General features: G+C 42.9%; 1 protein-coding gene and 1 long non-coding RNA gene across 4 annotated transcripts; both read right to left on the reverse strand.

Annotated features, from left to right (window-relative positions):
* Positions 1 to 45,424: 45,424 nt before the first annotated feature.
* Positions 45,425 to 48,990, reverse strand: LOC110741809. Its single transcript, XR_004180089.1, has 3 exons — positions 46,578 to 48,990; positions 46,114 to 46,221; positions 45,425 to 45,472 (listed from the first exon to the last, which is right to left on the reverse strand). It is a non-coding gene; the product is annotated as an uncharacterized LOC110741809 (long non-coding RNA).
* An 18,289-nt stretch (positions 48,991 to 67,279) lies between these two features.
* On the reverse strand, positions 67,280 to 105,923 carry FECH (ferrochelatase). Of its 3 annotated transcripts, none has more exons than XM_003914411.5 (11): positions 105,721 to 105,923; positions 99,235 to 99,361; positions 92,426 to 92,545; positions 90,965 to 91,113; positions 85,780 to 85,914; positions 82,215 to 82,321; positions 78,499 to 78,597; positions 73,843 to 73,950; positions 73,262 to 73,426; positions 70,278 to 70,337; positions 67,280 to 69,809 (listed from the first exon to the last, which is right to left on the reverse strand). In XM_003914411.5, the coding sequence occupies exons 1-11, from the start codon at positions 105,785 to 105,787 to the stop codon at positions 69,675 to 69,677; spliced, it is 1,272 nt and encodes a 423-aa protein (XP_003914460.1). In that variant the 5' UTR covers positions 105,788 to 105,923; the 3' UTR covers positions 67,280 to 69,674. The 3 variants fall into 3 exon arrangements, with proteins under 3 accessions (XP_003914460.1, XP_009191054.1, XP_009191055.1); XM_009192790.4 differs by having other exon boundaries at positions 99,217 to 99,361; positions 105,721 to 105,895; XM_009192791.4 differs by lacking the exon at positions 73,262 to 73,426 and having other exon boundaries at positions 99,217 to 99,361; positions 105,721 to 105,897.
* Positions 105,924 to 106,139: the final 216 nt, after the last annotated feature.

A 106,139-nucleotide genomic window follows, 5' to 3' on the forward strand; every position in this document is an offset into this window, starting at 1 on the left:
TTTGCTTGACCCTTAGACTTGGTTCCTTCTATGTTCAGAGTCTCATCATCAGGGGAGGGAAAGGGAGTGAGGGTCAGGGATAGGGTTCTTGGTGATGCATCCTCTCCCGAGCCACAGAACCAAAGAGTTTATAGAGGAATTTACAGCCTCGTTTTCACGTGATTGCTACATCCTAACAGGGCTTCATTTGGGGGTGGGGGGAAACATGTAAAAATGATTGCCAGTTTCTACTTTTCTATTAGCTTTTTAAAAATCAGCTGTAAAGTTGCATTTCTAAAGAAAGATATATATAATATATAAAATACATATATAGATCAACTTGACATTGGTGATAACCAAAATTATTGCTGTCCAAATTCATGTCTTGTTTTCGTCCAGTGCTTCATTTGTTAAGTATTCGGTTCAGAATTTTTCTCATTTCTCATGCCATTCCAGAGTTAATTTGCCACTGTGGATGATTTGAATTATTCAGATCTCTATGGAAGTTTCTGGGAAAGGTATAAAGTCAAGATCAAGCTTTTTAGCACTTAACCTGTTGCTAAATGGATCCATGGTGTAAATGAGTTTTATTTGTATTCGGAGTCATCTCTATTCTATCCCTCAGCCTCAATTAAGGTGGTGAGTGAAGTACATCCAACAGGCTCGGCCCAGCACTGGGCCCTGACAGTGGGGTGCTCATCTTCTGTAACTGTTGGGAAGGCTCAGTGGTCCATTTTCACCAGTTAAAGAATATGAGGCCAGCTCAGAAGTCTGTTCTCCAGGAGCTGCCCTGTCCCATCTGGGTGTGCCAGACCCCCTCAGTGAGCAGATACACCAAAGGGACTTCTCGTAGGGGAAGTCCAGCTCCTGTTGCAATGGGTTGATAGATTTCCTCAGGGTGGTAATTACCAATTTGTATTTTGACAAGCCTATGTGCAACCACAGCTGGCACTGGGGTGGGCAGTGGTGTTGGGTGGGGTGGGGGAGAGTGTCTCAATCCTGGAGAGAAAATATAAAGCAGGTTTTGGGGAGACTCCTGGAGTCCTGCCCCTGGAGAGCCCCATTGTTGTTCTTTGTGCCACCACCTCATTCCCACTGTGTGGGTCTCCCTATGCAGGAGCTGTGAGAGAATGTGACCTCCACAATTTTTATAATTCATCCTGCCTAGGAGATTGTTCCTTGGCTTTTCCCTTGTGTCCCTTTGTCCTTTGCTCATACTCCATGTTTCCTTTGTCAAAGGACTAAGAAAAGAGCATATTTCAGCAGAGGAATGTTCCCATGTGGGTTGATTTCAACTAGACTATTTCTAAATGAGTCCTTGTGACATGTGTCCAATGGAAATGATTGCTCTTTTCCAGACTGGATTGAGGAATGGAGCCTGCTTGATTTGGTTAGTGATTCTTTGACATAGTAATCTCAGCATTTGGGTCTCCAGCATCCTCTGAAGATGTCTAGACCAGTAGAGGCTGCCTTTGTGACCTGACATTTCAACATTGGTCAAACCAGTCCTCTGATGATCAGAAGAACATGTCATAATTGTTACAAAAAAAAGAAGAAGAAAGGCAAGAATTTCCCCCCAAGGAGCTTTGATAAATGTCTCATACCAGATAATGTCATACCACAGAGAAGTGCTTGCTTTTAGAAAATTACTTATACACATGTATATGTGTATCTATATAGTTATGTGTCAAAATTTTAAGCCCTGTAGAATTTCAATTTGATAGAAATCTAACAGAAAAAAAATTCTATATTGGGTAATACAATTTAACCCAGTGAGTTTACTCAAAGATTTTTAAATTTAAGTTAATAATTTCAGAGAAAATAACCATTTGGATTTGGTTATAGTTTATGATCTGTTACCTCAATCCAAGGAAAATTTCAGGCATTCCTTAGCCATCAGCAAAAGGGACAGTGTGAAGGAACAGTTCTCAGCCAAATTTCACATTCTTGAGGCAGCAGAAATCAAAATACTCACAGCCATTGAGTGGAAAAACAATTTCCTTTATTCCTTTACACAGATAGGCTTGCATTGTTTTTGTTTTAATGTGATTTTGGTACTAGGGATGTAATTATTTAATTCCAGGAAATAATACAAAAACAAAACAGAGCCAATGCATTTCTTTTTCTAAAGGAAACAGCAACAACAATAAAAACTCAACACCAATATTTAAAAGCTTTTCCAAAATGTAAAAGAAGTGTTTAGCTTGCACCATGCATAAAGGTGCAGGCTAGTTGAGCCAGGAAGCATGGCAGTTCCTCTGGAGAAATCCAGAAAGAGTAGCTTCTAAGCTCCCTTTTCCCCCTGCAGGCTCTCGGCAATTGTAGGCTTTAGGAAATCCAAAATAATTTTCAATTCAAGCTAAAATAAAATCAGCATTTGGAATGTAAATCTGATACACACACACACACACACACACACACACACACACTCTTTTCTAAGTCAAACAACCTATTTCAAAACCAAAAATAAATACCTTTTGGATAATCAGTTATTTTCTTTGTCTATACTGGGCACCCACCTACTAGTGCCAGTAAATTCAAGTTGAACAGATTTTTTAAATCATTGTTATCTGGGTATAGAGGGAAACTTCCCCACTTTTGAAAATGTTTGTAGAATTATAGGAATGTCTGTTTGATTATCATTACCAAAGTGTGATGACAGTATGCCTTTGTAGTGAACTCGGATTTTCAGGAGTTTGAATAGTTGGATATTTTAAAATCTAAGAAGAAAAGGCCTGTTTCCAATGTTGAAGAATAATGGACTCTATTATAAAGTGGAGAAAAAGATGATACATGTGGTCAAGGTTGACCACAAGGCCCAGACACAACTACCTTGGCGATAACCTTCTAGATTTGTAACAGGTTAGAGGTGACTTTTTGTTTTTGTTGATGCTGTGTGATTCAGACTTCTTAGCCTAACCAGGAAGAGTAAGTGGAAATGTTAGATGAAGAAGGAATAGAGCTGGTGTATCTATAACTTTCTGATATTTGTCTGCCAAACTTGATAGATTAGTAATTTTGTATCTTTAGCTAAGACTAAGTCACCCCTGAAACAACAGGAGATTCTAGTTTTAAAATAAGGCCACAAAAATCCTTACTGAATGAAGAATGGCACCCCAGTTGGTTGTATAAGTCTCATAAGATAATGAAGTTGGCTTTAAATATGGATGTCTCGATGCCTATTTTCTATCAATGATTTCTTTGTTTCCAAGGTCAGGGAGGGACAGAGGGGAGGGTTTATCTGTTTTAGAAAGTCTCAGAATACTTATAAAATACAAAAGTAGTTATTAAAATATATAGGACCTCACATAGGTAGACACATAACTTACCATTGAGGCTGATGGGCTGTTATGTGAATCACACAGGACCTTAAATGAGGCTCATTATTCTCAGACACCAAAATGATTCTGACAGCCTGAAACAGGTATTGCTAGAGCCCAAGCTTTCCTTAGAAGTTTTGGAGTTAGGTTGATTGGAAGTAACCAGCTAATACCTTTTCTAGTGGAGAAAAACACATTGCTACCAGCTTGTTCATCGCATAGAAGTCTTCCACTCTGCTCCATTTTTAGCAGCAGGCATTTCAGGTAGCACAAACCTTGGCAGATAAGTGTGCCTAAAGCTTATACAGTCTGTCCGCTTGGATGTATACAAATTTAGATACATATTTTAACATGTATTCTCATAGATTACTTTACAACAACACACGTTACCTATAGGTGTCTAGACTGTGTACATACAAGTGTGTACAGACATGCTTCATACCTTTATACTGTAATCTGTTACAATAAATAAATTTTAAATCATCATTTAACATGTATGTGGTACTTTTACAGTGTACATTGTTTTTGTTATTTATTGTAACATTGAAAACCAAAATGCAGGGAAAACAAAAGTATCCCAGCATCTTCATCCTGTACACTTGGAATTAATTTCATTTGGGCATATCCAAGATAAACTCAACTTTCAAGAAACCTTCTATATTATTTAATTATCTGTGTTAGGATGACACCTATGCTTGATGACTTCGGTTGAATAGCTTTATTCTGGATCTTTCATAACTAAAGCTAAATCCAAAGACCTGAAAAAGGACAAAAAGAAAAAAAGAAAAAAACAAAGAAAAAGAAGAAAAAATAGTAAAGTTAAGCGCAAACCAATGGGGAGACAGTGGGCTCTGGTTTCCAGGGTTGAGACAATGCTACTGCGGTCTTGGGGAGACTGTGTTAGCTAGTGGGGGTGGTGATTTTTTTCATGCTTGTCACATCTAAATGGTCTTTAACATGAGAAAGTTTTAGAGGTTATAATTTCCTGCTTTGTTTTTATTTAGACTATCAAAAGAAGTTACACATGTTGTCATTCAAAAAATGAAGACACCCTCTGCCCCGCCCCACAGAATGTTTTTTATCTTGTCTCTTTGGGTTATGACCCTACAAGCTAAGTACCATTAATGTAATTAACTTATTTAAATTAGTTTCTAGTACATAAATGTATAAGATTTGGGTATTTAATCATCCTTCCTTAGTTTGATTTTACTCTTTGTACTTATTTATCAAAACCTAGACCAATGGTGCATCAGAGATGCAAAATTCTACTTGGAATACTCTTGAAGTTTAGTTTGCTTTATAAAGCAGTGAAATTCTGTTACAGACAGGGAAGAAATACAGGTTACAAAAAGAGAATTTGGGATATTCTTCCCTCTTAAATTAACTTTTAAAATAGTCTAAGTAACACTTATTAAATTATTTAACTTAAGTTTGTAGCCCCACCTGGTACCAGGCGAACTCCACCTCTAATTATTGTGGCCCTTGGAGCCTTCATATTGTAACTTATTTATTTAACTTATTCAGCATCTGTGAAAGGTGCACTGTATAGTTTATATTTTTTATTTAAAACGACAGAGAGCACTGCAGTTTGTTTGCTGTCAGAACAACAGAGCAAATTTTGTGGACAAGCAATGACTATTCAGCCTGAACCTGTGCATTCAGAACACATAAGCCGAGACCCTGCTTCACCAGCCTGGATTTCGGGGCTTCTATACAGAAACTGGAAAAATAAATTTTAAAAAAATCATAAACAAAAAGAGAAACCCTTACACTAGCTGCTTCCAAGAATGAACTCTGTGTGTATGTAAAGCAACAAAACAAAAAAGGAGAAAAACAAAAAGCAGAAAAAAGAAAAAAAAAAAGGAAAAACTTTCTATTTCTAGTGAGAACCAAAGAAGGCTACCTCACTGACTTTTTCCATTTGTAATTTTAATCGTGTTGATGACACCAAAGATACCAAAGATTTCTTTATCTGTGCGGTCTGCATTTTGCTTGTGCTCTTTTATGATTTGAACGATTTTCTCTGACATATGGTATGTACAGCCACAGCTCAGATACCCCAAAGAAATAATTATCTATGCGACGGCGGCTGCTAATTTGGAAAGGGATGTTTTCTGTGTTTATCTTATTTGTTTGCTGTCCGCTCCACATGTTCAGGATGTGAGTTCGGATGCTGCTGTAATTGGATTCCTTAAATTCTGATTCCAAATTGGGGAAGGAAACTGGTTGGAAATGGCCTTCAGTCCTAGCCATGGCCTCTATCCCTGCTGGGACCTATCACCGTAAAGATTGCCAATTACTGAACCACGGAAGCTCTGACCATTGAGTAGCTGACCTGGAAGAGACCTTAGGAATCATTTAGCCTAAGCCCCGGTGGCCCAGAGGAATGAGATAGTTATCCAAATCAAATAACTCTTGAGAGTGAAAGCCCACACACACCTCCTGGTTCCTGCCCCAGTACTCCACCTATTGTGCAGTGCTACCTCTGCATGAGAGTGGTCCCACATTGACAAATAGGACCGTGGCAATCCTTTAGCAATGACCAGGGACTGGGGTTTCTCTCTTAACATTTTCAGCCGTAAAATTAGTCACAAGCATTTTCAGTGTCCCGTTAGTATCTCAGCATAGTCACATATGATCAGTTGCTTCGTGGAGGTGGTCTGCCTTGAAATACCAGGGCTCATACAGGGGTTTTTGCCCTAGGAAAAACATGTTGATCCCAACAGTGTGATCACTTTTGAACCTCTCCATTACAAAGCGTTGTATAAATAACTTTTTAATTCAGTGGGAGGAGAAAGTTCATTCTTGGCTTGTTGGCTTTCATTATTATGGGTACTTTAAAGTCAATATTTATCAAGAAAGGGAACTTGACCACCATTGGCACTTGTGACATTTTAAGTTCTTCAGCCTTTTCCTTTCTAGTTGTAGGTGTTTACATTTCATTTCTAAGCCAACTCTGTATCTATGAGAGAAGTTTAAGGTTTACATCATTTGATACTAAAGGGTTATTCGTGGTAAATGAAAAATGAGCCCAAAATTGCAGAGGAATATGCCAGTTTAAGAAATGGTTAAAGTTGCTTCTCTCTTTCCTTCTTACTCATGAAATTAATTGGTCTTCTTCAAGTTTTTTTAGATTCCATTAAATGGTTAAATCACTATTAAGAGCTGTTTGTCAGCGTCATTTGTGTGTTAGCCAATGAATCTGTCTCAGCTTTTGACCAAATGGGTTTTAGACACATGCAAAGATCTGCCTCTAGTCCATATAGCTCTTTTTGAGTGCTAGTATTTTGCATTTCACATAATGTAATTATCTTTGAGCTTTTAAAGAGACCATTTAGACAAAGAAGCAAAGAGAGGAAGAGACCAATCAACTCATCAGTTCCATGCATCAACAAAGCATAGCTAGTAGAGGAATATAGATGACAGATTGACAAACTGTAGGAAACACTGTTACTCTCTTTCTGAAGTTTTCAAGCGCCATCCTATGTGAAAGTTCCCTCCTGTCCAAACAAGCTCAAAGCCCCATCTTCTCCCTACACAAGGCAGACCCGTAAGGCCTTCCTTCCAAAGAGCACATTGCTTTGGTTTTCTCCCTAAATTCCTATTGGAAGTAGAACTCTCAGAATCCCTGGGAGACAAAGCAAAGATGACTTAATTCATTGAGCAGCAGAGCTCTGTATAAGCGAACATCACCTTCCCCAACTTTCCTACTGCCACACCCATATGAGAGAGGATCTAGAAAGAGCGATGGCAGCCTGAACACAGAAAACATCCCCACTTGGCAGACCCCTCCTCAGCAATCCCCCCAGCCTCATGCTTCACTTGCAAAGTGTGACATAACCACGGGACGAGTGCCTTGCTTGAACCAAAGCAACGATTTAGCCAGTCTGGACCTCTCTGTGCTTTTTTTAATTCTTCCTGTGAATACCTCAGCTTCAACTGGGCCTCCATACAGTCAGTTGGTGGGCTTATTGTACTGTGGTGCTTTGCAATGCAACCCTGCAAAGAACAAGATTTGTACTAATACCAAAGGTTCTTTCTCTATGTCTCCTCCTCTGCCTCCCTTGTTCTTCCCTTTTTTCTAGTTCTTCACGGTTCCAAAGCTTTACTATGAACCCGGGCATGTTGGCAATGCAGACCGCGCAATTCCTTACCGAATTTTCTCAGATATACCTCATAGACAATAGTGTTTAGAGTAATGTTATTATAGCGTATGTAATAAATTATTCACTGTTTCTTTTGGTAACTGTGATTTAAAAAACGAAAAAAAAAAAAAAAGCTTTATACGTTTTAGGTTGTGCTTTTGTAATAGACGAAAAAGGTGCGCTTAAAAAGAAAATGTATGTTTTCTTTTCCCCTTTGGATTTTATTTATGCTGGATTGGGGAAAGTTGCAGAATGAGCCCAAAGTTTACAGTTTCATATTTTGCTGAAGAAACAATCTGTGTTCATTTGCTCTGTTGAAAAGAATAATTATTTTCTACATTTGTGCTACTTGGTCTGAACAATTAATTGTTCTGTGTTAACAGTGTAGTATTATAATTAGCAACTGCCAATCAGTGCTATAATTTTATGCATGAGGCTAAAAATTTAGCAGTGTGATGCATTGTGGTCTTAATAGCAGCATTTTTCATTTTGAACTAGATCTCCCCCTTTGGTTCAATGGACTTTATTTATGCATGGGCGCCTATTGTTTGTTAGCAGTTGTGGAACAGTTGTGTATACATTAAACTGTGAAAATGTACACAGTTCAGCCTCAGACGGTGGTAATATTGGTTTTATTGGGAGATATCTCACCTCGAAAATACCCTTTACATCTGTTGGGATCGGAAAATGAATCACATTGAATTGGGTTCCAACTTTATAATGAGAAAAGTTATTCCAAATTTTTGAGTTAGCCAATTTGCATTCCACAAATTGGGATCCTCATAACCCAGATATATCACCATATCTGAGAGGGGTTTGAAAGCAAATATTGAAAAACTCACCTTTGCGTATTTAATTTCCACCAAAAGGAGTTATTTTGGCTTTATGCTCATGAACTTAGACCTAACTGGTCATGTATATGGAGGTGCAAATTCATCCACCTGTGGCCCTCTTTGATCTCTGCTTGGGAATGGCTATTTTTGACTGTGTGTGGTTTCTTCTAGTATTTTGTGATCAGGTCAGCTCACAGTAGAAACTCAAATGGCATCAATATTTCTAATTCTTCTCTGCCCACTTCTCTTTTGTCCACTCTACTGGACATTCCCACCAACTGTTCCAGTGATTTGGGCAAAAATACGCAGCCATTTCCCAAAACTTCACATGTGCAGCTATCATGGCTCTCCCTCCCTAGACTTGGAGGTGACTCTCACTTAATTTTTACCTGCCTGACAATGTTCCATCTACCTTCTAAAAGGGAGTATAAGAAGTTTTCAAACCCACTTTAGAAAAACCATCTTCTTTAAATCCTTCAATTATCTGAGGTCTCTGTATGTCAAAAGTGTTTTTCAGTTGCAGGGGATTGGGCAAACTTGTTCTTTCTTATACTTGGGTTCAAAGACCCATTCTCGAGTTTCATATTTCCCAAACCAACATGCTTGACATAAAGCCAAATCAACTGCCAAGCACACTTTATTTTGCATAGGAGCATGCAGCCTACGAAACCTTGGTTGAAAAGCAGCAGTCTGCTATGCAAAATATTGGAAATCACTGACAGTATAGCATTCATATTATCTGTGAGAGTGTATTGGGAACATGCTCTCATGAATAATACAAAGAAACACATTTTTATTTGGTCTTATAAAGTAGATTGTGGTAATGTAAACTTTGATATATAGTCTTTTTATTTTTCCCTTATCTGCCAAAGATGGGAACAGATATAAGAATTTTTCAAATTGGCTTTTCTAAGACAGTTGATGATTGTAATAGTGTTTAATCTTACAGAAAGCTTTATATGTTCTTCCACAATAAAATTGATATTTGTTTCAGCAAAGTTTTCCTGACACTCACAAACCCACAAACTGTTCCTCTTAATGCAGATATTGTAGAATCTACAAAGTTCAAATCCATTTTTGATCCAAAGAAAACAGAGGGGTATTTGAGACACGAGTATACCCAGCCCTTTTTTATCACAGGCAATGCATGGGTCTGCTCGTTACGCTTTGCCAAGAAGTCTTATGAAACCCAAGGTATATTTTGTTATGCAATTTTATGTCTTTTTTTTTTTTTAAACATTGTGGAAAGTGGTATGTTGAATCAAGTGTAAGCTGAGTTTTCCAGACAACTGAAGTAGCTACATCGTGAATGTTATTTTGTTATTAAAGGGTTTTTACTCAATGCTTTGTGCCAATGGATGTCCTTTTCCTTGGAGACACAGAACTACGAAATTACCTCAGCTTGGCCTGATTTTCTCTCCTCCCATCTTGGGGAAACATGGGCCTGGCCTGGGAAAAGGCAGGTCATGGGCTGGAAGGTAGGTTTTGATCCTAGGAAGAGATCTCTATCTGTCAGCTTTAAAGAGAACTGGGCCAAAAATCTCTAACCTCACTCTCTCTGGACTCCAACACTTCCCTGCAATCCCTTGGTCTTGAGCATGTGCCAGCGTGAAGGCAGACTCCAATTCATACATGAAAGGCAAGAAAAAGAAAATAGTAACCTTGTATCTTCTGTGGGCCACCAGGCACTCACCTTTCCCCACCTTGCACTCTACCCAGTCAAGGCTGTTGCAGCCCATCTGGTGGTTTACCTGGGACATTACCAAAGGCTTCTTCTTCCATGCTGGGTTTGCAAAGGATCCAGGTCCCCTCTATCCAGTGGGGCTCTTCCACATCAGAAGTCCCCTTCCCACCATCCTCTGCATCCTGTTTAGCTATCCCATCTATACCTTTTGGAGATGATTATTTAGAAAACAAAGAAAGGCATGGAATGGGTTTCCTGTTGTTTTCTAGGTTGTATTTTAGCTATTCTCAATTCTTTGATCTGGAAAAATACAAGAGGGAAAAGGAGACCCCACTGTCTCCCTGTGCTTTGCTGCCATCTCAGGGGCAGGGGCAGTGCACATTGCCTATGCTGTTGATCTGTCTTAGGGGACAGGCTGAATCACAGCTATTGCCCCAGCCAAAAACACGGCCCATCAATGCCTACTTTATCTCTGCTTGAAAGTCCTATTCAAAAAGTTGTAGAGTTTGAGGTTCCCCCCCCCATATCCTTTGCTTTGGTCCAATTTGGCCTTTAGCTTAAGAGTCAGCTTTATCTCTAGGAAAGTTTTTTCAGATTATGACAAGGAACCTGCCACCTGGGAAGAAAAGAGTCCAAAGACTATCTAGCAATTGGATAGGTAATCATACCATTAACAGATACTTCCTTGAAGGTAGAATATTATTTCCTTTCTTTACCATTTTGTGTTACACAAGTCCAAGTGGTGCCAGCAAACTTCTTACCATGAAATGTTGTAAAACACCTGGCATACTGAAATTTCTGAAACAAAACCACAAGCTTCACATTGATAACTTAATAAATAACCACTGAAGTTTAGATGCAGGGACTGAGATGATACAGGCAAAATCTTGGTGTTGGTTTCTCTTTTAATTCATATCTTCAATCACCTAACCTTCCCTCAATCCAAGAGCAGTTCAGTCTTTTCTTCCCAGGTCTGGGATGCCAAAGAACTTCATAGGAAAAGATAATTAAGGATTGACCAGCATTTCAATTACTTTTCTTCTTCTTCCTTTGCATTTCTCAAAAGTGTTCTCCTGGACCAGAGAGAAAGAGCTGGTCCATTATTTTTTTCATTCTTTCTATTCAAATATTTCCACCCAGATAATACTTTATTAACCCAGGTACTGTAGATCCTTCCTTGGTCAGTGAATTATTACAAGAGGATCTATCCTTCCACCAAAGTGAGTGAAAACAAGTTCCAGTATCTTTTCTTCCATCCAGTTTTGTTCTCAGAATCCAAGTCAGTCCTGGCTCTTTTCTCACTTTAGGTCCTGGCCTCAGATGTGTTTATTTTTGCTATTTAAAAATACCTTTAAATTTCACATGCTGGCCTGCAGGACTTGCATCCTTTGTTCTATACTGTCGACTGCTTGATGTTATTGAAAGGTGACTATAATGAGGGAAGAAAGGAGGAGGTGAAGAGAGAAGAATTTGTCCCAGATCTGTTTAAAGTTTTAAAATTTTAAAAAGGGACCCATTAAATTATGGGAAAATGGCTATAGAGTGTGAGCCTCCTTTGACCATATGCTCAAAGACCGTACTCTGCCACCTGCCTTCTAGGTAGCTATTCTAGAAACTCAGCCCTTTAGTAGAAACCTAACTACCTTTTATAGGTCTCTTTCCGGATTCCAAAAGGACAGGAGATCAGAGAGTCACATATACGCCCCTTGTTTTATTTTCTTGCTTTCACAGGTATTATCTCCAAGAAAATCGTAGGGAAAAACTTTAAACTGTTCTTTTCAGTTGATCCCTTTGACATCACCTCTCATGTTTAAAATCAGGAAAACACACCCCTAAAATTTGCACTCTCTTCTGTTTTGAAAACGAAAACCCACACACAAATCCACACTATTATCTTTCACCCTGAGCTATATTTCCAAAGCATATTATAATCCAGATTTTGCCCCATCTCAAACGTGTTAAGTCAGACTGTGCTGAAAGACTTTCGAGGGACGGTCAACAGGGTATATGTTCAGTGGCTGCCCTGAAATCCTGGTGGGGATGAGGATCACACTTCATCATCAAGGGGATGCCAACCCCCTGATAAGCTCCCAGTCCTTTTGGAAGATTTCTTCAAATGTTAATTGCATTTTCAATTTTGCTCATTTCCCACCCCAATGTTTTGTCTGCAACATCGCTTACACTGGATTCTTTCTATTTTTATTCCTATCATTAAATGGTAGTGCTGTAAATTCTGCAATTAATGTTAAATAAACTGCTTTAATTCATTGACCATGGCTCAGATGCCTTCTTTCTCTTTTCATGGAAGGAATTAAGCACTTTTCCCCCTACTGCATCCCATTGTGGTTTCATAAAAAAAAAAAAGTAAAGTTGTTCTTAGTGAGACTACAATTTCTATCTCTGATAATATGCAAGACACATCTTATAATCAACAAACCTGTTATCCTTGTTATAAATCACAAAAGATGAGAGATGCGCCATAAAAACCATCTTTTTTCTTAACCTGTTAACACTTTAGAGATAGCCTGTCCTACACTTATCTTTGCACAGATTTTGTATGAGGTCACATATAGTGAGTCAAAAGAAGGATCATGTTATTGTCACCTTATGGAAGAATCAAGAAAAATAGACGGAAAATAAGGCCTCATACAGAATCTAAACCCTACCACAAATTAGTTGTATGGCTTTGAGCAAGTCATTTAGACCCTCTGGGCTTCAGTTTCTCCACCTGTACAAGGTCAAGGTTAAACTTGGTTTTATCAAAAGCCCCTTCCATCTTTGCATTTGCCCCATTTTTGTACAGATTTTATCTTGGCTTATTATATTCTCTAAGTTAATGAGTTTGTTTTTTTATTTTATTTTATCTTCTGAGATGGAGGCTCGCTCTGTCACCCAGGCTAGAGTGCAGTGGCACAATGGCTCACTACAACCTCTACCTCCTGGGTTCAAGTGATCATCCCACCACCTCAGTCTCCAAGTAACTAGAATTACAGGCGTGCACTCAGCTTAATTTTTTTGTTTGTTTGTTTTGTATTTTAGTACAGACGGAGTTTCACCATGTTGGCCAGGCTGGTCTCGGATTCCTGACCTCAAGTGATCTGTCCACCTCGGCCTCCGAAAGTGCTGGGATTACAGGTGTGAGCCACCTCACCCAGCCCATCTATTCATTTTAAATTTAGATATCTGAGATTGGAGACTATTATTCTAAGTGATGTACCTCAGGAATGGAAAACCAAATATCGTGTGTTCTCACTGATGTGGGAGCTAAGCTATGAGGATGCAAAGGCATGAGAATGATACAATGGACTTTGGGGACTTGGGGGGAAGAGTGGGTGGGGGACAAGGGATAAAAGACTATAAATATGGTGCAGTGTATACTCCCCAGGTGATGAGTGCACCAAAATCTCACAGATCACCACTAAAGAACTTACTCATGTAACCAAATACCATCTGTACCCCAATAACTTACGGGAAAAAAATTTAGATATCCACAAGATTCAAAGGAGTCCCATTGGGTTAACCCTTGGTCTAACTCGCCTATAACCCAGCCCGTGAAGCACTGAGTGTCGTCATCTAGACTGGTGGTTTTCAACCCTGGGTGCACATGAGAATCACCCAGAGAGCTTTTACAATATACTCTACCTAAGGTCCATCCCAGATCAATTCATCCAATTCCACAAGGGTGGGCCTCAAACATTGGTGTATCTGTTAGCTTTTGCTAGAGTGAGTTAGTGGGAACAAACCACTCTAAAACATAGTGGCTTAAAAAACAACTGTATTTATAACTCATAATTCTGTTGGTTGTCAATTTGGGTTGGTCTCAACTGGGTAGTTCTTCTGATTGGGCTGGGCTCACTCATGCATCTGTAGTCAGCTCCCCAGTTGGCTGGGGGCTGGCCAGTCTAGGATAGCCTTAGTTTAATCAACTGAGCTCTGCTGTCCTTTATCATCCAGCAGGCTGGCCTGGGTAGGGTTCCAGGAGATCAAGTGAATCACACAAGGCCCCTTAAGACCAAGGCATGGAACAGGTATGATCACTTCTGCTGCATCCTACTGACTGAAGGACACCATAGGTCCAGCCTCACTGGGGTAGGAGTGAAAAGAGATTCCTTTAGTCAAAATGCTTTAAGTTATTGGTAACTGCCCTTGCAAATCCATTCTCTCATTTTTTTTCCTTCTCCCTGAACTCTTCCCTCCTTAAGTGATGCTAGGAGGGGGGAAATCATTTGCAAAAAGAAAATTAAAAGGAATAAATCCGTGTGGACCCATGAAGCATGAGGAAGCATTGGTCAGTCCACGATGGTTCACTGAGCACAATTATTTCTAGAATTAATGATGGTGGTTGCCAACCGTAGAGGCAGCCACTATGCTGTCACCTCCAGAATCCTCCTTCCTTGATCTGCACAACAATCATGCGGGGGACATAGGCTAGGGCAGGGTGCAGCAACGTCAGGACCAAGAGGCAGAATTAGCATTCAAACTCAGATGTCAGAGTTGACCCCGTGCAACTGGTCACTCGGTGCTGCACCATGAAGACTTGGAAGTTAGTAAGGCATGCTTCCTCGGGTTGCAGTGATAGAACATATATTACCAAGCCATTCCTGCTATGGAGCCATATCAGCTATATTCCAAATAAGTCACACAAACAACAAAAAAATGCCGAGAGTTCAGAAGAAATGGGGATAATGCTAAACAGGGCTAGTCAAAAAAGGGCTCTCTCATTTCATTAAGATTTCCAAGTACTACAGTTTTATTACTAAATCTGAGCATAACTCAATGCATGGCCAAGTGGTCTAGGTTTGTAGGAGTAGATTACATTTCTGCCCCCAGGTAGTTACTCCCAGGTAACTAACCTAACTACCCCAGGTAGTATTTTTCTCAGATTATCAATATGTAAGTGTCTGAATCATGCCTCCAGGAGTACTTCTAGCTCTGATTTGAGAGAGAAACCAGCGGTTTGAGTCAGTCATGTCCTAGGCCTACGTCTTACTGATATGTGGCTCTGGGAAGGTCATTTAAATTCCCATCTATAAATTGGGGATAAGAATATCAACTGTACTACTGTTCTGCCTGGTTCACAAAGTTGTGTGTATATATGAATACATCGCTATTAAAGACAACCAACATTTTATAAAAGAGAAATCTGAGGCTCAGAGAGGTTAGGATAATTGGCCTAGGTAATACAGTAGTGGAGCTAGGATTTGAGCCAGGATCATCAGCTTCAAAGCCCGCCTGAAAGTGTCAACTAAACATGAATTCCCCTAGTGACATGAGAAAGCTGCATCGTGGCACTGTGGCGATGCATGCCACAAGACCTAAGCCATTTCTTAACAATTAGCTTTGACAATGGAAGTGCAACTAGTAGAAGAATTTATAAACTTGCTTGTTTTGCCCTGAATTGATTATTCATAAAAATTGTCATGCACCGACTAAGCCAATTTGGTTATGCACAACATTTAGTTTCTTGTGGTAGCTAATGGTAGCCACCCAAAGGTTTTGAGATGGGCAAGAGTCAACTACTTCCCCACAAACTTCTTGCCAGATTTTAAAGAAAGTGAGTCTGAGACTAAATGTTGCCACATACAGGTATTTACTTAACATGCTTAATTTAGCAAATCAGTCACAGAACCACACATACCACTCACTGTGGGAGTTTTGTGAAGTGTGAGGTCTCTGTATTATCGGGAGCCCTAACCATATTCCAGATAGACCTAGGAACATTTTGGAGGCAGGCTTTCATTAGTCCTTGGGCAGCAGCAGACAACAGGTAATATTCTAGACTGAGGACTGAACACAGGAACTTTTAGGGATCAAACCTCTCCTGTATCCCCTAAAGCAGGCTAAGGGTTTCACTGAAGTCTTATACTCTGTGCATGCAAGAGAGTAGAGTTAGGGCTTCCCCAACCCACCTATCTCAAATACCTTTAATTTTTCCAGTCACCAGAATCCATTTATAACATTTTCCATGATACAGTGATAGGTGACTGTCGAAGTGGACTGAGATGTGGATGGCTGAAGCACTGTTAGTGACCATCCTGCAGTGAGAACACTCTGAGGTAATGTTCACCAACTCCCTGTTCTTGGTTAGGATGATTTACTGCCCCCAGATTACAGCTTGAACAAACAGACACATGAGTAACACCAAGCGGTCTGTGCCAAAGTTTATTAAAATAAGTCACAGTCATTGCAACAAAGAAAAAACATAGTCCCTGTGTTAGAAAAGATTGAAGACAATATGTTAATTTCAGTATTATGACACTTTATGTGTGCATTTATTCATCTCATTTTTCCTGCAGCCTATAGTGCAGGCATTATTATTATTCCCATTGAATAATTAAATGCTAGAAGTTTAAATCATCTTCCACTGCCTCACCTAATAATGACAGCATACATGTGTAGATATTTACTATTGCTAATTATTGTGCTGAACTTTTCATGATTTATCTCATCTTGTTCTATCTTGTGAGGCATGTACTGTAATTATCCCCACAATACACATGAAGGAACTGCTCTTTAGAGAAATAAAGTAACTTGCTTCAGGTCACACACTAGACAGGCTGACTCCAAGGCTAAGCTATTATTCGTGTGGAGTTTTCCTTCAGCCAATGGCAGAGCTTATCCTAGTACTCACTGCTTAGGACTCTGACTCATGTGTTCTTTCAACATTCTGATTGCTAAGCAGCTGATGTGGGTAGAAGTGAAGGTAACTAGTGCTAACACCCTTCCAGCATCTCCAGTATAAATGCATTCACAGCTGTGATGCTGTGGTTTATGGCTGCTCAGAACTTGCTCACATTTCCAAGTCTTTATTTCACCGTTGGAGAACTCCATTCAGGACATGTGTGTGGAACTCCATGGAGCTTACAACCAATGATTTGGGATGTCCCAAACCACACAGAAGCATACAGAAGTGCAGGTAAGATATCACTGTTGGCTGTGCATATTCACAGGATTGCAAGAGCTGTCACATTGAAACCAGATAGAAAGAGCCTGGTATTGGCATAAACTGTTGGCTACAAATACATCTCCAAACGGGGGCACTTTGGGTAACCTCATTTGAGCTTTAAATGGTCTCAAAAATCATCATTGCCATTGTTGTCATCATCATCTTCACCTTCACCACCCTGGCTGAATTTTTAGGAGACCAGTAAATAACACTCCTGCTTTCTCTTTCTGAGTTTAGATCGAATAGAAATAAGACATAAAAATGAGAGCCTTTTTAAAAATCAGCTTTATTGGTAAAGCTGATTCCCCGCAAGTTGAGTTTCCCCCCAAAGTCTGCAGGCCAACTCTTTCTTCACCCATCATGGGGAGGCGGGGAGGAGTTACTCCAAAGAGCACTTCCAATAAACCTCCACATGTAAATTTTGGCCTCTCAGAGTCTGCTTCCCAGGGAACCTAACCCAAGGCACCCATTTACATGCCTCCCCTTACTCCACCTCTTCCCAGAACTGGCCTATCCTACAACTAGAGACATTCATTTCCTAAGGAAAAATGTGCAATATAAAATATCAACGTTCTCTAAGATCTGCTGTGAGAAGGTCAAATCAGAACCATGGACAGCCTCCAAAACCATCCTCCTTCCCATGCTTAATGACTGCCCGCTGCTCCTCAGCTGCCTCCCTCTGGCTGGGCCTCTTCTTGCTCAGCATTCTACAGCAGGTCCAGCAGAGAAGGAACAGCAGTCGAGAGTGGACCGTGTAATGTTTCTACTCAGCAGGGTTAGAGCAGCCCCCCAGTCTCTCCTCTACCCACAGGGAAGAGCAGGACAGGAGACAGGAGGCCCCAGGTCCTTGTCCTTGATGGGCTGAAGAAGGACGTTCATGGTCCACTGTACCAATGAGGCAACTATTATCCCGTCAGAGAAGCAGTTGCATCTTCCAAACCCAATCTGGCCATCTAGCTACTCAGGATCAAGCTATGCTCAGACATTTCTTTCAGGGACAGCTTTCAAAAACCACAAGTCTAAGAACAAAGAATGAGTTTGTGTCTCCTGCATGCAAAGTGGAAAACCTTACACACACACAGAATGGACAGTAGCCTTTATGGAATATGACATAAAAGTGATACCTGCTCTAATACTGTGTCTAAAACCCTACCAATCACAGTGTATTGGGGGGAGGGGGCATTAAATATTGTCCTTTTTGGGTATTCACTTTTGTTTATCTTTCTTTTAAAGTACATCTCTTGCATATATATATATGCAAATTCTATATATATGCAAATTCTATATATATATATATATATTTCCCTTTTTAGCCTTGTTTTTTACATAGGTAGTTCTCAACCAGGGGTGATTTTCTCCCAGTGGGACATTTGGATTTCTCCCAGAGACAATTTTTGTTGTCACAGCTGAAGAAGTGTTGCTGGCATCTAGAGGGTAGAGGCCAGGGATGCTGCTAAACATCCTATAATGCGCAGGATGACCACGCACTACAAAGATTCTCCAACCCCGAGTGTCAGTAGTCCCAGAATGAAACACTCTGCTCCATACACATTTCCTTCTCTCATAGCAATGTTATCATTTTGTTTGTATGTGTTCACATAGAATCTGCATTGCAGGGTGCATGTATTTTTAATTTATGTGACTAGTATTATATTAGATCATCTCACTCTACCTTATGGTTTCTACTCATCACCCTGTTTTTGAGGTCCATTTATATTACCATGTGCACTGTGATGCATTGCTTCTGGGTTCTACATGGAAATCCACAGAATGCATCGCCACATTGTTCCCATCCATCATCTCCAGCAAGGGATCCCCAGGCTGCCTCCTACTCTCTACCATCATAAACTTTGCTACAGAGAACATCCTTGTGCATGCTTCTATATGGCCCTGCGTGAGAACATCTGTGGGGTAAATACCAGGAGTGGAACTGCTGGATATCAGGTAGGTGTGTTGTAAACTTGACCAGATATTGACAGACAGCTTTCCAGAAAGACTTTCCCAGTCCGCACTCAAACCAGCAGGCCATGATGCTTCCTAGATCCCTCATTTAAAAGGTACTCTTCTTGAAAATGCACATAACCTATGCTAAGATTAGCATATTAAATCACCATTACCTTCCATATGAATCTATCAGACCATCTTCCTCACAGGAAGTAGCTTCGGTGGCCTGGGTGTCTAGGCTAGAAAGGCTTCAAGTAGGGGATGTAAGTAGAAAGAGAAGTGGGAGGACCCAAAGACAGACCCTCTCCTGCCCTCTGGGAGAATTTTCCTCGCTCCTGAATTTGCTGCCATTCATTTTAATGGATTGTTTGATGTCTTCCATTATTAAACTTTTTTTAACTTTTATAACTTCAACTTGAAGGGTGTTTTCTTTTTCCATAAGCAGTCTCAGCCTAAATCAAGGCGAAAAAACCTACAGAAATAGAAGCACGCAGGGTTCAGACTCTTCTGAGAGGCGTACATGCTCATCATGGCACTGCTCCTGCTTCCTCAGTCATTCAGCTCACCCGTGGGACACAAGGATCAATAAAGCGATAGAACCACAAATAACACAGGCCTATCAGCAATATATTAGCAAAGAGTGTTTAAAAGCAACTTCTAAAGAAGATTCAATAGCATTCGATTCCAAAGTTGGCCAACTCCAATGTCCTGAAGCTCAAGTTCATTCCTACCGAGTTAGCAAATGATGGACAATAAGCCTAACTGTCAGACAGATGGGCCTGGACTGCTGGGAAGACCATTTGGGGATGTCAGAGAGGTTGGACTGACAACACAGAGCCCCCGGGTGGGTCTTATGCTCTCGATGGCAGTGCTTTTGAGGGCCAAATGTCCTCAGAGGTAGGTCAGGACAAAATCTACTCTAGAATACATAGCTCCTTCAGGTAAGAGAAGGGATTTTGCAAAACCCCATTACGTTCTAATTTTTTTTTTTTTTTTTTTTGAGACAGAGTGTCACTCTGTCGCCCAGGCTGCAGTGCAGTGGCGCGATCTCGGCTCGCTGCAACCTCCACCTTCTGGATTCAAGTGATTCCCCTGCCTCAACCTTCCAAGTAACTTGGACTATAGACATGCACCATGACGCTGGCTAATTTTTGTATTTTTAGTAGAGACAGGGTTTCACCATGTTGGCCAAGATGGTCTCAAACTACTGACCTCAAGTGATCCACCTGCTTCAGCCTCCCAAAGTGCTGGGATTACAGGTGTGAGCCATTGCGCCCGGCCTCTAATATGTTTTTCACCTCAGAACAAGGAGTAGCCACTAGGAAATTCCTTTTTGTCCACTCCCATGGGTCATTAGGCAACTGAGCTGAGCCCCAAGGTTCCCAATGAGCTCCAACCCCCTGGGGGTTTATGACCAGAAGCAGAACGCCTGCTCTCTGCCAGATATTGGACTTGATGTTCAATCAGGCAAAAGGTAATATATATAAACTACTACAACTGGGCCTCACACACGGTGTGAGCTCTCCAAGTGATTGCTATTCTTATTGTTGATCATCATAATTGTCATCATGATTATTCAATCCTAGATTCTGAGGATTCAAATGTCCGTAAGACAAAGTCCTTTCTTTCAGGGAGTTTGTAGATAAGTAGTGCAGAGACATATAAGAAACCATTAAAAAAATAAGCATGTAGAATAATAAATGAAAGTTATAAGTGCAGTGGAAGAAACAAAGGCCTAGAAGAGAGAATTCGGATACTGCATGGAATTGTAAATGGGATTAAGCTGCAAAAAAGAGGAAATGTTGATGGGCACAGTGGCTCATGCCTGTAATCCCAGCACTTTAGGAGGCCAAGGCAGGAGGATTGCTTGAACCCAGGACTTCAAGGTTACAGAGTGAGATCCTGTAAGCAAAGCAAAGAAAAGAATAAAGAAAAGAAAAGAAGTAAAGAAAAGGAAATGGGAAAGGAGAGGAGGGGAGGAGAGGGGGAGGGAAGGGGAAAACTGGGTCCCGTGGCTTACACCTGTAATCTCAACACTTTGGGAGGCCAAGGCAAGGAGATCGCTTAAGCCCAGGAGCTCCAGACCAGCCTAGGCAGCATAGTAAGACCCCATCTCTATTAATAATACAAAAATTAGCTGGGCATGATGGCACATGCCTGTAGTCCAAGCTACTTGGGAGGGTGAGGTTGGAGGATTGCTTGATTCCAGTAGGTTAATCCTTCAGTGAGCTGTGATCACACCACTGCACTCCAGCCTGGGTGACAGAGTGAGACCTTGTCTTGAAAATAAAAATAAATAAAAGAAGAAGAAATGAGGAAATGCTATGGCCTGTGGTGGTAGCTTTGGGCTGTGTCTGCTTAGATCTTGATTTCCCAGAGTTTTCTTCCCTGCTTATTTGGGGGTTCATATGAACATAAGAGACATTTTGCACAAGAACTGGAAATCAAAAGTAAATCAGCAGGCTTTTTTTTTTTTTTTTTTTTTTTTAATCCTAGGAAGCACAGTGCAGGGCACTGGTGACTGGTGCTGTCACAGATTACACGCGCTGTCCCCGATCCCCTTGCTGGTGCAGGGCAGCAGTCCACCCTGCAGATCCTGCCCTCGCTCCTCCTTTAGCTGCTCCAAATCCTGGGCTGGTGACAGCAGCTCCATGAAGGGTGCCAGCTTTTTCTGTAGCAGCAGCATCATGAAAGTTGGCTGTCAGGAGGCAGTGAGGGGCAGATGTGGATTCCAGCTCTTCCGCGGAGTTCCCAGTCATTCTTCTTCCCCCCAGTTCATATTCTTTGATTGCTTGTGCTTTTGTTGCCATATCTAAGATCCCCTAATCCAAGATCATGAAGATTTACACCTGTTTTCGAATTTTATAGGTTTAGCCCTCACATGTACATCTTTGATCCACTTTAGTTTTTGTATATGTTATGAGGTAGAGGTCTAGCTGTTGCATATTTTCCCAGCACCATTTGTTGAAAAGACTGTTCTTTCCCCATGCATTGTCTTGGTAGCTGCACTATTTTACATTCCCACCAGTAATGCTGAAGGATTCCAATTTCTCCACATCTTTGTCAACATTTGATATTGTCTGTCTCTCTGATTATAGCCATCCTAAATGGGTGTGAAGCTGTATCTCATTCTCATTTTCATTTGCAGTTTCCTAGTGGCTGACAATGTTGAGCATATTTTCATGTGGACATTGATTTTTAAAATAAACTTTATGTTTTAGAACAGTTTTAGGTTTGACCGGGTACAGTGGCTCATGCCTGTAATCCCATCACTTTGGGAGGCCAAAGTGGGTGGATCACTTGAGGTCAGGAGTTCGAGACCAGCCTGGGCAACATGGTGAAACCTCGTTTCTACTAAAAGTACAGTAAAAGTAGTTGGGCATGGTTGCATGCACCTTTAATCCCAGCTACTCAGGAGGCTGAGGCAGGAGAATTGCTTGAACCTCCGAGGCAGAGGTTGCAGTGAGCCGAGATCCTGCCATTGCACTCCAGCCTGGGCAACAGAGCGAGATTCTGTCAAAAAACAAACAAACAAACAACAATAACAAAACAAAAAAGTTTATTTTAACAACAATAACAAAAAAAACCCACAAAAATTGCAAAGATAGTACTGAGAGTTCACACATACACCATAACCATTTTCCACTATAATTAACATCTCACATTAGGACAGTACATTTGTTACAATTCATGAACCAATAATGACAGATGATTATTAATTCAAGTCCATATTTTTTTCAGACAGATTTCTTTTGTTTTTACTTAATGTTCTTTCCTGTTCATTCCATGTTATATTTAGGCATCCTATCTCCTTAGGCCCCTCTAGGCTGAGACAATTTTTCAGACTTGCCTTATTTGTGACACTCTGGGCAGTTTTGAGGAGTACCAGTCAGGTATTTCATAGACTGTCCTCCTATTGGAATTTATCTGCTGTTTTTCTCATGATTAGACTAAGGCTATGGGTTTGGGGGCTTCCGCAGAAGTAAAATCCCATTCTTATCACATCATATCAGTGCCATACACTATTGACATGACTTACCATTGTTGATGTTGACCTAGTCACCTGGCTGAGGTAGTGCTTGTCAGTTTCCTCCACTGTGAAGTTACTCTTTCCCCATTCCCCTTCCTTACTGTCCTCTTTGGAGGGAAGTCCCTATGTGCAGCCCACACTTAAAGAGTGGGCTATCTTTCTTCTTTTCCACCTTCTGTCCCGCGTTTCCCATCTTTTCAAAATCTTCAGCTCAGCTCAATCCTAGACAGGGGCGAAGAGTTCATTTGCAGTGAACAGAGCCGCAAGCTGCTTCCCTTCCTCCCTTTGGCTTTGCCAAGCTTGGACTCAGCAGAAGCAGCCCCACCTTTATGAAAAGCTACCTGTTTCTATATATCTCCCATTGCAATGGAGACAATAGTGTCAGAGTTCCTACAAAAGTTCCTATCTCAGCAGTTTTGTCCAGCATTCCCTAAATATGCTCCAATCCTCAGCTCAGGAAGAAAAAAAAATTCATCAGATCATTAATGTGCATGCACACATGCACACACAAACACACACACACACACACACGTGTGATGTAGAGCAGACTCTCCACAAAATTCTGAAGCAGAAGGAATTATCTTTGATGTCCTGTCTCTTGCCTTTTCAGGCTCTCCCTAGAGATGCCCCATGAAAGCCCCCATCCTGGCCTGTTCTCCAGTAGCCCTGGATCTCTTTGCCTCTCCTCCTTCCTAAACTGGGAAACAATAACAAGCTAATTAGTGGCTGGGATTGTAAACTGTGTCCAGGACAGGCAGAGCGGTATGGAGACACCAAACTCTCGCCAGGGGAAGAAAGAGGCCAGGCAGGGTGGGTTGGCAAAAGCAATGATTTTTAATTCATTCACCTATTATTTCTTGAGAACTTTGAAACTTTCCTACCTCTGTGCTTTCAACCTATAGAAAACGCAGTCATCATCGAACAGTGAAAAATTGATTCTGCCTCTAGGAGTTTCTATTTAGCCAGGGGATCTAGAGGCAGCTTTAGATTTACATTTCTATCACATCCTCTCCAAGCCTGATTAAGGTAACCTGTGCTTCCCAATTGCCCCGTTATTTTTCATAGTGGTTACCTTTGGCTTCTCACATTCCCACTCCAAATCCATTTTGGAAATACTAGTCATTTCTCAAAAACTTAGGAAACTTTTTCCCTGTGTGAAGTTTTAGAAAAAGGTTTATTTTCCCCTCCAGGCTTATTTTACTTGGCTGAAGTCACTGGAGACAGCATAGACTTTGCATTTTTATCAGGCCTCTTTCAAATGTGCTGGCACTGCAGTTGAATTTCAATGACTGCATTCAATGATTTGCAATAGAGACTATCAAAAATGTCCGCTTCCAAAGCTTTGCTGTTGAGAAAAGTCCAGACAGCACAGCATTTACTGTCTATTTATTCTCAAGATAAGTACTCTGTCTTCTTATTCTTTTCACAGATAATTATGAGCACTCTCATTTGGACCCAACATCTGTGTTAACAGCCAAAAACACACAAAAAGTTAATCCACTTTCCTTCAGAAGCTCATAATCCAATTGGGAGTCAAGGTACACACATAATATGGTTAAATAACATTCTAAAGTCATGTGAATGTGTCTGAAATAAGTACTCTAGGACTTACACATCTACAGCAGTCAACTCATGGGACAAAGCCCTCATTCCAACAGTACTGCCATGGCTCAAAATGTGTACATTGGCTACAATTAATGAACCATCCAATTACAATTAATGAAAGATCCGATCAATGGATCTTTCATAGGGCTAATTCCAGTGCTTGTTTAACAATCACAAAAGAAAACCAGCTTGTCTATTTCAATGTTAGAGCTTGGTTTTGTGGTTGCTTTTAATATTATAGCTTCCTGTTTGATCACCCACTTTCTTAAGCTTTGACTAGAAATGACTTTAAACTATAGTCAAAATAATATCCATTCTCAAAGGAGTATTTTTCAACCTGTTTCATTCTCAATCCACCAGCCTCCTGCCATCTTGATTTCTATCCAGTCTAGAGCATGGAACTGAATCTCTAGTGACACGCTGCCCAAGCTCTTAACTCCTTTGCTTCTGTGGGCTTCCATTCCACGCACATGGAAACACCCTTGTCTGGGATTCATCCCACTTTCTGCCTCCTTGGCTTTACACCAGGTCCGCAGAAACTGGGAGTTCTCCTTGGCTTCTCTCTGTCCCTCATCCTTTACCTGGTTGGTGACATTTCACTTGCTCAATATCTCTCAGATCTGCCTCTTTTTCTGTCCCTCTGCCACTGCCCTGGCTCAAGGACCCTCATCCATCATTTCAATGTTGGATCTTTAAAAAGTGTCTTGACTGATCTTTTTGCCTACAGGATGGTTTCTCTCCAGCTCAGTGTCTACATTGCAGCCAGATCACTTTTTCTAAATCATTAATCTGATTTTGTCACTTCCTAAAACAGTTCCAATAATTCTCCAATAAACATTTTAGGATAAAGTCCAAAGTCTTACTGTGTCTCTCATGGCTTTTCTTGATCTGAAATCTGTCCATCAGCCCCACCTATTACCATCCAGTCTCCCACTCTAGAGCCACTGACTGGTACCTACAGGCCATAACCACTTGTTTGCCCCTAGCCCTTTATATACCCTCTTCCTTCTTTCTGGAATACCTTTCATTGACTGATGAACTCCTAGTCACCTTTCAAGGCCTATATTTGGATTGAAGGTCTCTCCTATGCCCTTCCATGATCCTTCCGGTTGGAGGTCTACCCCTTGACTTGCTATCGTCCGCATTGCACTGTGAGTTGCTTGGAAGTAAGTGCTGAATTTTACTCCTTTTCATCTCCCCAGAATCTAGCATGATGTGTTCCACATAGCTGTACTCAAAAGTGTTTGCTGCATAAGTAAAAGATTTGATGCCATGAGGACATTCAAAAGGAAAATAATAGCTAATACTTATAGAGAACTCACTATGCACTAGGCACTGTTCCAGGTACTTTACATGTAGTATCTCTTTTTTTTTTTTTTTTTTTTTTTTGAGATGGAGTCTTGCTCTGCCACCCAGGCTGAAGTGCAATGGTGTGATCACAGCTCACTGCAACCTCTATCCCACAGGTTCAAGCGATTCTCCTGCCTCAGCCTCCTGAGTAGCTGGAATTGCAGGCATGTACCACCACACCTGGCTAATTTTTGTGTTTTTAGTAGAGACAGAGATTCACCATGTTGTCCAGGCTGGTCTCGAACTCCTGACCTCAAGTGATCTGCCCTCCTCGGCCTCCCAAAGTGCTGGGATTACAGGTGTGAGCCACTGTGCCCAGCCGTGTCTCATTTGAATTATTACAAGAAACTCTGAGAGAGGAACTGTTGTTATCCTCCATTTCATAGATGACTCACAAAGAGTTTAAGTAGCCTGCCCCAAGTCACAGTGGGCTGCAAGCTTTCAAAAGGCAATTCCAAGAGAAAAATTCCCAGGACCGCCTTCCCTCCCTGGTAAGAGACTGCACCAATGACTGCATTATTGGTTACTGATGATGTCACGCTATTTGCAGCTCTTGCCATCAGGTACAGACAGCCCCTCAAGAACACTGAAGTTATCATCTAAAATTACCTGTGCTGAATGATGCTTCCAAGGATCTCTGTTTGAGAAGAATAAAAGCAGCAAGGAAAGGTGGGAGTAGGGTAAAGATGATTCTTTCTAGAGTCAAGGTGACTAAGCCCCAGTTCACAACAGCCAATTTTCCAACTGATTCTTGCCTTTTCCTATATGAGCTGGATGATTGCTCCATCACAGAACCTTAAACTTACTTTGCTCAGGCTTCCTCAGCATAAGAGTTTGGAAAAAAAGGCTTTGTCACAGTAGGGGACTTTCCACATCTGCCAGAGAAGATCAAAATGAGACAAAGGATGAGTATCTGTATGCCCCCTACCTTCTCACTCCTCTATGGTTATTTGATTTTCTGCAGATCTTAGAGTTCCAGAGGACTGATTTTCTGACCATTCACAATGCCAGGACGTTTTAGTTACAGGTAAGTTGATAAATTCATCCTCTTGCTCTATGTCTGTAACAGGACTCAACAGTGACTGCACGTCAACATATAAAGCTCAACAAGGAATTTTATGAACGTCAACAAGTCTCACAGCTTCTGCCCCCAAGATTTTTCCTGACTCTGTCTACTGCCTTCTGACCTCATTTCCCCTCCCTCCTCATCAAACTTTCGGACGGTCATATTCTAGCTGGTCTTGTTCCTTTCTCATCTTCCCTCCCTTCCCCTAAGACATTATCCATACCACAGCTAAAGTTAAAATGACAAAGCACGGGTCTGATTATGGCGTTCTCTTGCTCTGAAAACCTGAAGTCTCTTCAGTTGGCTACAGAATAGTGTAAACACTGTAAGTTGGCATCTTTCCTGCTTCCCAGCCTCCTGTCCCACTTCTCTCCTTCTTGCTTCAGCCATGTGTCACCGCTTACTTCTCCCCAAAAACTCCCATGCACTTTCTCAACTCCCTGTATTTGCCCACTGCCTGAGAATATCCTTCTCTATCCCATTTGCCTATTGAGGCACTCACTATCAGTAAAGGAAGACTAGGTAGTTCAGACAAATCCTTCCTCAGGAAATAATGAGGAAATCTGGGTGAAATACAGAAATATTGTATTAAAAGCATCAACAACCCCTAATAAGATGGTGAAAACCTGCTAACCAAAGTGTGGGAGTGGCCAGGCACCTGGAGAGACAAACATCGCTTGGGGAAGCTTTCACCTGGGAGCCTGTGCTAATGCGGAAGAGGTGAGATGCCGGGCTGTGCTTTCGGCAGCCTCTCAAAAGTTAAGGGGACAAAGGATAGACTGGGGGCCTACCAATGGCTGGGATGCTTAAGGACTGCACTGCAGGCATTTAGATACCTGGAAGTAAATCAGTCCACATGTGGTCATCTGTTCAGCCAAGAAAGTGTCAAACCTTGAGTGTGCATCAAGTTTGCTGCCCAAAACTACTAGCATCCCCAAGGATTGTGGCAGAAACAAACAAACAAACATCTCTCTGGGGGAAGATAACATCATATGAGGTCATAAAGATTTCTATAAACAGTCTTTCAAACACAATGCCCAGCACACAGTCAAAATAACCAAGCTTCTCCAGGAGTGGGGCAAAACCAGAAACTAACATTAGACTCTGATAACTCAAGGGTACATATTGTACTTCTAGAGTAGCTTCTCATGAATAGAAAAGAAGAATGGAATACTTTTTAACTAATAAGGAGAAAAAAATGGAACAGTAGTATTAATAATAAACCCAAAAGAAGGCAAGAAATGAAAAAAATTTTTAAAAAAAGGGAACACAGAGCAGGGGGCACAAATTGAAGAGCTATTCATCATTCAAGGTGCAGCTCAGATATCCTCTTTTTCCCTAACAATCCCTTATCTCCTCCCCCCAATCCAGTGCTCTCTTCATACTTTATTTAGATTTCTACCATACCATTTATCCCATTGTGCTGTAATTGTTCAGGTGTTTAGTTGTATTTTGCACACCTTGAAAGGAGGTGTTCTGCCTATTCATCTTTGTTTCTTCAATGCATAGAACAGGGCTTGGCTCACAATACACATTCAACAAATACATTCTGAAGTAAATTTAGTTGAAATGAACTAACTAAAATAATACTGAGGTGTGATGCTGCTGGAGCTGTTGGTGATTGTTCCTGCCTGCAGAGAGGGGCACCTGGCTCAAGGAGGCTATCACATTACTTATTTCCCATATAGAGTATTAGTACAAAGAAGTGGTGCTAGTCTTCCATAACAATTAGGTTGGGCACTGTGGCTCACCCCTGTAATCCCAGCACTTTGGGAGGCTGAGGCTGGCGGATCACCTGAGGTCGGGAGTTCGAGACCAGCCTGACCAACATGGAGAAGCCCCGTCTCTACTAAATACAAAATTAGCCAGGCATGGTGGCGCATGCTTGTAATCCCACCTACTTGGGAGACTGAGGCAGGAGAATCACTTGAACCCGAGAGGCAGAGATTGCGGTGAGCTGAGATCGCGCCACTGCACTCCAGCCTGGGCAACAGGAGTGAGATTCTGTCTCAAAAAAAAAAAGAAAAGAAAAGAAAAGAATTAATATACAGGCCAGGCATGGTGGCTCACACCTGTAATTCCAGCATTTTGGGAGGCCGAGGCAGGCGGATCACCTGAGGTCAGGAGTTGGAGACCAGCCTGACCAACATGGTGAAACCCCATCTCTGCTAAAAACATAAAATTAGCTGGGCATGGTAGCTCACGCGTGTAATCCCAGCTACTTGGGAGGCTGAGGCAGGAGAATCAGTTGAACCTGGGAGGTGGAGATTGCAGTGAGCTGAGATCGTGCCATTGCACTCCAGCCTGGGCAACAAGAGCAAAACTCCATCTCAAAAAAATAAAAAGATTTAATATACAAAGAAAATAAGAGATAATTAGATTTCCTTTTGTATCACACACTATACAAGTATAAATGGTGATTCCAGAAACCGTCTTCCATCCCACATGGGGAAAGTCACGTGAAAGTGGGGCAGTGCACAAAGCAAAGCAGAACCAAGTTGGTGAGAGAGACAGATCCCTGGAAACCCTGTTTGAACCTCTGGATTCAGCTATGACTGAATATATATCCACCTTGACTTCCTCGGCTAAGAGCCGATAAACTCCCTTTGTTGCTTAAGCTAATTTGATTTGTGTTTCTGTGGCTTGGAATCAAAAAGAGTCCTAACAAATACAAGAGACTTCTATGAGAAATTCTACATATGAAGGCTTTTGCACTAACTTTTATTGGGATCGGCAACAAGGTATAGATGATCAGAAGACACTGGAACACCGATAGATCTGACTGTAAGGAACATAAAAACTCAGTAACTGATTTTTTAACAAACAGTTTAGAATTCATGCATTCAAATGTGTATTGATTCTTTCATAGTAGCTACCTTGGGAAACCAAATACTTATTCCAACCACTTGGCAAGAACTAAGTGAAAGGGCAAGAGTTTCTATGGAAAAGGCCCCCAAATTAGAAAGAGCATGAGGTTTAGAGGCAGGTGGAAACATGAGAATGGGAAGGATCAATCCCAGGGAGAGGGGATCCAGGGACCATCCCACAAAGAGCAGCGAGGTCCAGAACTAGCCAAGTGCCAGCAGTCAGCTCATTGTCCAAGGACTCTTGGAAAGTGGGGACCTGAGTCTCTGTTTTGAGTCTTGGAGACCTAGCTTTGCTGGGGCCCACCATTCCCTGGCCAAGGCAAGGCCTGATGATGAGTTAGGTTGGAGGGGCAAGGATGCCCCTTCTCATGGGAGAGCTTGGAGACGTGCCCAGACACTGTGGCCTCTGAGTGCTCATGCTGCTGAGAATATGCAGGGCCCACGAACCAACACATTAAGGCAGATTAGCTTGGGACCAGAAGCATGAGTCCTGGACAGCCCAGAGAGCCCTTGAATTTCCTCCCTTCCCCGAAGAAATGAGTGAGGATGCTATAAATTTCCTTATTCCATTTTCAAAAGCCTCAGTGAAAATTTGCTTCCTCTCTGTGTCCATCTCTTTGACATGTATATACACAATGGCCCTGACAAGAAAAGTCCCTCTCTTGTATGTGAGCTGCCGTCTCTCTCCACACCACCCCCCATGAATGATGATACAATATTTATTAAGGCTTAAATAGCACTGTTAAGTGCACATGTTGATTTAGAATGATGGAGTGTGTCAGTGCACAGAACAGGAGCTCAGCCACAGACCAGGGACCCACAAAGACAAGGAGATACGTCATTAGCTAAAGACCCAAGCTAGCAAATGTCATCAGCAGAGACAAACAAGTCCTTAATTAGAGCTTTCTTTATACCTATTGTTAACACCAAATTTTATAAGTGTATTTTCAAAAATAATATAACATTACATATATAAGGTTAAAAAATTAAACTGTACACACTGGTATGAAATAAAAAGCAAACACCTCTTTGCTGTCTCCCACCCAAGTCCTATACTTTGGAAGAAACTCTTTTAAGCTTTTTTTTTTAATTCTTCTGGTAAGTTACCACCATAATTCTAAACAATATGCATAGATTTCAGTTTTTGGGCTTGCCACGATTAGATAATATCAAGTCACTTGCACTATTTAATAGAGGAGGAATTTAGTTCACTTGCAATATTTTCAATCATCTCTCTCGATTTTGAGTTTCATTTTATTATTGTATTTGGTTCTTCAATTAGTTGTCTTTTTATTTTTAAATAATATACATAATCCTTTATTTTTGTCCCATCTCCTTTACACAATATCTCTTGTCTCATCCCAAAGTCAAATGAAGAAGGTTGCACCTACACTTGCCCTTCCCCTTCTTGCTCACAACTTGAATTCCCCTAGCTTGAGCATCACGTACACAGTGTCAATCGTTAGATGCACATTCTAGTCTGTAATTGCCTTCCATTTTGATTATAAAAATTGAAACTAGCAAACAGTTATAACTATGTAAATGTGATTATATAATTATTGATCACTATAGAAAGAGTATAATCAGATCCACTGAAAAGGAAATATGATCATATGTTGCTAGCTGACTCTCTCTCGAAGAATGTTCCCAGGAGAAGGTCAAATGGATTCTCTTTTCTTACATTCCATCAATTGCTCAAAACCAGGCCACATTTTTGCTGATTTCACATTTGAACCAAACCTTTCTTCTCTGGTTTTTCAGGGTTTTTTTCTTGGCATTTCAAATTGTGCTTCTTCTTTCCTAAACAGAGGGGGAAAAAATACACCTGTTTCTTTCCCACTGGGCTGGGATTTTCTACCTTTTTCATTGTCCTGCCTGTTAACTGACCCCCATTCTATGCTAGAAGTTTTATTCAGAGTCTTCTGACTTCATATTCTGATTTGAGCCATGTTTCTAGACCTGTTGTGGAAGTGTCCCCCGAGATTCCTCTCTGTTTCACACCTAGAAGCGTGGCACTGTTTCTTGGACCATGGCTGCTGCTTTCTCTCCTAGACTCTGGATGATTGGTAGATAAAGATCCTGAATTCACTCTGAATCCAGCATGGCTGGAAAAGTGCTTATTTCACCTTCATATTTGATTAATAGGTTGGCTGAATGTTAAATTTTGATTTAAGATCTTTTCTTCCTCCAATAAATTTAGACTATAATATTTTGACCAGGCGCTATGGCTCATGCCTGTAATCCCAGTGCTTTGGAAGGAGGATTGCTTGAGGCCAGGAGTTCCAGAACAGCCTGGGCAACATAGCCTGGGTCTCTATGTATTAGCTGGTTTTCATGCTGCAGATAAAGACATACCCGAGACTGGGCAATTTACCAAAGAAAGAGGTTTATTGGACTTACGGTTCCACATGGCTGGGAAGGCCATACAATCATGGTGGAAGACAAGAAGGAGCCAGTCACATCTTACCTGGATGGCAGCAGGAAAAGAGAGGGTTTGTGCAGAGAAACTCCCAATTTTAAAACCATCAGATCTTGTGAGACCCGCACACTATCACAAGAAGAGCACAGGAAAGACCCAGCGGGTCCCTCGCACAACATGTGGAAATTATAGGAACTACCAGATGAGATTTGGGTGGGGACACAGAGCCAAACAATATCACTCTACAATAAAAAAATAAAAATTTAATAAATAAATAAATACTATAATTTTCTGTCCTCCTGCTTTTTTATGGAAATCTGAAATCAATCATACCCTCATTCTTTTTTTGTGGATAATCTCTCTCTCTCTCTCTTTTCCTGTCTCTCTGTCTCTCTCTCTCTGGATGCTGCTAGAATGGCAATGTATAATGGAAATACAATGTGAGCAACATAAGTAATTTAAAATTTTCTAGTAGTCACATTAAAAAAGTAAAAAGAAATAGGTGAAATTAATTTTATAGTGTATTTTTATTTAACCCATTTCTGTATATCCAAAATAGTATTTCAACTTGTAATCACTATTTTTAAAGTTATTATTTAGATATTTCACATTATTTTTCTCATCCTAAGGCTCTGAGATCCGTGGGTGTTTTACTCTCGCATCACATCTCAATGTGGACCAGCTGCATTCAAGCACTCAGTATCCAAACATGACACCTGGCTACTCTGTTGGACAGGCCCAGTCTAGAATCGTCTCCCTATCTCTGTGGTGCATTGCTTCACCTAGAGATATGGGTCTGTTTTCATTTTCCTGCTCAGAAATCAGTGCACTTTTTGAATTTGTAAGCTTCTGTTTTTCTTTAACTGTTAAGCTCACACTACTTCAATTTATGCGTTCATTTCTTCTTTCCTCCTGTTCTTTCTCTCATCACTTTAATGCTGGATCTCTTGGAATAATATTTTGTCTCTTAATTTTAATCTCATACTTTTCATATTTTCACTATTTTGCTCTGTGCTCTAAGAGATGTTAGCAAATTCATCTTCAGTCATTTTATTACATTTTCAATTTTGGCAATTTTATCTTTAATTTCCAATTATTCTTGTTTGTCTTCTGGAGATTATTTTTCATAGTAGCCTGCTCCTTTTTTTCTTCTACTTCTTGTTTCTTCTTAAACAAAATTTTTTTTGAGACAGGATCTCCCTGTGTCACCCAGGCTGGAGTGCAGTGGCATGATCACAGCTCACTGCAGTTTTGACCTCCTAGGCTCAAGTAATCTTTCAATTTCAGCCTCCCTTGTAGCTGGAACTACAGGCATGCCCAGTTAATTTTTTTTTTTTTAGAGATAGGGTCTCACTGTTTCGCCCAGGCTGGTCTCAAACTCCTGGATTCAAGTGATTCTCCTGCCTCAGTCTCCCAAAGTGCTGGGATTACATGTATAAGTCACTGCACCTGGCCAAAAAAATTTTTTAATTTACACATAATAATTGTACGTATTTATGGGGTACATAGTGATGTTGCAATACAGTGATCAAATTAGAATAATTAGCATATCCATCATCTAAAACACTTATCATCTTTGTGTTGGGAATATTCAATATCATAGTAGCCTGTTCTTGTTTTACAAATCTAGATCCTGGATCTCTCTGAGGAGTCTAGGAAGATTTTTAAAGTTCTCTCCATTCTTGAAATACATTTTTCCATTGGGTTTTGTTGTTCATGTTAATGTTAGTCTTCTCTTGTGTGCAACTTGTATCCTTCATTGTCTGTTGACCTTGGATTGGCAACATTGGCTACTACGCATTCATCTGCATGAATGAAACACTGAGTTGACTAATATGGGAAGCCATGGTGGGCTTCCTCCAAGAAGGTGTACATTTCCACACATGACCTCACCTCTTACCTGAATTGGGATGGTTGTGGTGGCTGACAGTCAACTCAGCTCTTGAGAGCTGGCACCTCCTTACACCCTTTTCTCCAACCCAGGGCCACAAATTTAAAAAGGCTTTATAGGTGTATTAGTAAGTTTTCACACCGCTATAAAGAAATACCCATGACTGGGTAATCTATAAAGGAAAAAGGTTTAATTGACTCACAGTTCCACATGGCTGGGCAGGCCTCCCAAAACTTACAATCATGGTAGAAGGCAAAGAGGAAGCAAGCGCCTTCTTCACAAGGCGGCAGGAGAGACATAATGTGAAGGAGGAACTGTCAAACACTTATAAAAACGTTAGATCTCATAAGAACTCACTCACTTCCATGAGAACAGCATGTAGGAGACTGCCCCCATGATCCAGTCACCTCCCACCACGTCCCCTCATCAACACATGGGGATTACGGGGATTACAATTCAAGATGAGATTTGGATGGGGACACAGAGCCAAACCATGTCAGTAGGGCACCAGCATCCACACAGGGAGCTCTAGCCTTCTCTAGGCAGCTCAGTTCATTCTTAGATACAGCTCTGTTGTGATTTATTAATTGCATCTCTTACAGAAACTAGAATCTCTGGGCTGTTGATGCTGTCCCCACTTTCATTCTTAGTGCCATTATGGATTTTTCATCTTTAGATATAGATATCTTTACTGTCCTTTCACTGGAATTTTGCATTCATCTGCCATCTTGCACTAAAGGATCAATTACCTTTAAGGGAACTATTCCTCCTCCCCTAAAGCCATTGTTACCCACAAGATAATGAACAAGGTTTTGACTTTTGAATTTTATTTTCTATTGCTACTTGTGGCCAAAGCACAGTGTTTTACACTGACGAACAGTGATCCATCACAACAGAAATTTAAACACACATGGGTATGTTCTAATTTTCCTCTCCGGAGGTTTTCGTTTTGTTTTGTGAGTTGGAGTCTCGCTTTGTCACCCAGGCTGGAGTGCAGTGGTACAATCTCGACTCACTGCAACCTCCACCTTCCGGGTTCAAGCAATTCTCTTGCCTCAGCCTCCTGAGTAGCTGGGATTACAGGTGCTCACCACCACGCCTGGCTAATTTTTGTATTTTCAGTAGAGACGGGGTTTCACCATGTTGGCCAGGCTGGTCTCGAACTCCTGACCTCAAGTGATTCACCCACCTTGGCCTCCAAAGTGCTGGGATTACAGGCATGAACCACCATGCCCACCCCAGAGTTCTTAAATTGAAACTTTTTTTAATGAGATGTGTAGAGATATGGCCAACTCCTGTCTTCTCCCTTAATGATCAGTGTTTGGTGGAATTGAGAAGTGAGGGTTTTTCTGTAATGTGCCATCTACAATAGAGTGAGAAAGCACTGGTCTAATGGTGAAGGGAAGTGGATTCCAGTATCTGCATAGTCACTCTCAGTTCTAGCGATGACCCCCAACACTGTGCCTCAGCAGCCTCACCTGTAAAGAGGACATAAACACCCTTCCTGCATGTCTCGCAGGGCGGATATGAAAAGGAAAAGAGCTGGTGTGCTGACACACACTCAGTACTCACTGAGTATTCGTTCATTGATTAAACGAAGGTTTCAAGGCAGGGATATCTTATTAAGGGTGTGGCTGCTCTGTGGCTGAAGGCCATCAGAGATGATCAACCTCCTTGCCAGCAGCCAGCTTGGCATGCAGAGTGGACCAAGCTCTGCCATCTCTCCCAGAGGTCTTTCCAGGATGATTTTGGTGATCACTGCAAAAGCAAAGATACACTAATCACCCTGATCTGATCACTGTACATTATATGTATGACATCATCACTATGTACCCCATAAATATGTATAATTATTATATGTCAATTAAAACTTTATTTAGAGCAAAGACAGCCCTGTTCGTGGCCTTCCCCAGCTTGCTGGCCACTGACCTTGAGAAGCCAATGGTTTCTCATAAGATGGAAGAGAAACAGGAACAGCTTCCTATGTTAATATACCATGAAGGCCAGGGAGCTGATGGGAGGCTGGGGATTATGAGGGGCCTAATCTCATACTCTTCATTCAGACACAGGGGACCAAGTGGCTCTGAGAGGGAAAGGATGTGCTCAGTTAGTGACAGAGCCAAGACTAGAGTGTTTTGTACTTGTGTGTAATCATCACAGATGCCATCACCCAAGACCACACCTCACCCTAAAGCTCCATTTTGAAGCACTTCTTGGAGTGGGTATCTCTTCTCACCATTGCCAAGCTGGGTTTGGGGAAGCTGCCCTAAACCCACCTCAAGCCCAAGAAGGCTTTGGACCCCAAATCCATACAAACACCTGCTGGAACTCACAGTTGGAAGAGATCTCTTGGAGAACAAGTTCCACTTGCCCAGTCCCCAGGCCACTCTTTTTTACAGTGATCTCCAAAGCCTCTGGACCCAGCTGCCAGCTCTACTCCCAGCTCTGAGGTCCCCCCTGGCAGGGGCACACATGCCACCGCTTTGCACCAAATCCCCAAAGTGCCCAGCACATTCTAGGCTCCCACTGTCTCCAAGGGACCCTAGGGCCCTGCTAGAGAAGGGTAATGGCAGGAAGCCATAATATATTAAAACAGCAGATTAAAACAAACAAGAGCATTTTGGATCGTATTACACATCACTTTCCTCACGTCTGACAACAGAAAAAAATCAAAGGCAGTAAAAGACAATCGTAGACCATAATGGTCTAATAACTTGGTGATAAAAGTGCTTGTGGGAGCAGCGTGGGCGTCGGTGGCTCCGGGTGCAGGAATCAAAGCCCTCTTCCAGATCCACAGTGGTGTGCTCAGAGGCATTACTGCTTAAGTGCTCGTTTAAGACTTCCTCCAAAATGCAGTGCACTCGCTGGAGAATCATAATTAGGCCCCAACTGTGGGCCATATTCACACATTGTGCATCATTCTTAAAGATGACAGAAAAAAAAATTACCCAGGGCTATGTGGCATGGATATTAGATCTTTTACCATTGTCCTCCATGAAAAAAACAAAAAACAAAAAAAACACTTAATAATCTCCCGTCTAGACTCATAGCATTTGAATACTAAGCAATATGACTTAGTTTTATTTTGAAATGGAAAAAGGAAAGCTAAGAAAACGGAAGGCTGTGAGCAGCGGAACTCTGGGGTTTATTTTACAGCCTATAGGTGTGGTCAAATCCATAGGAAAGTGGAGTGTAAGGGATCTTCCATTCATGAGTCACTGTCCAAACCGAAGTCAGACCAAAATTCCAGAAAAACCTCAGATGGCATTAGACAGGAGTATACCAGCCCAGATCTGATTAAACATTTGGAACCTGTCAACTTTTGAAAAACACTTTCATTTATTTATTTATTCATTTATTTATTTATTTATTTATTTATTTATTTTATTTTTTCAGACAGGGTCTCACTCTGTTGCCCACCTGGAATGCAGTGGCAGAATCTCAGCTCACTGCAAACTCTGCCTACTGGGCTCAAGCGATCCTCCCACCTCAGCCTCCCAAGAAGCTGGGACTACAGGCGAAGAACATCGCAACCGGCTGTTTTTTGTATTTTTTGTAGAGATGGGGTCTCGCCATGTTGTCCAGACTGGTCTTGAACTCCTGAACTCAAGCAATCTACCTGTTACTTAGCATCCCAAAGTGGCCCGGCTGTCATTTAATAGTCTGTATGCTGAAAGAAAATGCCACAAAAATGTGCAGCCACTTTTCCATGTCTCCTCCCCATTTCCTTCCCTACCTTCTCAACCCAAGCCCATTTCCAACCCTACGTTTTGGCTCATGGGAAAGAGCTTTCTAGGAATTAAGAAACAAATCTGCCCATGACTCACGTTCTCCATGTCAGCCTCAGTGCCCAGCTCACTGCTGCCTTTGTCCCCAGGCCAAAGGTTTCTTGGGAGAACTTCGTTCAGGTCAGGTCAGCTCCCCAGGAAAACAGACCTAAACCTGAATTCAAGTCATCCTCCTCGTTTTTAATTTGAACTTACCTATTGCTGTCATTTTTTCATCTGCTTTTTAAAACTGATCCCCACCCCCAAAAGTGGCATCCATTTATTGTTTTTTGTTGTTGTTTGGGGTTTTTTGTTTGTTTGTTTTCATTTTTGTTTTGAGAGGGAGTCTTACTGTGTCACCCAGGCTGGAGTTCAGTGGCGCCATCTCGGCTCACTGCAACCTCCACCTTCCAGATTCAAGCAATCTTCCAACCTCAGCCTCCTGAGTAGCTGGGACTATAGACGTGCACCCTCATGCCCGGCTGATTCTTTGTGTTTTTGTTTGAGACAGGCTTTTGCCATGTTGCCCAGGCTGGTCTCTAACTTCTGAGCTCAAGCTATACACCCCTGTCAGCCTCCCAAAATGCTAGGATTACAGGAGTGAGCCACCACGCCCAACCTATTTATCTTATTCTATTCACATAGATTTATACATGTGATTTATAGATTTATCTAAAAATAAATTGTATATTTTCATGACAACTCTGGGTGGTCAGTGATGGATTGTTATTTTTCACTTTATAGATTCTAAAATCTGCATTTTAATAAGAGTCTCATAGCTAATAAAGGAGGTATTACAAGTCAGTGAGAAATGAATGAATTATTTGAATGTGATTTGGAAAAAGTTGGCTCTCTTGGTGGTATAAACATCTAAATCCTTATCTCACATCATAAAATAAAATAAACTGACATTAAAATTATAATACCTGAAAAACTTGGAAAACAATAAGAAAATGTAGATAAGTATTTATGTAATCCTTGCATTGAAAGAAGTTTCTAAGTATAAAATAATGAAGGAAATCACAAGGGAAAGGACTAACATATTAGATCACACAAAGATTGTAAACATCTAGATGTCAAAAAATTACAAGCAAACAATAAACTGAAAAAACATTAGCCACATACATGACAGGCAAAAGGTTAATATTCTTACTATACAAGGCATTCATACAAATCAATAAGAAAAAAGAAATAGAAAATGCGTAAAGGTTATGAATAGATAATTTACAAAAGAGAAAATACAAATGTTTGGCTAATACACATAAGAAAGCTACTCAGCTACAAAAGGAATCCAAAAAATTAAAAATAAAGTCACCAGAGATAGCTTCCTGTTTATCAAACCAGCAAAAAATAGAAATATTAATAGTACTGGATACTATAAAAGTGAAGTGAGAGAGGAATATAAATTATATGACCTTTCTGGAAGGCAGTTTGGGCAATGTGTATCAAGAACCTTGAAAACACTCATGTTTTCTGACCTGGTAATTCCTTTTTAAGGACTTCATCCTATAAAGTAATTAAAAATGTGGGCTAAGCTGTTTGTAAAAGATAATCCTTAGAGAGTGAGTTATACCAGCAAAATATGGGAACAATGTCCCTCACCCAGAGAGTGGCTTAAATTTTAGTGCATCTATATAATGAAATATTGTAAAGACATTAAAATTGAAAAATAATGTTAGTGACAAGGAAAAATACCTATGCAATAGTGTTAAATGACAAATGCTGCCTGCAAAATAGTCTACAGCATCTTAAATATATAACTATATGCCTAGGAGAAAGAACTGTAAAGTGGTATCATCAGTGTTTACCAGTGAGCTGAAGAATAGTACATACTTTAAAAAACACTTTTCTAATTTTCTACAATAACAGGTATTTATTTTATAATCAGAAAAATAGAACTGAGAAAACTCTTTTTATTTTTTCATACTGATACTCCATTTATGTTTTTAAATTTTTTATTTTAAAATATTTAACTAACAGAGATTGAATATACTCAAGATCTACAATGTGATGATTTGATATATGTAGACATTGTATAATGATAACCACGATCAAATTAATTAATACATCCATTACCATCTGTCCATTAGATTTTCAGCACTTGGTCATCTTATAACTAACGTTGAACCCTTTGAGCACGTCTCCCGGTTTTCTCCAGCCCCCACCCCCTGGCAACTGCTGTTCTACTCTCCACCTCAATGAGTTCAACTTTTTTAGATTCCACATATGCGTGAGATCATACAGTATTTGTCCTTCCATATCTGGCTTATTTCACTTAGCACAATGACCTCCGGGTTCATCCATGTTGCTGCAAACAAGCTTCTATGTTTTCAATGAAAAAGTTTCAAAAAGGTAAACACGATAATGCAATTCCACATCTGGTCACATGAATCCATAACCACAGTTTTATCTGCCCTGTGAATTTTTCTTTTTACAGTAAGGACAAAACATACAACTACAAAGCCCACAATACTTTAAAATCACTTCTGAGTTGGTCAGTATACGTAATTGCAAGTATATAGTTATTAGTAATCAGTCCTAATTAGTGTTTCTGTGTTTTGCTTTGTCTATTTAATATGATTTAATATTTAAGTGCTCATGTGTCAGCATAGTCAACATGTGTAACTTGTTGACAGTGTGGCAATCACTGCTATGTGTTCATCAGACAATTCCCCTTTCACCCCGGGCTTATAGCAAGACTACATTTCCCAGCCTCCCTTGTAGTTAGATGTGGCCACGTGACTGCGTTCTGACTCCTAGAATGTGGGTAGAAGTAATGTTGCCTCCAGATCTCTGAATCTGGCTGGTGAAACCTCCCTTGCAATCCTCTGTTCTCACTCTCCTCCCTCATGGATCTATCAGACACAGGGAGGAAATGGTGGAGCCAATAAACACAGAAGCCTAGGTCCCTGAGTGATGGCATACGGAAACCTGTCTCCCCAACTGACATACATTGGGTTGCAATGTGTGTAAGAAATAAACTTTATTGTGCTAAGCCACCAAGGTTTGTGGTTATTTGTTAAAGTAGTTATCCTACCCTAAGCCCAAAGATTTAGCTACTATCCCATTGTCTTGACAGATCATAGTGCTTAACCACTTTCCTGTCTGGGATATTTTCATTGTTTCTAAATAATGCCATGATCATCTTTGAACAAGATTATGGTTTTTCTTTTGCTTCTTTTGGCTTATGCTTATGGAGTAGATCTCCCAAAGTGGTATTACCAATGCATCATCAGGGAATAATGTTGATAGTTCTTGATACACTATTACCAGACTGCTTTCCAGAAATATCAGAGCAAATGAGTGCAGCATCCCTAATGCATGGTGTTTCCCACGTCCCCAGCAACACTGGGTTTATTATTTTTAGCTTTGTTTGCCAATGCTGTGGCTCCAACTAGAAAGTGCTTCCAAGGTCATTTACACTTGCAATATTTAGTGAGAGTTCCTGTACTACAGAGTATGTGACAGATAATATTTTGATCCACGAACCTCACCCTACTTCCTAACCCCTTGGCCTGCCCTCTGGTATAGGCAGCCGCAGGGACATTCACATGCCTTGCATTAGTGAAGTGATGACATTGCAAAATACAGTAAAAGGAATCAAGCTTTCACTTCTGTGTTACAAAATAGGCTTCTGGAAACTCACAGCAGAGACCATAGTTTTAAGGGGGGAAGAAGCTTTCTGTATTTCAAAGCCCGGCTTTTGAGCATAAGAAGCCTCAGGCCTGAAAGACTCAGGGCATACGGTTTAGGCATAAATAATAGATTTAGGAGAATATGTGATCAGTCAGAGCCAGACAGCCCTGCCCCAGGCTGGATAAAGTTTCTCTGGATTGAGGCAGTGGAGAGGTAGAGAAGGAAGAAGAGGCTTAAATGGTGGGTCCTGAAGGCAGAAGGCTGCGACAGGAGCAGCAAGGGGCAGATGGACGCTGCATCCCCTACACTGCTTGTGTCCATGTGGTGCAGTGGAGAAGGCTGTGTGCAAATGCCAGTCATTCAGGAGGGGTTCCTGCACAGGCGCTGTCCTGAGCACTGTGGATGCAGCATTGAATGAAGAAGACCAAGTCCTTGCTTCTGTGGAATAACATTCTAATGGGGGAAAATAGATGTCAACAAATAAACAAATATGCAGTCATGCCTCACTACAGCGCGCCTCACAGACATTGTGCGTTTTACAAATTGAAGGTTTGCGGCAACCATGCATGGAGCAAGTCTGTCCTGGCCATCTTTCCGACAGCATATGCTCACTTCATGATTCTGTGTCACCTTTTGGTAATTTTCGTAATACTTTGAGCTTTTTCATCATTATTGTATCTGTTACAGTGGTCTGTGATCAGTGATCTTTGCTGTTACTATTATCATTGTTTTTGGGTACCACTAACCACACCCATACAAGACAGCGAACTTAACAGATGAATGTTATGTGTTCTGACTGTTCGGCCTCCCTATACCCTGAGACACACAAATATTGAAATTAGGCCAATGAATAGCCCTACAAGGGGCTCTAAGTGTTCAAGTGAAAGTAAAAGTCACACAACTCTCACTTTAAATCAAAAGCTGTAATTAAACAGTGAGGAAGACACACTGAAAGCCAAGACAGGCTAAAAGCTAAGCCTCTTGTGCCAGTTAGTCAAGTTGAAAATGCAAAGAAAAAGTTCTTGAAGGAAATTAAATGTGCCACTCCAGTGAACATACAGATGATAAGAAAGCGAAACAGCCTTATTACCGATGTAGAGAAAGTTGTAGTTGGTCTGGATAGAAGATCCAACCAGCCACAGCATTCCCTTAAGCCAAAGCCTAATCCAGAACAAGGCCGTAAATCTCTTCAATTCTATAAACACTGAGAGGAGAGGACAAGAGAGGAAAGGAGAGGAGAGGATAAGAGAGGAGAGGAGAGGAGAGGAGAGGAGAGGAGGGGACAGGATGGGAGGGGAGGGGACAGAATGGGAGGGGAGGGGAGGGGAGAAGGAGGCGGAGGAGGAGGAGGAGGTGAGGAAGAAGAAGGAGGAGGAGAGGAAGAAGAAGGAGGAGGGAAGAAGAGGAAGAGAAGAGGAGTTGGAAGCTAGCAAAGTTTGGTTCAGGAGGTATAACGAAAGGAGCCATTTCCACAAACATCAGCACTTCAGGTAAAGCAGCAAGTGCTGATGGAGAAGCCGCGGCAAGTTATCCAGAAGATCTAACTAAGATTATTGATGAAGGCAGCCACACTAACAGATTTTCAATGTAGATGAAACACCCTTATATTGGAAGAAGATGCCATCTAAGACTTTTATAGCTGGAGAGGATAAGTCAATGCCTGGCTTCAAAGCTTCAAAGGACAGACTGACTCTCTTGTTAGGTTCTAATGCAGCTGGTGACTTTAAGTTGAAGCCAATGCTCATTTTCCGTTCTGAAAATCCTAGGCCCCTTAAGAATGATGCTAAATCTACTCTCCCTGTGCTCTGGAAATGAAACAACGAAGCCTGGCTAATAGCACATCTGCTTATAGCACAGTTTACTGAACATTTTAATTCCACTGTTGAAACCTACTGCTCAGAAACAAACAAACAAACAAAAAAACCCTTTCAAAATATTTGACCATGCACCTAAGCACCCAAGAGCTCTGATGGAGATATATAAGAAGATTAATGTCGTTTTCAGCCTACTAACACAAAATCTATTCTGGGGCTTATGGATCAAGGAGTAATTTTGACCTTCAAGTTGTATTATTTAAGAAATACATTTTATAAGGCTATACAGCTGCCATAGTGATTCCTCTGATAGATCTGGGCAATGTATGCGACTCACTTTATCATAATATTTGCTTTATTGTGGAGGTCTAGAACTAAACCCACAATATCTCTGAGACATGCATATATATATACAGACATAGACATATATATGTGTGTGTGTGTGCGCACCTGTGTGTGATATATGTGTGTGTGTATGCATATATGTAGATGATGTCAGTGGTGATAAGTTCTCCGAAGACAAATAAAACAGGACAGAGAGTGATGGATGGTGGAATTATTTTAAATAAGGTGATCAGAGAAGGCCTTTCTGAAAACATGATATATGAGCAGTTGAAGTGGGAAGGGAGCCCTGAGCATATTTGGGCATAGAGCATTCCAAGAAGTAAGAACAGCGAGTGCAAAGGCCGAGACGGAAGTGTGTGTTGGCATTGCCAGACCTCTAAGAAGACCAGTGTGGCTGGAGCACGTGAGAGAGAGGGAAAGAGATGGCGGGAGGGAGAAAGTCAGAGAGAAAGCAGGTAGGCCAAGGCACGGTGGATGGGCTGTCTGGACAGACAGGACGGAGGCAGCCTTGGTTAACACAGGGCTTGTCTCCTTTCCTAGCATGGTGTCTAAGTCCTAGAGGGCACTGAGGCGTCAAGGCAATGAGAGTAGTGTGCCTTGGGGGACAGTGTTTGGATGTGGTTGATGGTCCTCGAGGCCTCCACTGCATCCTCCTGGTTCCACACCACTAGCCTCTATGTCCACTTTCCACTGCCTACCTCTGGGCCTTTTCTAAGCCACAGCAGACTGTTGGCTTTCCACGTATCTTTGCTTGCAGGGTGCTGAGCACAGTTCAGAGGAGAAGCTGGTCTTGGGACCCTGGCTTCCCTTTTTCCCCTGCTTTGCATCTGTGATGGTTAATATTGTCAACTTGATTGGATTGAGAGATGCAAACTACTGTTCCTGGGTATGTCTGTGAGGGTGTTGCCAAAGGAGATTAACTTTTGAGTCAGTGGGCTGGGAAAGGCAGACCCACCCTCAGTCTGAGTGCGCACCATCTAATCAGCTGCCAGCAAGGCTAGATTAAAGCCGGCAGAAGAAGATGGAAGAGTAGATTTTCTGAGTCTTCCAGCCTTCATGTTTCTCCTGTACTGGATGCTTTTTGTCCCCAGACATCACACTCCAAGTTCTTCAGCTTTTGGATTATTGGACTTACACCAGTAGTTTGCCAGGGGCTCTCGGGTCTTTGGTTACAGACTGAAGGCTGCACCATTAGCTTCCCTACTTTTGAGGTTTGGGGACTCAGACTGATCCATCACTGGCTTCCTGGCTCCTCAACTTGCAGATGGTCTATCGTGGGACTTTACCATGTGATCCTGTGAGTCAATTCTCCTTAATAAACTCCCTTTCATATATGCATATATCCTATTAGTTCTGTCCCTCAAGAGAACCCTAATAATTAGGGTTCTAGCATCCTTGCTCCTACTGAAGGCCACACTACTGCTGGCTTGGCCCACCATCATGTATGTGCACCAGTTTCAAAATCCCCACACCTTCCTTGAGCTCAGGAATTCAGGCTGAAGTCAACTGATTCTGTGAAGAAGTAACATGTACATTGAAATATGAATTAAGGCCAGGCATGGTGGCTAATGCTTGCAATCCCAACACTTTGGGAGGTCGAGGCAGGAGGATCACTTGAGGCCAGGAGTATGAGACTAGCCTGGGCAATATAGCAAGACCCCTTCTCCACCAAAAAAAGAAAAAATAGCCAGGTGTGGCAGCACATACCTGTGGTCTCCACGTCTGGGGAGGCTGAGGTGGGAGAATCACTCGAGTCCAGAAGGTTGAAGCTGCGGTGAGCCGTGACTGCACCACTGCACCCCAGCCTGGGCAATAGAGTAAGATCCTGACTCTAAAAAAAAAAAGAAAAAAAGAAAAGAAAGGAAAGAAGGAAGGAAGAAGGAAAGAAGGGAGGGAGGAAGGGAGGGAAGGACAGAGGGAGGGAGGGAGGGAAAAGAAAAGAGAAAAGACAAGACAAGAAAAGAAAAGAAGAAAAGACAAGACAAAAAAAGAAGAAAAGACAAGAAAAGAACCCTCCATTGAAGTTAGTTGCTAAGCAAGATAAATCTCTAACTAGGTGAACATGGAAGAGGAGTTTTTCCTTTTAGTAGCTTCTTACCTATTTCTCCACTCTGGTAGGTGAGCACGCGCGCGCGCGCACACACACACACACACACACACACGCATGCACACCAACACACCCCTGCATGCTCCAGAAGAGCAAGGATCTGGAATCCGGCCCCAGCTATTGACAGATGGCCACTCCTATTCTAAATGAACTGCCGGCCTGGGCCTCCCTTTCATCTCAAAGGCCATTTGCCATAACCTCATTCATCTGCACAGACTGTCAGATTCTCTCTCCTGGACTTCTCCTGTGACCTTCATTTTATTCTCTGCTCGTGCCTGAGTGTGGCAGCTGAACCGGATTGATTAAAGTTTTAGCCCTGTCTTGTTTTAATTCAAGAGCTAAACTGAGCATTTAAATGAACTCACAGCAGGACTGACTGGCAGGCTTCTGGAATCTGGTTAACATTCCTCCTGAGGCACTCTCACCCGCCGTCTCTCTGCTCTGTGTCCGGGTTGGTTTCTGGGTGAAGTTCACTGTTGGTTAAAAATGACATCATCGGAGCAAGTGAGAGTAGATGAATGTTCACTTCCATCCATCCATCCATCACTGGAGCCCCTGGGTTCATTAAGTGTGCACCAGGCACGGTTTCCCTCTACATCCCATAATTCATCCATGGGTCTAATGAACCAAGATGGAGTTTGTCAGTTTCCCCCAGTTTGACTAGATGGGACAATTCTTTGGTGCTCAGAATCTTTTATCCTATATAGAGAGACTGTGAGCAGAAGAGAGAGCAAGTCCCAGCACAGTGACATAAATGTCAGTGCACATCCATTCATCATTTCCACCTATAAACACAGTGCCCTCAAGAGCTGGGATACTGAATCCACACCCTTTCTTCTGCAGGTCTTGGTCTGATTGCTGTTTTTCAGGGAGTCACCTGGCCTCTCCATTTGGTTATCCCGCTGTAATTGCCTGTGGTTCCTAAGACAGAGGAAGAAACATGGGTGGACAGGTCTAGGCATCCATCACCCAGGGCTGGATCAGGCATATAACTTCATACCATGCCCCCTCTAAACTCTCAAGGGCCTTCTCATCCATCCATCCATCCACCCACCCATCTGTCCATCCATCTGTCCATCTGTCTATCCATCCATCCATCCATCCATCCATCCATCCATCCATCCATTTATTCATATATTTAATTCAGCAAGTATTTATCACTTGCCTTCTATGTAACAGGTACTGTGCCAGATGCTGGGATTTTTAAAAACATACCCAAGAGGTTATTCTTATTCAGGGATGATGTGTTAGGCTGTTCTTGTATTACTATAAAAAAAAAAAAAAAAAAAAAACGGTGCTGGGTAAGTTATAAAGAAAAGAGGTTTCATTGGCTCACGGTTCTGCAGACAGTACAGGAATCATGGTACATAGTGCCTGCTTCTGGTGATGGCCTCAGGAAGCTTCCACTCATGGCAGAAGGTAAAGAGAGAGCAGGCATCTCACAGGGTGAGAGCAGCAGCAAGAGAACGAGTGGGGAGGTACCACACTGTTTTAAACAACCAGATCTCACATAAATTCAGAGCTAGAACTCACTAGTCACCAAGGGGATGGCACTAAGCCGTTCATGAAGGGTCCACCCTCATGAGCAAACACCTCCACCAGGCTCCACCTCCAACCCTGGGGATTACATTTCAACAGGAGATTTGAAGGGGACAAATATTCAAACAATATCATATGGTAAGGCCAGCAGATTAGGAGATGACCACCACTGAAAAGATCGTTTGTTACTTACGGTTCCCAAGAGAAGGGGACATACCATGTCACACCATTCAGAGCCACACAGGGAGGCACCAGATTGGGTCAGGAGGCAGGAGTGAGGGAAAAGCATGGGCCAAGTTTTTTCTTCATTTGTGGTTCTCAAGGGAAGGAACAGGTAAGGCAGGGCAAGCCACTGAGCAAGTTTAAGATTGGATAGGCTGAATAACTTCAGCAGGCTCTGCGCTATCAGGGTGGTCCCTAGTTGAATGGTATCTGGCCCTAGGGTGACTTTGGGCAGGAGGATGATGTCTAGGGTTTCCTAAGCCTGATGAAAGGAGCCAGTTTGGGGAACGGACTTGGGATGAGTTGGTTTGCATATTGAAGGCATCTTGCAGGCAAGTTGTTTGCTGCCTGTAGGAAATAGCCAACCCTGGGAAGGGCAGTCCCTTCCTGGGTCCACAGGGCCCCAAGATGTCAAAGCATCCTAAAATACAGAAAACGAAAACGTGATTAATACATAGGGTTTCAGAAAATGATGTCTGCCCTTAAAGACTTCACAGACTTCAAAACAAACAAGAGTTTCATAGCATATGGCACCAGCTGTGCCAGTCACCTTTGGGGATGTCTGCCCAGCCACGACCTTCCCATTTGTGGGAAATACAGCCCAGATGTAATGGTGGGTTCCTCAGTGGCGGATCAGCTGTATAGTTCATCGCCCATCCCCCTGGCATGGCTAATTGGATCAAGAGGGACACGTGGTCCCAAGCTCAGCCAATCAGATTTCCTCTCCCACTAATTTGGGATTGTGATTCAGAGACCAGTAGACCTGTGCTGAGGGGTACAGCAGCAGGTAAACACAGGAGCCAGGAGACAGTCTGACTTCACTGTATATGTATCTGCGATCTCCAACCCTGGGTGCACATTGGAGTCATTGGGAGTTTTTAAGAAATACTGAGGCCAGAGTCCCAATTCAGACCACTTCAATTGGAATCTCTGAGGGTGGGGCCCACGTGTCCGCGTTCCTGTCCCAAGCCTGACTCACTCCTCACACCCACAAAAGTGAACTGTTCTGGGCCTGCGTCCCCCCTCCAGGAGTACCACCTCTGGCCCTGGCCCTTCTTGTTATGTAGAAGTGACACAGGACTATGCTGTGATGGGTGTGGATATCCCACACACACAGAGACTCACGGAGCACAGCAACAGGGAGGGGGCATGCTTTAAATTGACACATGACATTTGTGCATATGCACGGGGTGCATGTGATCTTTGTTGCATGTGTAGAATGTGTAATGATCAAGTCGGGATATTTAGACTCTCCATCACCTTGAGCACTTATGGTTTCTATGTGTTGGGAACATTTCAAGTCTGCTCCTTTAGCTATTTTGAAATATACAATTCATTGTTATTCATTACAGTTACCCTACTCTGCTATTGCACATTAGAAATTATTCCTTCTGGCTGGGCGTGGTGGCTCATGCCTATAATCCCAGCACTTTGGGAGGCCGAGGTGGGCGGATCATGAGGTTAGGAGATCAAGACCATCCTGGCTAACACAGTGAAACTCTGGCTCTACTAAAAATACAAAAAATTAGCTGGGCGTGGTGGCAGGTGCCTGTAGTCCCAGCTACTTGGGAGGCTAAGGCAGGAGAATGGCATGAACCCGGGAGGCGGAGTTTGCAGTGAGCCGAGATGGCGCCACTGCACTCCAGCCTGGGAGACAGAGCCAGACTCCGAGACTCCGTCTCAAAAAAAAGAAATTATTCCTTCTATCTAACTGCACATTTGTACCCATTAACCACTCTCTCTTCATCCCGTCCTCCCCTACATACACACAAACCCTTCCCAGCCTCTGATAACTATAATTCTACTTCCTACCAGAGGGAGCATTTTCCTTTTTTAAGACGGGGGCCTCACTCTGTCACCCAGGCTGGAGTGCAGTGGCACCTCCTCAGCTCATTGCAGCCTCCAACTCCTGGGGCTAAGCAGTGCTCCTGCCTCAGCCTCCTGAGTAGCTAGGACTACAGGTTCAAGCCACCATATCTGGCTAACTTTTTTTTTTTTAATCTTTTTTTTGAGACATGGTCGCAATACGTTGCCCAGGCTGGTCTCACACTCCTGGCCTGAAAGCCATCCTCCAGCCTCAGCCTCTGTATTTGTCCGTTTTCACACTGCTGATAAAGACATACCCAAGACTGGGAAGAAAAAGAGGTTTAATTGGACTTACAGTTCCACATGGCTGGGGAGGCCTCAGAATCATGGCGGGAGGCAAAAGGCACTTCTTACATGGTGGTGGCAAGAGAAAATGAGTAGGAAGCAAAAGTGAAAACCCCTGATAAACCCATCAGATCTCATGAGACATATTCACTATCACGAGAATAGTACGGGAAAGACCAGCCCCATGATTCAATTATCTCCCCCACAACATGTGGGAATTCTGGGAGATACAATTCAAGCTGAGATTTGGTGGGGACACAGTCAAACCATATCAGCTTCCCGAGGTGCTAGGATTACAAGTGTGAGCCACTGTGCCTCGCCCAAGGGGAGCATGTTAAATCAATGGTCTCCTGCTCAACTTCTGATAAAATGAACGTCCATCAAAAGAACATGTGCAGTGCACCCAAGAAGTCAACACATCAATTAACCAAGAAATATTTTTAGAAAGAGAGATGAATAAGAGGAAAGACAAGGTTCCTGGCCTGGAGGAGCCTTTAGTCCAGCTGGAGAGGGCTTTAGATGTTGATGTAGATATGTACACATAAAAATATGTACGCACATGTACAGTCTACTGGATTAACATTACTAAACCAAGCATGATACACACTGGAAGAATGGCACTCCATGTGATCAGAAAGGAAAGATTCCTCTGGGCTGGGCTAGTCCAGGAAGACTTCCTGAAGGTCGGGGTATTTAACCTGGTCTTGTGAGGAAAGGTGAGTTTCAAACAGGCCCATGGCCCAGGGTAACCAGCTCTGTAGGTGCTTGAAGGACAGCCATCCTCCACACTTGGTGTGCAGAACAGGTCCCATCAGAAGGCATTCTCAGCCTCAGCCTCGGGCTCTGTCCCCCTCTTTCCCCACAGAGTGAATTTTTTATCACTCAAGCAAACCAGAGAAATTCAGAGGCTTGAACTAATAATGGTGGCCCAAGTCCAAGCATAGATAAGGACCCAGGTGAGGTCCTCTAACCGCTCAGAAAGCAGGTGTCAGGAGACAAAGGGGGTGATTGGGTAACTAGGGGAGACAGGAGACCTGGACTCACCCCTGCACAGACGCCACCTTTCAAAGACATGGTGCCTCAAACACTGGAACCCAGATCCACTCACAGTCAAACTGTAACCCTTCTTCAAAATAGCTGCTCTAGGGAGATGGAGATGGAGAAGAGCTCAGCCCTCACTGCTCACTCTTCCCACAAGCTAAGCCTAAATACTGAGGGCCTAGACTAAGAATAAAACCCAGTCATGGCTGGGCGTGGTGGCTCACACCTGTAATCATAGCACTTTGGGAGATCAGGATGGGGGGGACCGCTTGAGGCCAGGAGTTCGAGACCAGCCTGGGCAACATAGTGAAACCCTGTCTCTACAAAAAATAAAAATGCAAAACTTAGCTGAGTGTGGTAGTGCACAACTGGAGTCTCACCTATTTGGGAGGCTGAGGTGGGAGGATTGCTTCAGCCCAGGAGGTCAAGGTCATAGCGAGTCATGGTAGCTCTGCTGCACTTCAGCCTGGGCAACAGAGCGAGACCCTGTCTCTAAAAGTAAAATAAAATAAAACCCAGTCACTCCAAAGAAAATGTCTTTCCTCTATTTCCATAATCACAAATCCCTCCCCAGCTCTAGAGGAGCTAGCCACCCCGTGAGCTGTCTTCCCTCTGAGTCTCTTCTTCTTTCCCTCAGCGGATCCCTTCACCCTCCCATTCTCCCTCTCTTTATCTCCCTATCTGGACCCCTTATTCCTCAGCTGCAATTATTCGGCCTGCAATTCCTGAGCATCCATCTGGCACTGCTAAGCCTTCAAACCCACAGCCTCAGGTCTGAGTTTCAGGTCAGGAGTGTCCCTTTCTCCTGCCCTTTGTGGAAGCTCAAATTTCTACACATCCACTTCTTTTAAAATATCCCTTCCCTTCACTTGGTTTGGGCATGAGAATAACATCCGGGGACAGATGTGTCTGAATCATCCCGACTTGGGGCTTGGTTTCCCCCTCTGTGCAATGGGGAGTGAACCCTGCTGTCTCTCTAAGGATGACCCCCCGCACACACCCCATCCTGAGTATGAGCTTTCTCCAGGACGGCAGGTTATTTGCAGCTGTGGGCTTTCCGCCACACTTGCTTTGCTGCTTCCTGCTGCTGTGAAATATTTTCCATGCCACTAGGGAGTGTAAATGCTCCTCACACACATTTTCGAAACACCTTGGAAACCTCTGCATAAATCAGTAGAAGTTCATTTATGGTTTTAGAATATTCTGGCTAATTTATCTGGTTCAGATTTATGTATCTGCAATTTCCAAGCTGGGCCCTGTAGGGCTCCGCTGCATTTCCCTTGCATGTTTGTTTTGACTGGCCCTGAAATTCGAGCCGGCCACAAGGAGACCTTTATCATTATCCAAAGAGATCTTCCCCTTCCCAATGACATACTCTTCGGAGGTTTGACTCCAAGCCAGTGCTTCTTCCCCTTTTAAAAAACCAACAGCAAAGATAGAGCTCTTCCTTCCAAACCACCAGGTCGCAGCTCTCGGATTTCAGCCTTGCCCTGATGTCCTTCCTGTGAGTGTGAACTCCGCTGTGCCAGCATGTAGGCCCTCCCAATGCCCTCCTGCTGGCCTTACGTGGGCCAGGGCAGGCAGTGTACAGTAACAGGGACCCACTGGTGGTGATGCAATGAAAAAAATAGCCCAGCAGTCTGCATGGTTGAGCTTTCTGGGGCTGTCTTACCAGAAATCACTGTAGAAACATATGGCTGACATTGTTAGCAATTATCCCAGTGTCCAGCCCCAGAGGTGTTTTTACATCCTTCCTGGCTATGGTTTGAGATTTCGTTGTTTGATGCTCCCTGAATTTTGCTCTCTCAGTATTTCCTCTACCCTGAATCATGTGTCCAAGCCTTAAACTCCTGTCCTTTGAGGACAATCAGAATGACACCTTTAGTGTTTGTGCCTTATTTTATGGCCTGATGATCTTGTGCCCTTTAGAGTTCAAAGGTCACATCGGGCAGCAGGCCGGGAGGTTTTTGATGTGACCTTTGAACCCCAGAAAACAAAAGAATGGAGGCCCACAGAGACCATCCATCTAAAAAACGATCCTATAAAGAATGCAACTCAATCAGCCCGGAGCATGCAAATCACATAACATTTTTACGGAGCACCCTGCTAAATCCAAACTTACAGCCAGAAGAAGGGACACAAACCCCATGATCCCAACACATAAATCAAAGCTTGAGAAAAGCAAAGACATGAGTTTACAGCTGGCTAAGAATGGAAGGATTTGCAAGATGTGATTTATACATTTGTTTCCTCCCTTCCTCTCACCCCCTGTCTATACACAAACACACACTCACACACGCGCTGGTCAATACCACAGCACCATAGGGAAATCCAGCATTTTCCATTCCAAAGGTTTGCTCTGTGCCAAGTCTACCATGGACAGACGTGGGAGAGCAACTGAAGGCCAAGAGCTTCCTCCTTGGCCACCAGAACCATCCTCAGAGACAGGCAGAAAGTCCATAGGGCAGAAAGCCAGACATGGAAGATGAGGACTTGTCATATAGGTAAAAGACTGGCCCCACAAAGAAGGCTACATCCTGTAGAACAGATGCCACCTTCCCTATGACACAGATTGTCCCTCAACGGTCCTTAATACCTGGCACACATGTCCCCAGGGCAAAGGCCAGACTAATTTCTGAATTGATGAGAAATACTGTTCAAATAGTTAGAGAGCGGAGCAGGAGGTGCTCCTGTTTTTCATGACTATTGAAGTTTTGGTTTTTTAAAGAAGAAATATTGAAGTGTGTTTCTAGATGTCTAGATAACACACTGATCTTGAGAAGTCTGCCAAGTACGTCTGTAGTAGAAAATGTTCCGTGGAGAGTGAAAAAGAGATCCCCTTTTAAATGACGATTGGGTTTGCAATTAAAACGTGTCTTCTTTTCCTTTTTTTTTTTTTTTGTTTGTTGTTGTTGTTTGTTTGTTTGTTTTTGAGATGGAGTCTGGCTCCACTGCCCAGGCTGGAAGTGCAGTGGCGCAATCTCGGCTCACTGCAAGCTCCGCCTCCCGGGTTCACACCATTCTCCTGCCTCAGCCTCCTGAGTAGCTGGGACTACAGGCACCTGCCACCAAGTCTGGCGAATTTTTTGTATGTTTTAGTACAGACGGGGTTTCACCTTGTTAGCCAGGATGGTCTCGACCTCCAGACCTCGTGATCCGCCCGCCTTGGCCTCCCAAAGTGCTGGGATTACAGGCGTGAGTCACTGGGCCCAGCCTTTTTGTTTGTTTTTTAGACAAGATCTCACGGTGCCACTTAGGCTGGAGTGTAGTGGCACAATCACGGCTCACTGCAGCCCTGACCTCCTGGGCTCACATAGTCCTCCTGCCTCAGCCTCCCAAGTAGCTGGGACCACAGGTGCATGCCACCACTTTCAGCTATTCTTTTTAACTTTTGTAGAAATGAGGTCTTACTTTGTTGCCCAGGCTAGTCTCGAACTCCTGGTTTGAAATGACCCTCTTGCCTCAGTCTCCTAAAGTGCTGGGATTACAGGCATGAGCCACCGTGCCCGGCCTTTGTGTCTTCTACAGTGAAACTGAAAAATTGTGTAGGTGCATCTAGATCTTCATCATGGATGTTGCATCTGGAAGAATCTCTGCTCTATCTCATCCAGGTTCCTCCTTTCTTTTTAACTTTGCACCAGATTATAATGTCTCTGGGGGCTATGAATATATTTTTAAGTCTATCTGAACAGTAGCACAACTGTGTCTAATAAAAATGTGTCCTCAACAGTGGCACCCCAAAGCAATTTCAGATGAAATAAGAATCCTAGAAAGAACCCTAGAAAGAAAAAATCCTGGCCTTAGAATTGGAAGACCAACTCTGTGTGACCTTGGTCAAATCACTTCACCTCTTTGAGCTCCCATTTCTGAAAGTTGAATGGTCCTGGTGCTTTCTGAGGGCATACTCCGCACAGGCCCTGCCCAGGTGCCAGGATAACCTCTATCCTGTCAGATTTAACACGGTATGACGTCTCTGTTTCCAAGGCATCTTACTTAGACACAAAAGAATGAACTAAACAGCTCCTCCTCTACCCCCGTTCTTTAACTCGGGGATTTCACAACCTATTTCCTACTCAGGAGAGGCAAAATGCAACCCAGTGGATGAAGCCCCATTTTCCAAATGATTCCTAAGCCGCAAATATGATGTTGAAATGTTCTGCAAAATTCTCCATGCAATTTTGGAAGCCCAGTCTAAGGAATATATATGACTGCTGCTTAAGCTGCTCAAAAATAAGATTAACCAGGGTCTCAGAGTCTTTCTGGCCCAAGACTATTGTGGCCGGAAAAGCAAGGAAATTATCCTGCCTAATCTCGACCTCTACGCATTCCACACGTGCTCTGGACAGGGGCTAGGGGACACTCACCAGAGGTCACAGGGCTAATTAGGCATAGTCAGGACCAAAGCGCAAGTTCCTCCAGTGCCAGTGCACACTAATGGCTACCCCAGTGCACACTGGGCCATGGCACTGGCTTCTTACCCGTCATCTTGGTTCATCTCTACAACAAAACTGTGGGTAGGTGTTACTATCGCATGTCAGAGACGAGGCGCTAGAGTCCTGGGAGGTTCAGTTACTTGCTTAAATCTCAGAGCTGATACATGGGAGCCGTGACTGGGCTCAGGCTTTGTCTGATTCCAGGCCTGTACTTGTCAGCACCCACCTCAGCCCTGAGACCCCATCTGTATGCCACAGCAGGGAGCCTCACAGGCAGAAGATGATGAGCCCACAGAACCTAAGCAGGAACAGTCTCAGGGGAAGGGAAGAAGGGGGCATGCAGTGAGTTTAATGGTGCCCCCCTAAGAGATCCTAACACATCCTAACCCCCACAACCTCTGAATGGGACCTGTTTTGGAGAAGACAACTTTGCAGATGCAATTAGTTTAAGTATATCTTGAAAAGATTATCTGGATTATCCAGGTGAGTACTAACCCAAATGACAAGCATCGTTACAAGAAACAGAAGAGGAGCTGGGCAGAGTGGCTCACACCTGTAATCCCAGTTACTTGGGAGGCCCAGGTGGGAAGACTGCTTGAGCCCAGGAGTGCAAGGCTGCAGTCAGCTATGATTAAAAAAAAATAATAATAAAAATAAAAAAATCAGAAGAGGAGAAGACACAGACACAGGAGAGAAGGCCATGTGAAGATGGAGGCAGAGATGGAGCCATGCAGTCACAAGCCAAAGTATGCCTGAAGCCACAAGAAGCTGGAAGACCCAAGGAAGGTTCTTTCCTGGCCCTGCTGTTGCCTTGACTATAGGCTTCCTGGGCTCCAGCATTGTGAAAGAATAAATATCTCTTGTTCAAGCTTTGTAGGCCCATGTAGCACGAGAGTCGTTGGGTACTGAGGCTTCTGAGGCCAAGGCATTAGGTTCTGCAGAACTGAAATCTCCACACTTTGGTAACAATGGGCGTTGAATGACCCCCTGGTAAGTCAGCCCCAGCCCCAGCTGTGCTCTTTACCATTACCCAGCTTCTAAGAACAGGAGGCCTTTTGCCCAGAGGAACTCAGTTCCTTACTCTTAGTAAGATTTGGCAATTGAGCCAAGACATATTCTAGCCTGAGTCAAATATCTAGATTGATAAATTGGCGAAGTCAGGTGTGTGTTGGGGAAAGATTCTTTACTTCGGTGAAGGTTTCTTATAGATCCCTAACCCTCCCAAATATATGTTCAATGCAATTAGATTTTTAAAACTTCCATGATATGGTTAGGCTTTGGTCCCCACCCAAATCTCATCTCGAATTGTAATCCCCATAATCCCCACAGTCCCCATGTGTCAAGGGAGAGACCAGGTGAAGGTAATTGAATCATGGGGGCAGTTTCCCCCATGCTGTTCTCGTGATAGTGAATGAGCTCTCATTTACTATCACGTGAATGGCTGGAGATGACCTGCTTGGGAACTCAGGCCACCTCAGGCGACACCTGGCTACACTCCAGGCTACAGAAACTAAGTTCTAAGCACACCGAGGAACCTGCCCAAGCACGAGAGTCAGGAGCTCTTTCCGCTTCACTTAGCACTTCTCCTTCCTGCCATCTTTTGAAGAAGGTGCCTTGCTTCCCCTTCACCTTCTGCCATGATTGTAAGTTTCCTGAGGTCTCCCCAGGCATGCTGAACTGTGAGTCAATTAAACCTCTTTCCTTTATAAATTACCCAGTCTCAAGCAGTTCTTTATAGCAGTATGAAAACAGACTAATGCATTCCATTTCCATGGACATTTTCAGAAACACATTTCTATGTAAAGCAAGTTCCGTAGTACAGACTGCCTGCTTGTTCCCAGTGGGTCCTTGGCTTATAGGACTACAAAGGCAGAGGTGGCTGGGCGTCCTTATTGAGACTTGCTGGCTCTGAGACAGAACATTCCAGCAGGCAGAAAGGAGATGAGGATGCTTCATCACTTCAGCACTGATGGCCTGAATGCTTCTTCCCTGGATCATTGTATCCTAGAAGCCCAGTTTGAGGATGTGAATAGTAACATCTACCCACAGCTTTGTTGTAAAGATGAATAGAGATGTTGTGTAAAAAGCCAGCACTCTGCACTGGCATGATCATGCAAGGAAGTAGCCATTATTACAGGCTGGGAACGGAGGAACATCTGCTTCAGTCTTGACTGTTCCTAACTAGCCATGTATACCTACTTTTCTCATCTGTATACTGGAATGAGCATCAGCCCTAACTAAGCGGCAGATTTAAAAAGGAATGGCACAGACTACTTCTCAGGCTGTGAACTGGGGACATGAATGTTTTCATTGTCATCCTTGACACTTGATTCCAGTGTTTTCAAACATTTTCCCGGTAAAACAGAGGGCAGATCCTCCTTTGCTCATGCTGCACTCAGGAGCCCAGACAGCACTGTTCTGGTGGCCAGAGATGACCTGCTTGGGAGCTCAGGCCACCTCAGGCCACACCTGGCTTCACTCCAGGCTGAAGAAACTGGTAAGTTCCAAGCACACCGAGGAACCTGCCCAAGCACGAGAGTCAGGAGCTCTGCCTCACATACGTCATATTTTTTCTATCTAGTCAATATATTTAATAAACCCAATTTTTTAAAAAAAGTAATTGAGTCTCAATCCTCGGAAGCAAATCCTGGAAATATGGAAATATTTGAAGATGCCTCCACAGCAGATAAAAGGAAAGTAGAGGTGTTCAAAAAATAGCAGCTTATGCTAAGATTTTTGATACAATGAAATCCCCATAATATAAAATTCCCCAATCCATAGTGAGTAAGACCTCTGACAAGGAAGAGAGTCAGACACTGCTTCCATCTCCTTATGAATCATGCTAAGAAATAACTACCTCTCCTCGGGTGCTGAAAACTCCTTGTGAATATCCAGTTTGGAAGAAATATAAAAGCCCCACTCTCCTCTGATTTCAGAATAAAGACTCTTTCTTCATCCTCTGACTCCCACAAACTTCGGGTGCACACACATGCACCCAAGCTCGCACACGTGTGCGCAGATATATACACACACACACACACACACAAACACACACAAAATGTACCAAGAAAGGAAGGAAAAGAGATCAGGAATGAGAGAGCCCACTAATGGATTGGCTTAAGTATAGAACAACATCCCATCACTGTTCTAGAAAATAATCAATCGAGCACTTAATTTTAAACATAAAGGTAAGCTGCCAGGAGACTGTTAATAGATAACCAAATAAATTAACAGTTGTAGGTGGGATTTGAAACCAGGTCAGATTTCCCCCCAAGCTCCAGGCCCTATGCCTACAAAGGACCTCACCAGCTAGGGCACTTGATCTCACACTGTTTCAAAGTGGGAGATCTCCTTTTAGCCAATATCCCTTCTCAGCGGGCTTGTCACTTCAGGGGATTGTTCTTTGTGCGTCTTCCATAAATTTTATAACACCACTACTTTAAAATATTGATGGGCAACTTGGCCTTGGCCCAGGCCCACAGTGGGTTAGCATGGACATGAAAACCTTCAGGAAGGTAGAAACAGGAAGAACACATTCCCCGCAGCCTTTTCGTAAGGGACAATTGTGTAAGTGCGGTGGTTACCTGAGCTGGAGGCCTGCCCAGCTTTGATGGATGGCTCTGCCCTCTGGGAGCCTGCTGAGAGCTGTCTGGGGACAGGAGGGCACTCAGGACACACTCAGGCCATGCTGAGGTACCTGTAGACCCGCAAAGGGTAAGTAAAATTCACACATAATCCCCCAAGTTCTTCTAACCTGAAACTCAACTTTTTTAACACTCAGACTCTTCGCAAAGTTATTGATAAGTAAGAACAAATGGCTTTGTCATCTGTCTCTTCTTCCTATGCCCATCAATACATTCTTCCTATAACCCTATCAAAGCAAGTGACCAAAAGTAAATGGTAACAAGGAACAGAAAGAGCAGGACAGGCCGGGTGTGGTGGCTTACACTTGTAATCCGAGCACTTTGGGAAGCTGAGGTGGGAGGATCTCTTGAGCCCAGGAGTTTGAGTCCAGCCTGGGCAACACAGGGAGACACTATCTCTACAGACACACACACACAGAATTAGCTGGCCATGGTGGTGCACCTATAGTCCCAGCTATGGTTTGGATTTATGTCCCTACCCAAATCTCGTGTAGAATTGGAGGAGAGGCCTTGTGGAAGGTAATTGGTTAATGGGGGCAGATTTAACCTTGGTGTTCTCATGGTAGTGAGTCCTCACAAGATCTGATGCTTTAAAAGCATGTGGCACTTCCCTCCTCGTTCTCTCTCTCTCCTGCCGCCATGTGAAGGTCTTTGCTTCTCCTTCACCTTCTACCATGACTGTAAGTTTTCTGAGGTCTCCCAGTCATGCTTCCTGTTAAGCCTGCAGAAACTGCAAGTCAATTAAACCTCTTTTCTTCATAAATTACCCAGTCTCAGGTAGTTCTTTATAGCAGTGTGAGAACAGACTTATATACCCAGCTACTTGGGAAGCTGAGGCAGAAGGATCACTTGAGCCCAGGAGGTCAAGGCTGCAGAGAGCCAGGATTATGCCACTGCATTCCAGCCTGAGTGACAGAGCAAGACCCTGTCTCAAAAAACAAAAACAAAACAGGACAAGAGAACTGATCCCCTAGATTCCTGCCATCACACTCTCTTCATACTACCCCCAGAAAAAAACTGTAACACCACTAAGAACAATACAGCAAAAGTGTGCTAACCAAATTAATACAAGTTCATAATCACTACCATTTATTGGGCCTTTAACACACATACATACACTCATGCACACACACATATCTCAGGCACTGCACTGTACTAAACACATTACATATGTGCTCTCATTTCATCCTTTAAAAAAAATCTGCAAGAATATCCTTTGATTCAGACAACCCACTTCCAAGAACTCTTCCTATGGAAATGATCAAGGATATGCCCGAAGATTTTGTCTACAAGGATATTTGTCAAAACCATTGTTTAGTAATATGTCATGACAAATAAGACATATCCATGAGATGTTAAGTGAGCAATACAGAGTATAGAAGAAACATATGAGTATTTTTATAATTTGAAAGTATGCATAAAATATGTGGGGTTAGTTTCATCAAAGTGTCATAAGATAATAGGTAATTTCCCCTTTTTACGTATCTTACTTTCTACATTTTGAAATACCTTTTAGTAAGAAAAATATATTTTAAAATTATGACCTAGGTACTATGTCCAAATAGTCATAGATGTTAATGAATAATAGCCCATTACAGATACAAAGCCCTTTCTAGTCTACACTCTGGTTTTACATGTTGTTTCAGGTTATTCTCACACCATCTTTTTGGGTGGGCAGAGCGGATGTCTTATAATGCTAAAGATTTTTAAACATACAAAAAATAATTAAAAGGCTGGGTGCAGTGACTCATACCTGTAATCCAGCACTTTGGGAGACAGAGACAGGAGGATCACTTGAGGCCAGGAGTTCAAGACCAGCCTGGGTAATAGAGAGAGACCCCATCTCTACAAAAAATAAAATAAAATAAAAATTACCCTGGTGTGGTGGCATGGACCTGTAGTCCCAGCAACTCAGGAAACAAGCAGGGGGAGCCCAAGAGTTCGAGGCTGCAGTGAATTATCATGGCACCACTGCACTCCATCCTGGGACCCACAGGCAGGCACATTCAGGCCTCTCTGAAGAGAGGCTGCCCTTGGCTGTGGTCCACAGGGTGTCTACTCCAGGCTCCCAATGTCCATTGTCGCGGTGCTCCAACTGCCGTGAAAATAATCTGCCTTATCACTCCTTGGACTCCCCATGCTCCCATTACTTCTTAGGTTCTGCAGGATTCCGCTCTGTTCAGGACAGGAAGGGAGCAAGGTGGGGGAACATTCCAGAGTACATAGTGAGTGAGACCTCTGACAAGGAATAGAGTCAGCAATGTGCAGCCACTGGCTCGTGCTGGCTCAGGAAAGCCAATCTTTAGCAACTCTTCCCAACTCTGTGATCAGTAATGTCATGTTGGTAGCCTGGAGCCAGCGGCAATGGTAGTATTTACACCATGGAAATCAGCAAATGCTACAAATTAGGGTTCTCTTTTCTCCCAGAGAGCCTGTGATTAAACATCGATCAGCACACCACTGGATGCAGTCTCAGAAAGAAAAATTCATACATTCAAATGAAGGTCAATCCCTCCAAACCCCTGCTTTTTTTTTTTTTTTTTTTTTTGAGACGGAGTCTTGCTCTGTGCCCCAGGCTGGAGTGCAGTGGCGCGATCTCGGCTCACTGCAAGTTCCGCCTCCCGGGTTCACGCCATTCTCCGGCCTCAGCCTCCCAAGTAGCTGGGACTACAGGCGCCCGCCACCTCGCCCAGCTAATTTTCTTGTATTTTTAGTAGAGACGGGGTTTCACCGTGTTAGCCAGGATGGTCTCGATCTCCTGACCTCGTGATCCGCCCGTCTCGGCCTCCCAAAGTGCTGGGATAACAGGCTTGAGCCACTGCGCCCGGCCCAAACCCCTGCTTTAATTAAGCAGGACTACAGCTGCACAGACTAAGCAGGCCGTGAATGTTGTTTTAAAATAACATATTATTCAGAAACCTGTTTATATATTTACAAACCTTGCCAATCTACCCACTCTCCATCCCTCCTTGAGGTCACTTAAGTTTGTTTCCTTTTGCTATGTTTCCCCCAGAGTCAAAGAAAGCCCACCTAGTACACTTCTTTTGTTTCTAAACTTGATGGACCCAAACAGTGGTTGAAACAGACAGCCAAGCTCTGAGCACAGACAGAAGAATGTCCTGCTCACCACGGCGGTGCCTACGTCTGTGTCAGACAACCCAGTCTTGCCCCGAAGTCAGACTTCCCTGAGCCGAAAGGCTAGATAACATGTTTGCCCCTGTCCTCCGGTTTCCCAGTCGTTGGGCCGCCTTCACTGGTGCTTCATGAACAGTCTCTACGCTGCACTTGAGGACGACTCAGCTGGAAGTGAAACATGATCAGGAGATAATTTGGTCCAGATGGCTCTAATGCAGGCAGGAGCATTTGGCTGTGCATATCCTCAGTCTAGGGAAACCCATTTAAGTTTTTTTGAGAAGGGAATGTAACCAAGCAGCCACATACCCTCAAAATGCTACCTCATGTTTTACAGCTGCAATGAGATGTCTGATCATGCTCCTGGAGAGACATTCAGCTCTTAGGAAGGTAAAGCCAGGCTAGCCTTTGCTGCTGGATGCCACCATGGCTCGGCTCGGTACTTGGCCTTTGGGGGATTCAGAAGGGATCAGGCATAAAACCTGGAAGATATTCCTAGGTCCTGAGGATCAAGGGATTGCAGCAAAGGATAACACCGCAACTGGAAACAGGAGAAAGCATCGCAGAAACAGAGTGAACCAGGAGTTCAGAAGAGGCCCAGGGAGAGGCTTGGGGGACACAAAAAGGTGAAGTGGCTCCTTAGAGTAGCTGTCTTTATTTGCATCAAGCTCTGAGGCATAGGAAGGGGTTAGAATTCACTATTTGACACAGTTTTTCTTTTCTCTCATGCAATTGACAGGAGAAAGATACAAATAAAAGAAGCTGCTTGTCTGCGGAGCGTAGCTTGGGGAAAAGATCGCTTTGCTTCAGGAAAAAACAGGACCGTGCAACCCAAGGCTCTAGAGTATGATGGGGACACGTTGGTGAGAGGGTCTCACCAGTGTTAGTGAAAAGGTGGGCTGCCTTCAGGGACCAGCTGGAGCTCTACAGCTCTGCACACAGTGTTCCATCTCATTCTCTCCAGTGTAGTCATGGACGATGTAAGGTGTAGCCCTCCCAGAGACCACTTGGTTCCCCACTGCCTAATCTTGAGAATGAGCAATTCATGCTCCCCTGAAGTGGGTGCTTCCCCACTGCTGTGTTGGTCTTCCCCTGTGACAAGTTTCCAGGGCTGGATGAGATGACAAGTAAAAAGTGGACTTTTCAGACAGACCTATGTCATCGGAAAGATTTTGTCCCTTTTAGCCCTCTGGCTGGAACTTGGATTGGGAATCACTTTCCATGGATTCTGTTAGTACTACAGGCCCATGGGTTTTTGGTGAAGACAAATGGAATCTTACTAAAAAGACTTATGCCCCTAGTCACTGTGGCATAAGTAACTTTTGTTCCAAATAGGCAGTGATTATAGAGAGAGCTCCCTCTCTATATCATGAATGTGGAGAACAATACAAGTATGCAATCCATAGATATCATTTCCATCATCCCAGAAAAGTTCCCTTTTAGGCAGCAGTGTGCTGGTAAATGGTGACTAACCAGCAATCTGAAAAACAATCTATGCATATATGTTTGTGTGAGAGTACGTTTACTATAAATTTTACTTATCTAAAAGATGTGGAACACACAATTTACAAATAATAATAAAATACACAATATGCCTTCCTATAACTTCCATATAGCCAATTCATCCTCAGAGAATGCTTTTGTTGATTTTTACCAAGCTCTTTTATCTGCAACCAACCTGTGGTTGCAATTGATCAACAAGCATAGTTCACACATATTGACGTTTTGTTTACATTAATGAGCAATGCAAATATGAAACAACTTCTTTGTATGCCAATACTTCACTTGGATGAATTGAATAATAGTTTTCAAATAATGGAAGACTATTCAAGTGTTCAAGTGTTTGTGAATATCACAAGGTAATGGTTGCAGAAACAATTATGTATTGCGTTATTAACGTTTTTCCCATCACTTTCCTAAGTCTAAATAATCAACAACAAAAAATAGGGTGAAATAATTAGAAAGCAATGAATGTTGAATGTTACCTTTGTTTTTAACATAACTTAATTTGAAAGTTATTATTTTAATGATTGTTAACTTGAAATTTTAACAATGGGTTCACAAGTCAACATGTCATGTGCCTGTGCAATCAATTCCATGCCATATGTACACTTTTTTAAAATAAGGAAAAGGTAAGAATACAGAATACAGAATACTCCATGGATTCTCGAGGTTAAATCTATTCTTTCTTAACATGACAGGAAAGTAAAGCTTTGACCCGCAGGGGAGACTGGAGAGGGGAAGTTGGCCTGTCTGTTCCCATTTCAGGAGCAGGCTAAGAGTGTGTTTCTGGAAACAAAACTGTCAGAGTGAAGGCTCACAAGAAATCAGAAACAGGACCCAGATCTCTGCCCAAGGGCTTCTAACAAAGGCTCAAAGCAGGCTTTTTTCCAAAAATGTTTTTAATTCCAACATCCATCTTAATGGCCTACGGTAGCCTAATTTAGCCAATAGCTGTTACTCTAAAAATGGAAGCTAATGATTCCAGCTAAAAACAATGAAGCCGGTACTATCACAGCATGTTGTAAGAAACTGATTATCACAGGGTGCATTTTTCACTGCCTTTTCCCTGAAGAAAGGCTTAATACGAGTCCCACATCAAAAGCAAAAGCATTTCTTTCTCTCATGGGACCCCAGGATATTAGGAATGTGTTCTCTAGAGGCAACCACCTCCCAGAACTACTGTTTGGCAAGAGGCATCACACGCATGGAGCAATGGTCTGGCTGAAGGGCACCACCTGCTATTGCTCATCATGTTCGCGCCATTCAACAAATATTAGCAGCATCAGTTTACTTCTCTGAAGCACCCGCAGGTACCCACCACTTGGCTCAGTGCTATATAGCTCTACACACTTTATATTTTGCAAAATACGTGCATATGGAAGAGAAGCACAACATTTAAGGCAAAGATCAGATAATAGCCATATTGCACAAGTGTCTAGCTGGATAAAATTGGCAAAAAAAAAAAAGGTTTGTAAAATGATCAAACGTTTAGATATGCAGGATAAATATGTTCTGGGCATCTAACATACATAATGAATACAGTTAATAATACGTTCAAGTACTGTGGACAGTTGTCCTTCTATATCGGTGGGGATTGGTTCCAGGATTCCCCACAGATACCAAAAGTTATCCACGCTCAGGTCTCCATTTTGCTATTAACAACTGAGAAGCTGAATAATCTTAATTTAGGGCATTCATTTCCGAGTGAGCTCGGAATTTTCTTATTCCAGCTTGTGACATCTCAACAAATTTCCCATTTCCACCTAACGTTGGGAGCCACGTTCCTGGACCACCTTCAGGATTCTGGCAGAAGGGGTTTCAGGTGAGGTGAGAAGGTTACGAGGCAAACTGGAGGTTCCTGGCTGATGCACCTGCGCCTTCACGCACCCCCGTGCGCACACACAGACGTTCGCTTTCTTACAGCTGCCAGCTTTAAATTCTGCCTTCCCGCTGTGGTTGTGCAAGGTGGTCCTTTGCCGCATCGAGAGGAGCTCATACGGCAGAGCCCCTAGGAAAGCAGGCGCCCTCGATCACCTACACTCTGAGCAGGGGCAGGTCTTGCTGCTCACTCCACTTGGGGTATGATTGCAGCCTACTCTCTCACCCTTTGTGGGTAATGATAATACACTTTGGATAAACACAATGGCATCAGATTGAGCAAAGGATCTCTTTTACATGCCTTAAGTTAGGGTTTCTTGAATTAAATACCCAAGTTATGAGAAAGATTAGCCCACCTCTTGCATCAGCGTGAGCTGGAGGTGAGACATAGAGTCAAAGATTATTCTGTAACTTTAATGAGTAGGCCGGGGGCGGTGGCTCACACCTGTAATCCCAACACTTTGGGAGGCCAAGGCGGGTGGATCACGAGGTCAGGAGTTAGAGACCAACCTGACCAAGATGGTGAAACCCCATCTCTACTAAAAATACAAAAATTAGCCGGGTGTGGTGGCGGGCGCCTGTAATCCCAGCTACTCAGGAGGCTGAGGCAGAATGATCCTTTGAACCCGGGAGGCGGAGCTTGCAGTGACCCGAGATCACACTGCACTCCAGCCTGGGCAACAGAGCAAGACTCATCTTAAAAAAAAAAAAAATTTAAGGAGTGCCCTGCCAGGTTTGAGACTTGCACAGGGGAGTGCAGTAGCACATGGGGCCTGTAGCCCCTGTATTTTGGCCAATTTCACCCATTGGGAATGGGAACATTTACCAATGTCTGTACTCCCATTGTGTCTTGGAAGTAACTAACTTACTTTTAATTTTACAGGCTCACACGCAGAAGGGACTTGACTTGTCTCAGATGGGACTTTGAACTTGGACTTCTGGGTTAATGCTGGAATGAGTTAAGACTCTAGGGCACTCTTGGGAAGGCATGATTGGTTTTGAAATGTAAAAAGGATATAAGATTTGGGAGTGGCCAGGGTGGAATGATATGGTTTGGCTCTGTGTCCCCACCCAAATCTCATCTCAAATTGTAATCCCCATAATCCCCACGTGTTGAGGGAGGGACCTGGTGGAAGGAGATGGAAACATGGAGACAGTTCCCCCCATGCTGTTCATGTGAGTTCTCACAAGATCTTAAGCTCTCACCTGCTGCCATGTAAGACATCTGCTTCCCCTTCTGCCATGACTATAAATTTCCTGAGGCTTCCTCAGACATGCCGAACTGAGTCGATTAAACCTCTTTCCTTTATAAATGACCCAGTCTCCAGTATTTCTTTTTTTTTTTTTTTTTTTTAAATTTTGGGACAGGGTCTTCCTCTGTCACCCAGGCTGGAGTGCAGTGGTGCAATCACACCTCACTGCAACCTCAAACTGCTGGGCTCAAGCAATCCTACCAACTCAGCCTCCCAAGTAGCTGGAACTACAGGCATGTGCCACTACACCCAGTTAATTTTTACTTTATTTTTTGTAGAGTCAGGGTCTGGTCTTGAACTCTTGGGATCAAGCAATCCTCCAACCTCAGCCTCCCAAAGTATTGGGATTACACATGTAAGGCACTGCACCCAGCCTCACATTTAAAGGGCTTTTAATAATGAGTTCAGGGCCAGGTGCAGAGGCTCATCCTTGTAATCCCAGCACTTTGGGAGACTGAGGCAGGAGAATCCCTTGAGCCCAGGAGTTCAAGACCAGCCTGGACAACATGGCAAAACCCCATCTCTACAAACAATATAAAAACGTAGCCCGGCGTGGTGGTGCACTCCTATAGTCCCAGCTACTTGGGAGGCTGAGGTGGGAGGATCACTTGAACCCAGGAGGTGGAGGTGGCAGTGAGATGAGATTGCACCACTGCACTCCAGCATGGGTGACATACCAAGACTCCATCTTAAAACAAACAAACAAACAAAAAAACCACACAGACACACAATGAGTTCATTTCTCCTGATATGAAGCAAATTTTGAGTGTAAAAATTTATTTTGATTTTTAAAAAAGTAGTTCAAGAATGCATATTCTTTAGAAAAGCACTGTACATGCAGGGACCTGGGCTTTGTCATCACCCTGGCAAGCTAAACTGCCTTATCAACACTGTCCTTGCAAAAGTTTCTGTAGAAGTCGATTCATCAATTAAAAGCCAGATCTGTACATACACAGCTTGAAGAAACTGCCAGTAGTTCACTGCTAATTACCAGGGCAAACATTTGTATTTCAAAGTTGACCAACAGGATGACAATTCTCAAAGCTCTAAAAAGATGTTGTCCTACCAAACGCTAGCCTAGTGTATGACCATTACCCATCCATGGTTAGTAACAATCAAAGGCAACACTTCTTACAATAACAAATGCCATGAGCAGCGATCTCAATAAATCCCTCTTTGCCTGTTGCTATAAAAGCTGGTCTGGTCCCAACTCAGCATCAAAGACATTAGTCCAGACAGCACAGCACTATCAATTCAGGTTTCCTTAGCAAATAATTGCTTCAGATATATTCGCAAGGGCTCCTGAATTGGAGTTTTCTGCATCATCTCCATAAAGATATTTTTTCACGTCTATTTTTTCATTGAAGAATTGAAGCAGACCCTTGGGAAGTTTCCTTAAGGAGAGAGAGTAGCTCCAAAAATAACCTTCCTTCCAGCACCACACCACTAACCCAGAGAATTCACCTCATGGTGGGATGGTCACTCAAAGTCTACTGTGAACCTAATCCCCAAAAAGGTAATGGAAAAGGCTAGAGGAAAATCCTAAACAATTACCTATGCCTTGTATCTTTCTCTAGAAACACAATCTACTAATAGAAAAGCCAATTTGAAATTTTAAAAACGTAGACGCTACTCAAGAGGGCTGTCATCAATGTGGGAAAACTATTAACTCAAGTGGATGGCATGTTTCTTTTCCTGTATTAAAAAAGCTCCTCACACTGAATAATTTTGATTTAGATCAGTTTTGATTTAACAGACAGCATGAATCAAACTTAGTTAAAACCTTAATGATGTTGTAATATTTATTAACACAGCCAATTCTCAATATAGAAGATTTATGAATCTCCTAATACTTCCAGTTTATAAACTGGCTTTAAAAAAATGCTCTTTTGAAGAACAAAGTTTCAGGGTTTGGAAGAAAGAGAAAGTGATCTTTACAAATTCTTCCTGGAACCACCAGGGATCTTTTAATCCATTTAAATACAAATATAGATCAGATTCTGATCTGATATTATTTCTATACTTTTAGAAACACTTTTCACTCACAAATCCAAGGTGACAATGGCATTAAAAATATCTACAGGAAAGGACTAGCATGAAATACAATATTATGATAATAGTTATTTCATTAAAGTGGTTACTTTTCTGTATTCTTCACGTGTCCCATTGTATGGCTATAAATTTTTATAATAAAAAATTGTAAATTAAGAAAGAATTCAAGTGAAGGATTGTCGACCTTATAAAATAATTCTGAAAACAAATGTGTAGAAAGAAGGCATTCAACTAAGAGAAGATGCTGGATGGAAAGGCTTGCAACGTCCCGGGAGGAGCTCCAGGGTGAAGCTCATTGTTAGCCTTTCCAGCAGCACTGTCCTTGGAGACCAGAAGCAGTGGGAGCCCCTTCCCTGTGGCACCACAGACTCCCACCAAGGCACGTATCATGAACACTGTACTGGCACACGTTTATTAGCCTTGGGTGTATGGGGAATCTCAGAGCACTTCTGAAATCTGTACTTGATTCCTTTTTACACTGAGGAAAGTGAGATTAATACACAAATACCAAGATGACCAATGAATGGTAGCCTCGCTGGCAACAGCAGCCATTGCAGGTAACCAAATTGCCTCCATAGCACTCTGTAACCCATGGGCTTAGGGAAAGATTAAGTAACATTTCTTTTTCAAATTCACTTCAAATACTCAACTATGTTCATTTAAAAAACAGCAACTATATGCACAAGACTAAACAGATCTCATTCACACTGCCAGCCCACAGAGGAGACTCTCTGTACCCTTTCAGGAGGCTTTTGGGCAATAAAGCCAAAATCTGTATTTAAAATAGGTGTGTCTAATAAGATACATTTTTAACTCATTTATTAAAGGTCCTAGTGGACATTCCAAACTAGTAACATACCTAGAGAGAGAAAATACAAATGCTTACTGTATAGTTATACAAAAGTAGAAATCCATCAATAGAGTCCAATCCTCAAGAAATCACACAATTTGTACCCAAAGGCTGTATATATATCAAGGAAGGATGACTTCCTTCCTTGATCTCTAATAACATCCTCTCCACATCGGAGGTATCTGGAGGTTGGGCATTTGCCTAATGCCACAGGGTCCACCAGTGGGGTCACAGCTGCTGGCTGGTGAAGAAGGATTTAGTCTCCCTGCAGACAGGATTGACACAGAGCGGACAGCTCAGGGTCAGCTGCTTGGAACACAGCTCGTTTGACTGGATGTGCGAATGCACCAAGTCGGCCAGGGCCTGGAAGACAGACAAGAGGCAAAGAGGCATGAGAAGCACAGGGTCTGTTCGTCTGCCATGCCCCCTCCTCCAGCTGCCCAGGTCAGCACTCTGGCTTGGGGTTTCTTTTCATCCGAGTGGTGAGCCCTTTGAACCAAATTCTACAGCATCTTCCTTTCCTGAGAATCCTCAGCTTAGAGAAAGTTAAAACAGAGATTTCAGGAAATGAAAACCTCTTACCCCACCCACTAGGCCTTTTCTCTGGAAAGCAGGTTTTAAATCAGACATAGTTATAGGTGGGTAGAAATCAGAAAATTGGGGCTATCTGAAGGAAAAAAGACTGAGCAGATAAGGAATTCGATTTTATTTTTGTAATTAATTGGAACTCCAAATGTTCTAATATGTGAGAAAAACCAATATTCTGCAAGAGTTTCTCAGAGGATTACTCTCTGGTATGTTCTACTAAAACGGTTGTAACACTGTAGATACCTTAGAGAACAATGGATTTCCATTAAGAGACTCAGCTCTTCTGATGTTTTCAACTCCACACTGAATCAAATGAGAAAAGGGAGGAAAAACACAGACATACTTTATTTTTCTTTTTTTTTCAAAGAAACTGCTACAAAAAAATAAATACACACAGACACACACATACAATTCAAAGTCTGACTTCAACTGTTCACAGACTGCTCATTAATGAAAAACAGTCACGGGGTAGGGCTGTATGTTGATTCTGTTATCATAAATTATTCCTCAATTCTTATGTCCTTCCCCTTCCCGTTACCGTCCTACAGGTGGTTTGTTTGCAAATCCTTTTCGTGGTTACACTTGATGAAATTCTCAAGCAATTTAAATCTGTTTGCCATTCTTTTTTTATTCTCTTTTACTAGTGCATAATTTTACAGACTCTAAGTAGAATGTTGCTTTAAATATAGTTTCATACTTGTTTTGATCCCAAGTGCCAAAATGAAGTAAATTAACTTATTGACTATAAAATGTATATTGGACCTACACTGGATCCAATTCAGAGTTGGGTTTAAATATATATATATATATACACACACACACACATATATATACACACACACACATATATATACACACATACACACACACACACACACACACATATTTTTTGAGATGGAGTCTTGCTCTGTCACCCAGGCTGGAGTGCAGTGGCGCGATCTTGGCTCACTGCAACCTCTGACTCCCGGGTTCAACGGAGTCCTTTCTCAGCCTCTTGAGTAGCTGAGATTACAGGTACCCACTACCATGCCTGGCTAATTTTTGTATTTTTGGTAGAGGCAGGGTTTCACCATGTTGGCCAGGCTGGTCTTGAACTCCTGACCTCAAATGATCCACCCGCCTCAGCCTCCCAAAGGGCTGGGATTACACGTGTGAGCCACCAAGTCTGGCCTGAAATATATTCTTATGGAGAAAAATCTAAAGGAAAACAATGGGAGGATTGTTTCAGTACCATCCCTACTCCTGGCTCCAAAAATATCCACTGCCTAATAACTGAAAACAATCTAATCATGATTTACTCAGGTAGTTAGGATTCTTCTCTCTCCCTTTTCTTCGGATAGCTTTTCAGTTACTTGATATTTTTTATTTATCTATTTATTTATTTATTCATTTATTGAGAGGGAGTTTCGGTCTGTTGCCCAGGCTGGAGTGCAGTAGTGCAATCTCAGCTCATTGCAACCTCCACCTTCCAGATTCAAGTGATTTTCCTGCCTCAGCCTCCCGAGTAGCTGGGATTACAGGCACGTACCATCACGCTTGGCTAAGTTTTGTATTTTAGTACAGATGGGGCTTCGCCATGTTGGTCAGGCTTGTCTCAAACTCCTGACCTCAGGTGACCCACCTGCTTCAGCCTCCCAAAGTGCTCAGATTACAGGTGTGAACCACCACAGCTGGCCTCAGTTACTTGATCTTTCAGATTAGCATTAACATCAGGAGACTGGCATGGGAAAAACATTGAGATTCAGCAAACACATGGATCTGAACTGAAGAGGCTATATTCTCAAACTTCATATAAAAGTCAGTTACAACAGAATAACCAGTGTTGGTGAAGGGCATTCTCCAACAATGTTGATGGGAGAGTCGTCAGCAATACACTAACTAGAAAAATATATATCAACACTGAAATTCCGTGTGCACCTGAAGTCCCAGCCACTCAGGAAGCCGAGGAGAGGATCACCTAAGCCCGGGATTTTGAGGCTGCAGGGAGCTATGACTGTGCCACTGCACTGCAGCCTGGTTGAGAGAGCCAGATTTCATCTCTAAGCAAATTTATAAAATCATAACAAATTTAAAATAAAAAATTGTTTTCCAAATATATTGGTATAAACTATATTTTCACTGAAGTTTTAGCAAGTTCACAATTAGCCAGCTCATGGAGAGATACAGAAGGCATCTTTAAACAAAATCCATAGACAATGTTGCAACCACTTCTTAGCCAATTACAACTTGCCTGCAAATCCTGTGTCAGAACCACTGACAAGAAACTTAGGTGCTCCCTAACTTCACCCACGTCTGATTGATGTCCAGCATAGAAATTCAAATTCCATGGGGGTCGGGTGTTGGCTCAAGTTCTGCCCCACCCACTCTCCCCCCTGCCCTCCACCTGCTGCCCAGTCCCAGAGAGGGTGAAGTCTCCCGCAGGCTGGGCCTCCATCTATCACACATGGGGGACCAGGGCCAGAAACTCTGGCAGAGAGGGAGAAAAGGGTTTCTTGGGTCCCAATGCTTCCACACTTCCCATAAAAATAAAGCTATAAATTCGACATAGGTTTTAGGCCGGCTCTCAAAAGGCAGGACATAGATGAACAATAGTTTTTCTCCATCCTGCATGACAATTCACATCCATCTCATATTACAGGACACCAAAGATGGTATTTGTTATTTCAGTAATCAGATTGATCACAACACGGCAGCAAACAGCTAATTAAGTGAGTGCATAAAAGAGGCCAAGGAAATCACACCACACATTGCTTCCACGTTCATTTCACGCTCTTCTCTTAAATGACAATGACTCCTATATGCCTTGACACCCAACAAGAAGCCATGTAATAGCCCTGAGTAAAGGTCACTATTAGGCAAAGAAAAGAAATTATAAAACAATAAAATGTTTTCCTTTGGAATTAGTGAGAAGTATATTTCTTTTTTCTTAAAGAAGTGTAGTTGTTATTACTTTCGAGTAGCCCAGTAACTCAAACAAAATGATGTCAGCCACAGTGATCCCTGGGGCACCTGGTTTAAGGAAAGCACAGGTTTCCCCTTCTACTGCATGGAATTAACTCAATGTGTTGAGATTATTACTCAGATGAATTATTATTCAGGAGAATGAGGACACCGTACATGCAAACAAATACAGTAAACAATATTTTGAATGACACATTAGTTAGTTGCAGAGAAAATTTCCTTTTAAAACAAGTCATGATGGGATAAAGGCAGATGGGTGCATTTACCTCCTTGGCTAAAACTTGAGAGTACTCGATGTCCAGCTCATACAGCGTTTCAATATGGTCACTGGTAAATGCTATCGGAACCAAGAGGATATTCTTCCTCCCCCTCTCACAAAGCCCTTTGATAGATTCGTCTGTTTGAGGACCCAACCAGGGCATTGGACCAACCTATGCAAAAGGTAGACGAATGTGTAAGTGGGCCATGCCTCCTGATGGTCTGTAGTACCCGTTTGCCCCCCTGGGCACACGCACTGCCCACTGGGGGCAAGAGCCACTCTTTACACCTGCTTGAATGGATTTTGATATTTTCACATGGAAACTTGAATCCTAGTAGTTGCCTCAATATAAATAAATAACAGTTTCTGTCATTGCAGCTAAAAGTAAAATATTAAACCAACGGAACCCCACAAGTCACTTGATTTCCCCTTCTATCTTACTCACTTGCAGATTCTTTCTGCCCACGGTGAGCCTTCAGGTTATGGAAGAGCCTGTCTATGTGTAAGAGCCAAGTCTAACCATTTTACAACTCATAAAATAAATTTTACCAAAAGAGCTGGCTGCCCGCCAGTGTGGAAGCCACCTACCTTGGATTGCCACACCAGTCGGTAGGGGTTGCAGTACCCCAGCCTTTCCATGACATTTTGGACAGTGGCGCTTACCTCCTGAGGATATGGGTCGCCTCTGTTGACCACCTGCAGTGGAGACACAATGGGTGTTCAGTCATTAACACTGGGAAGGCCCCGAGAGCCTCTGACTATGTGCTGACATGGTGTGAGCGCTGGAACAAAGTCTTCCCTTTCTGTCTCCGGCACCAATGATGACATGGTCTGAGTTCAATCACCAAACTTCCTTAGTTCCACTTCGTCATCAGCCAAAGAAAAACACCGCACTCAAGCATCTCTAACGTCCCTAAGAGGGTGGAGAATTCTATGTTCCATGTTATTCATGGGAGACTCACAAGATCTAACTAAGGAGGATGGTTCTCTCTCCCTCATCTGAAATACGAAGATGACACAGAAAAGCTGGGCGGGATGGGAACTTCTACCTGCTGGTCATGTGAGTAGCTGATTTCACAACAGGAACTGAAAGAGTGCTGCATGGACAATGTACAGAACGGCTGGATTTACAGTAAACCCTGGTGGAATTAGAGGAGGAAAGCAGCAGCACATCAGTGCAGGTTACGGGCACCTCCAAGAGTATGACCCACACCTTCCACTTCCTCTCTCCCCACCCTTCCTGCAACAATGGACAACAGGCAAACACTCTGTGCACAGCAAATGTTTCATACACGATCCCTTGTTAATACCTTTGAGAATTTTCAATGCAAATTTTAATGCTTTAAACATTCACTGTGTACTGACTCCCTAGCCCTCACCTGGCTTTATTTTCTTCTATAACATCTATTACATACTCATCTACCATACCATTTTCGTATGTATTATGTTTATTACCTTTTCTCCCTACTCTCTGCAGTCAAAGATTTTTCTGTTTTCTTCATTCCCATACCCTATGATATGGCTGGAAACAGTGACTGGAATATAGCAGGTGCTCAAAGAATACTGGTGAAATGAAGTATACTGACAGGTCGGGCACAGTCGCTCATGCCTGTAATCCCAGCACTTTGGGAGGCCGAGGCGGGCTGATTGCCTGAGGTCAGGAGTTCGAGACCAGCCTGACCAACATGGTGAAACCCTGTCTGTACTAAAAATACAAAAATTAGCCGGGTGGGGTGGCACACACCTGTAATTCCAGCTACTCGGGAGGCTGAGGCAGAAGAATTGCTTGAACCCAGGAGGCAAAGGTTGCAGTGAGCCAAGATTGCCCCATTGCACTCCAGCCTGGGCGACAGAGCAAGACTCCATTTCAAAAAAAAACAATTACATATATACACTGACAAACTATTTTATGATTATTACTACTGGTCTGTTTAAAAGCCATGGGAGGCATCAATGTAGAAGGAATGAAGGAAACACAAAGTTGCCAATAGGACAGCAATGCAGTAATTGCTACAAACATGATCTACCCATGGATGCTAAGATTAGGGGCAAAGTATAAGGAATAACCGAATCTCTATATTGTCTCAAAGTATCTCCTCCCAGATATTTTTAATTACAAAGAGAAAAATAGTAATTTTAGGATGGATCAACACAGCAGACACGCCCTTAAACAAGGGACCAGGGATCACACATCACCAGTAGAAAAGCACATTGACATCACAGACCCCCGGGTGTGATGCACAGAGCAAGGCCCCACACCCCTGTGGGTTCTTGCCAATGATGCATAACCGCAATCTAATCATGAGAAAACTTCAGACAAACCCAGATGGAGGGACGTCCCACAAAACAACTGACATCCTAAAAATGACTCCTCAAAAATATCAACGTGTGGCGGGGCGTGGTGCCTCACACCTATAATCTCAGTGCTTCGGGAGGCTGAGGTGGGTGGATCACCTGGGCCCAGGAGGTCGAGACCAGTCTGGGCAACATGGCGAAACCCTGTCTCTTCAAAAACTACTAATATTAGCCAGGTGTGGTGGTGTGCGCCTGTAGTCCGAGCCACTCAGGAGGCTGAGGTGAGAGGCTCACCCAAGTCTGGTAGGTTGAGGCTGCAGTGAGTCGTGACTGCACCACAGCACTCCAGCCTGAGTGACAGAGTGAGATCCTGTACCAAAAATAAATAAATAAACAAATAAAATCAAGATGATGAAAGAGAAGCCAAGTATCAGGACTGTCACAGATTGGAGGGTGCTGAGGAAAGCCCACAGCCACATGCAGTGTGGGACCCTGGACTGGGTCCTGGGAGTGAAAAAGGACATTTTTGGAAACACAAGTGACATCCACATGAAGCCTGGAGTGCAGTTAGTAGTATTGTGCCAGTGCTGGTTTCTCAGTGTCGGTAGCTGTACAATGGCTGTGTAAGATGTTAACACTGGTCTATGTCCCGGTAGCTGTACAATGGCTGTGTAAGATGTTAACACCGGTCTCAGTGCCGGTAGCGGTACAATGGCTGTGTAAGATGTTAACACCGGCCCCCAGTGTGCCAGAAGCGTACAATGGCTGTGTAAGATGTTAACGCCCCAGTGCCGGGTAGCTGTACAACGGCTGTGTGGATGCGTTAACACCGGTCTCAGTGCCGGTAGCGGTACAATGGCTGTGTAAGATGTTAACACCGGTCTCAGTGCCGGTAGCTGTACAATGGCTGTGTAAGATGTTAACACCGGTCTCAGTGCCGGTAGCTGTACAATGGCTGTGTAAGATGTTAATACCGGGAGAGGCTGAGTAGAGGGTAACTCTGCACTCTCCTCACCAGTTTTCTGTAAGTCTAAAAATTTCTTCAAAATAAAAAGTTTAAAAAGTTGTCAGAAGTGAACGTAGGGGAAGAGAAGAGTGTGCTAGATCATTGTTCTTTCTCACCTCTCCAACCGTCCTCCCCATACCTGATTTATCTTTATGACATCAGGGCATTTCCCGGTCCCACAAGGAGGCTCGACCAACAAAATAACCTGGCGGCCCCGTGCTCTGCCCCCAGGTGAAAGAATAAGGAAGCGAGGGAGGGTGAGAGGAGGCAAGGCAGCACCTGGAGTCCCCACATACAAAAATGGGTTTCAGCTGGGCACAGTGGCTCATGCCTGTGATCCCAGCACTTTGGGAGGCCAAGGTGAGTGGATCACTTGAGGTTGAGACCAACCTGGGCAACATGGTGAAACCCTGTCTCTACTAAAAATACAAAATTTAGCCAGCCGCGGTGGTGTGTGCCTGTGGTCCCAGGTACTCAAGAGGCTGTGGCAGGAGAATCGCTTGAACCCAGGAGGTGGAGGCTACAGTGAGCTGTGATCGCACCACTGCACTCCAGCCTGGGCAACAGAGCGAGACCCCCTCTCAGACAAACAAACAAACAAACAAACAAACAAATGTGTTTGCTCTGGGCTGGTTCAAGAGCTTCCCTTCTGGCATCTCAGGCGAAGTCTCACCTTACATAGGATGAGGCGGCAGGAGGATGGACATGTGAAAAGGACTGTATGACACCAGAAAAGGAAAAGCAAACCCATTAAAATAGGCCGGCTTCCAGAAGAAAGGAATTTATCTCCAGGGCCTCCTACCACCCGCCCACAGCAGAGAAAATGAGTAGAGGATCTGCAAGGGCTTGGCCCTAGTGGCCACCAGGGGGCGGTAAGGGACCCAGTTACAAGTGTGGCCCAGACACTGAGGCTGGCTCCATTCCCGACGTTGTTAAAACCTCAATCACACCTATGAAGATGTAATTATCCACCTCTCTGGCTTGGAAAGCACTGGTTTTAGGATACAATGCCAGTTCTGAGCAGATGAAACTGGTTACTTATTCCAAGCACTTCTCATTCTTGTTTCCAACAATACAACAGCTATGGCACAGATTGTAGCATCTGGATGAATAGCCTAGAGTAATATGATGAACTAAGGAGCAGCCAGACCCCAACTTGATCCTCTATATTCACTTGCAAAAATGTGGTCCCTGCGTCTTAGCAAACTGCAATGGCTGCCTGGAATTCAAACAGCCCCTAACAAGTCCATCCAAAAGCATGGGACTGAGAGCGCTTTGTCTGAATGGAGACCCTCCCACTCAACACACAGAAACGTCAAGCTGAGCTCTGCCGACAGGGCAGGCAAAAGCAGCCTTCTCTTAACTGTCCCACTTATTAGAAAGTCTTATATATGAATATATCTTCAAGTTATCGTTTTAAAGAAAAGAGGCGCCAGGTGTGGTGGGGCTCACACCTGTAATCCCCGCACTTTGGAAGGCCTGGGTGGATCACCTAAGGTCAGGAGTTCGAGACCAGCCTGGCCAACATGGTGAAACCCAGTCTCTACTAAAAATATAAAAAATTAGCCAGGCATGGTTGTGGGTGCCTGTAATCCTAGCTACTTGGGAGGCTGAGGCAAGATAATTGCTTGAGCCCAGGAGGCGGAGGTTGCAGTGAGCCGAGATTGCGCCACTGCCCTCCAGCCTGGGCAACACAGCAAGACTCTGTTTCAAAAAAGAAAAGAAAAGAGGAAAAGATCTACTTACATTATTATAATTTGGATTCATTGTTATGAGGTTTTAAGAAGTGAGGCTAGTTAAGTTAGCACCAAGTCTGAGATTTGAGAATTCATTCTTGCACTGGGCTTAGGACATAATGGAAGCTGGACCCATTTCACACATTTAGCAAATGAAATCACCCAATCCTCTGTCACTAGGTCATCCAAGAAAATGTTCGTACTTACAGACATCGGCAGTGAGTGAGCAGAAAACAGAATGACCACCTCGCTTCTCTTCTCAAGTGGAAAACGGTCCAGTTCCTTTAGAATATGATCTGCAAAGCACTGAGGGAGTAATAAGAAAGGAGGATAAAGAGGAAGGGGAGAAAGAAATGGAAGGAAAAAGAAAATATTTTTAAAATGAAGCCTACACCAAAAATCTCAGAGCAACCCTCAAAAAATCAGAACTCTCTTTTTTAAAAAATTGCAAACAGTCCAGCCTCTCAGCATTGGTTTATCATCAAAATGGATCATAACGGTTTCAGGGGCCTAGGGAATTTGCTGGGAAACTTCTAAAGCTCGCTAATGGCTCACTGCAAATGCGGGCTGTGGATCTGCTTCCCCTCGGGAAGGACAGGGCACGCTTCCAGATGGAAAGGAAACACAGATGGGAAGGAGAAGTTGTTTTAAGACCTCTCATTTGCTCTGTTAGCAGGAAAACAGCTTACAGGGTCTTTCTAAAGCCTCCTTAGTTTGGCTTTCAGGCATACCCCATTAAATACATTAGTCAGGAATAGTAGGGAAATAAGAAAATACTGTTCTATTTTTATAACATTTTCTTCTGAGCCTCGTATCCCCATCAAGTTAAGTTTTATAAAAACCTTCACAACAACAGATGATAGGTGATACCCACCCATTAAATTCACAGAGTGAGGAAAGATGTGGTAAACTTAGGGGCTCATTCAGTCACATCTGTGGAACTTGGGAAAGAACATGGTTCCTGCCTCTCCCTCCAAACCTCTGTCTACCAGACCAGGGAGCTCCCTTCGTCTAGCCGGCACTTTGATTCACATCGATAGGTGCTGAAATACCAGAACTGAAGGGGCTTTCTTTCATCTTATACTTTAATCATTCTCTGTCATTTAGCTTATAAAAAATGCTACAAAAGACACAAATGGGTCAACTGACAAAATCAGAATATGAATGTAGATTAAGTAAAAGTTTAAATATTGATGTTAAATTTACTGAAGTTGAATGTTGTACTGTGGTTATGTAAGAGAATATTCCTGATTTTAGAAAACACACATTTAAGTGTTTAGGTGTAGAGGATGATGATATATGCATAACTTATTCTCAAAAGGGTCAGAAAAAAATCATGTATATACAAACACAGAGACACACACATACATACACACACAGGGCATGTGAATGATAAAGCAAGTAGGAGATACATGTTAATAACACATCAATAGGCCAGACGCAGTGGCTCACGCCAGTAATCCCAGCACTTTAGGAAGCCAAGGCGGGAGGATTGCTGGAGCCCAGAAGTTCAAGACCAGCCTGGGCAACATGGAAAGACCTAATCTCCACAACATTTTTAAAAATTAGCAGGGCATAATGGCACATGCCTGTGGTCAGCTACTCAGGAGGCTGAGGCAGGAGGATCACTTGAGCCCCGGAGGTTAAGGCTGCAGTGAGCTATGATCCTTCCACTCAACTCCAGCCTGGGCAAGAGAGTGAAACCCTGTCTCGAAATACTAATAACACAGTAACATAGGTAAAAGAGTAGATGAGAGTTCCTTATACTGTTCTTAATCTTGTAACTTTTCTGCATATCTCAAATTATTTCCCAATTGTCCTTTGTAACTTTTTAAAAACTATAAAGGACAATTGATCAGAAACATGTAAATCTGCACTTGTTGGTATTTTGATATATCAGTGGTCAGCGAAAACTATGGGATAAGCAAACTATTCCCTAATAAATATTGAGATATTATAATCTTTCCAGAACTCTTGAAATTTGGCAAATAAATATCCTAAGGCATAAAATGGTACCTAAAGTTCAGTTCCCTTTTCAGAATTTATAATGCAAATTCTCAGTAAATGTGATAGGATTAGATACAAACAAAACCAATATTTTCTGGTCTTTGCAGTGTTTGGAAACTAAGGATGCTCAGAAAGGATTATTTTTGGGCCTCAGCCTAGATAAGGAGGCCCACTGCAAGGTTTATACAGGAGTCTAGAACATAAATTTGCCCCAATGAATCCAACAGCTAGATAAATACCAATATTAGAGAAAACAGTAATAAAATGGCTATTTGGAGCAATCACTACCTATGCCAAGTAGAAATGTGGATTCGAAACAGAATTTGTAGTTTTAAACCATATTTTTTGTTTTAGTTTAGGGTTTTGTTTTCTGGTTTCCAAAAATGTCATATCATATCCAAAGCTTAGTGCTTTTCTTTTCTTGGCTTGCAAAGCTGCAAGTAAAAACACAAATCATACGGCCTGCAACAGCCTCTAAGCCGTCTTCAAAACTGAGGCGCCATGGGCAAGGAGAAGTGCTATTTAAATCACCTAAAACCCGTCTGCGGTATTTTCCAGGCGCAACCTCTCTGCAGAATGAAAGAGGCACCGAGCCTCTCAGAGCCTTCAATCACACCATCTAGGAGGGCGGATAAATGCCTCTAAAATTCCCTTTCATTTTATGAACAGAGACTTCCTCAGTTAAGAGACCTTTCCATCGTTCTGCTTCCCCCCTTTTCAAAGGGCTGAATTTTAATGCAAATCTAATTACTCACTTGATCAGGGCAGGCAGATGCTGTGCAGATCCCTCCATTCCCTGCTACCACATGTCAATGCTGACCTGAAACCCCCCTCCTTTCCAATCGCAGGCCTCCCAGAGCAAAACCCAGGCCGCTGGTGCTTCAGGCAGTACTGGCTGGACCCAGCAACACAGCCGTCAATGGTGCACACAGAGACCACAACTACACCCACCCCTAAGGGTAAGCTCCTTCACTTTTTACTTAAAATTGGATTTCAACCCAAGTGTTAACTCTTTATATGCCTAAGGAACACTGCTCTGGGGAGAGCTGGCCTGATTTCAATGATGTCTAGCACCATCTAGTGGTCACAGATTTAAGTGATACCAGGCTTCTAAAGCTGTTAGTAGGGTTTTTTGCCAAGAGTCAGAAAAGGTTCAGGGAGTGAAAAATAAAATGGATAAAATCTAAATGACTTAATATTTCCCCTACCTAAAATAACTCAAAAGCAGAAACTTCTACTAGCAGAACAAAATTATATTTGCCTAATTTAGGGCAATATTTTACCAATTGCCCTCTCATTTTTGACAGGCAGAAAAGAATATAGTAACATCAGTTCAAAGCTATTAACTTTAGAACTGTAATTTTAATTTATTCTCCTAAAATCAAGCATCTGTTAATAAAAATATTATATATATATAAATTGTACAGAAGAAATATGAAATTTAATATGTAAAACCTTCTCTATTGGAACGTTCAATTTATTTTCATGTCTCAGAAAATGTAGATATATTACTTTTACATTTTTAAAATCTTTTGACATTTTAAAGGATTTAGAAAATAGAAAATTTAATTCGTTGGTCAGTCATTCAGCCTACAAATGCGAGTTAACTGAAACACCATGCACAATCTTTAATGCTCTTCGGGTCATAGGAAACACAAAACTCAAAATATTGTTCTGTTATGGTTTGGGACTAATAGCATTAATCTGAAGAAAGAAGACTCTAATCATTTTAATCTTTAAATGTATTTTCTCTTTTCATAATAAATCAAGAATATAATACTTTTATTTAATCTCTAACACACAGTTTAAGCAAAGGAACAGTAAGGCTCAGAAGGACATCCACAAACCCAGAAGGGACAAGAAGCTGATACACACTAGATGCTGGGGTGACAGGCAGCTGACAATTACTGGCTTACCTGGATGAGGAGGTGATGTGTGGGCCACCTGTCAATAGTGCTCCACTTCATCGTGGGCTTCCGTCCCACTTGATTATAGTACCTGTAAATGGCATTTAAGCTGCTGCCTGAAATATACAGAGGCCACTTAGTAGATGCATTTTGATTATGGTGAAAATAAAAAACAGACTCGTAAAGGTAGTATATATAAGTTCAAAGCAGGTAACTGCTTCTATACTGAATCAGTCTAATTACAATCATTTCAATACTCTAAAATGCATATAGATTTAACTACCCTGCAAATGAAGATCACTAAAAAGCAATCAATTTCAATGGACTTTCAAAGATTATTGATGTCAGTTCTAGTGAAAAACAAGATGACTGTAGTGTTATGAAATATAAGCAGTCATATTTGCAGGGACCAAGTCTTACAATTGAAAGTATGTTGGCCAGGCGCAGTGGCTCACGCCTGTAATCCCAGTACTTTGGGAGGCCGAGGCTGGTGGATCACCTGAGGTCGGGAGTTTGACACCTGCCTGACTAACATGGAGAGAGCCTGTCTCTACTAAAAAATACAAAATTAGCCAAGTCTGATAGTACACTTGTAATCCCAGCTACTCGGGAGGCTGAGGTAGGAGAATCGCTTGAACCCAGGAGGCGGAGGTTGCGGTGAGCCAAGATCACGCCATTGCACTCCAGCCTGGGCAACAAGAGCGAAACTCCGTCACACACACAAAAAAAAAAGTATGTTATTTTTTTTTTCAGTTACAAAGGTTATCAATCCCATTATAGGAAACGTATGGGATGGGGAAGAAAGGAAAAAAGAAACTGACCATTATCCCAGCATGCTAATTACAGTCATTGTTTTACTCTAATATGGTTTTTTTCTTTATAGATGTTTTGTTTTACAAAGTTGTAATTTTTAATACATATGCAATTCTGCATGCTGAGTATTTTGAGCATCTTTACTTAATATTAAGAGATAAATATTTTCCATGTTACGATAAAAGCTTTGTAACTATTGTTTGTTTGTTTGTGAGGCGGAGTTTTGCTCTTGTTGCCCAGGCTGGAGTGCAATGGCACGATCTCGACTCACTGCAACCTCTACCTCTCAGGTTCAAGTGATTCTCCTGCCTCAGCCTCCTGAGTAGCTGGGATTACAGGTATGTTCCACCATGCCCAGCTAATTTTGTATTTTTAGTAGAGACAGGGTTTCTCCATGTTGGTCAGGCTGGTCTCGAACTCCCAACCTCAGGTAATTGGCCCGCCTGGGTCTCCCAAAGTGCTGGGATTACAGGAGTAAGCCACCGCACCCAGCATAACTATTGTTATTAATGGCCTCATGATAAGGAGAGAAAATTATTGAGGTTCCTGTGAGCTCTCATTCCCTAGAATAAGGTAAATGGACACCAAATCGCTACAAGTAATCTAATAAACTTATATTCTATAAGAGAGAGATGGAAATCATGAAAATTCAAAGCCAAAACGAAGGCAGATGGTGTCAACCCAATGCAACCTTTTCCTGTCTAGGGGAGTTAGCATTGGGGTCACACCCGAATCCTATGAAACCAAGTCTAACACACAGCCTCTTCCTCAATCTTAACAAAGGGCAAGTCCCAAAACATTTCTATGCTTTCCATCACCAACCCACTGGGCTCTCTAACTATAAGAACTATTAGTTAGGTTTCCAATTTAAAATGTTAGGAGAGAGCATATTTTAAATCACATATACTCTCAGACTAAGACTCAACTTCCAAAACGATAAACAGGTTCAATTTTGGTGAGTAGCATACAGAAGAATTCAAATGGACTCCATTCAAGGTTCAAAAACAATCTCTCCAGAAATCAAAAAGTTGTCACCACCATATTCACATTACAGACCACACTTCACAGGTGGATATCATTTTCATATGTGCAAGAGGGCATCTGGACATATGTGTAAGGGAGCATCTGGCATTAGCTCTTTCAGGTTGTGTGGAAACATTCAACAAACAATCCAAAGAAGTCATTAAGAAGGAGAAAAATGTGACTGAGAAATTCGTTTGTGATGAAGACATACACTGGCTCTGCCACAATAGTGCATGTCTAAAAGATCCAACAGATAAACAGCACCTGAGTGGCCTCGAAGAATTCATGTACTTCCCTAAGCCTTCCACAACTTGGATAGATGGATGTACCTGTCCTTCTATGAGATACACTCAAGGAAAAGTAAGCATATGCTGAAGGTGTGCATACACTGTCACTTGTCAGAGCCAGCCCTGAAATACAAATCATAGTCAATCTCCTGTCATGTAAATAACAAACTTCTTAATTTATCTAATTGTGAGAGCAGCCATTTACATATTGAGGTGTATTTCTTAAAACAAGGCAAAAGTAGAGCTTAAAAATTCATAAAATCTGACTCCTTCTCCAGTAACATATGACCAGACATTTTGAAGTTGTAGTGGTGCATTTCAAAAAGAAAAATAGTAATTCAGGCCGAGTGCGGTGGCTCACGCCTGTAATCCCAGCGCTTTAGAGGCTGAGGCGGGTGGATCACTTGCGGCCAGGAGTTTGAGAAGAGCCTGGCCAACATGGTGAAACCCATCTCTACCAAAAATACACAAATCAGCTGAGTGTGATGGTGCGTGCCTGTAATCCCAGCTACTCGGGAGACTGAGGCAGGAGAATCGCTTGAACCCTGGAGATGGAGGTTGCAATGACAGAGCGAGACTCTGTCTCAGAAAAAAAAGAAAGAAAAGAAATGATAATTCCAACCCTTGAGGGTATCTGAGAACTCAGGCATTTTAATGGGTTCTCTGAACAAATATTTAAGGCACATAACAAGCTTTGACTTTTTTCAATAGCCTTTTGATTCTCCTTATGCTTATAGAAATGATAAACATTAATATCCGAAAGCTATTTGGGACTAAGAATGTGCTGACCTCAGTCCTTGCAAGGGAATGCAAACAAATGTATCTGTGGGTGACAGCAGCAGCTTTGCCTACAATGAATGATACAGAGATTGCCAAACACCGATTATTCCCCAGCTCCAGTTACATATACAGAAAACAACAAGTAGTAACATTTTCCAAAATCAAGAACACAGAAAATTTTGCAAAGGGAACCCCAAACTGGGCTTTAGTTTTACCAGCAACCAACTCATAACTGAAGCACAACAACAGCAATAAAATACCAGTATTTCCCATGTTGTATGGGCAACTTTGCTTTCAAAATGCAGTTACAATCTTTGCTACATCAGTAAGAAAATCTGGGTAGCCATAAAAAGGTTTATCACACAAACCTAAAAAGAGCCTTAAGGTTCACTACGGATCCATGACGCAATGGCATTAAAGCACTGAACACTTACAGCTACTGCCTACCACCCACCATTTGTAATTCCCAGCCAAGTGGCCAATAATTCAAGGGACAGATGGACCATGAGATTTCAAATGGACTGACCTGAACTCTCGTGTTTAAAGAAGACAGGTTGAATTTGCCATTCAAATTGCAAATGATTCGTCCTTCCCTCCAGTAGTACTTACACTCCTTGGTTATTTTTGCCAGCACCGTATCTACCTTTCTACTGGCAGAGAGATGCCCTTACCTGTGGTGGAGCAGCTGTACTGTGGATACTGTGTGAAAGCAATAGCCCTTTCTAGGCCATCTCTCTCCATCTCCTCAATTGCTTCTTCTGTTAAAGGATGGACGTACCGAAATCCAATATAGTATTTGTGAGGGGCTATTAGGAAGCACACGTGGAAAGGAGAAAGTGTTAATCTTTATATAGATTCCTCAGAGTCACCGAACATAATGCAATGCCCAGAACAAAGAACAGTTCATGTAATTTCCTATGGCACTGATGGTGGAGGCAAGTTTAGCATATTCCTTGGATCGTATCCACTCTTCAGCTGGTATGTGGACTTTTAATCACAATTTTCTGGGATCAGCACCCCACCCACACATCTTTACTGCACAGTGGTTTTTAAAACTCAAACTTCTCTTCCTAATTCTCTGTTCTTGGCTGGCCTAAGAAAGTCTCAAGAGAAAGGAGGAAAAAACAACACTGATTCTAAAATATAACTTCCTCTTACATACCAGATACTATGGTAGACACTGGGCATTATTTTTTTAATTTTTTTTTTTTTTTTTTTTGAGACAGAGTCTCCCTCTGTCACCCAAGCTGGAGTGCAGTGGCTCGATCTTGGCTCACTGCAAGCTCTGCCTCCTGGGTTCACACCATTCTCCTGCCTCAGCCTCTTGAGTAGCTGGGACTACAGGCGCCCACCACCATGCCTGGCTAATTTTTTGTATTTTTAGTAGAGACGGGGTTTCACCATGTTAGGTAGGATGGTCTCGATCTCCTGACCTTGTGATCCGCCCGCCTTGGCCTCCCAAAGTGTTGAGATTACAGGCGTGACCCACCGCGCCCGGCCATATTTTTTCAATCATTTAAACCTGATTTTTCAGATAAGGAAACAGAGACTCTGAAGGTTAACTGAACTACCCAAAGTCATACCTTGCAGGTGGTCGAGCTGGAATTAGAGCCTGGGTCTCCTGACCCATGCTTCTCACTCCTCCCAGAAGCCCCCTCACCCGGCTCCTATTACCCAGTTCCCTGAAACCCCAGGCCAACTCATTTATACATAAAAAAAGAAAGAGTTCTTGGATATGTAAAAAAATTCATTGATAACAAATGATTAAAATGATTCTCCTCATTACACATATAAAACAGTGCTTAATTTGGAGGTGCCACGTGGGATTGAAAGCCATCGTTCTTGGTACCTAAATGGCCCATGCCTGATGCATATCCTCGTGTTCTTTCCCTGTCCCTTCCCTGTCCTTTCACTAATACCCTCCTCTATCTTCTTTATCCTCCCGCATCTTCCTTTCCTATGGTTCAAAAACATCCACACCACATAATTGCTTAAGCATGTATAAAGTCATAAAACTACAAGTTTCCTAAACTTACTTTGTCTTGTTTCCTTGTCTTTTCATAGGATTACATATAACTTACACTCAGGGATGACAGTGAGAATCAGTACATGAATGTCAGGTAATAATAAGACCATGATAATGTTACTGTCCAAAGCATTAGCAGGGGCTGCAACTATGAATGTGACATAAATTGCCACAAGAAACATTTAGGTTAAAGTGAAGGAAAAGACGGGAGTTTATCTCATTTAAACATAGATATATACAAGGATGACATTCCTCCTAACTTGACCCAGAGAACTATGAGCCAATGGAACACATTCCCAAGGGAGAAGCAGAATGCCGTTAGGCGAGAGAAGCACATGTGCGCACAGAAAGGCTGGTTGGACTCAGTAGTCTCTGGTTGGGGACTGCAAAAGAGAGGAAGGAAGTAAAACTGAATCATTTTTAGTGCTCTGTCCATTTTCAGGCCACGAATTTCATGCTGCCTTGCATGAAATGATCACTAGCAATTAAAATATATCAGAGGACATGATCCCATAAGCAAACTCCAAATGACTTAATTGTTCAAAGATTATGTGCTTTGTGCTAAAAACTGCCAACTATTACAATACCATCAAAATCCTTGAAGCAACTCTTGGTGATCTGAGCTGAGGTTTAGCAAGCAAGTGGAAACTGTTTTCGAATCTACTTTGAAACAATACAATGATCAGAATGACATCCCCAGTGCTGCAGGTCAACTAGCTTCTCACATTTTCTTTTCACCTGTCCAGTATCTGAAGATTACAGTCTAAATGCCTGGAGTCTGGGAGTGCCTCAAATCGTGCACACTAAGAGGTAGAGGGGCTGCCCTTGCAGATAAAGACACAGCAGGTGGCCACATTTTAAAGTGAGACAGAGGAAAATACCCTAGAAAGAACTGATAATGTTTTCTAAACGCTTTCTAAAGACAACCTGTAAACACATATTGTAGAAAAAGCGGCAATGTACTCTCCAACTGGGCATATCCTGAAGAACCAACAAACAGTATTCACGGAGGCCCCTTGTCCACCAGGGTGGGTTTCACACAGAGGCTGGCTGTCCCTGGAAGGATGCAGGGACGGGAAGGAGCATCTCTGATGTTAACCAGCGCCACATCTCATGGGCACATCTGGCCGGAGTGAGCCCAAAACACATCACTCACTGGCCTAGCCTAGGTACCCTCAGAGCAGCCGTCTAATGTAAACAGTCTTCAGCAAGAACTACTAAAAGATAGAGAAACTAGATTTTTAAACAGCAAAACTTCACTAATTTAGCATATACAATAGTTCAAATGTCCGATTTGTACATGATTTTTTGAAAGAAAAGTTTGAAATACGTAGCAAATGCTTCTTAATTTGTATCAGATCATGAACCCTGTGCTAATCATGAATTAAAAAGCTCATGTATATTGAATTTTTGTCATGTTAATGCCTTTCAGGATTATCTCATTTAATTTTCACAAGGATCTAGGAGTTGGGTTCTATTACCATCCCCATTTTCTAGCTGAGGCTTAGTGAAGTAAGTAAACTGCCTGAACCACAGCAGGGAAGCCAGCACCATCAGAGAAAAGAACCTATACTCCAGCCACACTGCATCCGGTAAAGAACAGAATTATTTCATGAGTCACTAAAAGCAGTTACAAGCCAAACGGTTAAACTACAATTTGTATAGCGTATTTGAGATTTAAACTTTCCATCACATGATTACACTTCTCATCTATTTCCGTATCTATTCTCTACATTTCTGCAATGCAACTACATGAAACCACTTCCTGATACAACTCACTGTCTTAGTTAACTGGTCAATTCTATGAAACCAGTGCAAGTCTCAAAATGTCCACACTGGCTACCAAGCAACAACCACTTCCCTAAAAAATGACAGCATGAAACGTGTTTATCTGTTTGCAATTAATCACATTTTCTGGCCTAAAGAGAATTTTTCTTAATAGAAATAAATGAATAGACATAGTTCAAAAGTAAACTTTACAACTGTATAGGAAAGAAAGGATCAGAAGGGAGGAGAAAGGAGAAGGAGATGGAGAGGTACCCCCAACAGCCTCGCCACAGAGACAGGAGGTGGCGGGAAGGATGCCCTTCTGTCTATTCCTTTTTCAAGTCTGACAACTCTACCAGGACTTCAACTCCTGGGCTCACGCAATCCTTCTGCCTCAGCCTCCCAAACAGCTGGGGTGTGCCCCATCCCCATGCTTACTAGCGCTCTTTATAATGATGGGTACTACAGTAACATAAAAACAGGAAAAATGGGAACCTTTCTGCCTCCTCTTCCCACTGAAGACACCATAGCAATTGCAAATCTGGTTCATAATAAACCTTTTTTTTTTTTTTTTTTTTGAGACAGGGTCTCACTCTGTTGCCCAGGCTGGAGTGCAATGGCGTGATCGTGGCTCACTGTAGCTTCAACCTCCCTGGCTCAAGCGATCCCTCCACCTTAGCCTCACAAATAGCGGGGCCTCCAGGCGCGTGCCACCATGCCTGACTAATTTTTGTTGTTGTGCTTGTTGTTGTGTGTGTGTGTGTAGACAGAGTTTCACCATGTTGCTCAGGCTGGTCTTGAACTCCTGGGCTCAAGCGATCCACCCGCCTTGGCCTCCCAAAGTGCTGGGATTACAGGCATGAGCCACCACGCCAGGCCCACAAGAAATCTTTGATCAGGATAAACTGTTAATGACTGGAGTTTGTTCTCTATCAAGTAGGTGTGAATGGAGGGCTGACATTTTAAAGGTGCACTGCGGCATGCACGGAGAAACTGCATAAGAAATGCCCTTGAGCCACAGCTGAAAGCAGGAAGCAAGCCAAATATGCAGAAGCACAGTTGAACGATTTTCCATGTGAGGTGATCTGAGAAGGGGCCAGGACCTTTTGTTATTTTGTGCCATGGGAACCAGTGGATTCTGAGAGCAGCTGGAGTGGACGCTTGCTCAGTGATGTCGGGAAAGAGTGAAATGCTCCTTTTGGAGCTGTTCTCCTTGAGGGTTCCCAGTGTCACACACCTATCCTGATCCCAAAGCTCTAAGATATATTTGCAATGAATGTAATTCATGTGTCCTAAGATGTACATGTTTTTGGTTTTAACATTTCTCATATCAGTCCAGTCTACAATAGATGGTGTCTTAAAATTAACTGATAGTGCTTTTGTGTCTTAGTATTATACAAAAACAGGCTGTCCTGCAATCAATTGTGTCTTCAATGTGTTTAATACGGCATTTTTACTTCATCCATGCATTTAGTGGTTCATTCTGCACACTATTATTCTGGATAGAGGTTCTCAGATGTGCACAATCCTCTTTTTGGTGCCACATCCAACGAGGACCTTCAATACCTTATTATGGTGGTATCCTGAGAGCTGACAGCATCACTGCAAGTTGCTTAGTGTCTTGTGGCTTCCATGATAGCTAGCTAATACTGCTCTAAATATTCTAATTAGCTATCCAACCAGAAAGAAAAGGCAATAGCAGCAGACTCAATTTATTTCTCAAAGATTTCTTTCCAGCATAATGATATATGCATCTTTTATTTGTGGTATGTTGCTTATGCCTTATACTCTACCTCAACTTAACAAACATCTCGAACTTCCTTTTGAAACTCATGTCCCAAATCCTTAGGTTTTTTTCACTTGTAATGTAAGAAGTCATAGCAAAGGCTAAAGGTCAAGGGATAATGCCTGGAGACCTAAATTAAATGACCATGTATTATGTAGAAACACCACAAATCGCGTTGCCAGTACATATGAAGCATTTAGCTTCTACTACTGTTTTGAATTTCATAACTACTTTGAAAGAACTAATCTAGTTACATGTTAATGAAGAAACACCATACCTGTGTTGGGGGACAATTCATCCAGCAGCTTCACCATGCCCTCTCCCTGCTTGGAAGTCCATATCTTGATGGGGGACCCGCCTCCAATCCTGCGGTACTGCTCTTGAATCTTGGGGGTTCGACGTTTGGCGATGAATGGTGCCAGCTTACTAAATCATTTAACACACAGGTAAGTGGATTTTATTCCACCTTAGCAACCTGAGAAATGTTTTCTACTCAATAAAAAAAAAAAAATAAGCAAAATTTTAGAGAGCCTAACAAGATTAAGCCTTTAAAATAGAAGCTTGAGGTCATTGACAATAGCCAGCTGTCTTGTTGTAGATTATGGAGCTAAAGCTAGACCCGCTCTGAGGAATACCCAGCTGTGCTCCACAAGTTGTTCCAGTAGCACACTCTGAAGATTCAGGACGCACAACACCCACGCAGAGAACCCTGGATGTGTGCTAGCTACTAGAGTAACACATTTTGATCCCACACCTAACGAGAACTAGGATATAAGACAAAGGCAGTATACATTTCTCTTAATTTAAAAAATAAAGTCTATTAATCTTATAGATACACTTGCATATAGGAGCAAAGATGTATGCACAAGACTATTCACTATATTCACTGCAATCCTGTAAACAACCTAATTGTCCAACATGAAGCACGGATTAAACAAATGAAGTTACAGCCATATCATGCAATTCTAAAGAGTAATCAAAAAATGAGTCAGACCTATATATCGATATAATGTTATGAAACAAGATACAGTGTTAAGTTTAAAAAAAAAAAAAGGAAAGTTTCAAATATAGTACCTAAGTACCTTCACATTTGTGTAACAAAGTGGGGGAGGGTGTGTGTGTGTGTGCGTATGTATGTCTGTACTTGGATATGCACAGACTATTTCTGGATGTAACAGAGTTGACCTCCAGGTGAGTAACTGGGGCTGCAAGGGGAAAGGGACATTTGCCTTTTACTGTAATTACTTTTATACTATTTGTAGTTATCACATGCATGTATTAATTTTTCATTACAAAAATCTATTTTGAAAGAAAAAGGAGAGAAGGAAGAAGGGAAAGAAGGATGAAAGGAAAAGAAGGGCAGCAACAATCCATATTTATAGTACAAATGAATAATAATCATTGCTTCCCTGACTGTTAATCAGCCGTTAAGTGCCAAGGACAAATACATCTTTAAAAATCTTTAAAGGTGCTTAGGCTATGTCAAGTAAACTGCAATTTCTAGGGCTCTGGGGAGCAAAGGGCTCAAGGAGAATCCTCACTAACTTATTTGCTCTCTCCCCCTGAAATTTTCTGATATCATATCCTTCCGATATCCAATAGAAAACAATGCTGCTGCTTTAACCATTACCAGATACGCATTAAAACAATTTACTGGTTTGAAACTACAGAATTGAGAGACGCATGTCAATGCAGTGCCAAGGTTATAATCAAGTCGAGGTGTTTATATGGATCTCACTTCTGAATAGGAAGCGTCATGAGGTCTCGGTCCAAGAAGAGTCTCAGAAGGAAGTCGTGAACATCTCCGAGGGTTTCGGGGCCTCCCATGTTTAGCATTAATATTCCAGTTTTGGGCTTCCTACATAAAATAAAATACAATGGTTGATTTGTCACACTTCTTATTTTCTTCCAGGTGGAATCTTGGTTCAGCCAGCAACTGTTATCTAACCTGTTCCGTACAAAGGTAAATACTACGGCTCTTTTCACTGCCATCACACGGATACCTATTCAGGGACATCTGTGGCCTCCAGTTCCTCATGGTCCCAGCTCAGACGCGGACCTTTGTCTTTTGGCTTAATCCATGATATCAGTCTTCACTCAGCTGGAAATGTTTCCCTTTTAAAGTCTCAGCCTGAACAGAGATCGAATCTTTAGGGACTGGGAGTCAAGGTAGAAGTCTAAAATTGTCCTGAGGCTAAAGCATTTGTACATGTGAATGCCATGCGAATACAGAGGTTACCCGACCTCTCCCAACTTCAGGTTTCCTCATCTGGAAAACACAGCACCCACCACCTACTCAAAATGCTGTTTTGAGAATTCAGTGGTAACAGCTTCAGTCACTTAGCAAGTGCAGGCACATGGTAAGTTCAACTCTACACAGAGCAGGGTTCCCCCCTAATTTTAAACCTCCACAGTCTAACACCAGCCCATCCCCACTCTTGCATCTGCTCCTGTCTCTTTAGTCAATGATTAAATTAAATGAGTACTGACTGAAATTTTTTTTTACATTTTATTGTATTTTTGAAATGGAGTCTCACTCTGTCACCCAGGCTGGAGTGCAGAGGTACGATCTCAGCTCACTACAACCTCCGCCTCCCAGATTTAAACAATTCTCCTGCCTCAGCCTCCTAAGTAGCTGGGATTACAGGCACCCGGGCTAATTTTTGTATTTTTAGTAGAGATGGCATTTTGCCATGTTGGCCAGGCTGGTCTCAAAATCCTGACCTCAGGAACCGGCCTCAGCCTCCGAAAGTGCTGGGATTACAGGCACGGGCCACCATACCAGGACTGACTGAAGTTATTGCTTGCTCCTCTGCTTCCTTCTCTAGGACCTCCCTCTATTCCTTCACCCGTGGCTCCTGTTATGATAAACTTCTCCTCTCCATCCTGCATGTAAATTCACTGCTAGATAATTCCTCCAAGAACCGGTGCTAACATTCAAATTAGTCCCAGGCTAGAGAATCAACCACTGAATGAGCAGGAAGAAGCAAAAAGAAAGCAGAGCTCTATAACAAGTTTTAGGTCAAGCAGTTTCTGGAAACTTAAAAAAACAAAGTACTAGGCAAAAATGTAAACCTAAAATCCAGATCAAGCTCCGGAGTCAACACAGCCCAAAGTGAGCCAGGCCAGGAGCTCTCCACTCCTAAGCCCCGCCAGAGAGCAAGGCGAAGCCGGAGCAGGACCAGGTGCCTCTGGTACGCTGGCAGGAGCCATCAGAAGACCTTGTGTGTCCCCATGAACGGGTAGCCATGGGATGGCAATAACTGGGGAACTAAAGAACACGGAGCATTTCTTCCATTCATTCATCTTTTTTTCATTTTTAAAAATTGAGATATAACTCACATACCATAAAATTCACCATAATCTGAACAATTCAGAGGTTTCTAATCCATAAGGAAGGGCAGGAAACCACCACAACTATCTAACTCCAGGACCTCTGTACCCCACAAAGAATCTTTGTATCCATTAAAGCCACTCCCCATTCCCTCCCTTCTCACCCCTGGCAGCTACTAATCTCCTTTCTGGGTCTATAGATTTGCCTATTCAGGACATTTCTGGGTCTATAGATTTGCCTATTCATGTCAGAGCATGAATCAGTACACTTCACTCCTCTTTATTGCTAAATAATATTTCATTATACGGTTGTACCCTCTATCCACTTTCAATAAAGCAGCTGAAAAATAACCAGCCTGAAGTTTATCTAAACACCGTTATTACGAGTGCTGAGGGGTCTACTTCCTGAATCTCCTATACCGGACCACGTCTGACTACAGCAGCGACTAAGCCAACGCTGCTGAGACAGAGCCTGTATAGAAAAACATTCTTTATGTGCTTGACAACTAATGATACTACGATGACATCTTTTTTTCTTTTTCTTTTTTTTTTTTTTTTTTTTTGGAGACAGGGTCTCACTCTGTCACCCAGGCTGGGGTGCAGTTGCACAAACAAGGCTCACTGCATCCTCGACCTCCCGAGCTCAAGCGATCGTCCCGCTTCAGCCTCCTCAGGAGCTGAGACCACAGGCACCTGCCTCCATGCCTGATGACTTTTTAAATTTTTTTAGAGAGACAGAGTCTTGCCATGTTGCCCAGACTGGTCTCAAACTCCTGGCTCAGGCTCCCAAAGTGCTGAGATTACAGGTGTGAGCCATTGTCCCGGGCTTATGATGACATCTTAATGGGTAATTTTTAAACAATTATTAACAACATTTGGCCATAATGTAAGGCAGCGGCGTATGTCAAATGTAAACGGGTGGAAACTTTTCTTGATCAAACCTATTGGAAGTGAATGAGGTAAAAATCTGATTTCTCAACCTAATTTTTCAGAATACGAATCAATTCCTGGGGAAGGAGAAATAGGGCATTACAATGAGGTCAGGGATTTTCTCATTTAGACCCCATTATAAAGACTAACTAAGGTCCCTTTTCACATCATTGTCTTCGACCAGGGTTTCTCAACCTCAGCACTACGGACGTGTGGGGCTGGAGAGTCCTTTGTTGTAGAGGACTGTACTGTGCAGTGCGGGAGGCTTAACAGCATACCTGGCCTCTACCTATAGATGACAACAGCACACACCCCACCCCAGCGTGACAACCCAAAATGTCTCCAGACATTGCCAAATTTGTCCCAGGAGGCAAAAATGCCCCCTTCCCCCTACTGAGAATCACTGTCTTAGAGGAAGAGGGCTTCATCCCCTTTTAAAAAACCAAGCAACTGCAGTGAAGATGTGGTTGTTAGATAACTCTTCCATGCTCGAGTCCTACGACTGCATTAACAGGGGTGTGTTGAGTTCTCTTTCCTTGATATTTGAAAATTCCAGATGCATTATTTTGTGATATTCCTTTAATCTGTCTACTTAGACCACCAGTCTTCTCCTGGGATCCTGTCTTTCGCCCTCAAAATCTGTGACTCACAATAAATTAAGTGCATTTCCCATGGATTGCTGCCAGTTAACAGATTACTGGTTTAAAAACCTCAGGCTAAAAGATTTACCCAAGCCACAGACGGTATCAGTGTGCAAACGGGATTTAGAGCTGTTTTTCATCTATAACACCTGAGCTCAGAACAAGAGTGGCTTTAAAGGGGATGCTACTCTGCCCTGCTCACGGTTTTGCAAACCCATGTTGATCTTACACATTAAAGAGATGCACACGACTTGAAAATACCTAAATACACATGCACTTAATTCAAAACTGTGTTGTGCATGATGAATAGCGCATTAGTAAGTCCTAGTCTGACACCCCTCTATTCTAGAATGTGAAGTGAAAGCTTTAGTCAAGGGCCTCCATCGCCTCTCCTTCCAGACAGAACGCACCTGAGACCAAGGTCTGAACGTTCATGTTCCGTTTGTTTAAACATAAAAGTGTATTCAGCAAAATATATTTAAAATGTCTCACTTGGAAAGGTTTCAACATTTTGCCATTTTCATATCCCGGGACTCTCCAAATACAAGGTTTTTCCTTGAAATATTAAATGTACGTAACAGAAACTTAAGCTTGTCAATTCATAAACAACAATTCTATTCTACTCTATATGGTCAGCCTCAAGAAAAAGTAATAAGATCCCAGCTCTTCATTGAACCTCTAAGACATGATTGGCCTGTGGGTCTACGATGCCTCTAGAACAGAATTTGGCGAACTACAGCCCAGGCACTAAATCTGTGTACACACATACACCCCTACTGCCTGCTTTTGTAAAGAAAGTTTTACTGGAACACAGCTCCCCTCATTGTTTATGTAATATCTGTGGCTGCTCTCACATTACAACAGCAGAGTTGAATAGCAGCAAAAGAGAGAGTTTGGCCTACAAAGCCTGAAAAATTTACTGCCTAACCCTTTACAGAACGAATCTGTCAACCCCAGCCTAGTGTAGTGTCTACCCTAGTAGTGCAATCTAGTCCAGCCCAAGCATTAAGCAGCACAATGCCTTCATAATGTCTGCCATCAGAATAATCCACAAAGACACTCATTGCTTCACCATTTCTAGTATTAAAAAACTAGAAATCACCTACACGTCCCATAATGTTGGACAGGGTAGTTTATGACTTAATAAAATACTCTTCAGTTACCAAAATAATATAGACAAATATTTATATGATGATAAATAAAAAGAGGGCATTATAAATATATGATGTATAGTACGGTCACATCTTGCTAAATACATAGAGTGAATCTTAATAGTCATACAGACAAAATTGGCCTGGCTGGTCGTTCACACCTGTAATCTCAGCACTCTGGAAGGTTGAGGCAGGAGGACTGCTTGACCCCAGCAGTTCAAGACAAGCCTGAGAAATACAGTAAGACCTTGTCTCTATTTTTTTTTTTAAGAAGAGAGAAACAAAATATTGGGTGGTAAGACCTTTCATAATGTTTAAAGTATTTTTTTCCCTATCTGTATTCTCTAAAATGATCCCATGTATTTTATATAAATATGATTTAAAGTTACTTAGTAGAATTTAAAGATTTTCATTTAATTTTAATAATATTAAGGCTACTTATATTAATGAGTTGCCACTAGAATAACACACAAATGAAATAATTTTTCTTCCAGGATTCCACATTGAATCGGTTCTTCAGTTTCTATCAAATCCCAACCCTCAGTACTTATGGCTTAAGTGGGGAGAGGGGCTGGAAAGGGTAAGGAGAAATGGAATGGGTCCTTCTTGAAAGGCTGCCAGATGAAGAAGGTATCCAATGCCCATCCCCACGTAATCTCAGGTTACACAGCACTAAATCATCATACTCATGATCATACAGCAGAAAATAATAAACACACAATAAGAAAATTTTGGTTTTGGCCAGGCACGGTGGCTCGTGGCTCATGCCTGTAATACCAGCACTTTGGGAGGCCACAGCAGGAGAACTGCTGGAAGCCAAGAGTTCAAAACCAACCTAGGCAGCAAAGTAAGACCCCATCTTTACAAGAAAAAAAAAATTTTTAATTAGCTGGGTGTGGTGGTGTGTACCTGTAGTCCTAGCCACTCAGGAGGCTGAGACAGGAGGATCGCTTAAGCCCAGGAGTTCAAGGATGCAGTGAACCATGATCACACCACTGCACTACAGTCTGGGTGACAGTGCAACACTTCTCAAAATAAAAACGGTAGCTCATGCCTGTAATCCCAGCACTTTGGGAGGCCAAGGCAGGTGGATTACTTGAAGTTAGGAGTTCGAGAGCCGCATGGCCAACATGGTAAAACCCCATCTCTGCTAAAAATACAAAATTAACTGGGTGTGGTGGCACACACCTGTAATCCCAGTTACTTGGGAGGCTGAGGCAGGAGAATCGCTTGAACCTGGGAGGTGTAGGTTGCAGTGAGAAAAGATCAAGACACTGCACTCCAGCCTGGGTGAAAGAGCAAGGCTCCCTCTAAAAAAAAAAAAAAATATATATATATATATATATACACACACACACACACACACACACACACACACACATATATATATATATATGACTGGGTGTGGTGGCTCATGCCTATAATCCCAGCACTTTGGAAGGCCGAGGCAGGCGGATCACTTGAAGTCAGAAGTTCGAGACCAGCCTGGCCAACATAGTGAATTCCCATCTCTACAAAAAATACAAAAATTAGCCAGGCATGGTGGTGTGTGCCTGTAATCCCAGCTACTTGGGAGGCTGACACATGAGAATTGCTTGAACCCGGGAGGTGGAGGTTGCAGTGAGCCAAGATTGTGCCACCGCACTCCAGCCTAGGTGACAGAGTGAGACTTTCCCAAAAAAATAAAAAATTTTATATATATAATATATATATATATTATATATATTATACACACACACTCATACCTGTATAATTTTCATCACACAATGTGTGATCTAGGAGAAGGGTCATGGAGTTAAATAGGTCCTAGCTACTTTATCTCACTCTGCCTGATATTAAAGGGTGCTGTTTCTATGTACTCATCTCGATAACTTCCCTTTATAGAGTTTTCTGTTGCCTCTGTACAGAGGAAGACTTGGGAGCAGTTGTGACTTCTGTTACTAAAGAGGACCCTTGCAACAATGCCATGCCTGCTGCCAGCCACCAGCAACAGAAGAGGTGAGGTATGAAACGTGTACTTCACTTCTTTAATAGATGATAAATCACATTACTTCCTTTATAATTACGTTCGCTGTGTTAAGGGATGAAAAACAATACTCTAGTTTCCTATAGAAATTCTTGGTAGATCAGTTATTCGTTATCCTGTACAGAACATACATTTCATAGGCATAATTATGTTAGGTTCATAAATACATTTCCAGCATATATAATTTGTGTTATATGACATATTCCAGAACCAAATTCTTAACACAATTTGCAGACTGTACTCAACTATGTCTTTTAACAATAGCCCTGTTGCGAGGAAAGATCCAGTGGGGAAGGACGGTGTAAAATCTGTGGTTTAACAGCTGTTGAAAGGAAGCCAAGAAAATAGCACACCGCTCCTTCCACACTGGCTTTTCCCAGCACTTTTCCTCCTAGGCAGCTTGGGTCTACTGGTGTCTGCATCAATAAAGAGAAATCCTTATTTGTACCTGATGTTAGACTCATACCTCTTCTGTGGTTGAACTTGAGGTTTTGCATGCTGGGCATGCTGGGCTGTTTCTGTGGCGGCGGCTGCTGCAGCTGCACCTGACTTCCACCTCCATGGCTGACAGACCCTCCAGCTGCTGGATGCCACTGTGACAAAATTAAAGTGCTCGCATGAAATCTAGCTGGAAAGTAATTTCTTCTGAAGAAGTCCTCAGAGCATAATTCCTGGATTTAAAATTGAAAGAGATGCGATGGCAGAAATGATTTTCCTAGCATTTCTCTGCCGGCAGGTAAAGGCACTTAAGGCCTGTCCAAGGGGATGGGGTGGAGGATCGCTCCCCTAGGATGGCCGATGAGAGCCTGCAGGGAAGCATTTTAGAAACTACACACACCTCCTCTCCCCACCTCGGCTGCAGATGTTGATACAATCCCTCACAAGAAGCCCTGTATGAGACCAACATGACCGACAGTAGCGTGCTGCTCCTGTGGAAGGAGAAGGGGCTGCAGAAAAGGTGAAAAGCCGCCAATTTCAGGAGTGGCAACTGGGCCAGTTTTCACATAGCTGCAGTTCTCCCTTCTGCCTCCAAGCCTTCTTCAGAAAGCACTGGTGCTGAGAACCCAGTACTGCCCTTGAACCTTGACAAGGGGCCTCTGCTTCCCAGGGCCTGTTTTAGCCCTCCTCCCACTGCACCCCACCCCGCGGGGTCTGCAGTCTCTACCACCAAGAAGACATGCCCCGCCAGGAGTCCACATCCCACGTACCAGATCAGGCTACCAGCGCCCCAGGATTCCCTGTCCCCCAAGCTCCACACCCACTCCCAGGGTCGGTGCAGGCATCTTTTCTGAATCCATCCTCCTGAGGGAGGTTGTGCCATCAGTGTAGCAAGTCGTGACCTGAATGGTGGCCAAGGGATAGCCGTTTGCAGGAGCAAGAGTGGAACTAGGCATGCAGACCAGAGAATCCATCCAGGCTGTGGGCGAGACTCCTCACAAGGCCAGAAAGAGCTGGCGGCAGGAAGAGAAGCAGGAAAGTGTATGAATCAGAGGCAACTCTCCAAAGGCCTCTGCATTTCTGCAGGAGCTCAGAGAGTTCAAGAGCTCACCCTTCCAGGTCGTGATCAAGGTCTATTTGTCAATAGGAGGACAGAACATATTTCCCAGTTTGGTGGCTTGCGACATCCCACATACCATATATGTGCCTTCAAGTATACCCTTGTCCTGGGCCCCACAGGAGGTGGCAGTGGGCCTGAAGAACCCACCTGAATTGAGGAGTCCGTGTGCCATACTCAGCTGTCATATGAAGAGTACTAGTCCTTAAACATCCAGTGAAATGAAACTGAAGCCACAGAGGATGTACTGAAGATGGCCATGTGAGAGGGCGGTTACTATGGCGCCTGGTGCTATGCACATGACCTCTTCCCCATTCTCAAACCGGTCGGTTAGAAACCAGCTTGCCATCAGTCTCCTTCTGCCCTCCTCCTCCTAACAGGCAAAGGTGCCCTGAGGAGGAATTTAGGCTGTGGGTCAAGCAGCTCTGACTCTGAATTCAGCTCTGCCACTTACTAGCAATGTGACCTGGGGCCAGGTCTTCCTGAGCCTGAGTTTCCCGATCTGTAAAATGACACCTTGCTACAGGGATTCTTGTGAGGAGGAGAGCAGAGGAGTGAAGCGCTCTGCAGCATCCACCATGTGATTAGTGCTGGCGTTAGTTTCAATTGACAGCTTCTAGAGGATGGGAACTATACCTGCTCTGATGTTATCACCTAGCATGTCTGTGAAATAGAAGAGAATGATATCTCCAGGCCATTAGATTTCCAACCATCCAGATTGTGCACATTCCCAGCAGAGCCAATTATGTGAGCTTATGCTAAATAATCTTTACCAACTCAAAGTGGAAGTGCAAAGATTCCATAAAGAAGTTCAATTCCATCTGGTTTGAGTTGGTGTTTAAAAAAAAAAAAAAAGAAATTCAATTCCAAGGCTCAAACCAACTCACATCTCCTTTTTTACATATGTTTAATTCTGAACTTCATCATGGGATTTAACCAGGTTCCTAATCATGCTGCAATGTCCCTAATTCCTTATATGAGTGAGACTGTATCCGATTCCATGGGATATGAGAATAAAACCTTGGCATTCCACAATTTGACTGCTGGTATAAGTTTAGCATCCCAAATGTGAAAATCCAAAATCCAAATTGCTCCAACACCTGAAACTTTTTGAGCGCTGACATGACACTCAAAGAAAATGCTCATTGGAGCATTTTGAATTTTAGATTTTCAGATTTGGACTGCTCAATCGGTAAGTATATTCCAAAACCTAAAAAAATCTGAAATCCAAAACACCTGTGGTCCCAAGCATTCAGGATAAGGGACACTCCATCTGTAATAAAATGACATTTCCTCCTTCAAACCTAAAAAAAGGAAGGAGTTCCAGGTGTGGTGGCTCACACCTGTAATCCCAGCACTTTGGGAGGCTGAGGTGGGAGGATCTCTTGAACCCAGCCATTTTGGGGCAGCTTGTACAACATAGAAAGACCCTCGTTTCTACAAAAAATTTAAGGAGTTAAAAAAAAAAAAAAAGAAAGAAAGGCCGGGCACAGTGGCTCACACCTGTAATCCCAGCACTTTGGGAGGCCGAGGCGGGTGGATCATGAGGTCAGGAGATCGAGACCATCCTGGCTAACACAGTGAAACCCCGTCTCTACTAAAAATACAAAAAAAAAAAAAAAATTAGCTTGGCATGGTGGCGGGTGCCTGTGGTCCCAGCTACTCGGGAGGCTGAGGCAGGAGAATGGCGTGAACCGGGGAGGCAGAGCTTGCAATGAGCCGAGATCGCGCCACTGCACTCCAGCCTGGGCGACAGAGCAGGACTCCGTCTCAAAAAAAAAAAAAGAAGGAAGCGGTGGGGAGGGATTAGATTTTCCAACTACTAGATGAGGATTTCCTAGTAAAATCTGGGAGCTAGTAGCTTTTCAAGCAGCTTAACTATTACCATGTCCTACTTACAAAATTATGTTCTCCATGGTTCACCAGATTCTCAGAGAGGAGAATGATATTGCTACCAAGGGACCCTTTCCACTCAGGTCAGTTAATACACTCACCCTTCAAGGACTCATCTAAAACACTCCTCTCCCCTAATGATCTGAAGATTCTAGAGAAATGAAGAGTGTCTCCTACCAAACAATTAGCATTTGTCCAGGCTAAAGGAGTTTAAAGCAAACATTCAAAGGGCCAACTGAGACTCTGGAAAAGACTCAGCTCACAGTTGAAGAGAATCTGATGGCACAGGCAGCATTGAGTGGCGTAAAGAGTACGTGTTTGGAAACCAGAGAGATCTGAGCAGAAATCCCACACGGGACCAAGAGGCTGTATGGCTGGGCCTGGGCAACTCACTGAGATGCTGCGAGTCTCACTTTTCTCATCTGCAAAATAGTGATAAGGCTACTTCTGCAGGGCTGCTGTGAAGATAAGAGGGGAAAAATATGTCCAGCCCCAACAGCAATGCCTTGCCACACTGCATGTGGTTAAGCAAAGGGGTGAAGAATATCCAATAGTACAGACTTGCCCATTTATGAACTAAGACCAAGTAATTCTGCCCCTCCTCCTTACATGGATAACTGGTCTACCTTTAGAAGGCCTACAAACAGGCCGGGCATGGGGGCTCACACCTGTAATCCCAGCACTTTGGGAGGCTGAGGCGGGAGGACTGCTTGGGCCCAGGAGTTTGAGACTAGCCTGGGCCACGTGAAGAGACCCTATCTCTATTATTTTTTATTAAAAAAAAAAAAAGAAAGCCTACAAACAATAAAAATGATCAAACCAAGAGATAAGCAGCAAAACAGAAGATGACAAAAGAAAACAAAACCCTGCCGGGCGCGGTGGCTCACGCCTGTAATCCCAGCACTCTGGGAGGCCAAGGTGGGCAGATCACAGGTCAGGAGACTGAGACCATCCTGGCTAACACAGTGAAACCCATCTCTACTAAAAATACAAAAAAATTAGCCGGGTGTGGTGGCGCACGCCTGTAGTCCCAACTACTTGGGAGACTGAGGCAGGAGAATCCCTTGAACCTGGGAGGCAGAGGCTGCAGTGAGCCGAGATCACGCCACTGTATTCCAGCCTGTCGACAGAGCCAGACTCCATCTCAAAAAAAAAAAAGAAAGAAAGAAAACAAACAAAACAAAACAAAACAAAAACTTCATAACTCCTGCAGTGGTGAACACCTGTAGTCACAGCTACTTGGAAGGTTGAGGCAGGAGGCTCACTTGAGCTCAGGAGTTCAAGACCAGCAGCCTAGGCAACAGAGTGAGACCCGGTCTCAAAAAAAAAAAAAAAAAAAAAAAAAAACTTCTCTCAAAAAACAAACTTCATAATTCCTGGACAAATCCAATAGGTGATCATTCAAAAGTATACCCATGACTTAAGAAGTTCGTAAGTTAATAAGTATCAACTGGTTCTTCAAAACCAAATTAACATTTTGGATCCTCGCAGGTGAGGCAGAAGAGAGTAAAAGGCGAGGTACACAAGTACTGAAATCTATGATGGCCCTTTTCTATCACATAGGAGATGAAGATTACCTCAAAAGTACTTATAAAATATGCACCATTTTTAAAATTAACAACAGAAATAAGGTTCTATATTGTAACTATCAATAAACATAGTAGGTGCTTCAAAATATTGGTTAGTTGCTGATATGGAGCCAAAATGTTCTAATGCCTTTTATGTAAACCCTAAAACTCTTTTATTATCCTAGAATTTTTTTTCTAATTACATAAGACAATATATGCTCAGCAAAAAAAAAAAAAAAAAAGTTTGGAAGGCCAGGCACACCAGGTCATGCCTGTAAATCCCAGCTACCAGGGAGGCTGAGGCGGGAGGATCACTTGATCCCAGGATTTCAAGGCTGCAGTGAACTATGATGGCACCACTGTACACCAGCCTGGGCGACAGAGCAACACTCCATCTCTTAAAAAACAAAACAAAACAAAACACGTTTAAAGTTTGGAAAGAAAAAGGCACCAAGAAAAAAAATAATTCATATAGATAGCTAAACAGACAGACAGATAATATATGGCCCACCCCAGGAAGCTTATTAATTCTGTAATATGCTAGATACATAAAGTATAAAACTTTGCGTTTCCACTTTTACTTTCAGAACTCATTTTCAGAAATACTCCTCAATGTTTTCTCACACAGAAGTTGATTTTTTCCTATCAACCAAAATGATGATTATAACTACACCTTCAAATCAAAGTCTGTAACACAAATAGACTCCAAAAGTATTTCTACTAGAGTTTCTGAATCCTTCCACTTTTAATCTAGACTACAAATAATTTAAAGTTCACGTATTGTTCCATGACCTCAAATCTAAGGCCTGTCAGACTTCATTTGTCACAGGAAAGGTCAATGAAAGAAAAGATTAGTTCAATACTTCTTTCAGCCCCACGACTGGCACTGTGCTGCCTCTTCTTAAAAAACAATGTCCTTTGTCCCCCAGTGCCTTTAGTGAGCTAGCCTCATTGTACACTGGGTCCTTATTATTTTCCTAACAAAGCCACCTCTAATGAGATATGGAGGTTCAGAGGGGATTCTCTCCACTCCAAGTCGGTGCCAGACTGATGAACTTCCTAGAAAAATATGTCCGGTCTGTGTCCAGTCACCGTTCAGATGCATTAAATAAGCATCTTATTTGTGGCAGCCTTCTACATGAATGGCTAGACATTTTGAAGATGCCTGTGTACCTACTGTGTGCCAGGCAAGGTGCTCATGTTCAAGGCAAGCCTTAAAAAAATTAGGATTTCAATGTACATTTACCAAAGCTCTGGCGAAGTTAGGTGCCTTGTTCAAGGTGTCACAGTTGGAAATGCTGTCCCAGCCAGGTGGGTGAGACCCACAGTCCCATCAGCTCATCCTGCGGTCACAACCTATTCACGGTTTGCATCAGAAACATGGGAAGCTGTTCCTGGGTCTCACATGTTCTCCAAATATCTCTAGAAAACAGCAGCCCAGGCTGCCCCACGGTGGGTCCTGCTGCCAAGGAGAAGTGGGCATAGAGGGACCAAGGGCCATGGGCTTTCCTCAGCAGGGAAGGAAATGCAGGGCAGATGTCCATGGTGGTGATGATGACGATGCCTTCCTTACTGTCCTCTACAGCAGGCCCATAACATACCTTCCCTGGTGTAACCTTCTCAACAGTCTGGTTATTACAGGTGACAATAACCAAGGCTCTAGGAAATTCCAGCCACGGCTGCAAGCCACCCAGCCGACCGATGGGACTTGAACCTGCCCCTCCTGGATCCAGGCGCCCTCCCCGCGGCCCCCCGAGCCCTGAGTGCTGCCCTCACCCCTCCCTTCTCCGCGAAGCCCCTCGCCCGTTTGCTCGCAGTGCCCCCACGGCCGATCCCGAAATCCCCGAGGCGCGAGGGCTCCGGCGCCAGCTGCCCGCTCTGCCCACGCCGTCTCAGGGACCCTGGCCCTGGCGGCCGCCGCGACAGACCCACTTACGCGGATCGCGGAGCAGGACGCCCGCGGCGCGCAGAGCCGCAGCCATGTTTGCGCCGAGTGAAGGCATTGCCCGGGCAGCCTCGGCCCGAGTCCGGGCTCCTCCCGCGTTGGCGCGCCCAGGTGTCCGCCCAGCAGCGGCCGAGTGGGGCAGCGCTCCCCACGCGCGTCCCCGGCCCCCTGACCTCGCGCCCTCCCGGCGCGCCCGTTCATTCGCTGCCGGGCCGGGGCGGGGCCTCGGGGGCGAGGCCAGGCGGGGACACGCCTCTCGCGGAGAGCCCGCCCCAGCTGGGCGCTGCTCCCTGCGTGAAAATGGGCCTGGCGGCTGAGCTAGAAGCCCACTCCCCACCACCATCGCAGGTCACTGCAAAACCTGCTGGACTCGTATTTGCGCTGGACGGGTGCCCTGGTTGCATCTGCCA

Source organism: Papio anubis, chromosome 19 (assembly GCF_008728515.1).
Source record: "Papio anubis isolate 15944 chromosome 19, Panubis1.0, whole genome shotgun sequence".
In the NCBI taxonomy this organism is placed as follows: Eukaryota; Metazoa; Chordata; class Mammalia; order Primates; family Cercopithecidae; genus Papio; species Papio anubis.

Excerpts from the sequence above, each read along its gene's own strand:
- FECH (XM_009192790.4), bottom strand. The coding sequence starts at position 105,787 with ATGCCTTCACTCGGCGCAAACATGGCTGCGGCTCTGCGCGCCGCGGGC. Across the intron at positions 70,338-73,261 it reads CTCAAGTTTTAGCCAAGGAG|TGTGGAGTTGAAAACATCAG; the intron begins GTAAATGCACCC and ends CATTTGATTCAG. Across the intron at positions 69,810-70,277 it reads GAAATCCATTGTTCTCTAAG|GCCCTGGCCGACTTGGTGCA; the intron begins GTATCTACAGTG and ends TCTGTCTTCCAG.